Raw genomic sequence first — 101,005 nt, forward strand, 5'->3', positions numbered from 1 at the left:
GAAGTAGGCCAAGTAAGTTACAAATAGGTCAGTCATATTGAAGAAAAGAAGATCCAACCATTTTCTGAATCGCTTATGATCCTCAAGAGGATCGTGGCCTACCCCAACTGACTTGGGGTACTTGGGGGACACCTTGAACTGGTTGCCAACCGTAAACAAACAACCATTTGCTCTCACAATCACACCTATGGGCACTTTGGAGTGCTCCATCGGCCTACCATGCATGCATTTCTGGGATGTGGGAGGAAACTGGGCGACCCAGAGGAAACCCACACAGGAACATGAAGACATGCAAACTCCACACAAAAAGGCCAACGCCAGAATCGAACCCGCACGCTCTGTACTGTGAGGCAGATTTGCTAACCAAGATATACCACATAAACAAATACAAAGCAGTTTTTAACACAGGTTTTGTCAATATGCATCCCATTTTTATTTTCCAAACCTATAAGTTCCACTGCACAATGCAAGGAGTTAAACAAATGTGTGCGTGCGTGCGTACGTGCATGTGTGTGAGACATAATGATAGCTGAGATCATCCCAGAATACTGGATAGGTTCCTGTGCCCAATTTACAAGCCACATGGGGGGCTGTATTTGCCGTACCAGAAGTATTCTTGGCCACGTTGTACTTACATAACATCATTGATGCGTGCTTGTCCAAGTGGATTACAGCAAATATTTGCATCCTCCTCATGGGCTCACATTGCAGTGAGGAAAAGGTCTGTGGCCATGGCATGTTTCCACACTTCCTGCTGGAAGGCCTTCAATTAAATATGGTGAGATGGCTTTCTTCCATATCAGGGGTCAGTCAGTAGGGGCGTGCAGAGGGTGGGGCCAACGGGGCATCACTCAAACCTCGGTTTTCAGTTCATATGACTTCAACCAGTAGGTGTCGGTAATGCACATTACTGGTGCCACCTCGCCGTAAAACAAAACGAAGAAGAAAATGACGTAACTTCCCGTTCACGAACAAGTCGGGAATTGCATTTCCCGTTCACCAACTGAACGAGTCAGTGATTTGCATTTCCAGTTCATCGCAAGAATGGATCAGTGAGGGAATGAATCTTGATTTTTCCGTTCACGAACGAGTTAATGGGTCAACTGCCTTCCCGTGCATCAACGGATCAGTCAGTGACCGTGTTGCGTCTCCCTCCTGGCGTGAACTATGTAAGCCAGAATGTCGATTTACGATTTGCCAAGGAAAGGCAGAACAGTGCACTCACTGAAACACCACTTCTTTTAAGCGCGTTTTCTCCAAGCTAACGGCTAACTTTATTGCATGAAGGGATGTGCCGTTATGCAGCAACGGGGAGATTATGCTTCTCTTTGGGTAATCTTGATTTTATAACACTTATAGTAGTTTTTCAATAACGTGTATGCATATATACGCCTAAATATTGTTATCCAATATATCTAACTTAACTAACTTGTAGTGGCCGATTCGGCCGGAGTTTGTTTTGCTCTCTTTGCCCACCCCCTCCCTGGCTGGGGAGGGGGTTAGGTGGCGCAAAAGCTCATAGCGGCTAGCTCGATTCTCGGGGACCAATTCAAGATGAAGAAACTGCAGGACAATCGAGGACACCGCCGACATCCATTTTTTCATTGATTTTCATATTATGTATTACTTGTGCCCTCTCTGGATCCATTACAACCTGGTGATCCTAAAAGGGGGATCCTTCCATCTGTGGTCCCTTCTCAAGGTTTCTCATTTTCACCTGGCAGGGTTTTTTTGAGTTTTTCCTTGCCCTTTTGGGAGCTTAAGATCAGGCGATGCTTTGAGAATAATTTTCAATTTTTAGCTATGTGAAGCCCTTTGAGACTGTTTGTGATTTAGGGCTATACAAATAAACTTGACTTGACTTGATCTACTGCAAGTTCACATTAGATTGCTGGTTTGAAATTTACTTTTAATATTTTTTCTTTAAATAAACATTTATGTTAAAACTTGTCTGGTGTTTTATTCCTTGTTTTTATATTTGCCAATTAAAACAAAAATCAGCCATTTGGTTAACTGCTTTATATGACTATGTGTTTAACGTTGTATATGAGTTGGTGTCCCCCAAAATAACAAATGTCGGCATAACCTATGTTTTTTTTCAACCTTTTATTCAAACACAAACACATTCGGTATAATAACACCATCAACTACAATCCAACAAATACAAAATTAAAACAACAATGTCGGCATAACGTGTCGGCTGACAGCAGCAACGCTAGATTCCACCCAGCTTCCTAGGGGGTGGGCGTATTCCATTGGTTTGCTCCGCCAACTTGGGGGCGGGGCCACCTCATGAATTTACACATAAATACTTGCATTTGATTGCGTATGCATACAAAGCGAGGTTCCAATTCTAAAAGCACATTCAGGTATGCTCACATCTGGGATCGAATCATAATCTCACCGAGTGAGAGCCCGTGTCACTACCCAGTCAGCTATTTCGACCTGGCAGCTCGGTGTCGTGTGCACTGCTTTGTAGTAGTGATGTGCATTCTAGTTAAGAACTGCAGCTTTAGAATCGGTTCACTCAAAAGATTTGTTCAAAAGAATCGTTCACCGAATCGATCTGTGACGTCACTTGGACACTCCATTAGGTACACTGCCATTTTCAAGTGTACCTAATACCAGGCCATTTTATTAGGGAAATATCATGGTCAAAAGGTCAGGTGTTAAGCTCTAGTCCTTGGGGCCGCATTCCAACATGTTTTCCAAGATTCCCTCGTTAAGTGCACCTGCGTGAAAAGTTTTAGCTCCTGCAGCACGTGAAAATAGCTAAATCTTTTCACGCAGGTGTGTTTAACGAGGGTAACTTGGAAAACATATTGGAACGTGGCCCCTCGAGGACTGGAGGTCGACACCCCTGGTTTAAGTGAAAAGTGCCACACCCGCCCTCACCCCCACTTTCTGATTGGCTGTTTGATCTGTGACATCACTTGGACACTCCATTAGGTACACCGCCATTTTCAAGTGTACCTATTAACAGGCCACTTTATTAGGGAAATATCATGGTCAAAGGTCACAGGTGTCAAGCTCTAGTCCTCGGGGCTGCATTCCAACATGTTTTCCAAAATTCCCTCGTTAAGTGCACCTGCGTGAAAAGTTTTTGGTCATTTTCACGTTCTGCAGGAGCTAAAACTTTTCACGCAGGTGCACTTAACGAGGGAATCACACGGACACTCCATTAGGTACACCGCTATTTTTAGGTGTACCTAATCACAGGCCACTTCATTCGGGAAAATTCATGGTCAAAGCTTCACAGAAAGTGAAAGTGCCACACCCGCCCTCACCCCCACTTTCTGATTGGCTGTTTGAGCTGTGACATCACTCGGACACCCCATGAGGTACACTGCCATTTTATGGTGTTCCTAATAACAGGCCAATTCATTAGGGAAAAATCATGGTCAAAGCTTAAATGAAAGTGAAAAGTGCCACACCCGCCCTCACCCCCACTTTCTGATTGGCTGGTTGATCTGTGACGTCATTCGGACACTCTATTAGGTACACCACCATTTTCAGGTTTGTTTGCGAAGATGCTAGTCATCAGCATTTACGCACAGCCAACTGCAAAGTGCTCTAAAGCGGACATGCCAGTGCAATATCTGAAAGGAAGCTAACTAGCTGGCTAGCTGCATGTCACAACTGTTCCTGATAAGCGCTGATGCAAAATAAGATGCACAGGTTCTTCTATTGTAAAAGCACCAGTAAGAATACAATGTGCATTTCAAGTATAGTTGATTTATTTCCCAAAGAAAAAAACAATTAGTGTCTGCACAAGTACACAATAAAAAGATACAGTAACAACACTTCTGATATCTTTGAATAGCTTCATTTTCTTTTGATGCAATAGTACATTTGTTTGATTAAAAGCCTTAAAAAGACAAAAGCTCATCTTTGACAAAGAGTTACAGGCCACATCGGTATTTGCACCAGTAACTTTTATAAAACAAAAAACATTATTAGTCACATCAGGAAAGTTAGAAAGTGTTTGCTTTACAAGAGAGAAAGGCTTCACAAATATTTACACAAATAAGTACACAGAATTGGTTCCTAAAAAAATAATTTACAAGCCACGCAAACGACGTCATTCGGCCTGATGGACACTTAACAAGAACATTTAAATACAAAAAGAACATCAGGTAACTTTTGAACTGGCTGTGCAAATTGTTGTTTGTCTTTCATCTTTAATTGAACATGTAACCTGGCTGCAGGTCAGCTTACATGTAGTGTGAATGGAAAAGCTAACAAAATGCCTTCGCCTCACTTCGGGAGTGCATACGGTTCCTAAGTGCAACTAATTGCCTTGCATGTTGTGCATTAAACACGAAGCAGCAGTAACTTCTCCTGATAGGGAAATAGAACTTCTTCTCTTACAAAAAGGCACCCACAATTTTGTTGGCCAGCGAATCATATTGCTTGGAGGTGGTACAGGGGAGAGTTGTGCTGGCGGCTGTGGTCCCTAAAAAGAAAAATGTCTGAAAGAGGGGATGCTGAGCCGTCTCTGATGTTGCCCGCTGGCCCACCCGGCATGGCGTGGCACAGATAACCTCGCTTGACCTCTTGGCGGTGCGGCTCATGCGTCAGAGATGCAGTTCTGGATCTTGTCCATCCACAGCTGGGCGCTGGCTGCGTCTGGTGCACAGAAATTGTACACTCTCTTGCTGGTCTTCAACTAAGAAAAAAAACAGATAGCACAATTGAAAAAATTTATTGATGTAATATATATTATATATACATGTGAAACATGCAAAGCACCGGCATGACTCACGTCAAAGAAAGCCTTTTCACTGATGTGTTTGGGAGCGCCTGTGGTCGGGGCAGCGAAGAGCACCGACTCCACCTCCGCCAGCTCGATGTGACCTCGACAGTTGTTGTCCTCGCCAGTGTCATAGTACCTCATCTGCCAAGACAAAATAACTGCGTCACAAACGTCGGCCTCTCCGGTGCCCCCTAGGGGAGGGTTTCTTCACCTGGTGCTTGGTGATGTCCAGCACGAACCAGCGAGGCTTCCAACCTTTCAGCAGGGCCCCACGTTTGTACAGGACACCCTCGTACGACCTGCGTGTATGGAAAGCTGTTTGAGCATTTACTGGTACCTGATAGCCTTGATATGCAGCTAAAGCTTCATAAACTAGTATGATCTTTGTCCTCACAGACAGCTTTCCATATGTGGTGGATGCTATTAGCATGATGTAGCGCACACGAACATAGTGTGACCCCACACAGCACTCCGTACATTGCGTTCCTGCTGTGATGGGAGGGGGCCAGCTGCGAGTTCCTTGAAGAGTTTCACACATGTTCTTTGGAGATTTACATCCGGGTTTGAACGTTCTAACAAAGCTATTCAAACAGTCACACATGTTGTGCACATGAAAGTAAATCAATTAGAATGATCAGGTATCAACACTGAGGGTGTGAAGTTCTCATGTACGATTTCTACAATTTAAGGGCAATGCATCATGCGGACACTACTGTACTTTGTTGTAAGCCATCTGTGAAATGACCCACCTGTTCTCCTCACTCTTGGGGGTGAACTGGTTGTAAAGCGTGGCAGCGCGGCGGTTGATCCCGTTGGACGTGGCCGTGCCGTGGTCCTCCGCAAGGCTGCTGTCAGGCAGGTGCAGCATGGAGCGGCGCTGGAGAGCCTGCAGGCTGGATGTGGGAATGAGGCCAGAAATGGACAGCGACTGCTTGCAGAGCTGCAAAATGGGACAAAGACAGCAACATGTGACGTGGATGTACCATATTTTTAGGCCTTTGAGGGGATTGGAATCAGGGATTGGTGAGATCGTTTTTTACTTCTAACACAAATCAGGATGTGCTATAAAATCTGTATGCATAGACGGTCTGCCTTACACTTGCTTCTTGTTTAAGGTCTTCCTGGATACTAATGAGGACTCGGTCCAGAGTGGTTTGCCATCTCTCGGGGGTCTGGTTAAGCTCTCCCTCCAGCTTCTCAATGTCCTGCAGTATATGAAAACGACGGGTTATTAAAAACTGTCCGACGAGAAACCAGTGCGAGGTTTGCGAGTCTTACAGCGAGCAGCTTGGTGATGGCGTCGGGCTGAGCACGGCTCACGCTACTGTAGCAAGGCCACACGATTCTCCTCTTGCTGCTGGAGATGGTGTGGGGTTCCTCGGCGCTGTCGGACCTCGCCGCCATCAGTCTCCAGTCGTAACACGGCCCCGTCGAAAGCGTCTCGTCAGTGAAGAAGTCCCATTTAGTTAGGGTGGGGATGGCCACCGAAGGTTTGAGGATGCTCTACGAGATCAAAAAGGCATTACATATATACGTACATTTTCTTATTCTCTTGAAGAGAAGCATGAAAGTAAGAATTTCATTGCATTCTAACATCTGTTTTTTCTCCCCAATTGAATAAGCGGTTAGAAAGGGACATTTGGGAACCATCAAGTGTTAGTGTTATGGTACAAAGGCAGAGAACACAGACCAAAGCATCCAAAGTGATCATCTCGAGTGAGAATGAAAAAGCACCGTGACAAATTGCAGCCCTAGAGAGAGAAACTCACTTCGCTCTCTGATGCATTGTAGAGATAGTTGAAGAAGATTGGACTGCGCCGATGCATCCTGTTGATGCACTCCCAGATGCAGATGCCTTTCCTCGCTTGCTTGTCACCCTTATCGTCAAATAACAAGCCTGTCAGGTAATAAGACCAGACATTTTGGAGAAATAAGAATGACTGATACCACAGATTGCTTTCTTTGCGTTGAAACAAAGGAATTCTTTTATCCGGCTGGGGAGTGTGAATGAGAAACTGGTGGGATGATAAAGCCAATAACAATGTGTCCATTTAACACACATATTAATCAAAATACATTAAAAGAAAATCAATCTCTGCTTGTTTAAACGGCAAAAGAACACCAACCCTGTTCCAAGCGTTCATAGTCAGAGTCCAACAGGAAGTTCTTGAAGCGGTTGGAGATGTGGTGATAGGCGAGGAACTTGAGATAGTACTGATTAAACTCAAACTCCGCAGGATGCTGCATTAAAATCTGATACACACAAATAGACACAAGCAGTTCATACAGTGTTGGGAATAACGTTACAAACCCAACATCTCTCATTTTTTCTTACAGTTGTGACTGAAGCAGGAAGTTAACCGGGAACCAACTTGCAGATCACCAGTGAGATCCGAAAGAGGGCACGGGCTAGTTACAAGTAATGCATTTCTTTTACAAAGTTTTTTGCAGAGTACTGGCTAGACCGGATGAAGGAAGCTAGTACGACAGCTGGATCATGTCATAGTGGCTTGGTGCCACTGCAGAGCCTGAATGACCAATTTTGTACTGGAAAGAATTGGTGATGGTCTTTTGAGGGCAAACTATGTCATGACTGCACGATCCAAAGCTAGCCAGCCGGCGTCCGGTACCGTTCTTCCCACCCAGTAGTGTGAAGTGGCCATTGAACGTTTGAGGCCACCTGGGTCTACTGGCGAAAACAACAGCTGTTTTGGACATGAGGCACTTCTATTTTCAGCTCTTATCTGAAACCGCGTTGTTTAGAATGCTCTAGAGACCCCCCGCGGGCCCCCCTCCCCTCCCTCCCTCCCTGCCTCCCCCGCAATCAAAACTACACTTTCAGAAGACAAATGCAGAAAGTATGTGTTGATGTAAGTGGGGGTGCACATTCATATTGTCTGAAGGAAGCATTTTAGTGTGATCCTCATGTGTTTGCACTTGATTCTTAAAGTCGCCTCCAAAAACCTCACACGCACATACGAGCCTTCCTCTCAATCCCCCAAACGGTACTCTTTCACGTGTAGCTGCAAATGCAAAGAGATGCCGCAACACGCGAGCACTGACGATGAGTGGGTTCACGGCGCAGCAGCATCTGGGCCGCAGCCTCGCACAGCTGACATCACACATTCATTCTTGGCGATTGAAAATGTAAAACTAAAGCAAATGGATGGTTTTGCGCTAGTTGCCTTCTTCACCTGGGGAATGCAATGAGTTCATCAAGAAGATATGAAAGATTTTAAGAGTGGTATAAAGAGCTCACCTGGTGCACACAGTCCAGGAACTGCAGAAAGATGGGCGTGAAGCCGCTGCCCTGACTGCTGGGACTCAGATTGCTTCGTTGGCTAAACTTGTGGCCAAAGGAGAGCCACTCTTTGTCCAGCAGCACCTGGAAGCCCTCCAGAGTGCGGTAGAAAGAGTCGCTCAGTAGCTGCACTAAAGACACCACCTGCACATGTGACACAAAAAAGTTGAATGCCAATTAAAAGGTGGATTTGCCTGAACATTGCACAGTGACTTTATATCATTAAGTGGCAGGATGATCAAACTCTGTGCTTGTGTTATAAGTGGATAGAAATGTTTCTGTCATTTTAAACCTTTGTTTCATTGGATAGATATGTACATGATTTTGGTATGCCCCACGTGTGTAATAAATGTTTAAATGATACTTACACTGATTAATGCTCACAGGATATTTCATACAATCGTTTTGATGAGGTTCTTCTATTTCCATAAGACAATTTTACTGTCTTTAAGATCCCTTAAAAATGCTCGTCCCTGGTTTGCAATGGAAGCAGAAACAGCTCCATCTATCCTTGCAAATATGCCGTTTAAGCATTTTGCCACTGAAGGGAAGAGGCGGCCTGCTCAAAGAGCAGCCACAAAGCAGCGCTCGGCATATTTGTCATGGCACACATGCACCCCCTGGCCTTTGAAGCTGATCCTGATGTCAAACCATCTGATCATCTGTTATCAATAACACTTATATAACAGGCTAGTTAAATTCAGGCTCCTTCCACTTGCCCACGCATACAATATGTTTGGCTGGCCTTCCTGCCCGTGTCACCTCCAACACTTCTAATGAGCCCTGACATAGATGGAATGAGAGGGGTGATTGGGGTTCATGGCTTGCCTGCGGGCTGCACTGTAACATCCAACCCTGAGCGATGGAGAAAGCCGCTGGCGCCCTGGCACAGATACGAGACACTTAAATTACAGGCAGACCACAGAGACAAAAATGAGGACGAACGGCAGAGAAGAAAGTTGCGCTCCGTGTCTGCTGGGTGTCGCTGGCCCGCCGAGAGCAGCCAGAGCATATGGATGCCATTTGGCTGCGCCGGCCTGACCGGGACCTTTGCGAGATGAAGCCGGTGGCCCGTAAATAGAGAATGCCCCAGGACCAACATCAACCTGGCATAGAGCGCCCTCAAAGTGCGCTTTAAAAAGCAGCCTGCGGGCTTAGACACCCCATAAACACTTTGATGGCCACGCGCTTGCAGTACAAACACGGAAAACATGAGCAATGAGCATGATGAAACATGGACCCCCAAAGGACCCTGACAAGTGTTTACATGCCTGGAACCGCAATCAAAAACCATTCGGATTGAATTCAGCACAAATCGGTGACATCAGGCTTTAAGAACCTCAAGCCTTCTCATAATTCATCTTTGCACGATCAGTTCAACGGTGACACAATCAACTGGAAAGATGAGCAAGGAAAACACATTTATGATTCATACACCAACGGTTCCAGAGTGGCGTCGAACCCTCCGTACTTGGAATATTTTGACTCGTTTTGTACCGTGTTTAGGAATGGGATACTCAAAAGAAAGCTAACCATGGCATGAAAAACAAAAGCAACATCATGGAGCTCTATCGCTTTTGACACGGCCCGTAAGGTTTCACGTTGCGCTTAATCAATCTATTAGAGCGCCCGTCATGAAAAGCTAGAAGAGGTCACAAAGTGTCATATTAAGTGCTTTAAGAGATTCATTGAAATTCAGAGAGCGTGTGTTAGAATGGAAATGATGGATTAGACCCGTTTATATCGTTAGCTGTACAGTGGAATTGCTCGAGTAATTTTTGCATTTAGAGTGAGAAAAGCAAATTCAACCTATTGCATTGACTGAAATTTTGCAGACTATCATAACCTGCTTGACGCAGAACCTACACCATGCAGATTTGAACCAGAGAGGTGGGCCTCTCCGAAAAGTGTCAGATTAACTCCGCAGGTACATTTTGCAGTGCTAAGAAAGCGATGCTCAAAGAACCAAAAACAGAATTAATGAAAACATTAGCAGTTATGTGCTGATGAAAGTGGGACACGTCTGCCTCTGCCCAAGTGACATCAATAAAAAGAGCTGACTTGTAAATGTACATTCCATTCTTATTCTGTGTGTAATTTTAATGTGAAGAGACTCCGCTTCCAGGCAAATACGGTAATCTGCATCTACACATTCATCATGGGAGTTACTGTATGACAGTTAGGAATGAAACATACTTGAATTCCATCAAGGCTAAACCGTCGTTGAAGGCTAAGTCATTTTGGCACACTAGGCCATGTGCTTAACACGTCTACAGCCACAGCCAAAGGTCCTGTGTTTCAACTCTCGACCCTTTCGGGGAAACTTTGCATGATTTCCTCATGCATGTGATTTACTGCATAAAAAAAAAATACAATTGGGCTAATTTTCCCGTAGGTGTGAATATAATTTTTACATTTGTATGGCTGCTTTAATGATTTTTGGAAAAGACGAAATGTGTTTTGATTTCTCAAAGTGCCAACTTTCCAATTTCAGGAAAGTTTAAGAGAAACTCTCACTTTTCTTTCAGTGGAATTCTTGTGCATCTTTGGCTTCTTTTCTGCTTTTTTCTTCAAGAGAAAAAAAGAGGGACTACTTGTGCAATATTCTCACTTGTGTGGTGATGTCCCAGCCGTCCTCCAGACTGAGAAGCACAGATGAGCCGCTGTCCAGAAGCTCCACTAGAATGAGAGCCAGCTGCAGGATCTTGTGAAGCTGTGACAAATGAACATATGAACAATTAATCTCAGCAGTAAATCCCTTATAAACGTTGCTTTGTTACTTGTCTCGTTTTTGACCGTGAAGAATATTTCTCTGGGAAAGGGACAAAGTCTACAGAGGGTCAGGCCGATGACCGACATGACATCACACAAAAAGCATCCTGGAAAAGAGAATGTCACCTGCAGGATCCATTCTGAGTCCTCCAAGACTTTGAGGAAAGAGTCTTCAGAGTCCGCGGAGTTGGCACTGGGAGCGCACGCCCTCAACAGCTTCTTAAAGGAGCTTTTCACTTGCCGCATGTCCGCAAAGTCCACCGGCACCAGTTCACAGTTCAGAGAAGTGTCAACTCTGAGGCCCTGCACAAGGTTGTAACACACAGCAAAGGTTTATCTTGTCATTTATTTACTATGTGGTTTGCATTTTTGGGGGTTATTATTTTTATCATCATATTTTTGTTGCAAATACATTTTTGGACCATCTTCTTCCTCCTGCGATACACCTCATCTTTCACTACTGCACAGTGGTATGGAATTATTGTTCTAAGACAACTGGTCTATTTTTTTATTTTGTGTCAAAATGTGTGTTACACAACAAACTACTGGTTTCTTACCTTCAAATGTGACTTTTCACCGAACACATATAACGCGGCTTGCTGTTTGAGTAGCTGTGCTTGTAGACTGTTACTCCCTGCAGGGGGGGCTAAATCCTTCCCTGCTAGTCTGGCGCCCACATCCACTGCGGATGGGTGCTGGCTGAGCCTACTGCTGGAGCGCAGACTGGCCCACATGCCTGCAGACAGAGAAACACACACATAAATCACAACACACGCGCACGCACACAGGTTCATTCAAACACATGGGACCGTTCCATTGCCTCTGATGTACACATGCTGTCAAACAAACTAAGACTGAGTGATGAACAACACATGCAGATGGAGTTTACATGCACAGCAGCACAAGGGATGATGTAAACACCTTCATTTTTTACATCTACCAGAAAAACAGTTTGTACCTTGAGCACCAGGCAGTGAGATATTAGATGCAGGAGGTGATGGATTGTTTTCTAGCGTGTCAACAAATTGACAAGCAGTTTCTCTGGGAAAAACTAGCATGCAAGATCATCCAAACATCACAAACTACTGACGGGAAGGGCATTTCACAGTAATCCCTTCTAACTATTTCAAGTTGAGTTTCTGTTTGCTACCATAACCATCAAACCAAACCATCAAGCTGAGCAGAGAGAGTTGCATCTGGTTATTTCAGACGAGCATTTTGATGAAAGGGGCATAACTCAAAATCTTTGTTCCAGTTCATTTCAAAGTTATTTCGTGGACTTGAGGTCAGGGTTCTACTGTTCTCCCACACTAAACTCTCTAAAGTTGGAAATAGGGAATTGTCCAAAATGTCTGGGTGTGATTAAGAAGGAACAAAAATAAACTAAGATCCACCCCACCAAAATAAGCAAATAAACTTTTGTAATGCCAACCTTTGACTCCAGCTAAATGAAACATCTTCATCTGAAATAGACATTCTCCCAGACAGTTTGAAGTCACGAACGATGGAGAAATCCTACAACCAATTGGTGTTTATTGTCTTGTTGCCTCGCTGGGACTAGAATGACTTATTCCTTTTGAATTACATTTACACTTTATCTGGGCTGTCTTTGTTGAACTACGTGCACGGTCAGAGGTGCCTCATTTCATTTGATTCATGACAGTCTGCCAGGATAAACTGCTTCCTTCCCTCTGCAGTCGGCTTCCAACTGACCACAGTGGGCCTTGCTGAGCCAACATATTAGCCGTGGAATAGGCCAGATCAGAGCGGCCACTTGGGTTTGTGAAAAACCGCAGCTCCCAAAGGTGCACTTATTTCACTCCAGTGATGATTAGTCATTAGTGGCTCAGAGGGAGTTTGGAGAATAGCGATACGCTTGGTATCTGGTTAGTTTGTGGGAGGAAAGAGGAGGTGTTAGAATGAAACGCAGCCCTGAAAGAGGAACGAGAGAGAGAGGGGGGGTGCAATTGCACTCTACCTTGGTTGTGGATTCTCTCCTTATTGGTAGGTTTTGGGTTTGCATGAGTGAATAGTTTATCTCTGTACTCAAGCACTGCGCGGTGGTTGTGGGGAGGAGGTCAAAATGAACATGAAAAATAATGTCAATGTCATTAAAACATTGCAGCTTGACATATCGCGTACGGGCGGGCATGCGTGGTCAGAATGAAGAGTCAGCTAAAGGTCAAAAGACTGCATGACCCAGTTAAGAACCTTCACATCTGGCAAATGAATGATATGGGTAGCATGCACAATATAGACAACTGTAAATTATGTTTGGTAGTGAGATGATGTATGAAATGTTTCACTCTCCACTAACATATTTATGCATTTATGGAAATCTTGCAAACAAGCTGCAATGTAATCACAAAAATGTATCCTTGCTCCATTTATTCCATCATTGCTATGACAGATTTGAAAAAGCCCCACATGAAAAATGCTCTGGAATGTGGATACATTTTTTTGGAAAGGTCATGCTGGCAATGTACAAGGAACTAATGTGGGAGCGCGGCGATTAATTGGAGGTGGATTACGTGTGCCACCCACTGCGGCGATTAAGGTTACGACCACCTTTGGAGCGTTCAGTTTGGATTCAAAGAAGAACGTGCTGCAAGACTGAAGCAATATAATCCCCTATTTCATAAGTTTGCAAATACCAGTCGAATGGAAGCAATTATTTTTTGACATTTTCTTGGCACTCCTCTCCCTCTTCCTTTGCGGACAAACACATTGTTAGCATCTATTTGAGTTACAACTGTCTGAATAGACAAACTTGTGTAGTCTGTTCCAAGATGAAGAGTAAGCCTGAACGTGTTTTCGCCTTTGACCTTGATCTAAAGTAATGACTAACTCCTCTGACATGCACCGACGCCAAGCACAATGCCACTAGGTCAAAACAAAACATTCAGTACTAATGGACTCTGAATGCTTTACATTCTTATGTGACTACATTTACTGTAATATTTATCTAACAACGTGCTAATACAAGTCATTGGACAGTCAACTCGGCACATTTCACAATCTGTACATTATGATGTCATATTACGTACGTAAAGTCGGTGGATGTGAATACAACAAATTGGCATCTTTGCCTTTTGATTTAGAACATTGTATGACACTCACCTCCTCTGGTAAAGCTGCTTGAAAAGGGAATGTCTAAATGGACGGGAGCCATCTTTGGCATTCTGGATGTTCTCCTTTCGCTCCCTGAGGGGACAACATTCACCACATGATGCAAGAAGGGTAAGACAAACACAAGCCAGGATTGTTATTTTGCCTGAGGCAGAAGAACAAGACAAAACGTCAACTGTGCACTCTTTTGTCAACAAGTGAAAAACAATTCAGCCTTACATGTTTAGGCAAAAATGGCTCAGAAAATTTGGTTCTATATCTGCAGCAGTAAGAATACTTTACATGGAGGAACAATACAGCATTTGCTTGTTTGTGAGAGGGGAAAAAAAAGAAGCAGTTTGAGAGGAGGATACAAACAAGTCTGAGGAGATGGATGGGCCGGGCAGTGACCTGTGCTTTTTGTATAACCTTTTATTGTACGAGTTTCCTTCCAAATGGTACCAAATATCAGCTACAGTGCCTCACTGTCATCCAAAACACACGCACACACAGTAAACAGGTATAAAATAAGCAATGACCCGGGAAAACACACTCGGGAGATTTATGGCAAAGCAGAATAGACCAGGAATGAACCAAAATAATACTTAAATGTGCAAGCTTGCAGTTTCTCCGTGTCAAAACAATTCAGTTGGCCTCTTTTTCCGAACAATTGAATTTTTTTTTCTCATGGCTGATGTCACATGACATATTCAGGTCAGGTTGAACCACTAATTTTGACATCACAATTATTAATTTTCAGGTCATTAACTTCAAGTCAAAGGGACTCTAAGGACAGCATGATGAAGTTAAGAAACAACAAACACAGCTTTTCATCTCTACATGGTCCCAGAGGGAGGCCGTAAATCGTGATCATCCACATACCTGGCGAGAGGCCTACGATGGAGCGGTTAGACAAGGTGCTATGGCCGTTCATCTTGAAGTGAATGGGAATAGAGTCAAGGATGGCTTGCAGATACTTTTCTTGTTCAAGGCTACTGGATGACTCGGAGGATGATGTAGGTGCTAGATCAGAACACATGTCTCAGACCAAAAATTCTTGAGAATGCTCACATTAAATTTATTTCTGGAGCCGATTTACTGGTTGGGAGATATGCCTCAAACAAATTAGGTTGGATTCCTTCGATATAAACACAGGTTGTGGAAAAGTAAATGCTTATAATGAGACTCACTTGTTGAAGAGGGATTCTGTGACTTAAACAATCCCACCACGCTTTTGCCATGGAAGCCCCCTGAGCGCAGCAGCACAGCTTTAGTGCGAGGATGTTTCCAACACACAACAGGAAGACGGTTGTGTCGGTAACATCGTGCCACTTTGTGTAAACTGCTGTCTTGAATGGCCTGGGGAACCACCAGTAGACCTGGATAACTGAAGTAGAGACAAATGAATATATCTTAGGCAAATATGCAATGTGCAGGTGTCACTGTGGGTTGAATTGTATTGAACAAATTCACCCTTCATCTTTTGAGCAAAAATGAGACTGATCTTGAAATATTTCCTGTTTTCACTTTTCATCTTCAAATTTACAGTTTTATACACAAAAGTCTGCTGTCATCTAATGGCTGAAAGTGGAATTACACTTAAAAGAAACATTAAAACTTAAGTTATAACTGGACAAAAAAATTCTACAAAATAACTATACAGCAAATCTAGAAGCCGCAATTGATGGGGGTTGATTATCGTCCACTTTGAGCTCAAACAATCACTGAGGAGTTGCAAAGTCGACACGTCAACTCCTCAAGTCTAACGTGTCATTTGCTGAGATGTGGCGTACCTGCGGCAAAGCGAATAAAGCCTATTCACAGCTGTGATCCTAAACTGGTCGCCCGACTTGGAGCGAGATGAGCTGGCTGTGATAGTACCGAGGCCCATCCGCTGGTAGTCACGGAAACAGGACTGCTCCACCAGTTGCTCCATGGTGGACTTCTCAGATGCTCTTAAAGTGCTGCAAGGTGGTGGTTCCCCATCATCTGATACTGTAGCACACATACAGAGGCGAAGTTTGACATTTAGCCTATAATTACAAGTTGGGCTCAAATAAGGACTTCATTTTGTTCCCCCGCTCACTTGATACATCATCATCTTCGTGCCAAGTCATTCTGCTGCCTCTGTCATTCCTCTTCAGTGTGGTCTGGCTGCCACGGCCCATTGTGATCTTACTGGCTCTTTTGGCTCCCTTGACAATAGTTTTGGATAGTGTTCTGAAGTGACAACAAAGCAGAGCGCAAGTCAACTTGCATGTCCCCCCCCCATGAAGATTGTCCACCACTTCCGGCTGCATTCAAAGGATAACAAATTGTTGGATCTAATTATGTCCAGATAGTGAAATTCAGTTTTGTAAAATAATTGAAAATACTCTACTAGAGGTCAACCACCAACCTAAAGCCAGTGTTCCTTTCTTTTTGCTTTGGAAGGATAAGTTGAAGTTGAGTTTGCCCTGCAGCAAATGCAAAGGAGCTGAAGATGGATTGTGGGTAGCGGATCCGCTGTATGTGCTTCCTGAACATCTCCACCATCTCCGAGCTCACCTCTTCATCGAAAGCCACCTTTATCAACTGCAAAATAATAATAATAATAATATAAACAAATACAGAAACAAATAAAAATTATATATGTACAGTGCTGTTAGACCTGTATCTCAAGTCATCTCAATTCACGATTGAAATGAATGGAAATGCCATTCATGCGTATCTCGAGCCATCTCAATTCTTGATTGAAATGAATGGAAATGCTACTCATCTATTCAACCCCCTACTTCTACTTCTAAAATCATCAAATAATAATATAAGAATAGCAATTCACTCAAAGAGCGCTCATGCCTCAGGTTTGTGCTCACAAATCAAAGCCCCCCCGAATTGCCTGAATGCCAGCTCATATCTTGCAAAAAAGACTGGTCACTCATATCTCAAGACACTACTGTATGGAGAAACCTTCTATGTAACCACCTGAAAGGATGCAGAACGGAGTTGGAGCCCCTCCTGCATGTTCTGCTGCAGCTGGTTCTGGATGCTGATCTTCTTCTCCTTAGTCAAGGTTGACATTGGGAAAGCTCGGATCACTGCCTGCTCCCCCACTGCACGGACGATCAATGACACATGCAGACGAAGTATGGCCAGTGCAGCAGTGATGCAATGCAATGGTCTATCAACTTGAATTGGTTGATAGCATACGGCCATGACAGTGTATTTCTTATCGTTTGTTTTTGTTATCTTTGAAAGCTTCATTTGGTGCAGAGTGAACTTACCCAGGGGGTCGTGTGGAATGCCTTTGAAGATGATGCGGTATGTGGTGAGGAAGAGTGCTCCCTCTGCTGGTAGGATATGTGGGCCTCCCAGCAGCCCCCCAGTAGCTTCCTCTCTGCCATCAGGATCCAAAAGCACCCTCAGCCCCTCGGTCACAAACTCCTCCCCAGGAAGCAGTGCTGGGCGTAGAATTTTTGGCTGACGGGACACGACATGTTGAAAATTAAAACCAGAAAGGTCGCAAAATGTGAAATTTTTCATTTTGTATTCTGGGAGTCCAACGCTCGACGCATATCGGTATGAGATGATTAAAACATTTTTCAAATCACAGCGCTTTGATAGACATTCAAGCTCCACATGCATGCCACTTTCAAAAACAGGCACGTGTACATCTTATTTTTTAAGCAATAAGTCGCACTGATGGTAAATACCGCATTGGAATAGAATTCATCAATATGGGAAAATGTATTCAATGAAATGAAATAAGAAATGTCACTCATTAAAATGGGTCATGATTAATTTGATTAGGAACCGACAAAATAAGCGACTTCTTCAACAAGTCAGCTTAAGATATTTACCAAATTTTTGCACTCCAGTTAAATTGAGGCTAATCCACATTGGGCTGCAATTTATTCAACACCTTAGCAATCAAAAAGGGTACGGCCGCAATCAAAATCACCAACACTGAAGCATATGAAATCCTTGGTAGGTCATGAATTACATGCAAGCATGTCACATTGACAATATATGCAGCTTGCACTGGGATCACAGCAGCCGTGGAACCAGTCTCATAACGCTGTTGTCCGTTTGGCCTCAGCTTTTTTTTTTTGCTACCCGAAAGAACCTATGATATTATGCTAAATATGTCTGGGGGAATTTTAACCATCATAATTAAAGCCAACTTCAATCGCTCTCAGCAAGTTAATGGTGACCCTTTCAGAATGGTCTAGGTTTAACTAGTATCTCAGAATCTTGCGAAAGAAGAGATAAACTTTGGTTCAATAATCTGATTTGACCCAGGTCAGAAGTTTAAAAGAAGTATTGGATTGCATCTTTAATGTTTTCCCGTTATTCCTTCCAGGAGTAAGTGGTGCTAATAACAATACTAATCTGACTCGTCATGAGGCCGGTGCCACCGTTGTTTAGACACTTTTTAGTATTTGGCATGCGTCTTGCAGCTTGCAATCCAGCTTGGAATGAGCCACAAAGTTCATCAGACAGCTCACCACAACTTCCAGGTTGGTCTCAAGGCAGTACTGGGATGCTGTTTGTCTGTGTGTATGAGTGCGTGTAACAAGGATTACCAAGTGTTGGCAGACACAATAAAAACACAGCAGGGTTCAAAATACCAAGTAAAATATTTAAAAGTGCACTTGAAAACATTGGAAAGCTTCCACTTGCTACACATAAGCAGGGAAGAGAATACAAACTGTGGCGGTCTATAAAAAAGGCCATATATTATCAATTTAAGTTTCGACTTTCTTTTGTTGTTGTTTCTCTCATTCGGCAAAAGTGGTTCTGAAACAAACACAAAATTTGAAACCACTCGCCAAGAAAATTAGATCACTCACAATGTCACAATAGACAGATTCATGTGAATGTGAGGATGAATATTTAAAAAATCTGTATAAAATGTCACTTTTGTTGTTTTGCCTTAATTGTGTCCATATATGGATAGCAGTGATCTTTTTTGTGAACAGTCTTGGGAAGAGTGATTCATATGGACATTTCAATACTGCTGTTCCAAGCATGTCACCATGTAGAGCATCACACACCTTCTGAATGGGCGGTAATCTCCTGCTCTCCCTGTGAACTGCTTCCAGAGCCTCCATCTGCATGGCGACGATGCCTGTAGGTCGCAAGATGAGGTTACCTGGTGTCCACATGCGAACTCAGCCCGTACAAAGACACACATGTGCATGCACACATTTGTACAAACAGTGTGTGTATTAGGAGGTTTTAAGGCCATTTAACGTGTCAGGAGTTAATCAGATCAGAGGCCGGCGTTGCTGAGAATAAACACTAGCAGGAGTTACTCTGCACAAAGCTGAGGGAATTAGGACAGCATCTACGTGAATGAACAGTGTCTGTGACGTACCAGGGATCATGCTGTGGAGGTTCTTGATGTGTTCCTGGGTTACTCCGCTCTCGGTGCACACCTTGTCAATGAAGCGAGCCACAAACCTGACCACCGAGTTGGCCACGTCGCTATTCTCCGAATCCTCGAAACCGCTTTCTGTGTCGAAGCTCTCAGCAACGCTGCCGGCGATGCTATGAATGATAAATGGTATGATGAAAAGCAAGAACGTGTAACGGGTCAAGCTGCTGCGCCCATTGGGAGATGTGAGAGCTGTGTGCTGACAGAAGTGGTCAGAAAACAGTGAGGAAGGCACAGGCAATGTGCAAAGGCAATGAGGAAAAAAAACAACAATGAAAGAAAATGACTACGCAAACAATTTTGCAGCTGTTGTCTCATATAATTACATACAAAGAATAAAGTTACGTTTTGAATTTTGAAGCAGTTTTGAGAATACAACACCAAAATTTGGGTGAAAAAATAGTTATATACCGCAAACAAAATTAGAACACTGTGTTCATCTGAGGGATTTTGGCAACAAGCGAGCCATTTTGAAGTAATTTATTTCACAGTGCTCAGCGAGAGAAATCACTGCTATTTTGTTTGGGTTGAGTTGAGTGGGCCCATTAATGACACCCAAAGGGTTGAAAGCCTCACTATTTTGTGCAGTAACAACATCCTGAATGCATCTAGGGCTGGATGCGAAACAAACATAGGAGACATATTTTATTCCGTTAAGCAACATGGCAAGCAACATGCGAGCGACATTAACCCAGATAACTTATGTGTATGTATGTTATGCATACATACAGTAAGTACTACACTTTATTAACACATGAACACCCCCATATCATGAAACCTTATTGATAATAAAATGTACCTTATATAGCGCCCAGTTAAATTGGTCCATATTTTTAGGATAATCTGTATGTGGCCATATGTTGCGTCAATTTCATAAATGAAAATGAAGACAAAATGATTATTGATCATCATTACTCATCATTTAATCGATGAGGTTCCGCCGCCCTTTGCAATGCGTGCTGTGCTGCTGGTTTTTGAAATAGGAAAATGTTGCATCGTATAAGCAGGTACAATCTTACTTTCCTTTTCAAGAGTAATGCTATTAAAAAAATGCCCTGCCTTAAGAAAGTGAAGCCCCTTTCCTTTCCCCGCTGACCTGTTGGTGACGATGCTGTTGCTGCCGCTCTCCCAGTCAGCTGCGGGCGTGTTGCGAAGCAGTTTGTTCTTGCTGGTATCCAAAGGAACTAGCAGATATACCATGAGGCTGGCGTAATGGATGGCCTGACTGAAAATGGTACTCTCCTCGTTCTTCACCAGCTCCTGCTGCTTCTCTTTATTCAGGCTTGGCCACAAGCGCAGCTGCTCGGCAGCTAGGTCCATTGCTGTCTGCTCCTCGTCTTTTGCAGGCGCTATGCCCACATCCTGGAAAGAGATGGCGGTAGGAGAGGAAATGTTGGAGCGGATTGAGAGCCACTGAAAGTTCACAAAAAGTTCTGATTTAACAGGTTTTAAAAAGATTGCAGACAACACAGAACTGCTCAGCGGATATCAATTAAAGGCCGGGTCTCAATTGGCTGTGAATATAACCCATTATTCATTTTTAAATACAATTATACTTAATCCTATTCTATCCTTTTACCTTCAGTCTGGCAAGGAAGCCCCACTTCTCCTCTGGGCTGTTGAGATACAAGGCTCGGATCTGGCTCTGGACTTCGCTGTAGAAAGTGGCCTCCCAAAACTGCTGGCTGGTCCAGATGGAGTGGTCCTGGATGCAGGTATAGGCAAATTGGTTCACCCCAGCAACCAGTTTCTGAAAGACAAAAAAAACAATCTGTATATTTGTTTTGTTTTATTCTGGCATTAAGGAAAAATGATGGCATATGAAGTGAAGTGATATGAAACAGAAAAAAATAAATAATGGAAACTGCCTGTAATGTACACTCAGCCACTACAAACACATTCAGTAAAGTCACATATTTTTGATAACCACTGAACAATTATTTTTTATTCTCGCACAAATTAGTGAAGTAAAACGTGTGTCGTGCAATGCAGAAACTCAAGAGGCCTTTTGGGATTGCATCAAATTTTACAGCCTGAAACCAGAAAATGAACGGATGATGAGAGTCATCCTCGTATCTAATTTATGTTTAATGTGATGACACTGACAGCTGCACTTGTTTTTCCACTTCGCACAAAAACAAGAGTCAAACTAGCCCTGACTTCAAGGAAAAGCAATTCAGTTTCCAAATTGTAATCTGTGAAGCGACATAAAAGGTCATTTAAAGCAGTGACATTTTGATTTTTGTTCGGAGTATTTCGAAACAGCAAATGTTTTGTTTTGACGTTTAACTAGAGGGGGGTGAAGAGTAGGCACGTGCAAAAACAATCCAGGAAGGGAATGTGAAATGCTCGGCATCTGCTTACGGCTGTAATTTCTGGAATATAAAGTGCACCTGAATAGAAGCCGTACCAGCTAAAATTCAGGAAAAATCCCGTTTTGTTTATATATAAGCCGCACTGGACTATAAACTGCAAGTGTGCTAATGTTTAATTTGCATATACAAGAGAATATGCACAAATCATACAATATTATAAAAATCATGAAAAATCCATAGATAAGCCGCACTGGAGTATAAGCCGCAGGGTCAAGACTTGTGCAAAAAATAGCGGCTTATAGTCTGGAAAATATGGTACTTTTGAACACTCCAATGTAAACTATGACCACGTGTAAATAAAATATTGCACTTTATCTTCATACTGAGTGAAGAACATATTGGGAGACCCAGCGCTGTTTTTAGACCAGCTTTTGATTCCCCCCCACCAAGAATTGACACTAAGCAGTTTTTAATCGGCACTTTATTGTTTATCCTCAAGTATGAGAGTTGGAGATGGTTGCTATAATTAGAACCAGCACAAACAGCTTTAATCCCTCGATGATAAGCCCAAAGCCACAAGATGGACTGCCTGACATAATGTTCCTCACATGGCCTGTCCTGGAGCCAAGTTCTTTCAAGTCATTAATAACACTAATATTGTAATTAAGCTACGAACAAAATTATGACCAAAATTCAGCAGATGACCCCGAACATCACGAGCCTCTTACGAGAAAAAAAACCTACACCCACTTCTCTTGTGTTACGTTACAAAACAGAGGAAATGTTCTTTGGGAATCATATACAAAGGTGAGAACTTTTGTGATTTTTTTGAAAGAAGGTGTAAAATCCACTGTGATTTATAATGTCAGTCAAAAGTTTGGACTCATTTTGTAGTACTACAATGTGAAAGTGTGTCCAAACAGGCAAATTACTGGGTCAGGTTCACCCCCCCCACACACACATCAGTACCTTACAAACAGGAAAGCAAGCAAGACAGGAGACAGTGTCAGGAGGAGTTCAAAATGTTGAGCTCTTAGTACTTTTTCCATCTCTGGAATATTTTGTCCCTTTCAGGAATACACCGGCACTCACTGTTCTTTCATATAGTAATTTATATCGCCTTAAATAAATACACTATGAGTAATATGACTTGTTTTCCATTACGCAACACTGATGGCAACAAAGATATCCTGTCATCAGTCTAACAAATACAATATATCATTATGAAGTTCTTTCCAAAAAAGAGAGCTCAAATTGTGAGGTCAAAAATAATTTGAGGGAAGACTTCATTGTAACCACAGCTGAGAAATGCGTCATAGTCTAGACTCTACACAGACAAGCTGAATTCAAGCGATAAGGATGGAAGAAACAGTATTCCAAACAAACAGGTGAATAATAACAGCTTTCAAAAGCTCTGTAACACCTCTCTGCTTGATGCTGTGTCTAAATGCTGATGTGTGAGCATGTTTGTGCGCGGGGGTGTTTGTGGTCTACACTCAGCTTGGCTGTGTTTTTCTGACTCTTCAGATATGTGCAGGTCATTTCGACCTAGGTCAATTCTTCTTAATACAGCGAGCCACTCACAAGACAGATGGTAAAGAATGAGATGGCGAAGGGGAGAATAATAGAGAGGGAGGAGGAAAGGAAATAAGGAAATCCAAGTGAGAAGGAGGAGGATACTATTATCAGACCCATTTGGCTGAGACACTCGACTCGTGAAGGGTGGAATGTAAGTTTGAGAAAGAGGTGAAAACAAGCCCCAAATCAAACAAAAAAACACACCAAAAGAGCTAAGGAGGGACACACTGTGTGTGGGTAAGAGGTAAAAGGGCTATCAGGATCTGGGATCTTGTCGTGATGTTCAAGCAGTAAGTAGCCTGACTGCACATCACTGAAAACTAATATGTTGCTAGCCTGGAGGCAGAAAAGTATTTTAAACAAATTGTTCCTGAACTGGAGCAAAAGTTAAAGTATTTTTTTTCTTTTGTCGGAATGCATAATTACCTTGCACACAATCAATCTCCTGTAGTGTACAAAAAAACCCTCATAGAAACACGATGCAGAAAGTCAGAATCATAAACAAAGCCGCTGACAGAACATAACTGCGAAATAGTAATGACACAATGTACAAGTAATATAAATGTTCCAAAATAAGGTAAACAGATTAAATAAACCAGAAATTGAACATTTTTGGAGTTACACAAGGGTCAACCAGTACATCACTTTCCTCATGACAGGAAAATGGCCAGCCCACTGCCCCATCTAACAGCAGAGTGTGTAGGTCACCAAATTTCTTTTATCCCACTATTAGGATAAAGACTTGTACTGTGGCACATTCAAATAGATTGAATGTTATGCAAAAGAAAGAAATTCAGATGTCAGTGATCCCCATCCATCTCCTGATAAACACTCATATTCAGATAACAAAGGTCAGAGGAACTGTGCAGCTCAACAATGCATCTAACAAAAGGCCACTGCGGTTGTATGGAACCTAGATGAACTTTACCAACTGGTACCATGCATGCAAACTACAACGGCAGATTTGAGACATTGGTTTGTCCTTACTTCTGTTGCAAATATTAACAAGCGTGCGCAACATACAGTATCTTAGATGAGTCAGGGGGAAAAGCAGAGGCGATTAAGGAATGAACGAAGAACGTGGGTCAATAAGATCATCTGTTAAGCGTCAACGTATGGAAACAAAGCAAACACTGAACAGTCTCGAGTAGTGACAATATGTGGTAGGAGGCGACTGCAGTGAGAGAAACGCAAAGCAAAATTCTTTTGCAACCAGGTCAATGTACATTGTGAACACATCCAAGTAAAGTTGAGGAGACAGTGACAAAAGTACATTATTTTTTCAAATTAAAAGTTTGTCATTCAATATTTTTGGTGAATATGCCTGGCCATAATGCACTGCACCGCATTTTGCTGCCACGCAGGAACGAGTCATTTAGTCAACCACTTCTTGTGTGTCTTTTAGGTCCAAACAAAATTAAAAGGGAATGGCTTGGGGGACAAGGATGCTTTAAGGGTCCAGTCAAAGTCCAGAAATGAGCCTGACTCAAAAGCTTCAGAATTGAATGCTTGTGAAGTTAAAGAAGCAAAGAAATGTTGCTGATTTACTGTATGAGGAAGATGTCGAAGGACCAGAAAGTAGCAATTCTCACAGTGGCTAGAAAACGGGCACTATAACCTGCTAATTCTGTGCTTTAACTTGGGAGCAAAAATTGGAGATATGAGCACTACAGTAGATGGAGGAAGCAAACTTCACCACGAGTGCAGTGTTTTGGGAGATAGTAAAGAATTCTTCAAAAAAGAGGCCTTGGCTACTCTCAGTTGGAGTTTACTGCGCAACTGAACAGAGAGACATACACGCTGTGCAAATGGCCATAGATGGGATAATGTAAACTGCAGTGCAGCGGTATAACCATCTAAGCAGCTAATATTTCAAAACAAACGCTGCAACAATGAAATCCACTTAGATATAGTATGTATTCTTTATCCTCCACACCAGAAGAAGCCACACATTGAATTAATCACAATGCAGTTACAATTCTTAAGAGTGCTATTTATCTCTATCTCTAATACTATGGTGACAATGAAATATTGTTGTGTGTCTAAAAGGTTCAAACACTTTATCATGTAAAGGGCTGGAAGTGGTTTTAGCGCAACAGGCCTCCCTAGCACTTTGTATGCATTATCCGTGAAACAGAAGCCTTACGCAGAACACACATCTGTGTTGAATGAACCTACTTACTCTGTAAAAAGCTGTTGACAGTGGCAGCAGTGCAGCAGCCACAGTGTACTCCTCTGAGCTGGAACAGTCCTGTGGGTCAAACAACAGGAGACAAGTGAGAGTGGGGCAAGACGCAGCAGGTCACAGGTTACGCATTTCTGTTGCTTCTCCCAAAACACACCAGGACCACTAAGGGGGACGTATGCCTGTTTGGGTTAATGAGACATTGCGTTCTTGCCGGTAGGCATTCCTCAGCTATATCTTAAGAAACGTTCTGTCTAAATGGACATCAAGCATGCATGTAACACATGGGAATGATCGATGAGATGAACACAAAGGGGTAAGCCATCCAATTACTTTTTACATAAAGACAGTCATGTCCTGTTAAATGTCAGTGCCAAGCCAAAAAAAAAAAAAAAAACTTGCCAAAACCGTTCACTTCACCATGTTCCATAGTCGAGACAGACACATGCTTCCAATAGCCTTATATAATCTGTACTCGGACACACTTGTTTAAGCAAGTCTTGAATTTATTTGCAACATATTTTTGTCTCTTGCAATTTTGACCAGATCACACTAAGGCTTGTCACAAACATTCACATGTTGCATAAAATCGTCCAATTTTTCAACGCCATCTGGTCATGCCGAGACACAGAACCAATCCTTTTTCTTTCCTGCTTTAGAATCAAGAAATGCTTGGAAATATCTCCTCAGTGACATATAACTGTTACACCTGTCAGCAGTTTTTCTTTTGTCATCTCCCTGTGCAGCTTCTCCATCTGTCTTGGAAACTCAGTAGGTAGGTTTTATGATCTTTTTAATTGGCCTTTAATGAGAAATGGAAATTAACAAACTGTTGAAATAAAGGAGCCAACTGAAAATAATTAACATGAGATTTTCTATCCTGGCCAAATTTATGAATTCGTATTGACACATGCACTATTCAATGAAAATAGAATGTGTGTTAACACCAATGTTTTTATTATCTACAGCAGGGGTCGGGAACCTATGGCTCGCGAGCCAGACATGGCTCTTTTGGCGACGTTAAAAATGTTATTAAAAAGAATACATAGTACACTCAAAAAATCGTTGGTCTTAATTAAAATACATGCATTTAATTGTATTTAACGTTATCGTTTTTTTAAAATGGTATGGCTTTCACAGGAAATTATTTTTATAAAATGGGCATTTATGGCTCTGTCCGCCAAAAAGTTTCTTGACCCCTGATCTACAGTATAGTCATACCTCTGAATTTGGACTCATTCCTCAAAAGGGATATTAACAATCAGTTCACTCTTACAGTAATTCTAATACACTATAGAAATAAAACCAACTATGTGTACATGTAAATTTTTTCCATGGAACCTTTTGTCATAAAAGTGGATTGCTTCTTCTAGAGATTTTGGCGTTGTCCCAAGGTAACCATTCCACAATGAAACCCATTTAAACTCATTCACAAATTAAAGGGAATAGATAATTTTAGGCTTAACTATATGTAGGATCTATGTTGAGTTTTTTTCAATCAGCGTTTCAAAGAACATGGCTAGTATGGGAAGTACATTAAGAATCATCAAGCAGGAGCCTAAGCGGCTCAAAAAAACTGATGAGAACAGGAGAAACGATGCAAGTCGGACTCCAAAAGTACTTAATTCACAGGAAATTGGTACTTATTGGTGCTCAGCTAACCAACTGGACTTAAGGAGAATATAGCCAGAGGAAACAAAAGTAATACCATGCGCAAACAGCAGCACTGATTTTGACCTGGTGGCATACCTCATAACCCTCAATTGGACTTGTTTCATACAGAAAAGTATTTCTTTAGTAATCTGATTCACTTCAAAATCATGAAAAAGAATGTGCACATACACAGTCACACGTTGAGATATCAATAGTTCACAACATAGGGTAAAGAATGCAGAATTCTCTGATTGTGGTCTGTAATGGAGCCCCCCTGTTGCCACCATTGCTCAAGAGAAAAAGAATGAGAAAAAAAAATCCAAGAATGTACAGAGGAGCGCAAATGCAAAACACAAGTGCCGCAGCTACACATGAAAGCAAACACAGTTTCTGTTTTATTTTGCTTGTCACTTGTGTTTGTCTTTTCTGCCATTTGGGCTGCGATAAAAAGTTCCACCTTGCAGTGGCACCAGAGCATTGCTTACCAACAGTGAACAATGCTGCGGGTGACTGAAGTTCATGATGGGAAATGCATAAATGATGAGGGATATACAGTGATTTATGTATACGTAAATGTAAATACAATAACTTTCAAAATGCCAAACAAGGAATTTGACTTACATTACAGCCTTGTAACACAATTAGCAAACACAATGGACCATTAGAACACTGGCGAGATGGTTGCTGAAAATGGGCCTTTATACACCTATGTAGATATTGCATTAAAAACCAGTTTAAACCTACTTCAATGTTATCCTCATTGGAAAAAAATAGCAATTTTATTCAAAAAAATAATGACATTCCTAAGTGACCCCAAACTTTTGAACGGTAGTGTATATATATTGCAACAGAATTTTTCAGATGATGAAATCACCACGAGACAAGGAGGTTATTGGGAGGTTGTAATGTCTTCTAAGATTTATAAACCAGCTGCACATAAAATGGTTGTCTACTATTGACTAATAGAAGACCAAATTCCACAATGTTTGGAAATCATTAGTATTGTAAAAAGTATTTTTTTCCTTCTAACGTACATATATACAAATGATGCGTACAAGGTTAAGTCAACTTCATTATCACCTATAATCTCTAAACAGACTGGATGAGTAGCGACACCACACATTATTTCGAGATAAACTCACAAGGAGATAAGTACAACACTCTAAAGAGGGCCTGAAAATAAATGCAAAATGATTTTCCAATGGCATGGGGAAAATGAGCAAGCATCATATGCAGGGTTGGGAGTACTTGCAATTTTATTCTGGAACTCAAAAATGGATAGAAAATAACTTGTTCTGATGTGTCGCCTCACATTTCTGGCGACTACGACACCCCGCTGTCATCTTTTCCTCCCATTATTTACTGTGTTTCTCATCAGTCTTTTCCTCCCCCTTGAAGGTGCGGAAATTCTTAAGGGCTACGATGACTAACGTAGCTATTCGGCATCAGACACGTACACGTTACGGTGAGCCCAAAACTCAAGTATGTGACAGAAATGATGTAGGAAGTGAACAAAAGGAAAACTTCCTGAAAAACTATCCAGGAAATCTGCCGGAATGAAGTGATGCATTTGGAATGCACACGTAAATGGCACTTTTACGCACATATAGTGCATAAGCATATTTTGGTTCATTGCAGTATGGTTGAGCAAAAGGAAGAGAAGGTCACATAGTTGACCTCTGTGGTGTATTGAGAGTCCTGAAACCTGATTTCAGCAGATGTTTACCTGGCCGCACTAGACATCTAAAGGAATGAGTTGAAAATGGGAAGGCTACCCGGTTCCAATTCCTATAGACCATTGCTACGTTAAGCAGTCCATCAATGTTACTGAGGCACACAGAGGCCATGTTTCCTCAGCAAGAAACTAATTTATGTGCTAAGTAATGTCGAAAGTAATGAAGTCCTACACTGAAACTGTTTGAACCTTATAGTGGCCTTAAGGCTCATCAAAGAGGTGCAGTACGTCAGCACCAAGACAACGCTGAGATCAATTTTCTCCGAACAACATCTGTGTGGAACATGTGCTCTGTCTTGCCCACTTCTCACCTCAGCACATCAAACTCACCATCATGTGGGACATATGGCTTTGGCGGCACCGTGGCCACTTGAACCGCTCGACGTAATCCCCTCTCCCAGTAAACTGCCATTGAGAGTGTGTTTAACTAAGATGAGGCCCTGGGCTATGAGAGAGCATTGCACAGAGGACTAATAATCCTATCTGACAGGAAATGGTTGAGATGCCAGGATACATCCACAGCAGGCCTGATTCCCCCCACATGGCTTGTGTACTGCAGGGAGCAGGAGCACTGACCGGCGCGCATGCACACACAACGAGATGGGCAATTAGCTCAAATGCGTCAGTGGGGCTTGTTACTTCGTGTGATTCATGGCAGAAACACCGATAAGAATAATAACCTTTGTTTAAACAGGAAAAAATATTGTAAAATCTTATTGGCGGCAGCAACACATTCCTGAGAACGCAACATTTTTTTTTAATACATTACAGGCTTTGGAAATTTACTTGGAAAAACACATAACTAGGGCTGTGGCTAACGATTATTCAAATGACTCAATTAATTTTATTACAAACAAACGAGGATGCAAAACCTTTGCCTCAAAGCTTCACAGAATTACAGTTACTGTGCATCCGGAAAGTTTTCACTGTGATTTTTTTGTTACAGCCTACAGTTGTTTTTTTCTCTCAAAATTCTACATATAGCCCCACATATTGACAGCACGAGGTTTTTTCTTCTTCAGTTTTTTTATTTTATTAAATTTTTATTTATTTATTTATTTATTTATTTATTTATTTATTTATTTATTAAAACATCACCTGTACACAAGTATCAATACTATGTACAGCCTAAAGTCTTTTTGATTAAGATGTCACTAGCTTGGCTCGCTTTGCCCGTTCCTCTTTGGTGCACAGCCATTTTCAGATCTTGCCAGATTCAAAGATTCAAATCTGGGCTGTCGGGGCCATTTGAGGACATTCACAGAGTTATCCTGAAGTCACTCCTTCATTGTCTTGGCAGTGTGCTTGAAGTCATTGTCCTGTTGGAAGGTAAACCTTCAACACAGTCTGAGGTCTTGACCAGTTTGCAGAAGGTTTTCAACCACGATATCTCGGTACATTTCTATCTTTCAAAAACACTTCATTATGGGGTGTGTAGGATTTTGCGAGTAAAAAATGAATATAGTCTATTCCGGAATGAGGCTGTAACATAAATTACGGGAAAAGTACCACGCTGTGAATACAGCTGAATACGTTTTGTGTCACACTCCACCTCCACCACATGATCCTCAAAAACCTTTCGGAAGGTGATTACAACCAGAAACCAAAATTGTTATTTACCCCAAGGGAGAGGCAGTTAAATGATCAATGTCATGATTGGCCTCTTAATGATGATGTCATTGTGAATGAACGTGTCACATACATGTGGCCGCCAGAAATCCTAATGAGGCATTTTGCTATCGTTCTTCAACGCATGCAACATTTTTTACAGGATAGGTCACTCTGATCCCTCTCTCCCCTTTGTTCCTCTTGCTCGCACGCGGAACTGAAATATCACTGCGAGTCTGTTATGAGGCAGCGTGTAGCAAGAATGGGTGTGAAGAACTAATAATGCGACTGCCAATTTTCTATTTATATTACTTTCTCAGCTCGTCTCTAAGAAATCCATAAAATCTGAGCTCAGAACATTTGCTTGGATCCAATAAAAAAAAAGACAGTAAAATCAGAATGTGTGTCATTATTAGTGGCACGCCAAGAGTGGGATTCTCCAAGAATCTTTGTCCACGTACACTTGGTAGCTATATGTCAGTAAAGTATGTGAAAGTCAGTTGGTCAGTAATTTAAGACCAGTTCAATTTGGTCCAGTCAAGCCAATGAGACTGCTCGTGCCAACCAACAACTTTGTCACATGGTGACAACTTCAACAATGTATTCATGCCCTGAGTAGCTGCCAAGATTTATTGGCTTTGAAATGGAAAAAAATGACTGGAATCCAAAGTCACTCCATGAAATCTGCACACTTGGGACTACTTACGACGATTAAACTCTAAAGAAAGAGCAGATTTGAGGCAGTAAAAAATAAAGAATTAGCAATAAAGACCTGGCTGCTTTTGTTGAGTGAAGCCTCAGATTCTTTCAGGACTGCACAAAACAGACGGCTTACTGATTTGGATAGTTGTTCCAACTATGGGGGCACCAGGAAGAGACAAACAAGTTGTCTGATAAACAATGAGCAACATTACTGAGCTCATTCTTACAACATGTTGTAAACAAGTGGAGAATACAGGAAAGCTAAAACCAGGAGGAAGGGTAACCATGGACAGTAGAGGTCTTATGTACAATTGTGCTTCTCTGACATTGCTTTTGCTTAAAAGCTGAGGACATTGTAAGTATTTTCCTGTTTTGATTTCCGTTCTGGACGGATCCGCGACCATAAATCGTGGTTATTTTTACCTCAAAATGATTTTATGTAAGAGATCGGAAAAGAAATGTGGGGTAGTTGCAGTTTTTCATTTCTTCAGCGTTGTCAAATAGCTGAATGATTATTAGCTTCTATTTCTGTTTACTTTTTGTTGCAAAAATTGCATTTGCCTATTGTAAAAGAAGAAAAAGATTTAGGCACTTGATTGCTGACAACCTTAGGTTACTACTCTCTTTTGAAACATGATAGGGACCAAATTTTCGTAACAAAACATGTTTTTTTCATGGTTTTCAAATTTGGGGAATTACCTGCAGGGCACAATTCATCATCCGAATGATGTAGTCAAACTGTTGGTGGTCCAGTATGGCCCGATTTTGCTGGACATGAAGACTTAGCTCCTCAGTCAGACACTGGCGAGCGGCTTTGCCTTTGAGTGCCCGCAGAGCAGCAGGGAGAGTCTGTGAAGAGGGTGAAGAACTTAGTGAGACTGTAACTAATGCAGATGGACTACATTTGACGAGCCATAACATAGGGACATAAGAATAACAATGACGCTCCAAAAAAAAAAAAAAAAAAAGAAGACATTTACTGTGGTGTCTAATAGAATGAAGTTAATTTTATGAATAGATCTGTGGTCTCTAGACAGAATTTTTGTCATTTTATTTTGATGAGCGGGATGAAACGTTACAACTTTACGATAGTCAGTGATTGCAACAGCAGTATTTACATTCCCTTGAGTAGAGCCCCGTGTTTATTCCGACCATATGTCAAAGCAGGTTTTATAGGCTCCTTGATGGTTCACAGGATAAATGGCATGCATTCTCAAATAAGCAGCAAGACCAGTGCTTTAATTATAAAACAAATATATGAAGTTAGTAGGCTACGAAGCAAACTGGCTGTTGGCCATTGCAAGAACAAAAATGTGCTCTATCTTTCCCTCTGATACGCCGTGTTGTACACAGAACCTTAGTGAAGGAAAATGTGAGACGACACAGGATGGACTAATTTACCTTAATAGTGAAATAATTGGTTGCTCAAGTAGGCAACAAAACACTAACTACCTGAAAAGTACATAAAATCTAGGACAGCAATTCTCAAAATGCAGTACACATACCACCAGTATTAAGTACATGGGCTTTCTCTAATGCACAGGTGTCAAACTCAAGGCCCGGTGGCCAGATACAGCCCGCCACATCATTTTATGTGGCCCGCGAAGACAAATTGTGCATCAAATTCGTGTGCCATTATTAGAATTGCAAATTGTCTTCACTTTTAATAATATCTTTTTTTTTTTAATATTTGACCAGTTTTTACTTGTCTGATTTGAAAATGAGTTGTCAGTATGTTTTGTAGCTTTTACTGTATATAATATGAGGTGCTCATACATTTATTTGGGTTGAAAGTCATAATGGCCCTCTGAAAGAAACTGACTACTATGCGGTCCGCAAAAAAAATGAGTTTGACACCCCTGATTTAATACATCTCATGTAGCAAATTGAATGATTGTGCACTGAACCTTTTCAGTCTCGAGGATCTTGTTTTCAAAGATGAAGGCGATGCAACTCCTCACTACCTCAAGCCTGCGAGCACTGTTAAACACAGAGCCTGTGTTTCCCATAATGGATACTGAAAAACAAAGATAAGGAATCACTCCACATATTGATAGTGCATTAAGGATGGGTTGTGATATGGTGATAGTAACAGGTGGTCATACCGACAGGAGGACCAGCAGGTACAACACACTTCTTCTCAGGCCGTGTTGATGGAGGGGAATTGATGCTTTTGGCCACACCCTCCTGCAGCAGCTTCTCCACTTGATCGTCACACAACAGGGGGAAGGGTACCTGATGCACCCGAAGATGTGATCCCTCTGATGGCCTAGGCACTTTCTGGAATGCCAAGTGGGGGTTCGGAATCTCCTAGTGATAACAAATGCAAGAGTATTAAGTATTAAGATGACCAATGAATTAAAATCACATACAGAGGCGCCTTGAGATAGAAGTTAAATTTGATCCATGAGCATAAAATGTTTCCACATACACCCTGCAATGTGCTTAAGTACTAGTCATTGCTGTTTGGTGCATTAAATTAGTTTTTTTCCTGGGTAATTATGAGATGATCTACTTTATGAGCGGTCATTGAACGTGCGTGAGAAAAACGGAGGCGGGGTTTTAATGAACCAGGCATCATACTTCCAGTTTAGATAAATAGCCACCATAATAACTCATACTTCTAAGAAATTAGATTTCCACATACCCCCTCCCTGCAATGTGCTCAACTACTAGTCATTGTCGTTTGGTGCACTAGTTTTTTTCCTGTGTAATTTTGTGATGTTGTACTTTATGAGCGGTCATTGAACGCAAATCAATTCTACCAACGAACGTGTGTAAGTACAGCAGAGGCCAGGTTGATTAATTGTGGAAAGCATAAAAAAGCGTGATATGCTCTTAACGTTAAACATATTCATGCTTCATATTCATTACATCAATAAATTTGTCAGTCTCACATTTCTGTATAGCTGCTCCGAGAGTTCCCTGATGCGTCTCTGCAGCTTCGCAGGGTTGTGATCTTCTTCCCTAAATTTCTCAATGTCTAAGGCCACCAGCTATGAACACACAGAATAAAAGTAAAATATAAACTGCAAAATGCTCCTGAAGAACCCCGGTTGTTAATGATCATGTCAAATACGAGCGTACTATTTAGGAGGTTTCTATGTTAAATTGAGTGGGCTAACCTCATCAAAGAGATCACAAGCTCGATAAGGCGGACCACGCTCAGAAACAAACCCAGCGAAGGCCATGCCATCCAAGACCTTGGTGATGAAATCGTTCTCAATGAGGCCTCGCTGGCCGAGAAAGGCAGTCTGCACATTGTCAGAATTAAAATAGTTACAATATTGCACATATGTGAACAATGTGATACATTCTTGGACTGTGGGTCATAGTATAATTAAAGTATATTTGCCCTGTCTTTCAAGTAATCTCCGCAAGGTTGTGTGTACCTAAGAAGGCATGTCACTGAGGCAACATCAATTGTTTGTGGGTTGACTGAAACATTACTTGCTGATTTCAGGAAAACACGCTGAACAAGATTATAACAAAATCCATGTGGGGTACTTTGCTGATGATGATCTGCTCTGAAGTTACAATGGAAACAACGTCCGGCAAACAAAATAAATACCAAGCAACAAGGGACAATCATGCTAATAGTCTGTTGATTCCTGGATGTTTGCACGTATATTTGCTTTATGGGAAGCTTTTGCTAAAAATATTGGTGATTAACAGGAAAACTTCGTTTTGCACAGAATCGGTACTTATCTTACCTTGTGAAAATGAATCACAGTTTCAGAATGGATACGGATGAGCTGCAGGCATGACCTGTAGCCCTGGAAGAGTTGTGCAAACAGCCTGAGAAAGACAGCCCTCACCTCTTTGTCCTGTCACACATTCAGACACAAACAACATACGCATCTCAAAATTGTGAAGCAACATCACTGTGATTATCAATTAATCATCAAGTTTAGATAACAGTCAGTTGATGCGGAATCTCAATAGTGTGACCTTCTTGGAATAAGGGCCTTTTGTTGAAAGCAGAAGCATTGTCCTCATGGGGGAGGAAGACGTCAAACCATGGGCAAAGGGAGGCCATGTGACGGTGATGCTGACTTACCAACAATTTGAGGTTGGAGGGTGCAGCGCGAGGCGGAGGGAACGCATTGTCTGCAATCTCTAGATCAGGATGCAATACCTAGAAGAGGCAGGCTTTGCACATCACAATTTTCCACAAACAGCAGCAGAACATACCATTCATAAAAGGGATATTTTTGCGTGATAGGCATGTTTTGTGTTGAGTTTAAATGTTTTATTTGTTTTTGCCCCTTGTCACTGTTTGTCTTACTGCCAAGTTTTACAACATTTTCCTTAGTAAATCTGGACAGTCCTTGGACCGGAACAGAATTAAAGTTAAAATGCTGGGAAAAAAAAAAAGAAATGAACGAAGAAGCATTGACGTGCTTACCAGTGACAAAGCCGCCTGTGTTTGGCTGAGCAGAGGTTCAGGAAGTAGAGACAAGTGGATACACTCTGGGATTTTGATTGTGCCTCCATCAAGGTCCGCGATAATGACATCCAACTGGTGACACATGAAATACTGACATATCAGGCGCTTTTACTGCACCTGGCGGGAAGTCCGCAAGAAGCAACACGTGACACAGGCAGCTAAATCAAAACTCTACAAGGACAGATGAATTTATGTGCACTAAACTTTGCATCATCACATTTTCCAAACTATTTTGATTAAGAGATTTCATTCTGCACTCACCAGATCCTGGATTTCACTCTGAAACATGGAGTGCACGCCAATGATAAAGGGTGTCGGCGAGCTCAGCACCTCCAGTAGGCGTGAAGGCAGGATAGGGATGTAGGGATAACTACGAAGATAATATATACACATACATAGATAAACACACATTATATGTCAAGCAAGACCAGGAAAAAGGAAATAAAAAATGAACTAAATGACTGAGCGTCACAAAGCACATTTCCCGGCACATTGTTAAAAACAAACAAACCACAATACAACCCTTCAACAGGAGGATACGCAATAAAATTATTAAAATATCTTTAGATAGTGCTGACTGTGAAACTGAAGACAAGGATCAAAGTGTCAATGCACACACTGACCTGTACTTGAGGGGAAACACAAGAGCTTCCAATGCGCGACACGCCTCCCCAAGCCTCTGGTAACTTGTGGAGTGGAACAAAACTTTGTGCTCAGTCAGAATCGCACAAAACAGACTCAAAACATTTTGAATTCCTGGAACAGGGAAACAATTAAAGAAAACAAAGAAAGCACAATTAACGAGGTGTTTGGAGGAAGGAATGTTGTATGTAATGGCCGCGTTGTTCCAAATTGGTTATGTAACGTAATCGACTACTAGTTATTTACAATTTCAGGAACTGAGAAAATAGGACCAATTAATGGCCTCTGAGGAAAAACTGGATGAAATTCAACAAATATCATGCTCGGTGCCAGCGATGGGTGTAAGACTTGTTATTTGGGTTAATTGACTATTAGCTTAATTGGATGACAGGTTGGACTAGAGTCAAATACTAATGATCAACTTTATCAAGGGGATCTTAAATTACTGTGCGACACTTTGGTAGAAAAAAAAAAAAAGATATTCCAATGATAACCAAGTAACCACCACAATACAGTGCTTAAGTATACAGTATCACTGTGCTGGCAGCATCAACTATTTAAAGGCCTTTAAATAGCTGACTCGTGAAGACAGTCTTAATGTCTGGTCAAAGAACGGAAATGAAAAACTCTCATACATTAATTATAAATAACGTTTCAAATACCAGTGTGACAATCAGGAAGAATTCTAAGTTCACAGTTCCTGTTATTGTTTCCTATCAAGCATCTGACAGCTTAATTCATCACACATGGGAATGACAAAAGAGAAAGGAACACCAGCAGACATGTCTGGTCCACTGGGGGCGCTGGGGCTGAATGTTCGACACCCCGGGTGCAGCTCAACACTGACAAACAAGAACCCGAGAACATTTTAAATGTTGAAGATGTGCAAATTCTTCCTTCTGAGTAGATTTCAAACACATCCTAATGGTCTACAGTACGTGTATGACGAACTCTCCTTACAGAGACGAGGCCGAGGCTTAATGTCAGAGCCAGGTGTTTACTCATCTTGTGAAAACAGTGACACATTTCCGAGCCTTAAATAAAAAGAGACAGCAGCAGCGCCTGATAACAGCCGAGACAAAGGCAACAAACAAATAAACAGCAACACTCTTGTTGGCCGGTTTTATCTCACTCCCGGGGGGGCTCAGGGGGGCTGTACTTCCTCCACAGTGTGACATGTTGAACACACATTCCTCTCCTCTGACTTCAGTGACCTGTGCACACCGAAAGATGTGGCGAGCTGCCAGTCTGTACGTCTTTTTCTGCGATCCTTATTTGGGTAGGAGGGCGGACAAAATAATGGAAATGCTACGTTTCTCCTCTTTGCGGATCAGATGCCAATAAATTACTGACAGCACCGGAGAGGAATCTGAGAAATGATTAACACAAGTCATACTTTGACACGCTTTGAGAACGATCAAAAACAAATACTGCGTGAGCAGCCAATCAAAGAGGGATTAAGGACTCAGGCACAGTATAAAACGTCACTAGTTGCTAAAACACCAGCACTGGCAGATGAGGGATATAGAGACTGTACTTTGTGTTTTAGAAATTTAGGAGGGATTTGACCAAATTTAGAATTAGCATACTCAAATTGCTCAGTCATATCTTACTATATCCCTCCAGGCATCCATTAATTAAAGTACATAGACTGAACAAAAACATAAATGAATCATGCCAATTGCACGTTCCCTCAAAACAATTCCTATTACCCCTGGGGTATGAAAAATTTGGGGTTTGACTGTTGGTCTATCCCTGTTGCAAATACACTAGATAGAGTTACGTTCTTGACTCTGTATTTGCTTGATTAGCAGGTTTTATATGTCAGAGTCAGTCAGAAGGAAATTGTTGGTTTGGCTTGGTTACAAAGTTTGTCCGACTAACAAATCTAGCTTGCTTAACGAAGCAGATGTCATTGGGGGAGGGATACTGATTTCAATAAAAAATAAAGTTGGATTATTTTTGTCAGGATTGAGCATCACATATAAACCAACACACTGCAATGAATTTGCACTTTCCCAACACACCTACAATTTCCATAGTAAAGACCAACAGAATTGTTTGCAGATAAATAAAAACAGACGTGTGTAAAGACTGGAGTGATTTGCTTTTCTGTCAAAATGCTTTTGTTTTCTTAACAGAGAATGGCCACAAACACAATGACTTCCTCACGACCTTGTAAAGTATATCGAGTAAATAGCCCCTCACAAACACTCACAAAATGAAATAAAATCTGATCACAAGCACATTCTTGTCCCCAAATGAGGCTAGACGAATGCCAATTTTCCATCGTAAATCAGATTTTGTAATTAATTCATTCCAAGATCACAGATACTAGTTGGCTTACTTCAAAAGTAAGGTCAAAGTCTAAAAACACAACATACATCATGTACATGAGTGGCCTATGTGGAATAGTAATTCTGTGATGGATAAACATCCTAAAAGCTGCGCAAGTCTTAGTGAACTCGGCACGTACTGTACTGGCCGCACAAATGGCTTACGCTCTATTGTGCAAATGGAGCCACGGGAGCCCAACATCAAAATCGTCATCAAATCTCCATCAAATCTTCATCATGTGCTTGCTCTAGCTTGGAGCAAATTGCAGAATCACTAATGGGAGGTCAAACCCTTCTAATCTTGCCTCAGACACGTTTACAATTCAATAAATCCAAATGTCTCCTGACTCTAAGGTCTGCACTTGTGATTTAGCCAAAAGAATTGGGGCTCCAAAATCTGATAAGAGTGACTTAACTTATACCACGTCATGTTAAAGATATTAAGCTGCTGAGTTAAATCAACTAAGATGCGGATTATGAGTAATGATTTACAATATTATTTCAAGAGATTAAGAACAAATAAAAGGTGCAAGATTCCAGGCAATCTAAAGTGTAAAATATTTTTTGGTAAGCTATTAAAGCCACACCATCCTGACGATGTTGTGACTTAATGACAGGGCAGACATACATTATGTAGGCTTCATGTCAAAGGATCACTAACTGGGTAGTCAGTGTTGGGAACGCACCTAGCTGCTGGAAGAGCAAAGCAACACTCTTGCATGTGACAGGTAATGTGTCATTCAGAGGAGTTTGGATTAGCTGCCGGTCGCCTGCTCCCAGGCTAAACAGCTTCTGTAGAGTAAAAACAAGGAAAAAAATGGCAGAAAACGTGACACTTATTCATTTAAATAAAAGCAAGGTGAGCAGAGAAGCCAAATGACTTTGGAGTGACATCCCAACAATGCACATTGCACACACTTTTTTGAAAAATTATAAAACTAACGTTACAACACAGTGCTGAGCGATGGCGTTTGTTATTCAACGATGGATGAAGTTGTCATTAGCACACAATTGTGCGTCAATATTCCTTTGCCAATGAAGCTTCATTTTGTGCGGCTGCCCTTGTTTGTCACGACTGATATGAATCTATTAAAACGAGCAGTGACTGGGGCAAAGTCAAGTCCTTAGCATTCAATTTATTTAGGATTTATTCATCTGGTAGTGTCCATAGCGATGTCACTGGTGTCACCCACGGAAAGGGCAGCATTCGACAAACAGATCGCAGTTAGCAACTAAGTCAAATCATTACGTAGTCAAAGCTTACATCAGAGACACCGGTGGATTTTTCTCATTTTATTTGCGGAACACCACGTTCTGGCTGTGACAAGGTAACGTTCTGAGATTTCTGGAATAAATTACAGACAATCCGGAGCGTTCTAGCGAGTGCTGAATGGGCCCACAGTTACAACTCAAATGTCAACGATCAAACTGAAAAAATGTAATTTTAACGATTTGCTTGTGTGTCACGTGTGTGTCATGTGTCTTCATGATGTGTGCAACACAGATGGATAAAAGTGCTGATGCAACAGCCATCATAGTTTGCAGGAGACTTTTAAAGATGTAGCAACAATAGTGAAAATTAAAGTCTTGAGAAAATCAAGTTTTTTTCATCCATACAATTCCTCACATACCAGAAAGATTTTACTATGTGCTAATCGGACTAATGTGTCTGTTCCCTTGCCGAAAGGCACACTTACGTGTTGAGAACGCACCAGTTTATTTACTCTTACTGCTGTTTGAAAAGAAACTGAACTCATAAATCTTGAGAATTGTTAAAAGACGGTTCATGAGTTCCAAATCCTGAGTGAGAATAAAATCCTAAACAACACATAATAGCACAAGCCTTAGATAGGAGGATCCTTTTTTTGTAAGATATTTGTTCTGACGATGACATTGCGACAGTAGGGGGAAAAAACGGTACATTCACTATTTCGACCTTCGACTTTGGTGACTCAATGTTGAAATCCGGCCAGTCACTGTTGTAAAATGTCATCATCAAGCCATGACCACTTCCGACGGTAAATAATCAAAATCAATACAAAATACTCTAGTTTGAAGAAAACGTACCTGGGATCCACCAGCCACAGGAACCTGGAATATAAACAGATTGGCCACCAAACCCTCTAAAGGGAATGTAAGGCTATCGATGTGCACGGTGTAGATCAGTCCCAAACAACCCTGGTAGGACGACACACACGGAGACATACAAAATGCAGGTTTTCTGAACAAGACAATATAAATCGATCGCATCGTGTCTTGATACCCTGAATATTTCTGGATGATCCAATCTGGACACAAGGATGAGACTTTTTGGTGCAAACACTTGAGCTGGCTGGATCAAGCAATCTTCTTCCACCTCTTCATCTTCATCTTCGTCAACCTCAATACTTTTAGATCCCTGGGATTTAAAAAAACAGGCATTTTAATCAAATACTTTAACACAATGCCTTGGACTTTAACCACATAAAGTGGAACATGGTAGCACAATTCACATCCTAGTTTAAGATTCCTTTTCTGGTGTACTCTCAACAGCCGACTGGCACATTTGAGTTTAAGGATGCTGGGTCCCACAAACAGAAAAAAAAGGAAAACATCAGAAATAGGAGTGGAATACAGGATGCGATCCATTGCACAAGTGAAATTGTGGAAGTGAAATTACGTCTTTATTCTAATGTTGGCAAACATCCTTTAAAAATCCAGCAAATTATGATTCATGAATTTTAGACATTATAACCAAAAATGCAACAAGCTCAATGAACAAGTAATCTTCGTTCAAGCCTCAGCCAGGATACTTCATTCCTGACTAAAGCCCTTATCAAAATCTAGTATATTTCCTCATGCAATGAAAACATGCCAAAAGAATCTGAAAATATCTCATTCAGACGGGGGTCCCACTTCACCATTATTTTTAGGATTTGGTTCAATTATTAGACGCAAAACATTCCTCTGCCACCTGTCTGGACTCTCGGAAATTTGATTAGGCAGATAAAGATTCATTTGGACGAAAGACTGTTCAAACAATGTCACGTTTCAAGAAGATCTTCAGTGCCTTATGTAGAACTGAGGAATGTGTGTTTGTTTTGCTGGAGTATGATGTCGGGACAAGGCCAAATATAGTCCCAGTTCCTTATCAGGCTGAGATTGATTGAGTCAAAGAAAAAGTGGTACAATACAGTTGCATTTAATTTACAGTCAAGTGACAAGAGAACAATTCCAGCAGATAAAATTTCCAACAGGGACATTTTCACAGAGCAAATCTGCTTAGGGAAAATAAAAACATTCTGTTTTTAGCGAATTAGGCCTCCGAGTTTTTCATAAGTGAGTTGACTACAATCAAATGTCTGCGGAGGACTGAGACCCAACAGAAAAAAGATGGCGTGGCCTGCAGTGAGTTATGCAGCTGAAGAACGAGTGACAAACAGCTAGTGACAAACAACAACGGATGTCATTTGGCTCCTCCGCAAAACAGCGAGGCTATTTTTGGTTATTTTTTATGTGGTAATTTACCCCATGTTTCTTTCACACCACTGGGGAAATGTATTCTTTGTTGTACACCAGAAAGGATGAAAATAATTATGGTCTGATTCACAGAACACAGTTTAATTGTGAGTTTAAAAAAAGAACAGATCATTAGCAATTGTTTATTTGGAAGATTCCGATGTAGTGACTTGTCCACCTTTTGACACATGACACAGACTTTTATGAGGTTCCACCTCAACTAAACAAGACTTGCTGATCAATCTGGAATGTGATTGACAACTGTTGTGCACATGTTAAAGGATGTGCAATCACAATGGGCAAAATGACAGGACCCATTGGAGGTCTCTCGCAAAGACAAACATAGTGAAACAATTACTTTGGTATTGTGTGGGCTTTTGTCAGGGAGAGACGAGGTCATTTGTAATCATACACTAATCAAGTCCAAATCAATCTGTTGGTAATGATAGATGGGGATGTCGACTTGCACGCGTGAGTGAATAAAAAAAAAACAAGGGTGAGCAAAGGTTCATTATAAATCTCCCATCAACATCCAGCATGCTTTTTAATAGTCTGCATTTATGCTGACGTTTGTTTTGTCATAACAATGGACGATGTCACGCATATGCGTTTCTACAACTGAAAACAAAGTGCAGAAGAGCATTAAAATAAAAACTAAATTAGAATCTAATAATGGAAAACAGAATATGAGAAGCATCATCTTGCTCAACCAAAATACCCCTGGTGGCTTTTAAGCATCATGAAGGTGACAAACTGAAGGTACATCACACTCAACAAAATTAATTTTAGTATCGTGGCAATCTAAAAGAGGATGAGGAGCCCGAGATTTCAGATTTCATTACATCAGGATTAATGAGGCTCGTGCAGCACTTCTGGGATAAGTGGGGGGGCTGGTGATGCTCATAGTTAATAAGAAACCTCACAAACTGACGTACCCAGAGGTCCAAAGGAATTTGGACTAGAACAGAGATTCTATCAACTAAAACATTTGAAGTCCAATGAGATCTGAGGGCACGTGAAGGAGGACATCATGAGATTGCAAAAACAAGATAAACAAAGGACAACTTCAGTATGAAAAACTTAAGTCATCATCCAAGTCATTTACTCAGTTTTCTAGTTTGCTCTTCCTTGGTCGAAGGTTTGTTTACTTGTGGTGCAATGGGAGTTTCTGCTACCTAGTAGTATGTGTGACATTACGGTGAAAAGGTTTACAGCTGGTATGCAATCTTACCTGTAGATTGACCTCAGCCTCATAAAAGGTGAGGCAGGAGCAGTAGTGTCTGTCTGATTCAATATCCGTCAGCACGACAGTGAAGAAAGTGGGTGCTTTTCTCTCTCTGGACAGCTTCCAACCTCCCGGCTGGCAGAACTGTAAAAATAATAAGATACTAAGATTATCGTGTACAAAATATGTGAACAGCAGCAAGACATATTTGTCCAAGGTAATAACGATAAATTCCTGTTTTTCAAGACAATAATAATAAATAATTCATTAAAGTTAATTGTAGTTTGTGCACACCAGAAGAAAATTAATATTAAAAAGATCTGCCCTCACTAATTACGACATCGCAATTCTTATGTCCATAAATCAGTAGTGAAGCTTGTGTCCTTATTTATATTTATCAGTGTACACAACAGTGTGTCACATCGTATTTCGCCGGCAAACATATTGTACGTCCAAAAATAGCGACAGCTTCGAAGAACAAAACGTTGCGCCAAGTGGTTTCTTAGCCAACAAAAGAGAAGCCGGTGTTCTCGGCGACAGTAAAGGGGGAGTCATCGAGCACCCATCATTTCCGTGATAAAATTGCAGATCATTTTAGCCCTTGGGTCATCTCTGGAAAAATGTTTGCAAAGGCAGAGGCAATGTGAACAAGCCACCGAGGCTGACTTGGGGGAGTTTCTTTACTCATGCAGTTTGTTAGAAGCACTCAAAGCAAAGGCTGGCTTCACTGGGTTTTCAACAGTTTTATAATTATCGGGTTGATAATTATCTTTTGAGACTTTCTGCTAGGGCTCATTCAATTACTTTATTGGACCAGGCAGTAGCATATTCATTCCTAATGGCCCTGTAAAGAACGCAAACAGGATGTGTTGCAATTTACTTTACTCATTAAAGCTGGAAGTGATATGGTCATATGAAGAAGAATGCCTTGGCTAAGTAACTGTGAAAAAAGCCAAATAAAAGATGGCATTCCAATGACACCTTTTGAGACATTGACACAAATTGCAGGAACTCACTTTATAGGAGCAAATAAAAAAGCTGAATAAAGAGGGACAAATAAGGCAAAAAATGCATACAACATCTTTCTATCATACACGTTTCTTTTAATACAATTTGATCGTTTAGGTACGGTACGGCACGGTAGGATGACAATGCCATCCTCATTGAGAGTTAACTAAAATATGATCTTGTCAACATCTTCCAGAATAGTTCTGGAATTTATTTTTCATTTTCCACACACAGAAGATAAATTATAAGTTTTACAACCGTCATTAGAGTCATTTGCAGACAATGGAACTGGGACAGACTTGGCATTAAATGGCATTAAAGGAAGTTTTAGTCCACAAACACCATAATATGTTTATATGTAGTACGGATTTACAGGACAGACAGTAAATCAACCAACCTCTGTTGTTCACAAGTGACAAAGGTAAACAAATAACTGAGGTTGGTCAGACTTTGAAGAAGTGCGGGAGAGGCGGTGCCAAAATATGTTAGGCAGACACGCATTTGCAGTTAAGTGTTTGTGTCTGCTCTTGTTGTGTTTTTGCTGGAGGCTAAACTGGCCTGGCTCTGAAACCATGTTTAGACTGCTCTCTGGAGAAAGCTGGACAGCTCGAAGGAGACAGTGGATTACCAATGGGCAAGTGAGTGAGTGACATCTGGATTGACAAATTGATGTCGCAATGTACAATAACAAACACCATAGAGACATTTGAATGAAGAAAAACAGTCCTGGGACAAATAATTTATGTAGATGTTGGACTAGACTCCTTAGAGTGAAACTTCAATCCCCGCACGCCTGAATGCTTGTAAAATTTTTGAATTGGACAAAAGTATGAGGGAAAAATGTTCTAGGTCATAACGTGTGACAGTCTCACGTGAGTCAACAGAGCGCCTCACATGACCTGATTTCAGACAGCATCAAATTATTAACTTGACCTTTGCTTTTTGACTTTTCTAATTTTTCAAGGAACTACAGTTATAGGAGGAAAAGATGAAGAACGTCTTAGTGCTACACCTGTCAGACGCTCAGTGGTAGACTTGTGGATGTCTAAGTGATAGTTCTGGTTGGTGTTTGTTAATACACTTTGTTTCGACAGATACTATCTACATTTGAGTACTTGCTGATACAGAGTATTCATACCTGATGTGATTACAATTGTGATGAAAAGGTGTTGGCTTTGAATCAAATAGTTCTCTCGGACGTGCTATATCTTTGACTAAATTGTCACTCTATTTCGAGTAACAACTTGACATTACTAACATTACTTACAAAGGAAAAGGGGAGCGTGGAATGGTAGGAGCGTATGTAAAAAGGAAGGAACAGGAATTGAGAGCGGAAATTGCTGAGGAGAACGCGAGCTTCTTCAACGTGAAGGTTTTGACCAGGAAGCCACCATATTCAAGCGGATACAATGGCTTACAGGAAATCTGTTTAACCCGTATTGTGGTGCTGTGGGGTAGGTGTGCGAGCAAGCGTCCACTCACGCCAAAAGCGTCCTGAGGATGACAACTGTAATCCTGTCCAAAACTATTCCAACTATGCCATTCATTGTTGTCAAAAAAGAGAGATCAACACTGCGCAGACCAAATACCTCAGACGATCACAGTTGATATAACATCCTGTGTGCGTAACAGAGTGTTTATGTATGGATGGATGGGAGACAGAGACACAAATATTATACACATTGATAGAGCCATGCGGGGCTAGTTACATTGAAAAGATGAGTCCAGCTCTGTGATATCATTCCAGAGTTTTGCTGTAAAAACTAGCCAGAGGGTCTACAAAGAAGCACTTGAGGTCTGGCGCATGTTAAAAAAACATTTTACACTTGCAATCATTTTAATTAGGAGCCACTTAGAACTGCCTCACCAAATGACATGACTGCGCAAGAACCTCAAATGTATACAAACAGGTGGTGATGAGGACATATTGCAATGAACTGAAGCAAGAATTATAAATGGCCTCTTATTTGAAATAAGTGATAAACTGTTTAGCTTGAGCTCTAGCGACATTAAAGTGCTGACTGAGTTGCTTGCTCACGAAATGCAAATGGTGTTTATCGTGAACATTTATGACGCACGAGTGCCTGTAAACTGGGAAAAAATCCTTATGTAATTTCTTCAAACCAGCAACTTGAACATTTCTCACATACTGACTTGTGTGTGAAAACAAATACACACTTTTGGAGCTATTTGTCTTAAGTAAAATGATGTTCAGGAACTTAAAAAAAAACAATGAGGGCAATGAATGACACAGAAGGGGACAAACTCAGTAGGTGCTAAATTGTGAGTATGCAGGGTTCTACCGTATCTCTATATTAGGTTTTCCATCAATAGCCTCAATCAAAGCCTCGATTTTGTTGTTATATAATTGAGGCGTCACAAAAGTAAAACATTAGCAACAAAGTCAATGTTCTCGACATGCTTGACAGGTTTATTTCCACAAAAGCCTTGTTTTCTCTGCTTTTTAGTCAGAAACATCTGTTTTAGGTGGTATCACCCCATGATCTCCTGGTGATTATATAACATAAAACACCAGAAAGAAAACCTTTCTGGTGAAAAAACGTTTGATTCTTTTTTGTAGCTTCAGTGCTTATATTGTCACAGATCACAATGTTATTCTATGGATTTTGAAAGATCAGTCAAAATACTCTAAAACGGCTGGCAGTGAATGAGTTACAAGCAGATATATGATGGTTAAAGTGAACCAGGTTGCTATCATCCTAAGGCAGTAAAACAAATGCACATCTGGAAGCCCACCAACATAAGCAAAGACCGATCGGTTCCCTGTTCAGAGAAGCGGAGATTAAGGGCTTTGCTCAGGGGTACATCTGATGTCTCATTTACAACTCTATCCACCTGAGGATGGCAAATTTATTAGAGAACGAATGACGGAGACGATCAAAGAGGAGTTGTACTGTAAATTAGCTCAGCGAAGGCAACAAAAATCCTTCCCAGCACAACAGGTGCAAAGATCAACACATAGAACATAGCCTTCATGCGGCGCACGCCACACAAACCGACACGAGAGCATAAGCCAACAAGACGGGGCATCTCCTGTTCTCAAATTAGCCTGCAGTCAAGTGACAATGGAACTCTGGGACATGCTTGCTGTATTGATGTCAAAGTGGAGAAAACGGTTGCCCTCCAGCTAAACCTGCTGCATCGCATCATGTGCTGCAGCCGAGCATGATTGACTCCCACCCCACTGCACTATTCACCACCTCCGCCAGTGACACAAGATCTGCAGTCTGACCTGCTAAGCATCGTGACGCTGAGGTACGAGAGGGGCAGCGCTGATTGGAAATAAAAATGCACCAGGGGGAGCGACATTCTCCTGTTGTGACGGCACCCCTACTGGTAAGTTAGGGTGACCCAGCCCAAATATAACCGGGGTGGGGATGACTCGTGGCGAAGAGTACTGTCACAAGGCTTTGACTTTTTCGACAGTGATGGAGCTTTAACAGGGAAGGAAATAGATTTGTCCTTATACTTGCAAGTATATCTATTAGGGGGATGACGAATAAAGATCACGTTTCAACCACACAAGGTACTTAAACACAGTGTTCTTTAAAGTATAGGACAGTGTTTCCTCGGTATATCACGTTTCATCCTTTGAGCCAATGCTATATTGCAGATTATTATTGGCACTAGTGAACATTCAGGGGGAGAGATTAGTCCTACTGACCCCAGTAATATTAATTGTGTCCATGAAGCAAAAAGATATACCTTTGAGTAATGTGTGCTTTTTGCTCTGCCGTTCTGTGTGCGTTAAAGTGGTTGATTAAAGATACTGTAGCACCCGTTTTACTTTATATGTAAAATACATTTGACAAAATAACAATTTGGTCTTGACGTTTGAATATAATATAGAATGTTTAGCTCTCTTCTGGCCTTTTTTGTGTACTAAGTAAATATGCCAAGAAGAGTTGTCTTTTCTTTTCCCAAAATGATATTATATCAAATTTTCTCATTTCTTGACAGACTGAGAACACATGGTAGGGAATACAAGAATCTCAGTCTCCCTCCGCTTAGCTCACCAATCAGATGTAGCCTAAGCATGCAAGAGAGAACAGAAAAAAAACATCGAGTGAGGAATGGTAATGAGTACTTTTGAGCGATCATTCTTTATGATGTAATAAACATAAATGCAGCTCTAATATACAGCAATATAGGAGACAATACTGTCGGGAAAACATTCTTTCCATGATGTACTTCCCTCATCCTCTTCTTTCTACCTTGTACTTTTCCACATTCATTTGAAGAGTCGCATGGCAGGAAGACAAACACAATGACGGAAAGTGGGGTCCGAGGTGTCAAAGGCCAGAAGGGAGTGAGAAGGTCAACGGCGCGCTGCCTGTCCAGAAGCGTCATATTATCAGGTCTACAGGATGAGCAGCAAACAAAACAACCCCAGAGCTCCGGCTCAAGATGACCCAAATTTCATCTCTCACCTCCCTAGCTCCATTGCTCATGATCAACAAGATAAAATATAAGAAACAAACAAGGCAGTAAACTTGGTGGGAAATGTTGCGTGCAGTCAGTTAGGTAGGCTTAGCTCCATCATGAATTGTTTCCCCAAAATGGCACTGCTGTTGTTCATCTTAGCTTCCCGCTGTTACCAACAATCCTTGTTCCGCTTTGCTGATCTGTTATGCAATGGTAGGCACATATGGTTCATTTTAGGGGTGCTGTAGATATTTTTAGATGGCCATGATGGTCATGATGAATCACTGAAATAAGAAAAAAAAAAAAAAATTACAGAATAGGAAGAATAGTCTATGAAAGTTTACGAACTCTCCTGCATGCAATTTGGGCTTCATAAATGCCATGTGTGTAGGAACTGCAATGTCAGAATAAATACTTTGCGTGTTGTAGTGTAAATGCATAGCAGCCAAGAACTGCAGAAACAAGATCAATATGTGGATTTGCCTCAGATCGAAAACATGCAATGAGTTAGCCGCGTACAACTTGAAAGCAGAAATTGTGTCCAAACAAGAAACAAACACCATTCTATTTCAAAATAAAAATGTAAAATGAAGAATCAATTCTCAGATGAAGCTTATTTTTTTGCTCTTGTGAACCTAACACAACCTGAACTACACCCGGGATGTACAAAAAAATACTTTGGTTGTTATGACTCAAAGTTTAATCACAATTCAGGTAAGCAGTTGAAATACAGTACACATATAGCCTGCAGCTGGCAGCACAAAAAAAACTGTAAACTGAAGCTTGGCTAGATATTGAAACACTCCTAATCTGGTAAATTTGCTCATCTCTGTTTTGCAACATTTGATGGGAAAAAAGAAAACGTGAAATGATATGAAGCAACATGGGAATGTCAAACATATTTTGCATGATTAGATCTGCCTGCCTGCAAAGTGTCAAAAAGTAGACGTGAGAGCACTGCCAATGCCTTCCCAGATCGCATACAGTGGATATAAAAAGTCTACACATGTTGCCAAGTTTTATGATATAAAAAAAGAGTAAAATAAATATTTTTTCTGCTTTTAAAGTGATGTAAAATCTGTACAACAGTTGAAGTTTAGTGTATTTGTGACTAAACACAGACCCCCCCCAAAAACACAGTGCCGACCTCAAAGCATGACGAATGAAAAGAGTAGGGTAAACAGCTTTATCCTGAGCTTGCAGAAGAGTACAATGAAACCCTGCGTCAGAGTGCTGAGCGCCGGCCTTTAGAACGCATCAAGATAATGGCTGATATTGACCCTGCTATGGAACAGGTGCTTCCTCCGCTGCCTAGAGAGGCCCCGTTTAATTTATTCACTACAGTAATAGGCTACAGGAACGCTTCTGCTCATCATCAACTCAACTACAACTTATGAAACATCGATGTTATGTCAGAAGTATAAATAAACCTGTGCATCAAAATCTAGGCGGTGGATGACATTCCATTAAGCAGACAATAAACGAATGGTGGCCCATCTTAAACTGACATTTTTAAGATGAACAACTCTTTTTTTTCCCCCCTCCTAAAATATGTGGCTGTGATTAGTCTGGACAGGAGAAACTTTTCCTCTGAGAGGAAAGGAAATACGACTACTTGTGGAACAACTTCGGCACGTGTCCACGGGAGTTTTAAAACAATAACAAAAGGATGTCACTTGTGATGTACCAAACACATGAAGTCTGTCCTCAGCTTTCATCTGCAGAGTCGACACATGTTAGATTCCTGGTTTATTGTTCAACGGAAACTACATCAGGACAACTGAGATGGAGTGGACCCTTCTAATAGAGTGAAGGCACACAAAGGCTGCAGCTATCTAATATTTTAAGAATCGATTATGCTACAGATTATCTCTTCGATTAATCGAATAAAAATAGATTTTTGAACAACTCAAATGTCCATGTGAGGTGCAGGGATTCTCATTTCCATCGTCACAATCTCCATTATATTATTCGTGACAGTGTATGTGGTCGTCAAAAGGTGGTGCCTGACCTGGTGAGTGATGTGGGAGTCAGCATATCAGAGAGTAAATAAAGATGGCTGTTGTGAGCTCCGATAAGTGGCAGGTTGTTACAATCCGTGACAATTTGTGGGGGCACTATGATTGGTTGTAACTAGTCATGGTAAGCCACTACTGATAATAAATTACTTCGCATCGACACTTGGTTTTCCAAAATATTTGTTGTCCTTTCAACAGAACATTTCATGGGTCATTTTAAGCCTTTAATTATTTGACAGCTGTTTCGTGCTTTCCAAATGAACAACCGTATGGTCTGCACATGCTGAACACGTAGTAATGGCTTAAAATAACACAACGCAGACACCATCCATATAAGTTGTGTAACAGTTTTGCCATGAGGTTGAACGTTTTTGTCTTTAAATTCTTCTAAAGCAAAATCTAATGTCTTCCTTTACCCGTGCTGTTCATCACGCCACAAAGTTTTACTCTTCAAAGGCATGCGCTCTATCTGGTGTCACATGTTTTACAGTTATTTTTATTGTGCTTGCAGCTTCCCAGTCAGAAACTAATATCTCAAAGGTTTGGATGGAAAGTCAGGCCCCTTTTTCTTGGTAATCTTGGTCGCCATATGATAGCATATACTGTCTATGCCAAGTGGGACGCATCTGGTTCCACACCAACTGCCCGAACATGCTTGCTGGGATCATTTGATACAAATGGTTCAATCTTGTGCTGATATGACAGAGTGGGGGTATTGCAAATGCGGCAGCATTTGGCAAACAAGAAAACATTTCATCATATAGCTAAAAGGAAGCCAATGAAAGGTCATCAATTTCTTTGCTGTTTGTCAAAGGTTTGACAACCGCATAACACTGCCATCCTAAGAGCCCTACAGTCGAACCAAGAGAACTAAAAATGTCAACAATGGATATAATTTATTGCTAACCCATGTTATTATGCTGTCAGAAACTAAGGCTCGACCAAAAGGATCTAGATTTTTTTCTCCTCCAAAAGAATTTGAAACATCTCACCCAGGTCAACATTAATACTATTTGAACTCCATCTTTCGGAATTAGAGATGTATGCCAAAAAGTCAAAAGAGCTCATTGGTGACAATGTCGGCAGTAGGAATAAGATGAGGCACTAATGCACAAATACAGGGATTCCTTGTGAAGCCATTTCTATTCAAAGGCAAATCAGAATGAACACGCCTGCTTCAGAAGATTTATACGGTGTTTTGAACATACGATAGCTTTCATGCATGGAAGCCTGTTTAGTAATACAGATATACAGCGTCTAGGGCTGTCACAAAATCGATTAGCTTGTCGATGATTTTCATCGATTACTTTGGGAATCGCGTCCCCTCCCCTTCCCTTGACGAGTATATTGAATGTTGGATTCTAGTGGACAAATACAAACATCCACAGCAGTGAAAGAGTTGATAATTTTCATAAATATTTGAATGGCAATGTTTTTCCGAGATGGTTCTGGACGCCAGTGTTGTCTTGTGGTGAATAAGGCTGCCCTGAGGAGTTGCCTTTGCTGATATCGTCTACCTCAAATTGACAATATCATCAAGTTCTTCTTTAGGCCTTGACACCAAATTGAGGGTGAATCAACATTGCCCCTGGTGGTTGTAGCCAGGAAGTGCCTCAATTGCTTCAAGATGGCTTTTACAGAAATACTATGCGCGCTCTTCAGTGTCCTGTGACTTGAATTCATCCTGTCCCATTTCCGGGTGATCTCACAGCACTTTTCAGCATGGAAAGTCCTGCCTCCTTGACAGCTCCAGCTTTGTTTCCTGGTGTGTTTAGCATCACTGGGACACATAAAGCATTGATTACTCATGAGTTGGTCTTCCTGACAAACACATGATCCCGTTCCCCCACTGGCCAGGACAGCATCCTGCTATGTGGAATGCACTGTTTAGATTTTCTCGGAATGTTTTACAAACATCATGAGACAGACGTGCAGTGCAACATGTCAAACGATGGTGACGTGACTCAAAGCATCAAGTCATAAAATTTTACTACATTCTTTCTTGAGTCGACGACATGAGGGGGGGGCATAAGTGACTAATGTGGCTGAGGATGAACAATGCCATTAAGGTTTGTCATGATGAATCTGCAAGAACAAGGCCAGAAGAATGATTGCTTGCAGTACTCTGGGAGATTCCTTCCCTGCTGAACTGACCCTGACCTTCACTAAGTCAAACTGAAACCAAATCTTGAAATATAATTTACCTAACTCGCATAACCATGACCAAATGTGAGGAATCTGTTTCATTAGCTATTGGCTGTATTCAGCCATCAGCGTGCAAGTTCTGTGGATCACATCAGCGTCCTACCTCGATGTTGCCGCCATGGTCCTCATTAGAGGAGGTCAACATTTTAGATGACAGAAATTACACAACTGTTTACAGGCTGGTCAAGTGAAGTCACATTCCTTCATTATCGGAAGTTGGCCTTCCAGAGGAATTGAGAACACTTTCATAATAATACTTTTTGCATTAAATGGACAAGGCAGGTTCTGTGCTAGCTGAGTTTACTTACAGTTGATATGCTGCAGAGAATATAATGAAGGTCACACAATGTCGGCAGTAGGAATAGGTGTTTTTTTTTTAAAAGGATGATGAATATTTTCTTTCGATCAACCTATATAGACATTAATATAAGTGATGGAGAGCAAAAAAATGCCTCGGAGACAGAGGCAAAGGCATTTGTCTTTTCTTAAACTGCCTTTCAACTGTATTTCTTTTATCATTGTAAGAAATGATGAAATTAATAAATTTTAAAATGATAAAATTAATCAATTATTTTTAATCACCCTTGTTTTTATTTCAAGAAACACCCCAGCTCAGTTTTTGACTTATTACGTAATTCTTTTTCAAACTGCATTTAGTTCAGGTGGTTTTAGGGAGTATCTGGAGTTGCACCTAGTAACTGAGTGGACTAGTTCTATATTTTTTTCTTGCTCTCAGTAATATATAAAAAATGGCCATTGTCAATTCTTCAGTGAGCTGCTGTCAGAATTTCTGTCTGACCCACATGAGCCCAGCCAATCTCTTGAAAGGTCAATATTTCTGAATCAACAAGTCCCTTTAGTTATGAAATGTCAATGTCAAACACCTGATCACTGATTTTGCTTCTGCCAAATGCAGTGACAAAATGTAAAAAAGTTAGAGCTAAGTTAGAGCTAAGAAATGCCATGACAAAAGTAAAAAAAAAATACATGCATCAATCAAAATAACTACAGATATTTTTCCCTTTCCCTTTTCCCTTTATGTTCAAAATGTGTACTTTTCCATATATTCTCCTGCAGGTAAACATGACCCCAATGTAGACAGCAGGAATGAGTCTGCTGATTGAAAAATGCCTGCAGGCTACTTGCAAAAGACTTACCCTCGTGTTTAACACTGAATTACGTGGCATTTTAACCTCACAGGTGTCGTTTCCACGACAACACTAATAAAACATACACAAACACAAGCACAAGGCCAGCCGAGCACAAATATAAACAGCTTTCTAGTTCAACGATAGAGTATGTGGTGGATGCACAGTACCATGCCACTTGCAAAGCAAACTAAGTTTGTTATAACAAAATAAACCACTTAACGATAAAATGAAGCTCATATGGAGAACTGTTTGGACATGTTTTAGTGTTTTTTCACTTCAAGTTTGCAGGTACAGAATATTTTTAAAACGGGGTATTCCACCCATTATTCTTATTCTTATTGATTAATCAGGCAAAAAAAAAAAAAAAAGATTTTACATTATAAAATAACCTGATTTTTATCCGCTTGGTTTCCAGCTTTGTGTTCGACTGTTGACTTTTAATGCCATCCTGGGGTGTTGAGTGACGTGGGTATCAGAGAATTAGAATGTAAAGTTGTCTGGCTGTCAAGTGGCAAACTCATTAGCAAGTAGACTTACTCGGCATGAATCACAGCCATTGGCAGCTTGTGTCAAAATGTGCTAATTGTTTTCTTACCATGTGTTCAACAAAGCTATGAAAAGTGTACTGGTTGCCATGCCCATCTATTCTAAATAGCAATGGAGGGCTATAGTAAATTAGAAAATATTGTGTAAGCGAGCATTAGAGTGCTTTTGCACGACATATTTAATCTTCTCTCTGTCAAATGATCCCAAACACTGGACATTCTTTCCTCCTGATTCCGCTGCCATCACGCGAACATATTTTGAAACGTACTGAGAGTAGTGTATTAGTTCATACGGACATAATTCCTACAAAGTAGAAATTTTTGCTTCCGTCTTTTTGGAAATTGAATTGATTAATTGTCGTAGCCCAATATTTTTGGTTTGTTGAACGTCCGACAACCTCGCGAAAATCCTTTTTCAGCACCCAACGAGAACTCTATATGAGAGTACGATGTGATGGAAATATACTGACCTCCATCGAAAGACATGGCTCATCCAGAACAGATGAGGATTTGAGCTGGTTCCTATCATCATCACTTGCCTGAAAAGATTAGAAACACATTTTTGCGCGCACGCGTTGTAAACGCTTTTGCTTGGTGCATTCCTCATCTGTGGTTATTTAGTTTGCTGGGGGCCGGTTGTGACCACAAAATGCTTTTCGTGCTCAACTCCATGCACTGTTTTCACCAGATGTGTTTCTTGTTTGTAAATGACTCATTTTCTTTTTCATGGAGCAGAGACAATCTGCAACTAATAATGGTCAACATACCAGCGCAGCATAAAGCCAAAATGCAAATTGCTGAGTGGGTCTGCTAAACACTATGGTCGATCTTCATAAAGCTTCAAAGATGGAATGCCTGTCATTTGGCACCACTCCACCAAACATTGTCACACATGAGCAAATAGTACGAGGGAAGAATTTATGGACGAAACCCTATTTTCTGTCCTTGATGCTTGGAATCAGTGGGAAATAATGACAAAACCACATGAATCCCATTTAGCCTATTATCCAACCATTTCACTCTGTTCGTGCATGAATATGTGCACTATTATACAAGTACAATATTTGGTACTAGTACAATTTTGAAAACCTGCACTCCTAGCTCCCTCCATTTGAAGTGAATGCTAAAGAATAACGAAGAAGCAAAAGCAAGGTCACCCTACTGAAACAGAAAGCTAAATAAATTAACACACCCACAAGGATACAAAAACAATGTGCACGTCCTCAAGTGACATCTGGAAACAATAAACTAATAGATTTTGTAAAACATGTGGCCGTGTTTCTATATTTAAACGTGATGAAACCTCCCTAGAATACTTGAGAGATGATTCTCAGAACGGAGCGCCAACATGGTTTATCACCCAGAGTGACTTAAAGGCCAGCGCTGGACTTTGAAGTTGGACAAAGTAAATCCAAACCTAAAATGAAACGTTTTTGTGGAAACCTGCACATTTGCAAGGGATGAACCGATCCCAATCCATTACGATTAATCAAATCTTGCTGTGCAAAATAGACGACGATTGAGGCAGTCAGGTGACACCAAAGCCATCACCTTGCAAGTTGCAATGGCGTGCTTTTCAACAAGCACAGCATAAACCATTACATCTATTGTTTCAGTCACCAAAAATTAACTCATAACCAGACCTCAACCTTGGGAAATCCTCGACTTAGCGTGACCCTGCACGCAGCTCAACTCACCCACTCACAACTTGTCTATTTATGTTAAAATAACTGTCTCACTTGTCCTCGATTGCCATATAAATCCTGCTGCATAAACAAGGGTCAAGCTATCTCTGACCACATTGACACAGAGGCAGCAATTCAATTCAGCAACAGCCATAATAACTGTCGGCCATCTCGTCTATTGTTGATTGAAGGCTCCATTCAGGCAACCAGTGTATGGCTACAATTAGCCTCATTTAGTGAGAATGCCTTATGGTTTGCTCTCTTAGCTTAGATGACTCATATTATGCAACTCGTTGGCCTCAACACCTGCTGTTCTCTACATCACTTAGCTCTTGAACCTAATACCACAGGTTGTGATCTCTGACATTCCTCAAACTCAAAACACCCGCCGCATGAGGCAGGGTAAAGGGGGGGGGGGGGTAGCAAAAGACAGCAACAGGACTCCAGACATGAGTCGGCGGTAAAAAACTCAAATGTTTCTGTTAAGAATCTTATAATAGATTTACCAAATCAACAAATAGAGCTCATAAAAGCATCTGAAATTGAATTGCTTCAAGCGACGTGTGCCAGTCTGACTTGTATTTTTGCTTAGTTCCATCCTTCCTGCATGGTTGCATGGACTACTCTGTCATTGCAAAGAAAATGTTTTTTTTCTAGGGCCAAATATTGAATACAAATGTTTAGAAAAAAAAAAAAAAGAGGGACTAAAAGAAGTAGGCTATTTTCAAGCTGTTTTTGAAATGTTTTTTTGAACATTGTGATTAGTATAATTTCTAAGTAGTTATTTTGGTGTGGTTTCTTGTTAAAGACCATCAAAGTATAAAAATTAAATGTCACACCTGAGAAGTTTGTTGGTTTATTAACCATACTGACTTTAACTACATTCACAGATGCTGACTTCGTTGCAACTACCCAAACAAGTCTTCAGCCTATTTTCCCCCCAGACAACATGTGCACTTTGATTTGAGAGTAAATGGCCAAGAGTGGAAAATATGTATGCATAAATTATACACTGAATCTGAACAACTCAAGAATCATCTCTGAAGCTCTAGGCAAAGTCAAGCTTTGACACTTTTTACTCTACAAATAGCAGATTTTACGGTGACATTTACAGACTTGTGACTTCTTTGTTCTTCAAGTATAAGTAACCAAGTGTACATACCACGGTGTTAAAGAGTAAATTAACACAACCACATTGTGGGACGTGATATAAAGAATCACACAAATCAAAACACTACGGCATTATATTATGATCAGTTCTTCCAAGAGCTGTACTGCGATGAGAAGTCATCATGTGGTTTTCACTCCTTCACTGCCAAGACCACTGAGCTTACCAGAATGCTGCAGCCAAGACAAATGAACAAAATTGATATGAGACACGCCAACATCCTTTACAGAAAGATAGTTTACAGATATTTTTATGAAGAAGGCTGAGAGGTTTTCATCCATTCAGATAAGCAAGCACGTGTTGCTCCACTGGAATGTCCTGGCAATACGGTTAATAGACCCCCTGTCACAGACCCCCAATGGCCTTCCAGAAATGCAAGAAGCAACTAAGACAAGCTTAGTATCACCAAAGGCAAGACCAAGAGGGTCAATTATTCAGAAAATTTGAAAAGCTTGCTAATTAGTGAGCACAGGAAGAACTTTTGCGTAAACAGTTCATGATGAATGTGGCAGGAAATTCTGTTGTCCATTAGATGTGAATTCACTGGGGGTGGGTTGGTCTCACCAATGTAGAAAGGGCTCAATTCAAATAATGGGAAAGCCAATCCAAAATTATGAACTTGCTTAATTCCCTAAGGTCTTCTCTGGGATTGACTAATGCTATTTTGCCTTAAATCTCGTAGATTCTCATTCACTCTTCTCTGGGATTGACAAATGTGCAAATGCAGCAAAAACTCTCAGGATAATCACAATCCGTTTAAAAAACTTTTTTCAATTTTGAGAGACATTTTTTAAACTAAAATAATGTGTTTAATAATGAGTTCAAGTTCAAAATAAATTAACCTTCATTATTAGTAAAATGTACTCTTTTCAATACAGACCTCTCCACTGCAGCCTAATAACAAAATAAGACAGCGGTTCAAAGACTGTAACATTCACAAACAGTGGCACACACATTTCAGCATAGATTTTTTCTTTTAATAACTAGACAAAAAAATTCCCCATCCAAAAAAATCTATTAGTTCATGAACGTGTTATCACTTACCATCTCCACCCCCTGAGGGAAGGCTGTCCCCTCCCAGTCCTTCTTGGGGAATCGCTGAATGATCTTGCCACAGCCACATCCCTCTCCTGAACCTGCCAATTTAAATGGACGAAGAGTGCAATATAATATTAAAGACTCAAATAAATCATCATTCGTCTGACATCCATCCATCCATCCATCCATCCATCCATCCATCCATCCATCCATCCATCCATCCATCCATCCATCCATCCATCCATCCATCCATTCACTTGCCGAAAGCACTGCGACATTATTCTATATATAAAAGAACACAAAATATTTTACTATTTGACATTGGAAATGTGGCCAAACAGAACACAATCTGAGCTATCTGTCCTTGCTTATAGCCAAGATGTATTTTTACTAGGGCAAAATAGATTTTGCTAATTGTCTCAAATTTTAAAATACCAATGACATAGTTTTGGCTTTTTGAAATCTTAGAAAGTGTTGATGTGGTAAAAAACAACAAAAAAAAAATTGCTAATGTCTTCATCAACTGCCAAACTTCCCCAATGCGCAGATATAAGTTCCCTTACTAGAGTCCCTTTTTCCGAGGCGAAATGGCACCACCCCAAAATTCAGTGGCTTCCTCTTGTCCAACGTTATTTGAAAGCTGCACTAAAACCACCCTCTTAAGTAAGACGGCCAAACAAAAACCTGACAAACTCATGTGGAAAAACTCTTTTCTACTGTGATCGCGCCCCGTCTTTGCTGCAAGTCAGACTGGGCCAAATAAACTCTGTCTCTCTACTATTAAGCGGAGTGACACGATTTATGGGCAACATTTTGGCACATGCCTAAGTTAGCCCAGAGATGGAATTTATTTACACAAAATTCTACATATTTTATTAATTAGACCGAACTGCTGTTAAACTGGAAAGGCCTCGACGTAGCTCAATTACAGCTTGTACACAAAGTACATTATTAATATAAAAATGTTAAATGTTACCTGCAACAACATAACACTACTCAACAACACGAATGGCTTTTTGTTTGTTTGGCTGTTACACGACATGTCAAGATGAGTTTGGTTTTGCACCCCCTGTTTCCGTAATTAATCCATTTCACAAGGTTAATTCAGCCTCTGTGTGACCGTATTGGAACAATTTCCTTCATTTTTGCCACACTGTGTTAAAGAGAGCAAAAATCACCATAAGGCTTTGGGGCATTGCTGAATTGAGTACCGTGTGTTGGCTTAATCACACGAGCTGGAGTTACTTTATTCCCGTATTCAGTAAGTACAGGAATAGTAGTAATGCTAGTAAAACAGCAGTCTGCATGACAGTTACGTGTGTTTTGGATTTTACAGTTCTTCTAATCAAAATCGTATGCTCAGAACGTTCGGAGTCCCAATTTTCGAGCGAGGATGAAAATAAATGACGGAATTCCTCACATTCCATGAGGCGACTCTCTCGTATTAAAACAAGCTGCGCTCTCCAATGCTACCTCCCTGATATAAAAAGAACACCATCCGAAAGAATAATAGAAGCCAGGCGGAGAAGACACATGCTATTTTTAACAGCCGCTCCCAAGATGGAAGGATGAAGTCTTAAAAAACTAAAAAGTTATTTAAATCCTTCACTAGAAGTTTGTATGCAGTGTATTTTCTAAGAGGGTACAAACAACATGAAAAAAATCTGTAATTCCTGCATCCCAAAAGGAAGTTCTTTTAAATTTCACTTAGAAAACATTTTAATTAGTTCTTCATTGTATTCTTATTTTACTTGTTTCTTTTACGTAAAGCACTTTTTTTACAGCTACGGTTGTTGTTAAAGTGCTTGTGAAATTGTTGAGTATACATTATTTATTGTCTTTTCATATGTGGGCAAAACAAAAAGTGTTCTGATTTTTTTATATAGTTAAATAGTTAATTGTACAATTTGTCTAATACCAATGACAAAACGTCAGCTATTTAAGCAAAGTTGAACTTGTATTTATTTAGTCAAAACCAAGTGTGACAATGTTTTAAAACTGGCCAAGCTTCCCCCTATGTTCAGATTTATTTACATTCCCACATGTGGTTGCTTTCACTATTTCCTATTTCCAAGGCTGAAGGGCACTGCCCCATATTATCAACATATTCTCAAGTGATGCGTCAATCTGACCTTATGTTTAAATTTATCACATGCCTAATAAATGTCATATTATCTACATGGTTGCACGTTCGCTGCCTTAAATTTGAGTATAATTTGCATAGTCAAAGAAAAACAAAGGTCTGGCTGTTCAATCTTATCAACAGGCGTCATGTCGTGCTGCGGTCATAATTGTCAGTGGAGTTTCCTTTGTAGGTTTCGGCTATCAGTTTTTACCTTTACAAGTCTAAAGGAAGGAACTCTTCCATTGTGGTCAGGGTCAATACCCAGTCTGGAACGGACCAGAAAATGTCAAATGCGGAAAGAAAGGAGCAATAGCAAAATGTACTAATGAATATTCATTATTCATCTTCCGAGCCGCTTATCCACATGAGAGTTGCGGGCAAACTCAAATATTTAGTAGACACACTGCAAACAGGAAATTGTTGATTGTTAAAAAGACTAAAAGACAATACAAAAGCGGTATATTTGTAGTACATTTGTGAATAGCTCTCCAGTCATGCCAAGCCATTATTTCAACTTTTCTTTGTCTCCGTGCCTATAAAACAAACCAGATTATGGGATTAAAATAACATATTTTCATAAAACAAACCACAACTCGTGAAAGCATTTCAAAGAATGGCAGTCACAAGAAAAAAAAAATCTAAATTAAATCTCCTGTTGTTAGTTGACAGTTATAATGTGATCAGAATGACAATTTCAAAGTTATGAAATGGTTTGAGTCACAGCCTTAGATGATCTCAATCAAATATAATCTTAACCAAATAAACAACAACTAAGCACGAGAGAGAGGAATCTTCTACAATCCACACAACATTTTTCAAATAAACAACAATTAAGTACAAGATATTTTCAACATTTTTGAAAATGAGAGCTATTTTTGGGTACTAATTTGATATGCATTTGAGTGGCTACTTTAAGTTTAATGTCAATTGCATCTTATTCAAACCACAACTACCAATATTTATTATTTTTTGTAATAGAATAAACCGACTAATTTTAGAAATAAACCATTTATTGACAGGACTTTTATATATAGGGTATATAAAGTCATACAATAACTCACACCAAGGGGCAACTTCAAGTCTACATATCTGATATCAGTGAACCCAGGTTGCCCACATTTCATTGATATCAGTGTGAATAAGTAGTTGATGCAGACAAAAAAACGATAAAAGGTCAAATTCTTTTTTTTTTTTAATGAAAGCACTTGTTTGTGGGTGTTCCGAGTGAGCCAGCAACACAAAACAAACACTCTTTGAGATTTTGCAACAAAGCTCCAATTCATGATGCTTTCAGATGATAAAGACAAGCACAGATGCTGCAGTTCATGCTAGGGATTCATTAAGTTCTTCATGATTTCACATTGGAACTGTCTTCCGTTGATTGTGTTCAACAATTCTGCCAACAAGTTTATTTCCCCATGATACAAGGGTACATAAGAGTACTCGCTGAAATGACACACAATGTTCAAGTTCTTATACTGCAAAACTTCACAAGGTTGTTCTTGGATACTGTAGTTGAATATCTTTTCTCTGACACAAAGAAGGAACAAGTGGAGCTGAACTTGGGGCACAACAAGTGGAAGCAGAGGAAACTTCCTGTCCAAACACAGATCAACATTTGAGAGAGGGTAAAAAGAGGGAAGAGGACTGAATGCCTTTATTCACAGCTGCATATTGCAGCTATCGTGGAAAAAACGTGCAGCTGTCTTCCGCAAAAACAAACACATGACAACAAATCATCAAGCCCTTTTGCAGCAGAGTGTAAATATAGAGAGCAGAGTGGGCAGGACTAAACCGAGCAGCCAATACTTAATAAAACATGCATGCACAGCTTGACGATCATGGAATGCTGAACTCGCTCATGTCAACAAAGCTTTTTGGTGGCAATCGGTTCCGATTAGTATGCGGCTCCTAAACTGCTGTGAGCATAGTCAGTGGTTGCAGTCCCTTTTTCCTGGAGTGACACCCAACAAGCACAACCGCCGCGGACAGGATGTGCCTCATTTTGGATTCGTGAAGATTCCATTGGTTTGCAACCGCATCAGTACATCGAATCGTGTTACTCTGAACAACACTAGGGCCCCGAGAGAGTACGCGGCATTGATTCATGAAAAAAACGAGTGTCCCTAAACTCTCCTGTTAGCAATGCGGCTAATCAGAGGCTAGTCGCCAAGCTATGTAGCATCAACATCATCCCACAGTGGGTGTCGATCTGACCACAAGGCATGATCTTACACACTTACCGGCTTTTTCCTGATCGTATCCCACAACAACAAAGTAATCAGCCAATCTTGCCATGTCTGCCGCTTTTCCCGAGCTGTGCCAACACAATTCAGCATTTTTCCTGCTTCCAAAGCACAGCCATTTTTGACAGTAGGGCCGTCAGTGCGCATGCGTAAACCACAGCGCTCGCTCCATGGGCGTGGACCCCAAATATACAGTGAATGCCGCTTTGGCCCTCAGACTAGGGGACCTGCCTAACATCCTATACCAGGGACCACCACCCTTTTTGAAACTGAGAGCTACTTCTTAGGATTTGATTAATGCAAAGGGATTCCCCTTTTATATTAGTTTATGATCATCATGTGAAGGTGGGTAACAGAGAAATGACAATATGTAATTCCATCTCTCCGAGTGTTCACATTTTCAAATTAAAACCTACAATATTATAGGAAATCATAATGTCCCATCGCCGGTGAGCTATTTTGTGAGTGTTCCTGCGGGTGAATCATGTGGCCATTGCTGGTGACCAGTGTGCTGTAAAGCAACTGTGGTTCAGCGGAAATCTAGTAGATCAAGCACCTAATATAATCAATAAAAGAGCAATTATTAAATGCCCTTGATCTCCAGATTACTCTTTGCCCTTGCTCGTTGCATAATGCACAGACCTTGAAATGGTTATCATAATGCCATTGGAGGGTTTAAGTTAGTTTTAAGTTCCTTGTAGTAGTGCACGCTTAGTCCTTACTAGTGGGACAATTTGGGCATTCTAAAAGGACAACTACATTTTAGTGAGACAAAGCTGTACAGTAGTTAGCATCTGTGCTTTAGAAGTACTACAAGTGCAGTGATAGATGTTAACTTATGAGTACTAGTAGGAGCACACAACTAGTTTCCCAGGTTGCCCCCCCCCCCCATACAATAATTATAACAGACTTAAATGACACTATACAGGGGCATAATGGGGGCCAGTATTGTCATTTTGCACATGCAAGTGGTTAGTAAGTAGTACTAAATGACAGAAAACGGTGCCTATAAACTAAATTGAGGGTGTCAAAATTAAAAATAACAGGAACACAATAAAGGACAACATGTACTATCATCATCAGTCCCTCTCTGCAGCCACCCCGAAGTCCAGCAAAAACAAACAAACATAGACACTTTTTTTTTTAAATGGAGCCAAAAGATGAGGAAATGCACAGTGGGTGTTTCATGTACTTCTGATCGTTACACAAGAATTAAACAGAAATTACTAAGTATAACATGTGTTTGACAATTAATCAATTAAAATCGTGAGTCATCAAAAGCATGTCCTCGGGCTCCACGTGCTCTTTTTCCTGACATCCACGGGTGTAATTACACACGTTTCCTGCCACACGCACTTACAGTAAAAACTGGCAAGCCATGTCACTTATCCTCTGATTGCCCCAAAAAAAATTCTATATAAGGAGCCAAAGAGAAAGACGGTGCTTCACTCTCGTCATTTCACAATTCCAGTTGTTGTCTTCCTGTATGTGGATCACTCGGGGGCAATTGTCACTATTGGTTTACAACATGTGTTTGGCATTTCTGTGTTGTCCTGATTTTGCAAAGAGGTGAATCTAGTCATAAATATAAAATTCACAATTACTAGCAGAGGGTTCCCCTTTTCAGATACTAACATGAATAACATTTATTACTGTATTTATTTATAGAACTGTGGGATGCTCATGGAATGTCCATTGCTACGTTTGTGTCAAATTAAAAAAACATGTTGCAACACATTTCCTCTTCCCTTATAAACTGAAAGGAAAATCTAAAACCGAAACAATCACTCTGTTGCGCTTGAAAAAACTTATATTTCTAAGGACCTTGGGGAATTACTATTCCGGAATTTCTGCTACGTTAAAACTAACAATAATCAACAGCCATGTGCTGTGCTGTATTTTCTACAAACGTAATAAAGAATGTCCACGAGATGACCATTTCACACACACACACACACACACACACACACACACACACACACACACACACACACACACACACACACACACACACACACACACGCACGCATGCACGCACGCACGCACGCGCGCATGCACACGCGCACACGGACGGCCGGACAGACAGACAGAAAGACAGACAGACAGACAGACAGACACACACACACACACACACACACACACTCGTGAATATCATTATTTTCTATTCTATTTTATTCATTGACAAATTCTTGTGTACGCATTCCTGAGAGGAAACGTGGCTAAATGATTTGCCAAGTCTTTCCTGAAAGCAACAAATCATCCAAATTATTCAAACATGTCTGGACCAATATTGTTCAAGTTGATTTTTTTTAACTCTAGATTTATTCTTAGATAATTGTAAAATTCCACCTCACTCGGCAAGGTAAAATAAATCAAGGCATAAGGCGAGTTATTTACCTTGTACAAAGAAGTGCCTTGAATATATTGGATTACAGTCGGGCATATTTACCTTGTTTATTGACTTGAGCAATTCTTTTCTTATAGAAAAAAATCTCACATTCATCAAGGTGACATGGAACTTCACTGTGTCAGGGAGTGGCGTGAAAAAGAGAAATTGGAAACGTTCCTTTAACTTGACATGCACAATTATGGAACAGTATGAAATCAACCTTATGGTTCCAATATGAAATTTTCCATTTAAGAATGCATAACAAAAACTGAGTAGTCAATGTCTTTTTTTTATTAATTATGCTTTTTCTGTATTGAATAAACATTCTACTACTATTCATAGTGTTTTTTTGCACCACTGGGAGCAGGAGGGGGGTAGAGGATGAGAGTCATTCAATGAGCCCCTCCCACCTTCTGTATAAAAGGCTCCCAGTCTGGTGTGTAGCTATTAGCAGAGTGACACAGCTGCCTAACAGGACCAGTGGCAATATTCCCCAAACCTGTGGAATACTCGTCTGTCTATCTGACCAGAAAAAGAAGAACTTTGACATCCAAGTGAGAATTACAGGTATGTTTTACCTCCCTTTCCTCTTCTTCTTTTGCTATTTCTTTCTGAGCACCTTCCTATGATTGCGGCTCTCAGCTGATGGCTTTATCCTTGCTTTTTTGAGGTCAGGGCACAAGTGTATAGACAAGGACAGGTTATCTGTCCGCTTATATAAGCAGTTCAGCTCTTAATGTTTGTGCCGTCTGTGGCAGAATCTCCTTCGAGGTGTTGCACAGCTAAAAAAAAAAACATTTCAGTTGCTATTAATTACAGAAGATTACAAGGGCGAGTGAAATTGCATTCTTTATAGCTGTTTTTTTACTGTTATTTTGGCAAGTCTATTTTGGTAGCTTCTAGTAGACAGTGTCCTTCACATTATTGGCCAGGGGCCCAAAGCATGGTTGTAGGTTTACTTAACTGAGGAAAATGTGACCCTAGCTTAACTTCTCAAATAAATGAATGATAAGTGCAAATAACTTGGCTTTTGGACTCTTGTGTAAGCATTACTAGTTTACAGGCATACTGTACTAGAGGCATCAATACACATAGCGGCATAGTAGGGAGCTTGAAATGATAAATTGTAATAATTGCAAATGACTAACTGGATCTTTTCTTGCTTTGACAGGAGGAAAAATGAAACTCATCTTCCAGGCCTTCCTCTATTGCTGCCTGGTGGCCACGGCAGCACACTGTGCGCAACCTGAAGTGAATCCCAAGTTAAAAAAGAGGTGAGCTGATTCAACTGCCTTTGACAAGCACTCAAAAAAAAAAAATCTGGGGATGATTGTGGAGATGAATGACTGGATCATCTGCCTTAAGACTAATGGATTTCTGCCCTCCCTGATTCAGGTTAAGCATATGGCTCGGGAGCAGACTCAGACGAGATCTAGAGAGCAAGACGGCAAACTCTGAGCACATTGTCCGACAAGAGGACATCAGGGATACCATGCTGCCACATTCCAGGTATGTACCTTCAAGCAAAGCCATCATTTGCCACTTAAATGCATCTGTCCCGGAAACAAGCATCTGGACTCAACCTCCTTCTCTTTTGTCCTCCAGCACTGAACCCCATGTACGAACCAAGAGGTCCAAAAATTCTGCCAACCAGTCAAGAAGACAGGGTTGTTATCTGGGGACCTGCTCAGTGCACGACCTGGCGCACCGTCTGCACACTCTCAACAACACGCTAAGGATTGGCACCGCCCCCCCTGCCAAGATCAGCCCCCAAGGATATGGCCGCAGACGTCGCTCACTATCAGACCATAGAGTCGCGCTGAGGATGGAGCAGGGCAGGCTCAGGCCTGTGTGGAGAACCACTGCCTCCCAGGTCCATAAGCTTGAGGCTCTGCTCAGGCAAACATGAATGGGACTTTGCAAGAAAGAAGAATAAAAGCCAAGGGGGACTAAGAGTTAGCGTACTCTCGGCTCTGTTCTCAAATTCTCTGAATGCCTCCGATTTGCCAAGTATTCTCCAGCGTTTTTCCAGGTCTGGGGACCAGGTCAGAGCGAGACTGGCTGCACTGAGTTTCTTAAAGCGCTGCACCTCGTTGTTCGGTGATGTGGAGCGAGCGAACAACTGTAAAACACTGGATAGAACAGCGTGGAGCAACTACAGGTGCTGCTCTCCGCTTGGCAGGGGGTGACTCCAAGAGTGTTGATTTCTAGCCAAGTGAGTGGACTGACCCTCTGGTGTAAAAGAGTGAACACTCACAATTCCTCCTCCACTTTGATAAGTGCTATCCTGCAAGGATAAAAAGCTGTGAGCACTTTTCCATTTGGACTCTGATGAATGATCTGGAGAAGATGATGTGCGTCACAATGCCAAACGAGGGGATGAACACTCTCAGCCTATATTAAGTTTTGGGCACTGTATAAAGGAAAATAAATGCCTTCAATTCTGTGAGTTATGTGCCAGTCCACAATGGATTGAAATATACTTGAAGTTGTTATTTGTACAAAAAGAAAAAACACACACATGTGCAATCTTTACATATTTTTTTATTGGAGATACTGTATATGTATATAGGAATTCATTTATTTAATATTATATAGAACGTTCATCTAAATACGCATAAAACTATTTTTGTACAGAAAGAAATATACGGTATATGGGCATTATATTCATTTGCAGACTGTGGTAATAGGATAACTGTTTTGTTTGGTATATTATATATTTGTAACTGTTCTTTATTTTATTTGTGTTAAAGCAATAATATTGTCACGTAATAAACATTTTGCAAACAAAACCTTGACCTTGTCCAGACTTCCTTTTGCTCCCAGCCGCCGTAAATTCCAGCACAAGTGGCGCGGTCTATTGTCTAGAGTATAGCAAGACAGGCAGCACCTGGTCTCTGTTAAGTGATCACAGGCTCTCATTAGAGTTTCCCCTCATCTTACTACATTCCCTCAGTTATGACCTCCCACCTCTCCAGCCACTTCTTTATGAAAGGGCAGACAGGGTGCGAGGCGCATTCCTGCTTGATTCAGCTCATATTTGTCGACTAAGCCATCTCAGAGCCGACTTGAGATGCTGCGGCTTTAGCTTTATCTGTCTTCATTGGTAAAAGATGGCTGGAATTGAGGTTGAAGGATGTGGTGGTGTGATGGGGGGGTGTCTTCAAACATTCCCGCAGGAGTAAACTGCTGGTCGTTGCGTTCATATACAAGCAGCCAAAGAAGGACTACATGGCTGCGGATCTCATTTATTATCAGCGGTGTTGTCCAAAAATTTTCCACTGGGGGCCTCATGCAAAAAAATGGAATGAAGAAGGGTCACGTTACCCAGTGCTGAGGAAACATACTCAAACCAATCCAATACTGTACATATCATTAGCCTAATGACAAAGTAGTTGGTTGCAGAGGTCATTTTTGCATGCAATTTTTGTGCGTGACTGTATTGAAAGAATAAAAATGGTTTAATTTATTTTTTAAGGGAAAAGCATAAAGCTGTTAGCAACAACATTTGAAAATTATTTAGCCTTGATTTGTTTAATATTGAAAATTGTGTGCTGTGTGTTTGGAAAAAATATTTTTCTTAATGCACAAAAACTTTTTTTTCTTTTACATTTTTATTTTTGAAAAATCTGAGTGATTTATCTTTGAAAATTCTCTTGTGGGCCATGTTTCATGTTATTACCAGAAGATCAGCGAGCAAAAAAAAAAAAAAAAAAAGGCAATTAGGTTTCTGGGCCAGACCTTGCACACTTAGTAATGAACAACATCAAGTAAAGCAAATACACAACATTGAGTTTAAATGAATAATCATTCATCCATTCTCTAGTGTACACCACTTATTTTGTCAGGGTAGCGGGAGAGTTGGGAATTAGTCAGGTCAATGAACCACTGCACTTCATATAAATGATGTTTCCTTTTTTTTAAATGTAATTTTGTTTATGAAAGTAATCCAAGCATGACCATGTTAATGGACCATGACAACCCCTCTGAGATCATCCAGAAGGTAGGAACGTGCTATCAGAAATGAACACAATAATTTAATCTTTTAATAATAGCATATCATTTTTCAGATTTGTTTTTGTATGGTTAAGAATTTCATTATCCAATTCAAGACCATGCAGAATCTGGAGCCCATCCCAACCTCAGTGGTCACCTACGAATACATGGAGGCATCAACTCTAGGTCAAATTTTGAATAGTCAGTGATTTCAACATTCAAGTGCAGGACTGTGGGAGTAGGATGGAGTTACAAGTAAAAGGAAAATCTGAAAATTGTGTAACAAAAAAAAAAAAAAAAAGAAATCTATATTTGAGCCCAAATCCTAACCTAAACCTTCTTGCATGGGAGCTGGGCTAATCATGCTTCCACTATGATGTTGGAAGCTCTGCATATTTGTTTAAATTATAACCACAGTTGCATCGCTGTTGATTTAAAAAACTGGAGATGTTGCTGGAGATGTTCTTTGATTTAGTTTCATTTGTACGAAACCAAAAATGAATGTGCGGAATACAAAAGTGACATTAAGTGACCTATTTAGAATTTCAATTATGCATTCTCTATTGCCATCTAGTGTGTAAAAATAGTTACAACTTCATATTGTGAAGTCTATTTTCTTGCTATTTTGCTCGGATCTATTTATTAGATGGAATTAAAACAAATTTGATTCGGCAAACAATATGTACAGTACATTCAGATTCCATTCTGAACGTCATATGCAATGGTGGCTTTTCAATGACATGACATTCATCTTCACTACATCCATTCATAGAACTCGAAAGTAGACTGCACAATCTATTAAGCACCTCTACAAAAATGTTTTTCTTCAACAATATGTGCTCAAATGTGATTGAAAAGAGTTGTTAATTTAACATGTTTGCCACTGTGGTAGATTTTGGCAAGGTCAGTGCAACATACTGAGAGTCGTTATTAAAATTGTAAGCCTACCGTAATTTTTGCAAAATGAAAGCACAAGACGCTTCTCAATTTTATGCTGAGAGTGCATGTTCTATACAACTGCACATCACTTACCGCTATATTTTTTATGAATTCGTTTCATTAGATAAGCAAAATCTTTCCCTGCCAAGTCATACTTTTAAATAAAACAGCATCAGGATCTCATATCGTAAATATGTTGTCTTGTGAAGCCATATGTTAGGGTTTTCCAGGTTATCTTTAGCAAATCTCTAACACCATACACAATATCACATACAATACTGGAAAAACAGAAAAATCTAAAACTGGCAAACGAATTACGCAACACAATAAACCTGACAAGCATTTAAGTCTTCTACAATATAATTCCACATTTAAAATGTGAATTAACTGTAGTTTCAAGGATGTGAATGTGTGACAAATACATGTGTAAAGTTGCGTAAGACTCAATTAACCAGGAGTTGGCCCAGTCACTGTACTCTAATTATGTGCGGTACTCACCACTTCAGTAAGCCAATGAGCTGATGACGCTCACTGCCGTGATCACAGCACAGAGACACTCATCAGTGCAGCTCAACGTGCATGTTGAGTTAAAAAGAATGAAAGTCTTCAGATAACTGATGTGTTAGATGAGTGTGCACTACTAAAAGGAGGAGATAGGGTGTGTGTATCATCAGTTGTGCAAACTCTGATGTCCATTAAAGCGATACAGGCGGTTCATTGTCAGTACTCTAAAGACAACTCTAAAAGTACACTGATAACCTGGGTTGAGAGGATTAGCCTCATAATCTAAACTCTGCCTGGCTAAATTAGGGACTGCGGGCTTTTGGCTGCTTATGGCGCCCAGTAGGAACTTCATGGAGTCTCCAGGGATTCCACGAGGAGAAAAGAACTTCATCTCACAATGTTTCATCAGCCCTATTCAGGCATTATAGCAGCCAACATTGATTGACATAAAGGATCGTAAAGATGGTTTGGCAGCACTCATGTTGTTGACCTGTTTCCAGTCATTTTTTAAAAATAAAATCGGTGGGTGATGTCTAAATTGTTTTAGGCCACACATTTAACATTGAAACAAAAAATTGAATGCTGTTAGAGAATGACTATTTCTGCATCCCATTTGTCAGGCTGATGTTTTTGTGGCAATGAAGGAGTTAAGGATGGAGTGACGTGGGTGTAGGATGGTGGATGAGGTATCAAGTACTTGAATGAGGCGTGAGTCGCCGTTTCTCAAAGGGAAACATGTCCACTATTTACAAACACTTCAAACTCTGAAGCGGTGAGTGAATTTATTTGAAAATGCGTAATCATGCTGGCAGGTTGCACATATATACATATATGTCCTGCTAACTGCATGCAGAGTTCACATTGTAATGAAAACATGATGTCATTTAGAAAATGAATGGATGGATATCTAGTTTTGTGCTTCTACTTTACAGCAGTGTAGACCCATACTACCCATACTTTTTAATTGACTATCATGTGAAGTGATGTTAAGGAAAAATATTAGAAACAGTTTTAAAAGTGATAATCTTTGATACAGCTCTTGTATTGAAGCTAAATTGCAAGGGGCCATTCACGTTATGGCTCAACGCACTGTTCATTCAGCTTTAACTAGTATTTTAAGATGAATTGTGATATTACGCTGCCATCTGCTGATCTAAAACCAGAATACAGCTGTCAAACAATTTTCCCACCCTCGCTAACAACCAACAATACCATAAATGAACAGATCTCATTATGATGTTGCACCGTTTATCACCACTGCAAACTAATAAAAATAAAAAATAAAAATAATGCAATCGTGAACAAACAGGTTTCTAATAAAGCATATTTTGTGTATGGTCTATGTTTGATTTTTTTTTTTTTTTTTAAATCACAGTCAAAGCGGCTGTGATGTATATACATCATGACTAAGTGCACTTTACTGTATTTGAGCCTCATTGATCCTAATGTCCTCTGGGAAAGAAAATATGAAATATGAATCAGGGCTATTTCAACAAGTTGTACCTTAGGAAATAACTGGACGAGTCATCTCTACAGCTTTCCTACTGCATGTTTACTATCCCTTTGTCTCAAGTCGGTAAGCAAGATGAACCAATGCCATTACCAAAAGCTAGCAGGCAAAAGAGATTGCTTGTGAAAGTAAGTATAAATTTCATTCGAGTTACTGAATAATTGAAAAGCTCGCTTTTTGCAGGTCAATATAACAGTACGAGCCTATCATATTTCTTGATAATGTGCTACATCAATAATACTTAATGTCTGGATTGCAAGCTTCCTGGAAGCACTCTCACAAACGATGGCTTAAATAACAACTTTCAACTCAGCTTGTCTGCAGAGCTCTAGACTGCCCCTAAATAGAGGCTCCTAAAATGTAAGACAGAGCAAGTATATTTATAATTTATCTGCACACAGGTTAAATTTTCAGTTTTTCATAATCAATATTATTGAATGTTTTTGTTGCTAACAAAGTTCTGCTCCACACTTCATCCCATCAGTAATATAATGACACATAACAGTAAAATTGGGAAAGTGATACATGAGTATTTGCAAGTCAATTTGCTTTGCTTGCTGAACAACTCAGCCTCCCCAGGTGGGAGTGTATGCAGCAGCCTGCCGACATAATGTCCCACAAACTGTCTTGTGTGCAGATTTTCTTGTTTCCAAAACAGTAAACCTAGTCAACTCCTGTTCTGGTAAGAAGGGCGAGTCCTCCCCCACTGTACATGCAAGTTTATGTTACAACTCACTTTACTCTGGCTTCTTCTCACATGCAGACATGCCTCGCCAATTCCCCAAGGTAACTCTGAGTGAGGCTGATGAGGAGAACCAACTGCTGGCGGAAAAGGTGTATGCATCGGCCCTGAAAGAAGAGGACAATAAAGATGCATTATCCATTTTCACGGTTCCAGAGGACTGCCCCATTGGCCTCCAGCAAGCCAAAGAGCACGAACTGCTTAAGGAGCTGGCGGAACTGCAGTCTGAGGAGAGCACCAAAAGGTAGGCCTTGCTTATGTAACTGACCAAAAGTATAGCTTGATAGGGAAAAAAAAGAAACGGACCCAATTTGGACATAGGAGCCTTCCACTCAGCACTAGTTTATAGTTCCCTATAAAAGCCACAAGATGGCACCAAAGCACTACCTGTTTGGATGAAGCTCTTTAATTTACTTCAACATAGTTCCGTGTCACCAAGATGCCACCAAAGTAATACTTTTGTTTGGAACTAAGCACATATACAGGTGAAACAAGTTAAGTAAAAAACAATTCCAAACTGTGAATAAGCAAGGGTTTACCTTTAGTTTTGATGGAATTCCCAAGTGCATGGCCTCATATGCATTTCAAAGTTCCTCAGACATCAAATCAGACTGACCTCGATAGTACTTAAATTAATTGTTGCTCGTTTTACAGGCGCAAAAGCTTGAAGATGATTCGTTCCCAGTCCATGTCCCTACAGATCTCAGGGAATCTGGACTGGACATGGCCAAGGGCTCCTACGCCATACCTGTCTCCAAGCTCCAGCTCGCTGTGCTCATCTATCACTGAATATTGCCCTGATTACCAAAGGGTTACGATAAGTGGTGATTACTGTGCAGGAGTGAGTATACAAAACAGGAAAAACGAGGATTGGCTCACAATCACACATGCACACACTAACATATCTGAGATACACTCCTCAGTGATGATAGTAGATTGACTTCATTACTCATTGAAATAATGGAAACCATTAATCCATTCCAGCACATCCAGAATGTTTGTAAATATATATTCAAATAAATGTGAATTTATACGACTAGCAACGCTTTGCTAATTAATTGTGTCTTCATTTTTGATTCAGATTACAGTGGAAGACTATGAACAGGCAGCCAAAAGTCTTCTCAAGGCTCTGCTGATTCGTGAGAAATATTCCAAACTGGCCTACCACAGATTCTGCAGAACCACAGCGCAGTTCCTTCGCAGGGCTGAAAATGTCAGATGGAGTGAAGAGGAGGACGTTCAACCAGGTTTTAGGATATATGTGAGAAAATAAACACTGATTGGTGTAAAGTTAACTTTGTCGTTGTCTCTCCAGATATGTGTCCATGTCCAACGGAGAATGAGGACCCGTACAGTATGGAAAACATCCCGGAGAACCTGACCTATGAACTACGACTGGTGGATGGAATAGTGCATGTGTATGATAGCGCTGAGGATCTCCAAGAGAAGCGTCCGCATGACCTTCCTTATCCAGACCTGGAGACTTTTGCGATTGATCTTAGTCATGTACTGGCAATGATTGCAGATGGACCCACGTAAGTTGCCACAACAAATTGTCAGCTATTATTTATGCTGGTTGCGTAGATGCTGTCGTGTCACAAGAGGGGAAACGGGTTCTCACAAACCTGTTGAATCTAAAGCAGTTTCAGTTTGTATGTGTGTGAGAGGTAATTTATTACTTGATTTTAGTTTTATCTTATATGTCACCCTTATACAAAATCTAACATTTTGTGATTTTTAGAAAAACCTACTGCCACAGACGGCTCAATTTCTTGAGCTCCAAGTTCCACCTCCATGAAATGCTCAATGAGATGGCTGAGCTCAAGGAACTAAAAAGTGTTCCACACCGAGATTTCTACAACGTGAGAAAGGTTGACATACTTTCTCGCACATGAGTCCGTTAATCATGAAAAGAAAAAACCCAAAAGAATCTGAGCCAGTGTTTTTCCACACAGGTGGATACACACATTCATGCAGCAGCGTGCATGTCTCAGAAGCACCTTCTTACGTTCATTCAGAAAACATACAACACCGATTCAGACCGCGTGGTCATGGAATCCGCTGGGCAGGAATTGACTCTTGAGCAGGTGTTCCACAACCTCAACATGGACCCCTATGACCTTACTGTGGACTCGCTAGACGTACATGCTGTAAGCAAGCAACATCACCGCATATATATCCAAAACCTGGATGAATTGCTCATTGTGTGTATAATCTCCACAGGGAAGGCATACGTTCCATCGCTTTGATAAATTCAATTCAAAGTATAATCCCGTTGGAGCCAGTGAACTCAGAGAAATATTTCTCAAAACAGACAACCATCTCAATGGCGAGTATTTCGCTCACATAATAAAGGTAAATATTGTTATAGTTGGGAGTTTAGAGTTATTTTATGTTTTTAAGAAGTGCAATATAGAGTGCTAATTTAAAAAAAAACAAAAAACCACTGTTCTGATAGATCACATTCAAATGGAAAGAGCAGAGCTGACTTTTGGTCACGTTCCATTTTCACCTTGAACAGGAAGTGGCCCACGACTTGGAGGAGAGTAAATATCAGCACGCAGAGCCACGCTTGTCCATCTATGGACGCGCCCCAGAGGAGTGGCACAACCTGGCTAAGTGGTTCATTCTGCACAAAGTATACTCCCCAAATATGAGGTGGATGATTCAAGTGCCAAGAATATAGTGAGTCTTCTTCATTTGCCTGATATATTCCTGAAATTTTTAACATTTCCTTGATGAGAAAATATTGTGTTTAGTGACATTTTTAAGGCAAAGAAGTTGGTGCCTAATTTTGCCAAGATGCTGGAGAATGTTTTTGTTCCCCTCTTTGAGGCAACCATTCACCCGCAAAGTCATAAAGAACTTCATGTTTTCCTCAAATATGTAAGTTGTATCGCATGTACAGATTTCTTTAAACTAAACAATCAGATTTCAAATTCGTCCCCACGATGATCAGACTCTTGATTATGTCAGCATTTTCATATTCGGTGATAAGTCTGTCAGCGAAAAACTTGTTACATTTCATTTCTACCTTGTGATTCTTTTGTTTTCCTTCCACAGGTATCAGGCTTTGACAGCGTTGACGACGAGTCCAAACATAGCGATCACATGTTCTCATTTAGGAGCCCAAAGCCAGAAGAGTGGACCGGAGATGACAACCCTCCATACAGCTACTACCTCTTCCACATGTATGCAAACATCATGGTGCTCAACAATCTCAGAAGGTAAGAGCTCATCTTGTCTTCTAAATATGGTTTGTTGAAAGCATTTAGTTTTCACCTCGTGGGTCCGCAGGGAACGTGGGCTGAGCACCTTCCAGTTTCGCCCTCATTGCGGAGAAGCGGGCTCCATCACTCATCTGGTATCCGCATTCCTCACAGCCGACAACATCTCACATGGGCTCAATTTGAAGAAGGTACTTCACACTAATCAACTGTCAGCTGGGTTGTTGGCTTCGGCACTAACCACTTGGCAAAACACACATGATGACAATTCAGTGGCCAATGACCCTCTTGAGGGAGCTGGAAAGTGAGCAGAACATGCTTTTGCATAGCGCATGCAACAACTTCATGTTTACTTCACACTAAAGAACTTTCGAGCGGTGCAACATTTCAAACTTATCTACTGTCGTTTATTTTATTATATCTTAAACAGGAGTGATTAGTGAAGTCCTGGCTATATCTGTCTGCAATATGACTGAGAAAGCACAACCACACCAAGTCATTAGAAGAGTGTGCAAGCAACCAGTTAGTAATTAGCAGTGGTAGGATGAGGTGCAAAACTTGGGGAAAAAAAAATAGTAATCCTAGCAGGGAATGCACGAACGCCAATTAAGGTGCTGTGTGCACAAAAAGCAAGCTAGAATGTTACCTCGGGGCGGTGGACTTCAGAACCCCTCTTTGCAATGAAGAGGCACTACTGTGCATGTCAAGCACAACAAACATGAGTCTCAGTGGACAAAAATATGTGCACCCGAGACTGGGAGAGCGTCATTATTTCAAACAACTTTACTCATCACTCATGATGTACTTGTTATCCTACCCATCTTAAAACAGACATCCATGAGTCAAAATATGATTTTATTATGTGTATTTTTATTTGAAAAGTAAACTGGTGACCTAGCACCCTCTATTGGCCACTGAAACACAGCAAGCTTACAACAAAAAAAACAGTCTTGAGGGATTCACCAACGTCTATCAGCACAAACTATGTTGTCCAATTTTATATTTCATGCAACATTTTTTCATAATGTATAAAATATAAAAGAGCATGTATTTTATTCCCCACTTTTAGAGCCCCGTGCTTCAGTATTTGTATTACTTGGCTCAAGTACCTATTGCAATGTCCCCATTGAGCAACAACAGTCTATTCTTGGAATATTCCAAAAACCCCTTGCGAGAGTTCCTACACAAAGGCCTCTGCGTGTCCTTGTCTACAGATGACCCAATGCAGTTCCACTACACCAAGGTAAGTATCAATGAAGTAATTGTTTTGTGTGGTTTCAGACCTGCATTTCAGTGCACGTTGACTCGAGTCATTCAATTAAAACTATTGTGTTAATAATGTCTATATTGTAGAAACGGTGATTGTAGAATTGAATCATGTCACTAATTGTAGTTCTCATATATGTCTACAACAACAAATACTGAGCTTCTTGTTGACAGGAGCCACTGATGGAGGAATACGCTATTGCAGCTCAGCTGTGGAAGCTCAGCACATGTGATGTGTGTGAAATAGCGAGAAACAGCGTGCTGCAATGTGGACTTTCTGACCAGGTTATCTATCTATCTATCTATCTATCTATCTATCTATCTATCTATCTATCTATCTATCTATCTATCTATCTATCTATCTATCTATCTATCTATCTATCTATCTATCTATCTATCTATCTATCTATCTATCTATCTATCTATCTATCTATCTATCTATCTATCTATCTATCTATCTATCTATCTATCTATCTATCTATCTATCTATCTATCTATCTATCTATCTATCTATCTATCTATCTAATTGTAATTTATTTTACTTTAAAATCTTTATCGATTTACTATTACTTTGCCGTAGTTCGTAGGGTGTTGACTTGGAAGCCAGAGGAGTGATCATCCAAGAACAGACATTTTGGTATTTCTGATTTCCAGGAAAAGAAGCACTTTTTGGGGGTGAACTACCTGAAAGACGGACCCGAGGGAAATGACATTCGCCGCACCAATGTGGCTCAGATCCGCATGGCCTACCGACATGAAACTTTGTGCAATGAACTCAGTTTCCTTGTAGACGCTGTCAAGGAATGAGGGACATTGGTCATGATTACTCCAACACTCTCACAAACACACCAATGCTCTCACACTTTACTGAAATACTGAAAAACATATTCTTGTCTTTTTTTTCCCACACACTATTTAAACATTCAAATACACACTACTGAAAGGATCACACACAAAATACTGAAGCGATCTCACACTACCACAACACTCTCAAAAGCACATTACTACTTTTTGCTCAGACAGTACTTTAAAACTCTCACACTTATTTCAGATTTTATTCCTACACACAATTGAAATACCCATGTTCAACCAAAGCCACGTTATATAAACATTTGCACTCCAGATTGTGTTGTGTGTTGGGGATACTCGAAGCGTGAGAGCCGTTTACAGAAGACTCAAGAAACATGTCAGAGAGCTTTGCACATACTTTAGTTTGGACCATTACACACAGATAAATGATATATAGTTAAGTTCTTTAAAGTCTCATTTACTTGCACGTACTTGCAATATCAAAACAATAAAAACAAGGAATCAATCTTCAAAACGATTGTGATTGTGATGTAGAGGCTATATACATCCTTACAAGCTGCTGCATTTAACAAAAGACCCAAAACAATAGGTGCGGTGCAAAATCAGATGTGCAAACTCATTAAAGGTGAAATCAAACCGGCCAATATTTTGAAGTAATCGTTTAACTTGCAATCTCAATGACGTCTCCACACTCTTGAATCACGTCAGCTCTCTGGGATCGCCTCTTCCTGTTCACAAATACATATTGTCACATTGAATGGCAATGCAAAGTCATTGCAAATAGACAAAAAAAAGGATTGTTCCAAGATAAAGCAACTTACACTTTCATGTATGCAAAGACAGCTATTGCAACAAGGAGAACAACACACACTGAGGAGATGAGCACCACTTTTCCTGGAACAGTCAAACATGACAGGTGTATTGGTCCCATGTGGGAGTTAACAATCATGTGTTGTGTGTAATGGAGATATTCGGCGAACCTTTCCCGGAGCTCTGTTCATTGCTGGCTAAACGGGCCAACTGAGACACGTCCAGGTTCTCAAGCACAGACAGGTCGGAGGTCAAAGAAAGGTCGAGAACGAAGAGGGAGGGGGTAGCGCTGATGGGGTCTTGATCTGTGTATTCTGCACATGGCAAAAACACAAGGAGAGATTTATTACACCACAAGTACATCAGTATTATGTATAATATTACGGTACAAGTCTAGTACTGCCTCAAGTTTATTAAAAACGAGACAGACATTTTATTTCTAAAATGGACATTTCAACTTATTTGAAACCATAGTTTATAGGAAATAAAAGAAATCACAAAAGTTTAAAAAAAATGAACATTCCTTAAAGATTAAATGCAAATATATTCAACTTAAAAGTTAAATACAATAGAACTGTACTTCTATGGTGATTCAATTGCTTACATGTTCCATTTTGTTGCAATCATTGAACAATACGGAAAGATCTTGTGCTAGCAGTTTGCGTTGTTGTGGGATTGTGCTGTTTCATACTGAAGCCTCATTTTGGTTACTAAATTTCTTTTTTTTTTTTCCTTCTGTTTTTTGTTTGCACAACTATTTTCTAAGAACTTGTAAAATTAATGAAGTAATCTTAATTTAAAAAGAATATGTACTGGAATAGGACTGGGTGACAATATTAATGCAAAAGGTCAACCTTTTGTTTGTTTAATTTTATATTGTTGTCAACCACTTGCATGCAATTGCATGAAACATGATCATATTGCAATTTTTGTGCAAACAAAGGGAAAAGCCCGTTAACATATATTGATTAAGATGTCAACTTGTAGTTACAGTATTTGCATACATTCTTGAAAAGATAAAAATGTAATTGATCAAAGAATATCCTAGAAAAATTGAGCCATATTTGGGTATAAAAAATGTATTCAGTTCCACTTTCCAGTTGGTAAAATGCAAAAAGATTAGTACAATGAAAAGAATCTTTTCATGATGCTGATTTCTCATTTTTTGGTCGGGTAAATGTTTCAAACGCTGACGATGTTACATCATAACAACTATATCTTTTTACCTGATTGGATAAAGCAAAACACATCAAACTTTTTGTCCAGTGCAGCTCTCCATGGGAGCAAACCAACTTGGTTTTGGCCGCAGTTCTTAAGTGCCTTGATACGGGGGATGACTGCATAATGCTCATCAATCCAGCCAAACCTTAAGAAAAAAAATGGAAAAAAAAACATTCATTTTTCGGGGGGTTAAATTACACTTTGTGTTTGATTCAGTCTTACCTGCAAGTTTCTAAACCCCTGTTGAGGGCTTCGTTGACTTGGTCTTTGGTGGCAAAGCTGAATCCAAGATTAGTGCAGATGTCTCGCGCTTCAGTGACATTGAAGGCGTATTCTGTCTGGTTTTGGTCATTGATAAGGCTTAGCTGGACCACTCCGGCGATGCTCTTTGCTGGGAACACTGTCAAGAACATGCACAATGTCATTTTTGGAAGCCCAAAGAAGTTATGAAACAGACAGAGCTTTACCTCGCAGGTTGATTGTGATATTCTGCTGAGAGAAGACTGCAGTGGCAAACAGCGCCACAGTGAGAGAAAGGAAAAGGCTCTTCATGGCTTCTGCTGATGGAGACAAATGAATGCAGGCAAATTGTTGAGCTCTCTGTGTGCGTCGCAGCCAAATAGGCAGGGTTAAATAGAGGTGATATGCTCTCATCTGGCTGTGTGGACACTTTGCCCGTTGCCAGAACGGAAAGGAAGGGGAAGAAGGAAGTCGGGTCAAAGGACTAAGTGCAAGGCTCGTGAAGCCAGCAGATAAAACACATGGAAAGGATACTAAACTTCAACAGCAGGCAAAATTGGCGTTACAAAAAAAAAAAAAAAAAATCATATGTGAGGATAACATTTTTTATAATTATTTAATTAGTAGAAAGGTAATGCATTACTCACCAAAAAGAAAGTTATGAATGTTTGGCTTTTGGCTAAATTTTATGATGAATTAAACTTTATTTCACCTCTTAACTTTTGAATGCATGTGCCTAACTGTTTATTGTTTCAGTACTGTTTCTGCACAACTTGCTGACCCAGTAAAGCTGTCAAGAAAAAAACCCACAAAAATATAGCACAAGTTCAGCAATACTTGTGCAAAATACACAATGTGTATTAGACAATGAAGTTGCAGTATTTCACAGCCTGCCATGCAATAACACATTTTGCATGAGTGACACTTGACGTCATGCATATGATCCAACTGATTTCCTTCCATGAGCGCTCGCAAAGTCATGAACATTGATCCCGCTTCCACAAAAAACACCTCCCCGCATGTCACGGCAGCTCGGGAAATGACGCAGGCACAGAACTCGTGTTGTCCATCATTCATCAACGACATTTTCTATTCAGGTCTTCCAGTGCTTCACTGAATTTGTCATTAAACACTGGAAACTAAATAAAAAGGGAACATGACGTTATTTTCCAAAATCAGGACTAAATAAAGTGAAGCACAACATTGTCTTATAAGACGTCGTCTTGAGATTTAGGATGTGTTTTCCTTTTTTGTGTCCTCTTTCCACAAAGTCCCGGAGAGAGCTAATTACTGTTAACATTCAAACAATTTTGCAATTGCAATCTCCGAACTGTGAGACGGGCATGCTAACCAGTGCGTCACTATGCCACCCTTTCTTATCTTTGTATTAAAATAAAATAAATGGGGTTATAAATAACGACCTCCTAGCTTGGACCACGATTTACAAGTCTGCAAAATTTTTGCCCGAGTTTGCTTATTAGGTCACTATTTACAGTATAAATGAACTCCACCTTTTTCCTCCCCTCTCATCTTATTTTCCCCGACGGTCGTCAGTTCTGTATTGTTTGTGACATGAATTCATCAAGTGACCCTGCCATTTTACAGAATGTTATCTGTCACATGATTTCATGGCCTGCAAGCACAATAACATCCTGCAGCCCCAGCTGCTTGCCTGCTTATTCCTCGAACAATACACCATGTGTGAGCTGCAAGCAGTCTCTTCACATCATAATCCTATTACACAAGAAAGGACGGTGTCAATTGATCGAATTGGTAAACCTTTATTTCAAGGTGAAGTGGCAGAGCAAGTCCCCGCAGAGTTGGCAACACAAGTAGGCACACGTGTAAAGACAATCAGAAATAAACAGTGTGCAACATTTTTCAGGGCCCTGAAGACACAATTCAAAATGGCACAAATGACTAATTGGTTGCAAAACGTATTGCACGCTGGAAATAACAGTGGAACATGCAAAGTCTCAAACAATCCCTTCCTGAACTACATCTAATTTCATATCTTTTGTTGAAGGCATAACAATACCTTCATTCGCATTAGCAACTTTTATGATATACTGATTGATTTGATGATGGATGTGCGGACTGAGACCACTATAGAAGATGATTTTTTTTCTTTTCTTTTAGGCAAATTAAATGATAATATCCAGGGTCAAACCTATGAAACTGTATAAAGGTCTCTCTATATTTTATCCAAATTATAATACTTGTGTCTGGAAGTCTTTTGCCATCACTGGGCTTTCAGTTGGACACCTGTGACTTTGCAGTTCCACTGTAAATGTGTTTAGAATTAAAAATCTTTATATAAATAATTACCACAAAACATATCATCTCTCTAAGTATCAGCTGATACTCCAAAAAATCTACTGGACCAGAAACATACATTTATATGTTTACATGGTACTTTATATCAGAAGTGCCATATTTCAGAGGTCCCCAACCACCGGGCCGTGGACCTGTACCGGTCGGTGGGTCGGCTGCATGAAATTTTTTATCTATTTATTGATTTTTTTATCGACGATCAATTAATTCAGGTCAAGACGCTCATCCCGGTCAAATAACATGTTTCCCCAGTCGAGCCCGCAAAGCTACGGAGCAGATGCTTAATGGTGAGTTTTATTTCTATGCAGTTTTTATTATGAATGTATTGTTCATTTATATATTTATATAAGGGCCGGTCCGTGAAAATATTGTCTGACATGTAACCGGTCCGTGGCACAAAAAAGGTTGGGAACCGCTGCCATATTTCATATTCACATGTACCATAATTGTATTTGGTCCCTAAGTAGAAGTGAACAAGTAGTAACTGTAACAAACTTTATACATAAGGCTTCTGTAAAAATTCTGTTATGAACGAAATTGAGTGGGACAGAAGGGTGTCAGTGAAAAAAATGATTTGGTTCCACCCTGAATTATGTGCTTGTGTTCTTATGTGTCATCATGCTTGTTGTAGTAGCCAGAGAAGAATGTAAAAATGCTGATAATCAGACACATCACCAGAAAAACCATCAGTGACAGAAGCCGCTTGCTCCACGAAATCTTTGGGCAAATGCGGCTAAGAAGAACCAAGACCTCCTCCATCCTCCTGTGGAGAAGAATAAAAAAGCCAACTCACCTGCTTGAGCTTTATATTGTGATTGATTGTGTGTCTTCAATGTGTTTGTGAACATTTTTTAAAGGCACTTAAAAAGAATATAATTGTACTGTGTGTCATACCGGCTTGCTTTGATTTTCTTTCCGCTTTCTTCATCCCTTATCTTTGATTCCAGCAACTTGTCTGCAGCTTCATCCTCTTCACGCTTTTCCTCCTGGATTGCTTTGTTTTGCTTCAGTCCTTCTTGGTAGCTTCAGTGAACATATTATACAGTCTTATTCATCGGCAAGTTCAAACAGCACAATGTTACCTAAGAAAAAGTCATCACATGTGCAGTATGATATTTCGCAATACACTAACTTAATCTTTAATATCTTTAATGTGATGATCGGCCATAATGGCTGTGTTTATCTATCACAGAAAGTGCATGTGCAAAGAGAGAAGGTCTCACCCTTTATTGTACGCCACTTCCTCAATCTTTGCCTTGAGCTCTGCCCTGATTTCTGCTCTGATCTCCTCCAAGTTGACGGCGGGCTTGGCAGGCTCCGCTTCCTGCTGTTCCGTCACACTCTTTCCACTGCATTGTTTTGCATAGGAAAGCACAGTTAGTCCTCGGCCACATCGCGGCAATCATTTTGAGAGTGCGTCCATCACAACATAAACCTGATGAATTGCAACAGCGGCAGTGCAAAAACAAAAAAATTTGAAAATACCAAGGGCATAGAAAGCTAAATTGTATGTATTTGGTTTTTTTTTTTATCGCTCATCCTGTCCAACCATGCGCTTAAAACTCTGAGTAAACTCCCCTGTAAGATGCCATAGAAATAAGACAGACACAAAGAAATGCAAAAAATTCTATTGATGAATTGGCAACATGTCTCGCAATAATTTTTTGGGGTTCCACAAACTCAACAGTATTTATACAGAACTTAAAAAAAAAAAAAAAACTGCCTTTAAGGCACACAAATTAAAGAGGCAAAATCAATCACTGCAATCGATTAATCACATTGTGCATGCTAAACTACAAGTAAATTAGGCCACAGAAGTAGCGAGATGTTTGTTATTGCTCCTCTCTGGCTATTGGCACAAAACTCAGCTCTCTCCGTGACCAGGATACGACTGCAGCACTGAGTCTGGACTTGGTCAAAAACTCGTGTTTAGATTATGAGCCTGGAGAGCAACTTCAGTGACATTGGATGATATTCTTCTATACATTTCCCCATTTCTCAAGCTTCTAACACATCCTCTAGGTCACACAAACAAGATAAAATTTCCCACTGCCACATAAAATGCTTTTTCAGGCGTTTTTGGGCCATTGTTTGGAAGACTGCTCATGACCTCGGGAATCAACCGGTCTTGTGTGCACGTACAAGTGTGTAAGTGTGTGTGTGTGTGTTAACAAAACCTACCACTCTGTTGTCGCCTGTTGTGTCGATTCTTGTGAGGAGTTTCCTTTCACATCACCGGCTTCACTCTGCCAGGGCGGGAGCGGTCATAAAATTATTAAAACATCCTGTAAGCTAAAGTCGACACACTTTCGCATGATTTCTAGATGGCCGATGCAGATTGTCAAAATAGACATCTACGTTTAAACCAGTGGTTTTTTTTCCAGTGGGAGGACCCATAAAAGATTATAAAAGAGACTGAAATACAAAAATTAATAACAGTGTTGTTTTGCATTCATGGCCTTAAGTATTTGTCTGTCTGGTTTTGTCTAACATTGGTGAATTTACCCATCCTTTCTCGGTACCATTATTTCTCCAACAAACTAACAACCATAAAAAGCAAGGTTTTTACATCCTTCCAGGCAAAAACAATAGTTGTGTGAATCCAAGTTGCTGGAGGTCAGGAAAGGACATTGGACTCACCAAGGCAGGAAGAGGCGCAGCAGGCGTGGAAGCTGTTGGAACATTGGGGGCGGCAGTGGGAGGCATCTGACCCGGAATATTCAGGAGATTAAATTTAGGCACCACGGCAACACTCACTCTACGTCTGGGCAGCGCCTAAGCGATAGAGGACATCGTCTTGTTAATGTTATGTACAAAAAAACAAGTTTGAGATTATTGGGCTGGGATTGTTGCGCACCTTTCCGAGAGTGAGCGACATGGATCTTGAAGCACGAGAAACGCCATCATCTGGATGGAAAAGATATTCAGTGTTACATTTGGAAGCACTATTAATACTGTATTTTAGATTTTTGTTGGAATAAAACATGGACTATCAAAGTGACAAATTTTGCCTGATACTCGTTCTTTTTCCTCACCTCCAGTTTCTACGGAGCCTCCATAGCAGCGATTAGAGTTTTGGTTGGCAAGCTTTTTAAATTCCGTCAGTTCAGCGTGATCTTTCTCATATGTCCTCTTGAGGTTTTCAACGTATTGCATCATGACCTCTGTGGCTTTGCTCATGCGTTTCTCCTGTGGCCAAAATTGGAAAAAGTTTCAGACTGAATATCCACCTCAAATAAAACTTCCACCTCTTCTATAGTGTTGACGTGAAAGCTGCATAATAAAGTCGAGTTACTGTGCATGTTTTTGGAACACCAAATTTGCTAAGACGCGTTGGTGTATTAATGTGTCAAAGATCTAACCAAATAGCTTTTTTTTTTTTCAGTAACTGACAGCCAGACTTGCTTCTCTCTGACACTGGAATTTCGAGGGAAAATAAATGACTTGGCTGATAAAGTCTCATTGAGATTCCCATGAAGAAATGAGCAGCTGTACAACAGCACAGGAAATAAATTCACTTCGAAGTTTACGCTCATAAATAGCAACAGTAAATGTTTGCTTTGGCCGTACTAATGTCTGCCGTGTCAGATTCAATCCTTCACCATGAAACATACTATAACCATTCCCAAAAGCACATTTCTTAAAAAGGAAGTGACAGACACTTCTATAAACATTTTGCCTTTTCAAAGCTACAAGTATAAATTTAAAATGATTTATTATTTGCAATGCAGTCTGTGGTCATGAAGACACATGATTGTGTCTCAATCTTCTGAGCATTCCTATTTTTTGTAAACATTTTTTTGTAATGTTTTAGTTGTAAGGTACCTAAGGGTGTACAGCAGACAAAGGTTCATGTGAATGTACCTGTCGAACGGCCCCAACTATCTCAGATCTGCTCGAGAGGCGAGTGGCCAGCCGATGGAGCACTGCCAGCGTCTCTATGAGCCTCTGGTAGGCCTCACGCTGCTCCAGGTTCTGCCACTGTGGGGCAGTCATCTGAAAGTTTCCAACAGCAAAAAAAAATCACAATCTTCTTTTAAGAAAACAGTGTTCTGAAGTAGAATTACAAATACTAAAAAATATGGTTTGAGTAGAAGTACTCATTCAACTCTGGTAATAAATAAAGTAAAAAGTGCAGATTTTGAAATGTACTTAAAGGGAAAGTCAACTCAAACGTTTTCTTTCCAGTATGTTGCATGCAGCCCCACATTAGTCTAAACGCGAGATTCTGATTAATATTGTATTTGTGGAAAGTGAATAAAGCAGCTGAATCCACTCAAAGTCAGAAGAAAAATGAATACCGAATAAAGTTACAGAAAAATCAACTTAAGTTCAGCACAAAGTATTTGTATTGTTTTGTTCCACCCACAACTGACATCATCAAAAACAACACGATTCCTAACCCGACAGGATAAATATTAACAGTGTCCAGGAAGCACTTTTTTAAAAGTACTAACCTTCAGTGCAACTTTGAATTCTTCGAGCTCCTTTTGTGTATCTTCCTCAGTCAGGTTCCTCTCCCTCTCTGCCTGTTTGAGGCGGGTCTCCAGGGTGTAATTGTCATTACGAAAGGCCAATGACAGCTGGACGAACGCATTCTAGTGGAAGGAAGTGACAACAATTAACTCAGGGTGGCACTTCATATTCCACATAAAAAGCACAGACGAGATGGAGAACAAAGGAAGTCTCTCATGGTAAAGGGAACGTTGAGTGTTATTGTTTACTGTCTGCATTAAATGTTACTGTTAACATGCGGGGGACCCGCTGTGACCTTTCACCTTACGCTGTGAATCCATCAAAGCTAGGCTGCACATTTTCCAACACACTACAGGGGAAACACATGACCTCCGACTTTTCTGATGCACACACAGCCCAGCGGGACCAACCGCACGGACTGATGCCTGAACCAGACGTCACTCATGTTTTGCATCTTGGCCACAGGAAGTCACCTCGAGTCTCTTTTGGGTGATTGTGACCACAAAATCACTTTCCTGTTGACAAAACACACCGCCATATCCAAGCAGATGTGTTTGTGACCGTAATTAACTACTATGGTAACAAAACAGGGTTTTGTAAGCCGTAGGATGCATCTGGAAAATATAATGGAAAAATCAGAACTGCTTCATCCTCATGAGGGTTGCGGGCATACTGGAGCCTATGCCAGCAGTCTTTTGGGCGGCAGGCAGGGTCGCCATCCAATTGCAGGGCACGTACAGACCATTTGCACCCACACTCACACCTACGGACAATTTAGAGTGCTCAATTGGCCTACCGTGCAGAAAAAACTCTTAAGTAAATTGCGTTGCAAACCTGGAAAGATTACAAACCTCAACTTCTTTTTCTGTGAGTGGAGGTGGACTGGAATGAGAGCAAAACAAACTGGTGGTTAGACAAGTTGTGCAGCTTAAAAGTTGATTAGCTGTTGCTTTGGGACACACACCAGCCGGGAAGGCCCCGATGAAGTTTGAGTTTTCTCAGCATGATGTCGGAGATGTTTGGCATTGCGTCCGACTTGGTCTCCTCGCTGCTTGGTGAGGAATTTGGAGAGGAAGCGGTCCCTGGAAACCCATTTGAGCATATATCTTTGAAATCCAACTTAAGGTGAACTTGTACACTCTTTGTTTCATCATCATCATCAACATCATCATCATAATCATCATGATCAGATTTTCCCAGAGATTCAGGAAGTGCACACCCTCAGCTACATTCTGTTCTGAAAGCACATTTCGGTCTTGCGCGGATAAACAAAAAGAGTCACCTTTTTCCTGTTCAGCAGCTTCACTCAAGTCCGGTAACTTGGAGCCGACTATGGTTTGGTTACGCATCAGCTTGTGGTCCTGCACATGCATCAGACGAATACACCAGCTTAATACATTTCATGATAAATGAGCTCAAATGGTACATGAAATCGCAAGAGCAATGTTTTACCTCTCTGAATTTGGACAATTTGGGTCCAGGGAGCTCTCTGAGCACCGAGGATTTCAAAATGCCATCCCGGGTTTTGTCCGAGCTTGCGTCTTCTGCTCCATTTCTGGAGTTAATGCCCCCAATGGCATCCCAGGAAACAGCCCTCATTAGTGGTGGAAAAGCACCAATGGTCTTAATTTCAGCAGTACAGGGGGCCTGTTGCGTTGGGGGTCGAGGGACAGGCTTGGCGACCCCTGTGGCCGGGGCCTGGTTGGAATTTCGTCCTCCGTCGTCACTTTTAATGGCTCCCGGGGGACTTTTGGCTTCACAGTTTTCCTTTGGAATGGCAAAACGGGGTGTTAGGGTCCCAGAAGACACTTTCCTCTTCTCTGTGGGCTTCCAGTCCACGGCTAGTCTGTTGCCCTGAGGGAGCCCATGACATTTAAGTTAATTCAAGGACCACTCTATTTCAACGCTGAGTACAAAAAAAAATCATTGCGACCTTCTTTTGCATGTCAGATTTATATCTCAAAGCATCACTGCGTTTGGTTTGAGTAATTTGGTAAATAAAAGGAAAGCTGACCTCTACATCCCTTTGTCCCCTCACTGAGGCAATGTCCAGATGCTGCAGGAGAGGGCGACACAGACAATGACATGTATGAGTTGACCTACTTTCCAATACAAAGAGAAAATGAGAAGACAGCTATGAAGAAAGAAAGAGAGGTAAATAATATGTATGTTTACCTGGCTGATCGACTGTGGACTGCAAGTCACCTCTGGGGAACCCACAAATGGACCAAGTGAAATAAAAAACAAAAAAAGGTGAATAACTGCAATGTCACACAATTTAGCAATTTTGTCTTAAAGATTTCCTATTAACTAAATCTTGAAAAGATGGAAAACAATGGAAAATGGAAAATAATTCTGTGTTTTTTGCAGAACAAAATACCCATTTAAGGTACCATGGACCTAACAGTGCATTCAATTTTACTTTGGATTCGATGAGAACGGAATTCCAGAGAGAATGGTAGTATTTGGTAGCCGCACTTTGACCAATGATGTGTGTCACCTGTGGTAGAGTCAGAAAGGCTGCTGGTAGAACGGCGGCCCCGTCGCATCAGGAAGCGGTCGCTGACCTTTTTGGCTTGTTCCAGCAGCTCCAGATTCTTCTGGCGATCTTCCTCTGAGAGCTGCAACTCCGGCAGCTTGTCCTTCACCAGGTCAATCACATGACCTGTGCTGTCTAAGAAAACCACGCATATACTTCAATCCTGAAATATTTTTATCCAATATTTCTGGTTACGTTATCGTGTATCGAAATCATAAAATAAACAATTGCTCTACTTAGACAGCATGCGTCCGTCCATCTATCTGTACGTCCGTCCGTCTGTCCACAATCTGTACGTCCATCCGTCCGTCCATCCATCCATCCATCCATACATGTGTGTGTTTTATCTACCGACTGTGGTGATGGATCCTGTAGAGAAGTTTCTTGCCAGACGAGCTCTTGGGCTGTGTGGCCTACAATATCATACACAAATTACCATGGACTTTTGAATGGATGTTGTTATCAAACCAATACATTCATCCGGACTACATTTCAGACTGGTTGCTAGTCAGTCACAAGGCACATTACAGAGACAGTCACACTTTCTCGCTCACATTCGCATTGTAACTGACCTAATACCAATGGAACCATATTTTGACTGTGCTCACCTAGCGTGCTCCAGAGGACGTCCATCTTGCTGGACAACCGAGGCCTGTTGTGGATAGATGATAGTGGGGCCAGTCATGACAGCAGCTCTGCTCTCAGCAGGTGCACACTATACAAACAAACACCACAAAGGCAACATGAGAAAATCTCATTTTGAGGAAGTCATTCAGTGTTGTATTAAATACACATCCAGTATCTGTAAATGCTCAAATGCATTGAATAAAGGGGCCTACGGAGGAACATTACCATTGCAATGGCAAAAAAGAATCACTTTGGGAATTTGGGAGCGCAGTGAAAGCTAAAATAAGTGACGATTATACTTGTTGATATCTTGCATTAATAAATCTGTGAAAAAAATTGCATAAGTGAGAAAATTATGCTGGTTGTCCCTAATCTCTGCAACATGAGACCCGACATGTTTCAGCTTTTCTTCTTTTTAGTAAGGCTCATAAATATTCAGTTTCATGGAAGCCAGCATAAAATGAATAAATTAATCCATTCTTACATTTTGGATTTGAATGCAAGAAAGGATAGCCAAAAGACGGTGTATTACTAGTACCTAGTATAGTTATTGGTTTGGTTAAATCTAATCTACTCCTATAAACCTGATGTTTATACTGTACAATGGCGATAGTGATAGCATAGCATCATCAAATGTTGGCTGCCCAACATCTCAAGGAGGAAATTTAGGTTTCTGTATTTAGAAGCAATAATAGTTTCTTGTCCTGTTGGAATGTGGTGCATTCCACATCCTTCTACAAGGTTTTGCAGAAAATAATTCTTTTTGAGGTATGATGGCAATAAACAAGACACTCGCAGGCCCAAGCATTACTGCCTCCATCGCTTCTAAAGAGAATGCTAGGATGTTATCCACATTCCTCAAGGCATTCCTCAATGCTTTAAATGTCTTAAAAGTATACCTTGTTTGGAGGAGGAAGCCTGGCGTGGTATCGCTGACAGCGATTCCTCACCACGGCCAATTTGATTACACACGAGCAGCTTTCATGGGCTCACATGCTTTGGCCTAATACGTGCTTCTTTGTAGGAAGACACTATGCTTTGTACTCACCGTACTGGGCGAGCTTGAAGAACTGTCCAAATCCTCGGGGGAGTCCTCTTCTTCCTCAGGCACCGTGGGCATGGCAGGGGGTAGACACCGCCGGGAGCGGGTGAGAGGGAAAAAAAAGGGGCCCTCAGCAGTGGAATTCTTGCTGGACTCCTCGGTGTTGTTGTGAGGGACAGATGACTGAAGAAAGTCCTTTGTCTCTTCCTCGACCTGAATAAAAGTAGAAAATACCTCAGGTTATTTGGACAGTACTGGATGTATTCCTATAAGGGCAACATTGCGTAAAGAAGTCACTACGTCATTTGTTTGTTACGAGAAAGCAAAGTGTGGAGAGTCTCTGTCGTGAGAATGCACAGGTGCAGTCACTGAAAAAATATCCGCACCTCTTGTTGTGGCAATCCACAAAACAAAGCAGTATACATGTGGGATTCTAATAATCACCTTATCATATCACAACTATTTGTTTACTATAATCTTTGTGGCTGTAGTTTTGAAAAATTGTGACAAGGTATTGCGGACCACACATACACAGTTGTCCGACAAACTCACTGTACAAATTCTTTAGCAATGATGCAGTCATTATGCAATAATCCACATTAAATAAATAACAGCGTTGACATTTTGCGCAGGAGAATTGTGAGCGTTGGATTGATTCGTCAGTGTGACAAATGATGATACAATATCACCTCTTTATAACGACGTCCTAGAATTGCATAAAGTGCGACAGTGATTAAAATTGATTAGACTCAAAAAAACCTGCGGATGAACAGTCCTAAGGCTAAACCAAAATGAACACAGTGTACTCTTGTAAACATTGAACTCATCAGGCGCCAGTGGAGTTGCTGACTTCTGAAAAAAAATAAAGTAATAATACGTAAACCGTCTTTGGTTCCTTGAAATTGAATGAATTATTATTATTATTACTTAGATGGTAAGAAAAGTCAGAAGTTATTCCTATTAGCATTCTTAACTGTTGGGGTGAGAAAATTGGAGAGTCTCTGAGACGACTGACTCTCGCAGGCTGGCTGTGGCGATGAGTCTCCGAGGGACATTGTAAAATAAACACAGGGGCTTTTACATACACAATATAATAAGAACATCCTGAGTGGGAATCACACATTCAGCAACAGAGGGGGAAATTACATAACTCCAGCTGTGTTGTCTTTATTTGTGGGTGGTGGTGGTAAAATTAATTCAGTAAATAAAATTGCCAGAAACACAAGAGTATACTGGGTATAAGGACATCCTGTGATACTGTATTCATTCAAAATGTCAGCATTGATTTTAAAGTAAGAACTAATTGGGTTATTTTGCTCCCGGGCTAGTCTATTTTTAATCCACCGCAATGAATACAGATGGCGAGTGATAAACACGCATTTTATAATCTGCAATCATGACTGGGATCTAAACAGGTCAATCGAAAGGAATGGACATGCATTGCACATCTTACGTTATAACGAAATGTCATTTTTGATAGATGTTAATGACAAATGTTGGTACAGTCCAACCATGGTAGAGTTAGCACAGAAACATCAACGTTTATTGTACATTTTAAATTTCAAGCAGTTATTTGAGCTCCAAATGTAGCTTGTTCCTTGATGATAAAAAGTAATATGATCATACAAATGTAAATGATCTGATATGTAAGTACATCCTTTCAAGTTTAATGACTATCTAAATCTTCCTTTGAACTCTCTTCCCTGTTTTGAAGCAAATATATGCAAATCACCACACGGTGCCAGGCCACTGCATTGGTACAGGAACATTTGCATAAGGTGATGTCTGCCTTTGCCCCACAAAACGTGTCTCTGTCAAATGGAAAGTATATAAATACTATATAATAGTATATAAATAAACAAACCATTAATAAATAACCATATATAAAATGATGTTTCTTTCAGACACACTTGACAAATGTTCAGTCAGCTTCACCGCATAAGCCGTCAGCTAAACTAAATGGGAAGCACCAAGAAGTATACCTTCAATCCAGACTAATTTACAGAAAAAGACGGTACTGTCTCGGACAAACCCAGGTACTAACACATAAACAAAAATAATATTCTTCTTCACGTCAGCAAATAATATTCTTTCTCCTCCACTGCCCAACACAGCAGAAAAATGACAGGGAGAAATGCAGGATGAAAGTCCTGCACAAAATAATTTTACAACGTAAACATGCAGCATTGTAGATTTCCGCCAACTCTGCATGAGGCTTTGCACTGCAGACGTGACCATGAGACAGAAATAAATAAGCGCTTTGATTATTTCCTGTGGGACACAGGGACTGACACACATTTCTGTGCACACACAGTCCAAATGCAGTATTTGTTTTCTCATGCTATCATTTCATCCACAGTGCTTTTAACAAGCGAAGGGCAGAGATATGGGGACTGTCACCTTTGTTCCCCCCATCGGCACGTTACATAAGACAGACCCCTCCTGTCACATTTGTGTAAAATGTGGCTAAGCTGAGTCAAGCGTGGGGCCCACAGAGGAAGTGCTCAGCTCAAGAACCTCATGTGACATAACAGGCTAAAAAAGTCAGAGACATTGAACAAAGATGGACAATCAATATCTCTGCTGAATTTCAGATGCATCACAAGATCAACAGTCATTTGCATTAAAACAGTTTCAAGTTCAAGTAAGATCCTCTAAAAGACACAGCAGAGGTTAACGTGCCACTCATCCTGCACACATCTCAAACAAGAGACCCCCCACGATAGAAGCCCCCCATCTGAACCTGTCCAGCCAAATTGAAGCGCTACCTGTGTCCACCTCCAGTTCCCAGCGGACCTCCTGTCTCAGGCGACTTCCCACCGACTGTCACTGCACGCTGCCTTTTCTCAGAAAAGGTCTCCAGCCTCTTGGTCTCCGCTTCCTTCTCCCATCCCCTCGCTTCCCTGTCTTTTTTCAGCAGCAGCCTCTCTTTGACTCCTGGGAGCTTTGACCATTTAAGGAGAGAGCTGTATGCCTCTTTGAGCTACTTCAGACTCTGTGCGTGTATGTGTATGTGTGTGTGAATGTGTATTTGTGTGTATGTGTGTGTGTGTGTGTGTGTGTGTGTGTGTGTGTGTGTGTGTGTGTGTGTGTGTGTGTGTGTGTGGTGGTAAAGTTAGTGAGTGAGTTGGTTCTCTGCCCGCTCAGGGGAAACCACATTTCTTTCGCTAACTTAGAAGAATTGGTCATGCGTAATAAATAGCTTTTTTCTTTACAAAACGACAAAATTTATGTAAAGGTCTAAAACAGTTTTTTTTAAATTTTTTTATGCTGATCACGCAGTCGTCACACGGAGCACAATTGATGGTCACTGTAATTTGCAAGAACAATCTAATTAGACTCAGTTTCTGACCATGAACAAGTTTTGGAACAAATTGATTTTAAGGACCGCATTATTATGAAAGCTGCTCATTACAAACCTTACCTTATTGCATCTGTCTTGTTCTGTGTCACCTGTGGGAGCCAAAGAGATAGAATTGATTTGCATTTAAAGGGAAATAACATGCAATGCAAATGCGACCGGACAACAGAGGGAGAGACAGTGTGCCATAAAATGGGCTGGAAAGAAATCGACTGTCCCATCCAGGCAGGTGTTGGCAGGGGCGAAGTTAAGCTGCCAAGTCGAACTGCTCTAACGCCGTCATCTTCATCACTAGGGGCAACAACAACCTGGCAACTGAGTCCAGAGACATGACTGAGTCATCTGCTCGGGTTGCTGGCACTGACACTGGCCAGTATCTGACCCCGGCTGAAGTTCCGCGCCATTTTATGAAGCTTTATGGTTGTTACATAATACAATTAATGCTATCCATCGCATTTCTCAGGATCTGTCTGTTCTGGATATACGTAACTTGATGGACAGTGAGCTACCATTAACATCAAACTCCTAGTGCAGGTGGGGAAGGCCAGGGAAAGTTAAAATGGAGGGCTGTACTGAAACGTAACATTCACAAAAAATACATTTGAAGCAGTATTACGATGATGCAGCCAACATACCATTCATGGGAAGCTGCGGAGCCTCACTGACGTCTGGGATTACATGAGGCGGAGGCGGGGGACTCGCAACTCGGTCTTCATGTGGTGTAAAACGCTCAGTGAAGTGGTCTGGATCACCTGACAGCTCGGGACAGGACTGCCTCCGAAAAGTGCAAAGAGAACATTTGATTAATCTTAACACGTTATAATGCTTTCCAAATAAGATGTTGAGGGGAAAAAAAGTGGAAAAGTACATTTGTTGCTTTCTTGTTTGTATTTTCTAGACAAAATTAACAAATCTAAATGAAACCAAACACTGCAACAATAGCACAATATAAATGCAAATAAATTGTTATGGTGTATCATTGTGTGTAAGGTTGCACAATGTACAGTTAAATAAAAGTACTGCGATACCTTGTTATAAATATTTATATTATATATTTAATTATATTTTGTCTAAATTAATCTACATCTGTGGATACTGCTTTCAATTAAGGGGCATAAATCAAATCCATTTAGTCTTTGCCACTCTTTACACAATGTTATTTCTCTCCCCTGGAACCAACCTGTTTATTTTTTTCCACGATCTGAGCTTCAAGCGAGTTCAGTTGCAAATCCGTGTCGGCTGTCCGTCCCAGTGCGGCCTCCACCCTCTGAGTGATGCTCTCCATCCTCACCCTCACCTGGCTCACCCTCTTCTCGCTCTCCTTCACAAGCTTGGCCGACTCCAATGCGCTGTTGAGCATGGCCTCCATTCTTCTGAGGGCCGACAGCAGCGCGTCTGCCGTCACCCCAAGTTGGACTTGTCGCCGCTGTGAGGCTGCTCCACCTGGGCTGTGAATAGGTTCTGTGGCCACCGACGCATCCCTCCGCTCCGTCACGCGTTTGCCCTCAGCTCCGTCTGTATCCTGGCTCTCAGTGTTGGTTTCCTTGTGTACGAGAACAACTCTGCTACTGCTTTTTTGCTCGCCTACACTCTTAAGAGAAGCTTGCAGGTGGGAGACCTGCTCCCTCATATCAGTAATAGTCTGCTCCGCTTGATGGAGCCGAGCTTTCTCGGCGAGCTCTCTGAAGGTCTTGCTTTCGCCAGTGCGGGTCTTTGTTCCCTCGACGCTAAGCGCTTTCCACCACTTCACGATGGCCACTTTCTTGGACTGCGGTACCGACTTCCCGGTCTGGTTTGGTTTTTGCTCCTTCTCACAAGTTTTCCACTGCTCGTCCACCTTCACCCCTTTATCCTCCCACACAGACTTCTGGAGCTCAAGGTCCTGCAGCCTGAAACCACCAGCACAGCTTTATAAACATCTCCTTCACACGCTGTTATGTCTGTAGTCACCAAAGGGGCACTAAAACTGCACTTAGCCTCAATACTGTCTTGCATACAGAGGATGGTAAAGCCTGTGTGTTGCGTAATGAGGTGCCCATAAATTTTCTGTCAAAAGCAGACATTTTATTAGCAGGAGGAAGCTGCTCAGAGTAGATTTTAACATCAACCAAAAGCGCTCTGTTACCATAATAGGAAAAAAGGAAGGCAAAATGTCACATACACATTGACAAGCCGCTGCTTGATGCTTGCCTGTTGCTGCTGGTGCTGAGGAAAAGGCTTTTCCTGGGTTTCAAATGAGGAAGAGACCTATGGCAGAGAAACAATATTGATTTATGGGCTTTTGCGTTTAATCGCTGTCTCTTGAGAGATTTGAACCCACCCTTTCTGGGTACTTGTTGCGCCAAAGATGAGCTTTTTCTGCAGATTTGATCTTATGGATGATGCTCTGAATGTCCTCACATTCTGTATGGAGAGGAGGGAGGCTTCTTTCGTCCACAGCTCTGCGATTCTGCCGGCGAAAGGAACGAAGCGCGGCCACGAGTCACTGACTTTGATTCAGAAAAAGATGATGATGATGATTTTTTAGAGTACCTGCTGCAGGTCTTGCATTTCACTTTGCAGGGAGCGGCGGTTTGGAGGCTCTCGACCGTACAGTGTCTGAGAACTGATGCAGAATCTGTCATACCTATCCGGTGAAAATAAACAGCAGTTAGGCAAAGTGGACAGAAAGTTGTTTCTCTTTCTGTACTCCAACATGGAGCTGAGCTGTCAAATTCTCATGTTTGATGCATGAATTGACCAATAAATGTCCTTGCAGATATACCTGGACAGAACTTGATGTGAATGTTCATGTAACCTCGTCAGCTCCGCCTGCACACCCTGTGACATGACACCATGGAAAATGATTATTCCCATATAATATTTATGCTGATAACCGTATTGAAACAAACCTCAATGATGTTATGATTCTCCGCATGAGAACTCTTCATCTTATCCATGAGAATGTCTTTCTGCACAGGAGATGTGGAAAAGATGCCTAAGGTCATTTTGAAATGAAATAAAACAAAATGGTTTTAAGGGGTCAATGAACCAACCTTGGTCATTTCTCTGTCTTTCATAGTCAGCATGACCAAAGTTTCTTGAAGTTCAGCCTGTCAATATTTGAATGCTCAACAAAACAAAAGTAGAGCACAGAAACTGGTGTATGACTGTTATGATCCTACCGTCAAGTCAGCATTGACTTTGCGGAGTTTGTTCAAGCCTTCTTCTGAACATGTCTTTTCAAATGAGAGTCTTTCATTCTGCGACCAATTTTAAAGGGGACACATTATGCAGAACACAAATTAAAACAGTTCCCAAATGTCGGACAAAACATACAAATAATATCTAAAAGAAAACAGAAAGTAAGGTGGAAGTAAAGTAACTTTTGGGACATCTTGTATCTTAAAAAAAAATCACTGGTATACCTGTGAAATGAGTGTAAACCATGAAAAAAATATATTTTGCATTACCTTGTCTTCAAGCCTCCTGATGTGAACTTTCAGGTATTCAATCTCATTGCTCTGCAATTGGCCCAAAAGTCTTAATTTAGTTTCTTTTATTCTATTCGTACCTTCGTGGTTAATATATCAAGTGTATGAGATACCAGCTTGGTGCAATTGGCTTGCGTACGGCTGGCCCTTTCCTGAGCTTCTTTAAAGGCTCGTCGGGTGTCCTCCAGTTCCTCTGTTACGGATCGCGCTCGAACTGCTGACCGCTGGGAACTACTCATGCCAAAATAAAGAAAGACATCCATCGCCACCATAAATCTCCCAAGAAATCTCATAATGCAAGTGATAAGCTCACAGTTGGGTCATTCATAAAAGAGATTTTAATATTCTCAAATGAAATATTTTACTTGGCGAGCTTTGCTCTCAGCTCAGTGATCTCCAGGGTGAGCTGCAGGTTGACATCTTCACACTGAGCCACCGTCCTCAGCAAGCTGCTGTTCTGCTCGCTCAGCTTGCGGTGGGCTTGCTTCAGTTCGGACACTGTTGCCGACAGCTCTTTTGCGTCACTTCAACCAAATGAGTAGTTTAGTTGTAAATTGAGACAACATTATATGAAGAGAGGCAGAAACTAACCAGTCACATTGTTGGCTGTCGGCTGGAGCAGGCTTTGAAGGAGTAGTTGAAAATTCCAGACCTGAAAGAGTATTTGGTAAAATCTATTTTCTCTGATCAATATGATTTTAAAAATAATAATAATAACAGTAGCTTACCATTTATGGGCAGTACTGAAGCATCGTCACCACTGTCCACGTCAGCACTAAACAACAGGGAGAATAACAAGTTCCAAAAACAGTTCTAGTTTCTGCAAAAACTACCAACACACACTTCACCTGCTTCAACTTATCAATGAAATGATACAACGCAAACAAAATTGTATTTTAACAAATTGACTGATGTTAACGGGCATGCTTGTGTCCATGTGCTTCGATTAATATTTTCAAAAATATTCAGCAATGGTGGGCCAGCAAGGTCTTTCTCTGCAGGCCGAAACACTACCAGAAGCCCTGAGCTACATTTCCAACCTTAAATTTAACATTTGTTCTGTATTCATTTATTCCCAACAATCTATTCTCCACATTTGGTAGCATTTCTAGCAGTAGCAGTTCTGGCCCTCGATGTTGTGAGCATTTTTCCACCGGACTTATGGTCTATACACATTAGTAGGCTACATTTAATAATTAATTATCAAAAGCATGATGTAGTATTTTATTGAGATGTTTTGTGTTTTTGTCTTGTTATTAGATACGTAAATATGGAATTTGAACTACAGGCAATGCTGCAGTATTATTTTGTACCTGTCCTGGCTGCACTGGGCAATCCACTCCTTCATAGTCAGGTGGAACATCTCTCTGCTCACAACGGGGTCCTGACACTCGGGGTCCAGCAGCTGCTGCAAGGATGTCAGGCGGCCCTGCTGCTGCTGACTCCGGGCCGTCACCTTCTGCAGGTATTGTAAGATGGATGATGCTGACACGTCTCCTGATAGGGATCGACAAGACGGTGCCCACTTTTAAAATAAGCGTTTTACAGTATTCATCTTTCAACAGTCAACATACCTGTGCTGGAAGCTTTACATGCATTGTACATGATGTCAAGGAGTTCATGTTCAGAGAATTCATTTGTGTCGCTTGAGTCCTCCAGTTCGTCCCTCATCACACTGTCAGGAAACTCCAACACTAAACAACCATAGACATGTTTACATGTCCGGTACGGACAGATAAGAGAATTGCCAAAAATTGAATCAAGTAATCCAGTAAATTGAAAAACTAGTCCTATGAACAAACCCTCAAGTAAACAGTGAGAAACTGAATTGAAATATTCTTTTAATCGGAGCATGAATGTCAGATATGCCCTACAATTGGTTGGCAGCCAGTTCCATTTTTAGGTGGACACGGGGGACATTGTACATAGCATGCTGTAGCTGTTCTTTTTATCTCATCTCAAAGATAAACTCAAAACAGATCGAATATGAGGCCAAGGTTGTTGTTAGGTCGTCATGCATTGTTTCTGCCAGGCTTCACGTAAATTAGTCACCTTGCTTCTGTGTGTGGTAAAATAACTTGCGAAGTACAAAAAGGAATCAAATGTAACGGACTAAATGTATTCCCACCTCTGGCAAAGACATTTCATTGCAGAAAGGATAGTGGTGTAGAATCATCACTTACCATCATTGCTGTCAGACATTGTGGCAACTGGCTGGATTCCCGTACAGGAAAGAGAGTGATGGATTGTCACATTTCTACATATGCTGTAACTGAAATTGAGAAAAGAAGCAGCTACTTTAAGTTGAGGATTTTAACGCACAAAATGACCATAAATGGGATATCGCTATAAAAAAAGCAGTTCATTGTCTCAGTGAGAAAACCTGATGTTTGCAGGTTTGATTAAGTAAAAAATAAGGAACATCAAATAGTAAAAAGGATTATACATACATAAAAAGGCCTGAAAAAAAATTATACATGGAGTAAATGTCTATTAAATAACATGTCAATCAATCTTGTGGTCAATAAGATATTTTATAAATATATAAAAGGATATTTCAATTGTAACTATAAATTCTTAC

General features: G+C 40.7%; 5 protein-coding genes and 3 long non-coding RNA genes across 16 annotated transcripts; 4 read left to right on the top strand and 4 right to left on the bottom strand.

Annotated features, from left to right (window-relative positions):
• Nucleotides 1-3,719: 3,719 nt before the first annotated feature.
• sbf2 (SET binding factor 2) lies at nt 3,720-63,080 on the bottom strand. Of its 3 annotated transcripts, none has more exons than XM_088370971.1 (42): nt 62,916-63,080; nt 58,554-58,645; nt 43,290-43,427; nt 40,824-40,958; nt 40,628-40,738; nt 39,247-39,352; nt 36,206-36,338; nt 35,844-35,952; nt 35,541-35,654; nt 35,193-35,270; nt 34,846-34,959; nt 34,258-34,386; nt 34,030-34,128; nt 33,238-33,442; nt 33,040-33,149; nt 31,832-31,981; nt 25,432-25,500; nt 20,936-21,106; nt 20,453-20,718; nt 19,297-19,469; nt 18,974-19,047; nt 17,201-17,396; nt 16,902-17,029; nt 16,336-16,511; nt 16,024-16,157; nt 15,731-15,932; nt 15,128-15,324; nt 14,820-14,960; nt 13,950-14,033; nt 12,808-12,882; nt 11,387-11,565; nt 10,956-11,132; nt 10,669-10,770; nt 8,016-8,201; nt 6,883-7,009; nt 6,526-6,653; nt 6,035-6,259; nt 5,854-5,961; nt 5,506-5,696; nt 4,968-5,055; nt 4,766-4,897; nt 3,720-4,669 (listed from the first exon to the last, which is right to left on the bottom strand). In XM_088370971.1, exons 1-42 carry the CDS (start codon nt 62,968-62,970, stop codon nt 4,571-4,573), a joined length of 5,706 nt encoding a protein of 1,901 aa, XP_088227097.1. In that variant the 5' UTR covers nt 62,971-63,080; the 3' UTR covers nt 3,720-4,570. The 3 variants fall into 3 exon arrangements, with proteins under 3 accessions (XP_088227097.1, XP_088227099.1, XP_088227098.1); XM_088370973.1 differs by lacking the exons at nt 58,554-58,645; nt 62,916-63,080 and adding exons at nt 48,527-48,645; nt 48,743-49,008; XM_088370972.1 differs by lacking the exon at nt 12,808-12,882.
• Nucleotides 13,862-15,452, top strand: LOC148400540 (uncharacterized). Its single transcript, XR_015857482.1, has 2 exons — nt 13,862-14,069; nt 14,698-15,452. It is a non-coding gene; the product is annotated as an uncharacterized LOC148400540 (long non-coding RNA).
• On the top strand, nt 46,785-49,324 carry LOC148400541 (uncharacterized). Its single transcript, XR_015857483.1, has 3 exons — nt 46,785-47,838; nt 48,273-48,388; nt 48,554-49,324. It is a non-coding gene; the product is annotated as an uncharacterized LOC148400541 (long non-coding RNA).
• Nucleotides 63,081-65,737: 2,657 nt separating the features above from the next.
• Nucleotides 65,738-68,099, top strand: adma (adrenomedullin a). Of its 2 annotated transcripts, XM_088371315.1 has the most exons (4): nt 65,738-65,874; nt 66,479-66,581; nt 66,703-66,816; nt 66,913-68,098. In XM_088371315.1, the coding sequence occupies exons 2-4, from the start codon at nt 66,487-66,489 to the stop codon at nt 67,214-67,216; spliced, it is 513 nt and encodes a 170-aa protein (XP_088227441.1). In that variant the 5' UTR covers nt 65,738-65,874; nt 66,479-66,486; the 3' UTR covers nt 67,217-68,098. The 2 variants fall into 2 exon arrangements, with proteins under 2 accessions (XP_088227441.1, XP_088227442.1); XM_088371316.1 differs by having other exon boundaries at nt 65,773-65,874; nt 66,703-68,099.
• Nucleotides 68,100-72,090: 3,991 nt separating this feature from the next.
• On the bottom strand, nt 72,091-76,928 carry LOC148400543 (uncharacterized). Its single transcript, XR_015857542.1, has 3 exons — nt 76,872-76,928; nt 76,281-76,468; nt 72,091-73,105 (listed from the first exon to the last, which is right to left on the bottom strand). It is a non-coding gene; the product is annotated as an uncharacterized LOC148400543 (long non-coding RNA).
• On the top strand, nt 72,130-78,741 carry ampd3a (adenosine monophosphate deaminase 3a). 5 transcript variants are annotated; one of them, XM_088371313.1, is made up of 17 exons: nt 72,131-72,384; nt 72,894-72,938; nt 73,020-73,090; nt 73,155-73,242; nt 73,653-73,839; nt 74,080-74,245; nt 74,314-74,533; nt 74,740-74,869; nt 74,954-75,148; nt 75,222-75,353; nt 75,520-75,683; nt 75,758-75,884; nt 76,062-76,225; nt 76,296-76,416; nt 77,295-77,468; nt 77,666-77,776; nt 78,146-78,741. In XM_088371313.1, exons 5-17 carry the CDS (start codon nt 73,669-73,671, stop codon nt 78,296-78,298), a joined length of 2,028 nt encoding a protein of 675 aa, XP_088227439.1. In that variant the 5' UTR covers nt 72,131-72,384; nt 72,894-72,938; nt 73,020-73,090; nt 73,155-73,242; nt 73,653-73,668; the 3' UTR covers nt 78,299-78,741. The 5 variants fall into 5 exon arrangements, with proteins under 5 accessions (XP_088227437.1, XP_088227438.1, XP_088227439.1 ...); XM_088371311.1 differs by having other exon boundaries at nt 72,130-72,384; nt 72,894-72,947; nt 73,020-73,242; XM_088371309.1 differs by having other exon boundaries at nt 73,020-73,242.
• lyve1a (lymphatic vessel endothelial hyaluronic receptor 1a) lies at nt 78,682-80,968 on the bottom strand. The gene is made up of 6 exons (XM_088371314.1): nt 80,800-80,968; nt 80,555-80,732; nt 80,338-80,477; nt 79,282-79,425; nt 79,123-79,195; nt 78,682-79,029 (listed from the first exon to the last, which is right to left on the bottom strand). Exons 1-6 carry the CDS (start codon nt 80,882-80,884, stop codon nt 78,963-78,965), a joined length of 687 nt encoding a protein of 228 aa, XP_088227440.1. The 5' UTR covers nt 80,885-80,968; the 3' UTR covers nt 78,682-78,962.
• A 1,369-nt stretch (nt 80,969-82,337) lies between these two features.
• Nucleotides 82,338-95,037, bottom strand: irag1 (inositol 1,4,5-triphosphate receptor associated 1). 2 transcript variants are annotated; one of them, XM_088371908.1, is made up of 20 exons: nt 95,015-95,037; nt 91,597-91,803; nt 90,530-90,636; nt 90,273-90,334; nt 89,883-90,056; nt 89,558-89,589; nt 89,397-89,438; nt 88,835-89,236; nt 88,665-88,743; nt 88,347-88,464; nt 88,234-88,264; nt 87,364-87,504; nt 86,771-86,902; nt 85,942-86,095; nt 85,764-85,813; nt 85,547-85,681; nt 85,088-85,152; nt 84,130-84,255; nt 83,801-83,929; nt 82,338-83,669 (listed from the first exon to the last, which is right to left on the bottom strand). In XM_088371908.1, the coding sequence occupies exons 2-20, from the start codon at nt 91,666-91,668 to the stop codon at nt 83,513-83,515; spliced, it is 2,208 nt and encodes a 735-aa protein (XP_088228034.1). In that variant the 5' UTR covers nt 91,669-91,803; nt 95,015-95,037; the 3' UTR covers nt 82,338-83,512. The 2 variants fall into 2 exon arrangements, with proteins under 2 accessions (XP_088228034.1, XP_088228035.1); XM_088371909.1 differs by lacking the exon at nt 95,015-95,037 and adding an exon at nt 94,359-94,569.
• Between the last annotated feature and the right edge of the window lie 5,968 nt (nt 95,038-101,005).

Source organism: Syngnathus floridae, chromosome 3 (genome assembly GCF_059516105.1).
Source record: "Syngnathus floridae isolate MCC-2025c chromosome 3, RoL_Sflo_1.0, whole genome shotgun sequence".
NCBI lineage: Eukaryota > Metazoa > Chordata > Actinopteri > Syngnathiformes > Syngnathidae > Syngnathus > Syngnathus floridae.

Coding starts and splice junctions, on each gene's coding strand:
- sbf2 (XM_088370971.1), bottom strand. CDS start 62,970: ATGGCAAGATTGGCTGATTACTTTGTTGTTGTGGGATACGATCAGGAA. Junction 35,271..35,540: donor CACAGGCGGCTTTGTCACTG/GTAAGCACGTCA, acceptor TGCCTCTTCTAG/GTATTGCATCCTGATCTAGA. Junction 6,654..6,882: donor CTATGAACGCTTGGAACAGG/GTTGGTGTTCTT, acceptor ATTACCTGACAG/GCTTGTTATTTGACGATAAG.
- adma (XM_088371316.1), top strand. CDS start 66,487: ATGAAACTCATCTTCCAGGCCTTCCTCTATTGCTGCCTGGTGGCCACG. Junction 66,582..66,702: donor AATCCCAAGTTAAAAAAGAG/GTGAGCTGATTC, acceptor TCCCTGATTCAG/GTTAAGCATATGGCTCGGGA.
- ampd3a (XM_088371311.1), top strand. CDS start 73,022: ATGCCTCGCCAATTCCCCAAGGTAACTCTGAGTGAGGCTGATGAGGAG. Junction 74,870..74,953: donor ATTTCTACAACGTGAGAAAG/GTTGACATACTT, acceptor TTTTCCACACAG/GTGGATACACACATTCATGC. Junction 75,149..75,221: donor ACTCGCTAGACGTACATGCT/GTAAGCAAGCAA, acceptor TAATCTCCACAG/GGAAGGCATACGTTCCATCG.
- lyve1a (XM_088371314.1), bottom strand. CDS start 80,884: ATGAAGAGCCTTTTCCTTTCTCTCACTGTGGCGCTGTTTGCCACTGCA. Junction 79,426..80,337: donor GTTTTGCTTTATCCAATCAG/GTAAAAAGATAT, acceptor TGCCATGTGCAG/AATACACAGATCAAGACCCC. Junction 79,030..79,122: donor GTCTTTGCATACATGAAAGT/GTAAGTTGCTTT, acceptor ATTTGTGAACAG/GAAGAGGCGATCCCAGAGAG.
- irag1 (XM_088371908.1), bottom strand. CDS start 91,668: ATGCCCACGGTGCCTGAGGAAGAAGAGGACTCCCCCGAGGATTTGGAC. Junction 89,237..89,396: donor GGGGACAAAGGGATGTAGAG/GTCAGCTTTCCT, acceptor GGGCTCCCTCAG/GGCAACAGACTAGCCGTGGA. Junction 84,256..85,087: donor CAACAGGCGACAACAGAGTG/GTAGGTTTTGTT, acceptor AAAACAATGCAG/TGGAAAGAGTGTGACGGAAC.